The sequence below is a fragment of the Seriola lalandi genome, unplaced genomic scaffold (genome assembly GCF_002814215.2).
Source record: "Seriola lalandi dorsalis isolate HSWRI2012SDOR001 ecotype SW California unplaced genomic scaffold, Sedor1 jcf7180002054544, whole genome shotgun sequence".
Taxonomy (NCBI): Eukaryota; Metazoa; Chordata; class Actinopteri; order Carangiformes; family Carangidae; genus Seriola; species Seriola lalandi.
In genome coordinates this window covers 2058881-2181380 of record NW_019525097.1, presented here as the reverse complement: position 1 = coordinate 2181380, position 122500 = coordinate 2058881, and the positions used below count along the sequence as shown (strand labels likewise).

Here is a 122500-nt window from a genome sequence, read left to right as displayed (position 1 = left end):
TACAGTTTCTGGCAGAAACCTGTAGCACTTGTTTCAGCTTCAGACTCCACCGTCTTCTGCTGCTAACAAAACTCTTTCTCTCTTTAGCAGGTTAAAACGATCGCAGGAGAAAGAAAAGCAGTAAGTTATCTCATATAAATCCTTTTTTTTTTTTTTTGTGTGATGATGATAATAAAAACACAGTTTCTTATATAGTACAACAAAAAACTTAGTTCAGACTAATGTTTCAGCTCTGTGACACTGTGGCAGCACAATGACAGTTTGGCCCAAAAAAACTGCTTCTCCACTTTTTATTATTAATCATTTAATCGGTCAGTAAATGTGTAGAAATTTTAGAAAGACATTTGGGCTTCAGAACAAAAAGGCTGTATTTAACGAGTCAAAGCAACATCGTTTATGTGTTTGAACATGTGTGCACAGGCCTCCCAACAGCCCGCTCCTGGTCAGCTTCAAAAGCCGGAGACTATATGTTGCAACATCAACCAGAGATAATTGTGCCGGGAGTTAGATGAGTTTCCTGAAATGAGAAATTCTGAATTAGGATCGCAAAATTACTTGATTAAAAACAATGAAAAGCTTAATTTATTTATTTATTTTTTATTATAAAGGGGATATTTTGTGTCATAACCATCAAGATCAGACACAAACCTAATTTCGAAGTAGTAATTATCAATTTAAAACTGACTGGCGTTTACCTTTTGAAAACTGAGGTAGATGGATTTTTTCTCAAAGAGTAATTCTATATTTTTCTAAATACTTACTTTTTCATTGTGTTGCTGAACTTTCATGTCCGTATGATGAATATGAAGCTGCAGCCGGTTAATTTAGCCTAGCATAAAGACTGGAAACAGGGGGAAATGGCTAGCTTTGCTACGTCCAAGCGCCTCTAAAGGTCACCTATTAATCTGTACATAAAGACAAAGTATAAACCAAACAGTATTTGGTTTTACGAAGGTTATATGAGTATTTTTCTTGAGTTGTCACACAGCCAGATCTTTTTATGTTTGGAGAAAGCCAGACGAGCTGTTTCCCCTTGCTTCCAGTGTTTGTGGTGAACTAAGCCATCCAGCTGGTGGTTCCAGCTTCATATTTACCACACAGACATGATACCCGTATCACTCTTCTAGACAAGAAAGCGAACAAGCATATTCCTAATATGTTGAACTATTCCTTTAATCCCATATGACAGAATATAAAAATAAATTAACTTATGATTAATTGTCTGACTGATGTGTCACTCTCTCCTCAGGCAGAGTGATGTTTCATCACGGCCAAAGAAGACTGACAGGGATTAAAGTGTATCTTGTTATATTCATCGTTAGCCAATGGGGATTAGAGCTCCACTGCCAATCAACCAATCACGATGCTGGACACCAAATGACCCCCCCCCCCCCCCCCCCCAGGGTCCCTACTGATGTATAGCTGTGATTCTGTGTGTGTCTTGTCACTGTGGTTTTACTTGTGTTTTGATTTGATTGTGCATAGCTAGAGGAGGAATCTGACACCTACTGATTTGTACTGTAGCATGTGTGTGTGCTCTGCGTTTTCCAGTTGCGAGAGGATCGAGTAAGTGAGAGAGACACCGTGAAGAGACAGAAAGGTGTGTTTTAGGAAATTTTTGAAGGAGAAAAAAAAAAAAGCGGGAAAGTTTCAGGGTGGAGATATGTAACTGTATGTTGAGAGAAAAGGTAGAGGGAAAAAACAAAGGAAGGTCAAAAAGACGAGAAGTGAGATGTAATGTTTAAAGTTTCAGCACTGTGTGCTTAGTATTTATTGCTTTGATTTGATTTTTGCCATTTATTCATTTGGTTTGAGTGTTTCTGTGTATGTGAGTGTGGTCAGGCCCTGCTGAGACTATAAGCTTTAATGGGACGTTTCCTGCTGCATCAAGCCAGGCCCCCCTGTCTGGCTGAGGCGATGCAGGGTGGAGAGTTGAAGTCTTGGTCCCGGTCCAGGTGTCTTTAAACCTGGAAGAGATTAGTGCCACGGATGCTGGTATGATAGCAGCTCAGGTTGTCCATGCCTCTCTGTCGATTCCCGGTACTGCAGTGGGACTACAGTTAAAGAGGAGATATCTGATTACTCTGCGTGTGTGTGCGTGCGTGTGTGTGTGTGTGTGTGAGATGGAGAGAGAGTGAATATAAAACCATTTGCTTGAACAAGGTCGATGTAGAAAAGTGGGTGGAGAAGTGGGCTTCATTAACTTTTATTCCCATTTTAAAATGTTTCTTTTAAAGGCTCAGTTCACACAAAATTACACTTTTTTTTCCTTTCCTAACCTCTGGTGCAGTGTTTCACAAGATAGATCATGAGACTATTCAGGGAATAAGGAAGAAAAAGAAATTCATGTTGATCTTTTTCTGATTTCATTCTATTATTTTCTTGTAAAGTATTGGGCACAAGATTTTGAAATCCTTAAATTATGTAATAAATGGATGAATTGCTCACAATTCATTATAAGATAAGAAGAAGATATCTAGGAATAAGTCATCTCAGTTCTTGAGAGGTTGTAAAACTTCAGGCTTCAATGCCAATACAATTCCTTAAGGATGATGCCTTATTGAGTACAGTAAAGAGAGAAACACAACGGCAACAAAACAGAGTAAAACCTCTAAGAAAAAACATCTATACGAACAACCCAGATAGTGTGAGGTGTTGTGTTCAGGGGGTAGAGATGTATGTCTCCACTCTAATACAGTGGGGATGAATAACATTTGTTTGTGGCATGAAAACGTGACTGACCAGCAACATTTCTTCACAGAAACAATGTCCCTGTTACTCTGAACGCAGCACACAAACAACAGTTTTCACTAGAGCTGCTTTTTATCAAACAATAGTCCCTAAGAAAACGGTTCAGAAAACGTTTGTTGTGTAATTTGGTTGTGAACTGATCTTTTAATAAGTAACTCGGTGATATATTTGCTGAAGTTGAATCAATTTCATCCTGGTAGAATCAGAATTAAACAGATTCTTAAGATCTGTTATTGGAGGTTTCTTCAAGCAATGCCCCATGGGAATTGTAGTTCTTTTTTTCTCATGTTTTTATGTACAGAATCTTGTATCTTTGACTTTTCCTGGAAGTCTTAGGTTTTTCTTTTCGTTCCTGTGATTCAACAAAAACAAAATCAAACTGAATGGGACTTTTGATTTCTAAACACTTCCTGCCCAAAATGAACTTCTCACACTTTGCTACTCTTTGCTGCCCTTCAAGCTTCCTGTAAAATGCCTTTGATTGTGGAAGTTGAACTACACGCACCACCCCAAAAATCTTCAGACTGGTATCTTTATGCAAATCAAACACAACCCAAAGTGACTCACTGAGCTTTTCTTTTTTTTTTTTTTTTATCAACAATATCTTTTCAACACTTTTAAGCTTTTCAGGTTTTTGTTTTGTGCTCATAGGAAGCTGTACTTTGCTGTCATGTACGTTTCAGTTTTTAGCTGGAGATTTTGATGTTTCTTCTTTGTACATGAGCCCTCCACTTTGTTTGACTCACTGCTTGTGGCTGGGATTATCACAATTTCAGACCGCTGGATGATTGACTGGCTGTATGAGTGATTTAATAAATGAATGAGCTCACGTTTCGGTGTGTATGTGTGAAAGAGAGCGCGAGAGAAATCAAGACTGACAGGACAGATGTGTCCCGACATGAAACTGTAAACACATTCAGCTCTGAACGTGCTGGAGCTGACGGTGTGAGTGTAAAGTGTGGATCATCTGCAATAAATAATATTTAACGTCAAACTCTGGAGTGTCTGCTGTCTCTGTGACTGTTGGTCTTGATCCTCAGGACACTAAAAGTTATGACCTGATGATGAAGCAACATAAAAACAAGGGTATGTAATGTATAATTCAATAATTTCTCCATGCCTTTCCACCACTATGTCATAGCTCTTCCATGAGCTCAAGATTTTTATTCCCTCCCGGTTTGTTCAACAGTCTCTGCTGCGCTACAGTTTGGCAAAAACTAAAATATCTAATGTGATAAATCTGCGAAACAAGCTGGAAACCACACTGCTGTATTCCTGGAAAGTGACCCATTTGTAAAATTCCTTGACTTCCCTCATCTGGCGTACAGCTTCTCTAAATCCCATGATATCGCAACAACTCTAACACAACTGAGAACTGCAAAAATAAACAAGCGGTGCAAGGAATGACATGAAATACATGGCGATGAGGCCATGACATAAACTAGTGAAATGAAGCAAAGTACATTTATTTAAAATCCTTGAGATTTTCATAAAAATCAAACCCCATTTTTGACACTGTTGTCACATCAGTGGTTGTTTTTCTGCAGGAACCATTCAAGGTATTTATATTTCATTTCATTTCATTTCATTGTTAGTGGCAGAGTCCATCATTCCCGCCCTAGATTCAAATTGCCCCTACCTATGCAAACTTACAACTTGAGTTTGTTTGGCTGCACTGTAAACAGATTCATCAGTCAGATCACTCTTCTGTTGTGTTTAATAAATGATTTACAACATGCTATAATGAAGTCGTATGCAGACATGTTGGCACTTTAACGTGTTAAGTAATGTACAGGATTCGCGATTCCACTTAAGGGTGACCTCCGGAGAATAACTGTTGTTGAAAAATACATTAATAGGCACATATCTGCATATAACTACATTGTGTGTTAAAAATCATTTATTAAAAGTATATACACTGCTTATAAATGGTAAATAGGGGGGTTGAAATGTGTCCTGTTTTTCAGTATGCTCAGGGATCATAGTGCCTTTAGATTTTTCCTTTTTTTGAACTTGTACTTTCTATGTGAAGCAACTCTGCACATTGCAAATTTTGATTTTACTTCCAAAATTGTTGAACGATGCAATGATATGTTCATGAATTTAACTTTTCATTTCGAATAGGATTGTTTTATTTCTTCTTTTAAAAGATATAGTTCTGCTTTGAACTACCTAACAGCTTAGTAAGTAGTTAGAATTACCTCTACCTTTACCAACAACAACAACAACAACGTTAAATTACTCCCTGTCCTTTAATGCAGTGGTAACAAATCAATAGTAAGGAAACAAAATGATGGTATTTTGGCTTAAGTAAGATTTTGACGTGTCCGAAAAGGCACATGTCACTCTGCTGCTCGTTGACCTCCACCGGCTGCTCACGGTTGCCCAAATCAAACTCTCGAGTCACTATTCCTTGCCTTCAAAGTGACTTCTGGGTCTGCACCCATCTACTTGAACTCAGTCATACAGCCTTATCCTCCCTCTCAGCTGCTGTCTTCCTCCAAGGAATTGCCGTCCTTGCACACAAGGCAGTCCGCAGCCTGTTCTTGTTTGTGGTTTCTTTGATGGTAGAACAAGCTACCGACTGCTATCAGAGCAGGGGAGTCCCTCTGTGTCTTCAAGAATCTTTTGAAGAATATCTCCTTAGAGAGGACCTCCTCTCCTAACGCCTCGAACACCCTAACAAGCACTTACTATGCACTTTGTGTGCACTTCTTTACCTGATCTTCTGGCACTTCGCCTTATTGACCAGATTTAGTAGCTACTTAGCACTTACACCAAGGTCTCCTACTGCACTGAAGCTGTAGTGTCCCTCACTTGTAAGTCACTTTGGATAAAAGCACCTGCCAAATGAGTAATTATAAAGTAAAAAAAAGGACTTTTACCTCTAACAGAGTATTTTTACACTGTGGTTTTTCTACTTTTTCTTTCGTAAAACGTCTGAATTCTTCTTCCACCATCCATCTTCTTGGGGTAGTAATGAAAAACAGCTTCACATTTACAACGTGCCACCTATTTTTAGGCCACTAACCTACTAGCCTACAAAATTCAACCATTTTAGGAATGTTAGGGATACAAAGGTAGTACAATAATGGCAGCAAGCTAGTATCAAAAACCATCACACAAATCTGGGGAGAGACTTTTTCTTTGTTACATTTCCTGTGAGCCAGTCTTTTTGCTCCTAACCCAGTTTCTATAAATACCCCCCACCCTCCCACCCAGCATGGACATGGCCTACACTAAAATTACACCAATTTTTCCCCTTCATGTTAAGACTTTTTAACTTTCTGCCTGATTTAGTGTCCTCATTAGTATGGATGAGCAGTTCTCACTTTTCCCATGAGCTTCCTACAGAGGTCATGACTCTGTGTGTGTTGTCTGCAACGTGGGGGTGTAAACTATACACTGAATAAAGCTCTTTGAGGTTGTCTGTGTGTTGGTGACCTCACTGACTGCTATAAACACCCCCAACCACCACCTTCTCCTATACTCACACACACACACTCACTCTCACACACTCACACACACACACACACACACACACACCACCTCAGTGCAGTTAAGACCCTATGTAGTAAAGATCAGTTCACTCTTTTTCTTCTAGGAGGTCAAACTGAGTTTAACCTCGTCCTTTAGAGGCAAACTGGTAAAAATCCACCAGTCATGGTGCAATTAAAGTCCATTTGTTCTGACAGTTGAAGTTAGAATTTACTCAGATAATGATTTTAATGATCTTTTAAGTCATTGATTGATGAAAAAGGGATTTGCTGCTTTTCTTTGCTTTATATCTTTGTAAACTGGATATTTTTGGACAAAGAAACAATTTGAACTTTTTTCACTGCTTTATGACATTTTGTTTAATAAATGATTAGTAAATTGGTGATGATGATGAAAGTAATTATTAGTTTCAGCTGTAATAACAATGACTTCACAGCTTGGCTGTAGGTTTATTTTCAGAAGTGGCGGGTGGGAGCGTAATGTTGTAAAAGGCTCCTCAGCCAAATAAAAAAAAAAACATGCATAAATGGTATTTCTATTTCATTACATACTATATACTTCATACCATCCTGCAGATGACAAATAATAATATTTTCCATAATAATGATAATAATATCCTAGTATACAGTATAGGGCTACAACAATAATTATTTTCATTATCGATTAATCTGCTGATTATTCAAGTAATCAATCATTTACTCTTTTATTTGTCAAATAAAATGGAGAAAAAAAACCATCACAACTTTGCAGAGCCAAAAGTGACCTCCTTAATATTTCTGTCCAACAATTCAAAACCCAAAGATATTTAAATTATAATCATATATGACAAAGAAAATTTGCAAATCTGAAACGATAAATCAGTTATAGAAATTGTTTACTTTCAGTTGAAACTTCTGGAAATCCTGGATAGTGGTAAATTTATTCGTATGTGTGTATGTGTGTGTGTGTGTGTGTGTGTGTGTGTGTGTGGGGGGGGGGTGATTCTGAAAAATCCCCTCCCCCCCAGATGAAATTCTGCCTACTCATACTAATCTCATCCATTTTTCTTTCCCCATATGTTGGTAAACGGATAAAACCCACATACTGTAAACTATGCTGTAACGTGAGATAAAGGAAAATACCTCTCATTCATCTTCTTATACATTTGTGAATCCTCAAATGTTGTTTTGAAACTACTCTTTTTGTTACCACTTGCCCTCTGTCTGTCTGGTCTGCTCTCACTAAATTTACTGTTTTTCTTTCTCATGTTTCGTAGAATACCACGTCTGCAGCAGGTTCCAACTTGTTGCGAGAGGCATCAGCTTCACCTGTTGAAAAACCTGAGGAGAAAGGAGTCAGGCTAGAAGAAGCTAACCTGCCAAAAAAGAAAACTTATAAAACGTAATGAAGGTGGAGGCCTGGATCACCTAACCTAGATCAACCATGACTGGAAACATCTCCTGCATCAGCAGTAGCTGTTTGTAAAACATTTTAGTCCTGAATAACACTAATTTAACAGGGTGGTGTCCAACATGGGGATCTGTGACCCCGGGATAGTAAACATCAGACAGATTTAGACATTTGCAAGTTGGGACGTGCTTCAATTTAAAAGGTCAGAGGTAAAACAGTGCTCTACAGTAATACCACATGTGTGCAACTAGCAAAACTGAAGTGAGTTGAAAGTTGTTTTTATTAAAAAAAAAATAGTATTAATGCTGAAATGGATTATTTAATTAGTTGATTTAAAGGTGTATTTTAAGCTTAGACTTCACCCTGAGACACTTTTGAAAAACAGATGTGACGTTTTTGCCTTCAGGCAGTAAAATGCCCACATCAAACATACTGTATATTGTTACACGAATCTCATCTTACCCTTTCCAATTATTATGTATGTATAGCCAGACATTAACCAGGGTCAGAAATGAGCAGCTGGGACCCCAATAATCCTGTTCCCCTCTCGCTGTCTTCATTGTGTACAGGAGACCTACACTGCAATATTACACGGCCCCAGGTTCACTGTGTGGTACTTTGATTAAAGTCAAAATAATTTATCAAGTTTTGAGCCCTAAGAGTTTACAAATCTATCTAGATAGTAATTTCCGCACATGAAGGCATAACATAAAACAAACCTTCTTGATTGGTTTTTATTTAAAGAACTGTAACCCTGATGTGCACTGAGCAGGACATTTTGCAGTTGAAAACCAAACTTGGACTTCGTCGTCTACTTCTAAATGACCTCAAACAAAACTCATTTCTGATTTGTTTTACGTATCAGTTGACACGATCAGTTTAGATTTAATTTAAATTTTTGATTTTAATACAAACCCCTCATCAAAATAGGCCCTTGTAGATGTCGTATTTCATATTTCCATAATCCCAAATAAAATTACAACCCCAACCACAAACCAACTTCAACACTGAACCTTGGGCTTTTTCCAGAGTGGTCGCCTCCTTGATAATAAACCAGATGAACCCAAAAATGAGCATCTGTGAATTCTGTATTAGTAGTAATAAGATCATATATATTTCAGATTATGCACCATGTATGGACAAGACAAAGAGCACAAATATTGGCCTCAAAACTGATCATAAAAAATAAATAAATTATTACTTACTACATAAAACAGGTTCTCCTGCTGAACAAATAATAAACCAATGACCACAACTGATGGTCTTGTTTTTGTTCACATAGTCACTATAATGAAGGGTTTTTGACTCTTGTACTTAAAAACAGTGTGTGTTGATTATATTGGGGATTTGTTTCCTCTCTTGTGGACGTTTTTTAATGCAGCCATCACCTTAAGGCCCCCGTCATTCTAGTTTACATTGTACCTTTAGTGTTGGATACGGTTTTACGTTATGACAAACACCACGCAGTAAACTTGAAACCCTCAGCCGCTCCTGAGGGTCCGGGGCTACTTGCTCGGTCAGTAATTAAGGATCTTGAGTCTAAGTTTATATCTTTAACTCCTCTTAGTCATTTTGGGTCTCTTTATGGTAAATTTCCATCATATTGTGGTAATTTTTCATACCTTTGTTGTCATTTTTCATCTCTTTACAGTTGTTTAGCATCACTTTGTGGTAATTTCATGTCTCTTTGTGGGCGTTTTGTGTTTTTTTTTTAACAACTTTTAACATCTTTGTGACTTTCAGATAAGAAATTTGAAGTGACTTCATACAGAGGCTCTGGTCCAGCGGCCCTCTGACCTCTCGGGACCCTGGGCCTGTGCTCGGTAGGCCCTTAATTCGTCCATGTCTTCTAATGCTACACCTGTCTTTTGTGTTTGAGTGAGTGTTTGTGTCCGTGCGTATGTATGTGTGTGCGCGCGCAAGGTTGTGGCTGTAGACTTTAGGACCCCGCGGAAACTTTCTCTCCGGTGCGGCAGAGCCTCTGCGGCTCGTGAGAGAGCGAGCAGGTCGGTTGAAGAGAGAGAGAGAGAGAGAGAGAGAGAGCGAGAGCGAGCGAGAGAGAAGCAGGCGGGGGAGCGCGAGCCAGCAGCGGAGAGAGAAGACCCGGTAGAGCGCGAGGAGGGAGAGAGAGGGAGAGAGAGAGAGAGTGAGAGAGAGAGATCGAGAGTGAACGAGAGGAGAGAGAGCGACGACCGTCAGGGTCCGGGTGCCTGAGGGACGGACGACACGGTAAATATAAACATTACATTTTGGCTCGTGAACGCACACCGGTACCCGTTATAGCCGTTAAGTTAGCTACAGTCATCTCCTAAAGTCATCGCTCGCGCGCGCCGGAGCCAAACCGTTGGTTCTGTTTTAGCAGATGATGTGCGCGTGAAGACGGAGCGGTTCGTACACGGGGCGAGTGAACTTGGGGACTTCTTTTGAACGGTGGGAGGAAAACCACGGCAACCGGACAGCCGTCATTTGACGAATGTGTGTTAAACGTTGTCCGGTGGAGCGTGCACCCCCTCCCCAGGCTGCCCCAGGCACCAGCAGGTAACGTTAAACCGGAGCGCACCGTCCTCTTCAACCACCAGATGCAGACAGACACATCAGCGCGCGGAACCGTCGGCTCCGCTGAGAGCGAGCGAGCGGGCACGCGCTTGCCGGGGTTAACGGGTGCATTCGGTCTGAAACGCGCCCCCGTGTGTGTTTTTTACCTGACCCAGTAAAGCTTATCGTCGCTACACACTTGGACACGTGTCTCTCACCGGCTGCCCGCCCCAAACACACCCCCGTCGGGATTATACGCCGTTTATGTGAGGCCGTCCGGCAAAGGCCGCGTGAGGTCGCTCCCAATATTAATTGTCATAAAGCTAGGCTCCGTCAAGCTAGCGGGAGTAACTACGACACTTCCGGTCTACTCTTTAAAATAAAAGCCTCATCGACGAACGTTATAGGCTGAAGTAAACGCACATTTGTTTGCGCGCGCACTTCTCTTATCAAATGATCTCATGCAATTTATTGTTGAATGTATCAATAAATATATTCCAGGTTGTCTTCCAGAATCTCTTAATTTGAATTAATGAGCTGTTAATGCAAGATTTAACTTGTCTTTTAGCCTGAAAATGTTGTTGGGGTGCAAATTATTTCATTATTAATAAAAATGCAAATGATGCCATTGATTTAATCAAAAACAACAGCATTCAAAGTTCCCCAGAGCAAGGCTGGTTTACCAAGCTGACAAAGTGGGTAATTGTCCAGGGGCCCCAGAACCACAGGAGCCCCAAAAGTACTAGTCAACATTATTTGACTGTACATAATTTGATTTATTGCAAATTAGTTTGACCAGTTACACCACTGAAGTTCAAAATCAGTTATGACAGGTCAATCATCCTCCATCTTGCAGCCCTTGTTGTGAAGAAGAACTCTGAAAATCTAGTAATAATTTGGGAACGTAGTATTATTTCACCATAGGAAAACTGAGTGGCTGCAACCAACAATTATTTTCATTAAAATGAAAAATTGAATTACGTGAAAAATGCCTGTCATTATTCTACAAGACCAAGTTGAGACAATTATCCAAAAAAGGAGGGGTAAAAAAAACCCCTGACAAACAATAAAACCATCCAAAACTGGGGTGATAATGTCAAATGTTCACATTTGAGAAGTTGGTACCGGTGGGTTTTTGGCATTTTTGCTTAAAATGACTTAAATGATTAACTATTATAATTAATTACTTAATTATAAAAATGTTCCCAACTAATCACTTAATCAATTAATCATTTCAGCTTTAGAGTACTGGTTAAAACTAACAAATGGTTGCTATTTTTAGATTGATCTCATTACTTTTAGACTCAGAATATTCAGATTGAAATACTTTTAAGGCAACAATACATGAAGTATTCACTTTTAAGGCAACAATACATGAAGTATTCAGCATCTCCCAAAGAGAATTTTTTTGCCTGGCAGTGTGGAGAAGGTTTTGAAACAAGCCTGAGGACACACACATTTCAGAAACTGTAGTTGAGTCATTAAACCAAGACAAATCTGTTTACTGAAAGCATGTTAATTGTTGAGGGGTATTGAACTCATGACCTCAGGTGAACTTAGCATTTACTAAATACAGCTATAGCCTTATATTTCCATGAATATTGACCATATGGAAATTGTTAAAGTAAGCCTTTATGAATTTGTTACTTTGTACTCAACTACAAAACACCTGTTTATTTGTCAAGATGACATGATTAAAATATAGGCCTCATCGTTCACTCCAAATTAAGTCTCTCAAGCAAAAATATCCAGCTCTGAAAAAAGACTACTGATTCCAAGAGGAGGGCAATCACATGTAACAGTAGCAAAAAAAGACATGTTTACAGGAGAGGAAATAGATGAAGAGCTACTTAAATCAATTAAATAAGACAATAAAGAAAATTATATATTTTATGCTTTTATTGTGAAGAGGAATCACCCACTTCCTTGTGTTGTCACTGACTCTCACTACCTTGACACACCTCTGAAGCTTTTTCTCTGCGCAACCATTTCTCCTCCCACCAGTACAGGCTCCTGCTTGGGCCTTTGACTATGGTCTAATTTAAACCACTGCTGGCATGAAGACTGGAACAATTTAAATCAGTGTATATACATTTGCTGTAGGAGTGTGACGTGTGTGTGTGTGACCTAAATACGCAGAACTTGGAGGAGTCTGGAGCCTGGAGCCTGGAGCTCGTGCAGGGAGCCCCCGGGGGTGGTGGGGTGGATACTGTACACCCATTTCTGCAAAGTTTCCACCCCTCTCTTTTCCGTTGGTAACACTGGCCGGCTGCCTGTTGTCTTTACAGTAGGTGATGCAAGGCCACAGCGTGAGGAGTGACATACTGTACAATACATCTTGAGCAAAGCCAGACACATTGGCTGCAGTCAAACTGTTCTTAGATCCAGATCACTGCTGAGATCCAGTTTTCTTTTAGGTACTTGCAAATGTTACATTGGAGCTCTTTTTGTTCTCAGATTGTGATCAGTATCTGACACCAGTATGAACAAATCACTCCAAACTACCTCGCAAAAATACAGGAACAAAAACTTAATACAAGGAAGGCTCATGCAGAAGTAAATAAGTGAACTGGAGGCTATTTTGACAAACGCCATCATGTTTTGTACAATGTGTATGCTCGTGCAGCATAGTTCTATCCATAGAAAATAAGTCGGTTCTATTTATGTATCTAAAATCAGAACTCAAAAAAATCTCTTAAAAACATTTAATGGGGTAAAAATGGCTGAAATATCGGGAAAATCCATTAAAATGTTATTATAAGACATCACAAACAAAGATCAGATCAACAGTTTCACTGCAGATCTGAATCTGTGCATGAGGTGTATTAAACTAAGAACCACTATATGGCAATTAGTTTGTGGGTAATTTGATTGGTTGTAAATTAGTTTGGGGAAAGTGAAGGACAATACAAACTAAAGCCCTAAGGACCTAACGGCAGATTGCATGTTGTGGTGGTGCTGATAATATGCTAACATGGTGCATATCCCTAAATGAAAAACTGACACATAGCAAATGTGTGGCAGGACAGTGCTCCATAATAGGCATACTGGTTGGTTTCTTGTTCTCTCTGTAAAGTATAACGAAGCTGCCATGTGTAGTCTGCAATGTGTTCTGTGCTAATGGGTACTTAGCGGTAACAAGATACTTACACAATGCAAAGAGAGTGGGAGGACCTGGTGTCTAGAACCCCCCCCACTAACTTTTGCCCCAGGGCCTCCAAGTAGCTTAATCGGCCCTGCATAGTCACACTACTTCCGGTTAATACTGCATCACCAGATAATAACACTCGCTAAATAGACAGCAAACAATCTTTGAAGAATGAGTTAGTATTTGACCTTGGTTGACCCTCTGTGTTTCGTCAAAAGCCTTAGTAATAACTACACTTTGTAATATTGAAGAATTGTGGCACTAATCTTTTAGCCCATTATTTTTTAAGGCAACTATAACTGATCATTTACAATAACAATGCTTCAAATGTAAATTTGACAACAATGTGACTGTGAAAGGGGTCCCTCACAGTGATGACCTAGTGAGAAAGTCAGAATTTGGTGCTCCGCTTGTCATCACTGAGTTTCATAGTGACTTTCAGCTCAATTTTTAGCCACAACTTTACCCTCACCGCTCCCATTGTGTCATTTTTGGCAGCAGCAGGCAGCTGTTTTCAGAGAGAAGGCTCTAAAAACCTGCTGTACGCTACCTGCTCAGCACCAAACAGCAGACAGACACAATTAGAAACTAGCTGGGGAACATAGTGGAGCATTTAGCAACTAAAGAGCCAGAGATTTCCCTCAGGAGCTGGTGGACAGCACAGTGGAGACCAAAAACAGAGCAAAAACAGTGACTACTGGACTGAAATTCATCAGGTGGATAAAAAGTCCAAGTGAATGAACAACAAATTAATTCTGGATGTGTGAATAAGCAACTGTATTCATCATATCAACTTAAAAGGTGATGATTTGTCAATTTTGTGTTCACAGTTTATTCATGCTGCCCCCAAGTGGCCAAACAATCAGTTATTGCAGGTTTAATGTCAAATTTAGTGAGCACAAAATCAGTTTGAGTAGTAATCAATAACTACGTCAGAATCTGAAAACATATCAGGAAAAGAATATGCATAGAGCAGGTGTATTGTATACAGAATATACCTGATTCTGTGACCTGATTGAGAATCTCTGTCCACTGCAACTAATGATTAATGAATCGGTTGATTATTATTTTATGAGATGTCAAAAAGAAGTGAAATTTGATTTGTATGTTCATCAATCCAAAACTAAAAGATATTTCATCATATATGATGAAGAAAAGCAGCAAATCCTCACATTTGAAAAGCTTAAACAAGCAAATGTTTGACACTTTTGCTTTATTGATTATCAAAATAGTGAGATTGATTAAAGATTTTCTTTTGATCAGTTAACTGATTAATTTATTTTTCGTTGCAGATCTAACATTAGTCAGATCACTGAATACACTGTAGGAGGGGCAGGAACATGAGTAATCAATGTTTTACGTCGCTGAGAGGAGTTGCTTCCTTTGCTCGCTATCTTTTAATCTGCTTGCTTTTTTGTTTTTGTTTTTAGAAGAAAAGTTAGAGCAGAGCAAATTGTATTGGATTTGACCGAGAAGTGAAACAACATGCTGTTAGACTCCACCAACGTTAGGCTTCCCAGTGTGATCAGTCAGCTCCTTCATGTGCCTGAAAGACTTAAAGTATGAGTAGATATGGGCCTAATAGACAGATATGGGCACATTCTGTTGAAGTTTGTTTGCCAGTAACTGCTGGTAAATGGCCTCTAATATTCTCAAGTGCCCAAAATCTGCCAAAACAAATGGAGAGGACTGTGAATGAAAGCACATTTCAAACTAAATGTTTATGAAATCAGGGTTTTACAGTCAAAACTTGTTCTGAGCTTTTGAATCTGTCCCTGCGCCCTCTTGAAGACCGATTACGGTTTAAATTCCCTTTGTTCCTGCTCAGTACTTTTGTCATTAACTAACTTCCATAGACAAAATAATGTTAATGAGGATGATGAGGCAAAAGAGAGCCAAGATTAGTCCAAGTACTTACAAGGTCACACATGGCTGACTCTCCACTGAACAGCTCCTTCAAAGCAGCCGCCCATTTTTCCGAAGTAACACCACTAGTGAACAGTGTCACACTTATTGCTCAAAAAAAGCCAAAACATTTGCTTCCTACAGCTTCTCAAATGTGAAGATTTGTTGTTTTCCCCTGTTTTATATCATTGTAAATCAGATCCTAGTAGGTTTAGGAGCATTAGTCAAATAAAAAAAGCTATTTTAAGATGTCACCTTAGTCACTTAATTGAACAATTGCTTAAAAACAAGCAATATATCTATAGTCTTGATTCCTGTTAGCCTTAAAACAAACACAAGGCCTTTTTTGCATATCATTCACTATCTCTCTCTCTCTCTCTCTCTCTCTCTCTCTCTCTCTCTCTCTCTCTCTCTCTCTGTGTCCTTTTTACATTTACTGTCACAAAGGGATGCCAAAAACGATAATTGATTAATCAGTAATGTGAATAATTATCATCCTTGGGCCATTTTGAATGAGGGGTTTGCTTTGCCCATAAAGCACATACAGTGTCACTATGAGATCAATGAAAGTTGTTGAAATCTGGAATAAAATTTTCAGCTTCAGAGTGTTTTGGTCCCCTGTTTAAACCATGGTTATAAAACATGTGTGGGAAGAACAATCAGATTTTAACCACGATTTTTACCTGCAGCCATTTTGTGTAATGAAATGGGCACACACAGGCCACATCAATCATAGTGACAGCCATGTTGGAAACTACCCTGATTCAAGCAGATTCCTTTGAGGACACCTGCATGTTTGTGTTCATACGTGTGTTCATGTGTGTGCATAAATGTGTGTGTTAACCCGTTAACTGCTCGGAAATTGAATATTTTTCTGCTCTGCATGTGCAGGGATCCCATCTATTAACTGTAGTTCATAGAGACACTCAGTGACACACACACCTGTTGTACAGTCATGACCCGGGGTTTTGTGTGTGTGTGTGTGTGTCTGTGTGAAAGGCTGAGAAAAAGGTGGAGAGACTGAGGAGTGGAGAAAAGGGGATAGGAAGATGTCAGCCACATACTGTGAATGATTTCTTACTTAAACTTGGCAAATTTCCTCTTACAGTATATCCACTCATGTCATGCTGTGTGTGTGTGTGTGTGTGTTTTGTTTTTTCTCCCAGGAGAGGGGGAGGACAGAGTGAGCGAGTGATCGTTTGACCAACCGACCGACCGACAGACAGCTTGAATGAAGCCACACCTGGTGCTTCTGAGGGCCTTTCCCATGTTTTGATTTGTTCCATTTTTTACTTTGTACACTTGGTTTCACTGAGCCGCTCCTTGCCATGCCGTCCAACAGTCCCGCTGCCACCGAGCCGCCCCAGACACCAGAGAACGACGCCTCCAATGATGTGGTGAGAAAGGGATTATTGCTTATATATACTGTAATTATTCATTTATTTGCAAAAGCCTAAATGATTTCTGTTAGTTCCACTCCAGACTATCTCATACTACCATATCAGTAATGCTACTATAAACATCACTGCTATTATCATGACTATAATACATATTACCAGGAGTTGAAAAAGTTCTCTAAGTGAGTGAAAACAGCAGTAACACAATGTAAAAATATATCAAGTTAAACACAAAAGTCCTGCAATCAAGATTTTAAAGTAGTAGATGAGATTTCAGATACATGTATGGAGTCAGGAGTGTGCCAAAACAATGCTGTTTCTTAACATTAAAGTGTTTAGAAAATTGAATTGATAAATGTTTAAGTAGGAGATGAATTACTTGTTAGTAAATATCTGCGATCTATATCGGGGCATGAATGTATAAAATAATGATTAATTGATTTTTTTTACACAAAAATGTAATACAGTGTATTTCAAAGATGAAAATATATCATAAAAACAAATGCAAGAAACAAGAACATTAAAAACATAGAACAGATTTTTTAAATGGAGAAATCAAAGAGAGATTGAAAAACAAAAATTTTGTTTGAAAAGTAAATAAAAGAATAATCAATATTAATAAAGCAATGTTAAAATATAGTTGATAGGTGTCTTTATATATGTACTGAGTGTATCTAGACGTGAAAGTGTGCAGGCTGTGAAAAGTCAAACTATCTAAAACAGGATATTTCAGAATAGATTATCCCTTTGTTCTATATTGAAATAATAAATAACGAAATAAATTATACATTTAAGGGTTAGGGTTAAGAATGTATTTATGTATTAAACCATTACAATTACACACAGAAAAGGTGGTACAAAAAATTGGCACTCTCCAGACTCCATAAAAGTGTAACAGTATCAAGTATCAAAAGTAAAAGTACTTATTTTGATGACTGGTCCATTTCGGAGTGTTAAATTACTGATGCATTAATGTATAAGCAGTATTTAAGTGTTGTCTAGTAAGTGTAGGTAGTATAAACTAATTAATATACTGCTGAGTAATTTGAATCATGGTACTACATCAGTTTTATGGAGGTCATTACAGTGTAGAGCTAATTGTTTTGCATGCAGAATGTATAGTCATCAAATTCCGTGCATACAGATATTTTCTCACTGTAAATAACGAAGATTTAAACTTAAATACTCAAGTGTTCGTATTTCAGAATTTAAGTGCAGCACTTATACTCCCCCAAATCAATGCACCCAATTCTCCACCTACAACTCTTACCACCACCACTAAAACTACTTTTACTGTTGCTACTATCACTACTCTTAGTTATCTCTCAGTTATTATACATATTGAAATACTAATGCTGTTATTTTGGCAGCCACAGCTATTATGCAGGAAGTATATTCATCAGATAAATGTTTCCATTTAAAACATTCAATATTTCCCTCTGTAAATAGTTTCATAAGTAGAAATGAAAATACCTATAAAATGGAAATACTTAAATAAAGTGCTAGTACTACAAAACTGTATTTCAAATGCAGAATTTAGATATATACATACCTAGTTTTCCACCTACATCTCTTACCATCACCACTAATACTACTTCTACTGTCACTACTATTGTTACTATTACTGTTGTTACTGCTGCTTCTATTATTATACACATTGAAATACTACTACTGTTATTTTTGAAGCTGCAGATATTATTACAACCACCACCACTATTACTACAGCTATCATTATCACTACTACTTTGGCTTCTCAGCATGCAGTTGAGAGCTTTTTTTAGCCAACACACACAGAAGATCTGGCAAGTCAGACTGTGTGTGTCTGTAATAATTAAACTTACAGTTATTTATTTACATTGACTACAGGCTCCTCTGCATTCCACACAATCACCCGACCACATGCAGGTGAGACGAGCGCAAGGTTTCGAGTCTCAAACAGTCTTTTTTTTACTTTACACAAATGAGCACACACACTCACAAACACACACATTACCACACAGTCAGACATACACGAGGTGAAAAATGGCTCCTTTCATTTGTGCCCCCAGAGCCCAAGGCAGCCCTCGTAAATCTGTGAGAAGTTTGAAGTTCATTCTATAGTGCCGCTATATAAAGAGCTGTCTTACTCGCTTACTTCCACATTCACACAGTGGCAATGAGCCAACGTGCACAAAGTTTCCCTTAAAGAGTGTGTTGTGCTTTTTAACTTCCTGAGACTTAACTCTCTCTGTGTTTCTCAAAGAGTCAGAAAGGCCCGGAGAGAAATCAGAGTGAGTCACGGTGTTTGGGAAGACATGGCAAGTTACTGTTGGAGAATAGAAGTGTAGGAGGTTTGACTGATTTCAGTTATAATCCATCGCACATGACAGAAGCTACTGTTGAAATGTTGAAGATAAAGAGACATTTCTCAAATAACAGTAAAAAAAAAAAAAAGAAAAGTGGCACCCACTCATTAGAAATAATCTCTTTATCCCATAAAAAAACAAAATGCAATGAAAATGAAAGTGAAATCAATGTTTGTTCTTCTGTTTGGTTTTGGTTTTATTTCCGCAGCTGCATTTGTTGTGAGTGTGATCTTATGAGGAAATAATTTCAGAGCCTGTAGTTGCGTATCATCCTTTTTAAATTTGTGCAGATGGAGAGTTAAATTAAGTATGTTTAAATAAAATGATTTGCTTGCGGCTGTAAAATCAAGCCCAAAACTCATATTTGTGACCTAAATTTGTTTTTCTGCTACAATTGGTGATATACAGCCATAGGTTTTGAAATTATTCATGAACATTACTTCACAAGCTCAGGACTTAATTGACCTTTCATTTTAGTCCATGCATGTCTATCATTTTATAACAACTTCAACATTGACTCTATTGTAAGCACTGCTCCTTTCCCTTAATGCACCAAGCAAAGCTAAAAATCATCCCTGACAACAATCTTTCCTCTCTAATGTCTTAGCTGCCAAGTGCCAACATTAATGCTGCACACAGTATATGTTGCAAACTACTAAGACAGTTTGAAGACAACATCCTGATCATGTGGACAGGGCTGTTCAAAGCCTTAAGGCCGCACTATGCTTTAAAGGAAACCAGCTCATATGTTGTGTGAAGGTGAAGAAATACTATTGATTATTTCAGTGATATGATTGCTTAAAATTAGACATCTGCTGTCATACACATTTGTCTGAATGTATTAATTCTGAAAAGAGGCTGAATCCAGATAAAAGAGTCTTGTATTTGTTCTGTTGACAGCTTTATTAAGCAATGATTACACGAGTAGTGGATTCAAAGTGAAATACAGAAAGAAAGCAGAAGAAAGAAAAGGGGATAGAAACAGAGAGGAGGATGTGGGGATAGGGAAGAAAGAAAGGGGACAAGCTGTCTGCTGATGATGGGATCCTCCTCTGCCCGCCTGGTTTGCAGTCTGGTTGCTTAGCAACTGCAGCAGCCTAAAATAACCTGCCGGGAGACAGAAATAGACCAAAGATATATGGACAGATTGGCTACTGTGTGTGTTTGTGTGTGTTGACATATTCTTGAAAAGATTTGGTTGAGTGGTTTTCTCCCTCTGTTGTTGTTATATTTGACTTCAGTTGTACTATTTTTTTTGTGTGTGTGTGTGTGTGTGTGTGTGTGTGCGCTTTTGTTGCATTTTCAGCTCATGATTGAGTACAGTTGTTTTGTTAAAACATGTGTGCATGTAAGTGTGTAAGTGCGCGTCGTGACATAGGCATATGGACAGCACACCAGGCCGACAGGCGCGGGGCCATTACCCGTTCTAGCTGGTTGCTATGCTGATCGTCAGGGAAGTGACATCAGAATGTTTAGTCAGCACGGCAGCCCCGTCGGAGACAGTTGCTAAGCAGTTTCTGCACCTTAGTAACCACTCCACTGTCACCGCGACAGAGGGAGGAAGACATTAATGGAAACAAGGCTGACAGCAGACAGCACACAGAGTCAGGTAGCACTGACTAAAGCAGGAGAGAGAGTCGAGAAATAGAGCAGGTATTATTAGAGTTAGAGAGTACAGTGTGACTTGTTAAATAGTCTTTCCTGTGCAGCCCTACACAACAAAAGAGTGCGGGAGAGTAGGGCACACAGACACTCTAGTACGTATCTTACCAGAAGCAACACACATAGTGAATGTAGCTCTGATCAACAATAATAAGGATGGCAACAAGAAGAGTTGATGTAGAAAAAGTGCGATCAGTCGCTATAATGGTGACAGTCTGACATTAAGGGGTTACAGCATAGTTTCAGAGCCCACACACACAAAGCTGCCAAAACCACACTGCAGCTGATGTGCACATCCTCAAAAATGTACCCCTGTGTTCGGGCTACATAGAGACCACAATAACTATGATTGGCTGCTTTCATTTTAATCTTCAAGTTTCTGAAGCAAGTTATCTTCTCTTTTTTGGCAAACCATTTTCCAGCTCAAAACCTTCTGCCCACCGTGGTAGCTGCTCTCCAGGATAGGGAACGATAGAGCGTCTTTCTGATGCCTGTCATTGGTTGTATTCCTGTGTACATCACTTGCCACTGTTAAAGCTAGCAAGTTGGGCAATTAAAAACCATATTCCTTCTGACTGTTGATTTTAAAGCTGCTTGGTTCACTTCAGCAATACAAGAGTCTTAATGTTTCTTCCTTTTAACAGTGACATTTATTTCATTTCTGCCTTAGGCAGTGATGCACATAAAGAGGGTTAAAATATGAATAAAAAGGCCTGTAATAAAAATCACTGCAGCTGGCACATTCCTGCCTCCTGGCTAAAATACTAAAATACTCTTAAAGTAACAGGCCTAATCTCTTATATGATGAAACCACATTAAAGGTTTGACACTTTTCACTCATGAGCAGCAGGTGTTGCTTATTGTATTTGGCTCTTTCACATGTTGTCTTGGCTGTAATGAAAATTTTTCCACAGACCCGAGACTCTAAGCAACTTAAACTTTGCCCAGAGCCGATGTAAAAATAGAAAGTGCGGACCTGACCCGGGTTCAGTCAGACCCTCAAATTACTGGGGATTGTATCTATGCAGAGATTACTACTGTGGGGGAGAGACTCACATCTAATCTGATTGTGATTGAGTGGACATTTGGTGCCTTATATCGAACATGATTCACACCACTCAGGCTTCTCCTCCCTTCAAGCCACTGTCTCTACAGTGTAGTCGCTCTTTTTGCATGCATTAATTATTTATTATTATGTCATTGAAGCGAGAAAATACCCACCAGCATCAGGCGCACAGGCACCAGGAAGTCCTAAACCCTTTGTTTTGAGTCCTAAAAAAGTCACTATATGCTTCAGTCCCATTTTTTGTGATAAAGCCAGTGAAAATAGTTAAACAGTTAGTTTATAAAATTAATAATTAACATAAAATTAGTATTTATTACTTTCAAACAGTTTCTTCATATGGGTAATTATGAAATTCAGTTTTGTCACTGTCATTATTCATCATTATTTGACATGAATCATATCAGGACTAGTATGGGTGTAAGAGAAAAAGTCCAATCTGTGAGTCAGTACATTCAGAAAAACTTGATAACATTTAAAAGCAAACGGATAAGGTGTTTCTTTTCTCATTCTTATGACACAGTTGCAGTTATATGTAATTTCAGAGCTGAGAGTTTACATCCAAAATTGTGTAAACTGAGGTATCATCTCTTGTCTGTGTGGTGGTCCCAATGCCTAACTTTCCCTCCAGAACACGTAACATGAATGGCTGCTGTCAGATTGCCACTGAGGAAATGACTGAAATTTGCTGAACACTTTTTATTACATAATTGTAAATGTTTGGGCCTGGGGAGGATATCAAATCACCCAAGTCATGAGGCTTAAATTCAAGTTAGTCATGACCTGTTGGTGCTGAAGTCGAAATTGCAAGTCTCTTTTGATTGAGATCAACTCCACATGTCTGCGAAAAGGCCTGTAAACCAGCGAGCTGCCAACCACACTGACATAAGGACGCTGTAAAAAGGGCTTTTTAGTTTGACATGATATAGCAAATTAAAAGTGAAGACAGAAAAAAAATGTTGGCAAATGTTATATCAGTTCATATTGTAATCTCATCAGGCAGTACCTCCCTAACATTGATTTTGATCACACACTATCTAGTTAAAACACAGGTGCAGCAAGCTATTTTTATTCCATATATCACTGTAAAATTACACCCCTGCTAATCTACAACTCCTCTGTACTGCACCACTTTATCTCTGCTGTGAACTGAGCAGAGGAAGCTGTTTAAAACTGCTGAGATGAATTCATTTAGGTTCAAAGTTTCACATGAGGTAGCAAAATAAAGAAATGCAGAAAAGCATAATGTTATCAAGGTTTTGACAGGTTTCTGAAAGACCTCAAGACCTCCAATGAATGATCTAAGTTTAATGTCTTAAAAGTGATTTAGTTTCTTTTTGTTCTACATATCCAGACTCACTCACTCGCAGGTCTGGTAGTACAACATGTGTCCTGTACTAAAAGTACTAAGCACAGCTGGATTTCATGTCTGTAAACATATAATTTACTGGTTTTCTCTTTCATATTTTGCCCCATTTATAGTTAGAGAACTGTTTTGTTCAATCAGAACTTGGTTGGACTTTGAGACCTTTGTTTTTTAAGTAGTTTGTTTTTAAATTGGTCTTCAGTTTAGCTTCTTTTCTCTAGTGAAAATGTCATAAAAGCTGTGAAATTTGGCTCTTTAAAAACTGCAGATACCCTGGTAATTGGAGACTATCAACGCTATGCTGTTGCCCTTTATTCATTTTATTCTGTTTTCCGGTGCCTACCCCGGAGAGTTTCTTAACCACATTGCCTTGGATCATTGTTGCTTTAATGCGGCCTCACTGCTGACATCAATTATAACTTCATACAGTCATTTGATTGGCTCAGTGTTTTGATGTGGCCTCTCTATAACTGGTCAGAGTGAAGATGGAGCAGACCAGGACAGTCCAGAGGAGGGGACGCCAGCGAGCCCCCGCAACAAGCGCAGAGTGGGCCGCCCTGGCAGGAAACGCAAACAGCTGCTTCCTGTGAGTACTGTAATTATAGCCTGTCATTGGCCTTTGATGCTTTAAACCATAGCAGAGTGATTGATAGATGTGTTCACCTATACAAAATCCCACTGTCCAACCTGAAAAGACTTGTTAAACATGCATGCACTGTTTCCTGGAGCACTTTAATTCACATTTATGCGGACTGTCAACCACAGTCAGCTCAGTTCTTTGTTTTTTTTCACAGAAATCTGAGGACACACTTTTCCTCTGCTTTCATGTTACATTGAGACACTTTTCTTTCTTTTTTTTTTTACCATCACTGTATCTAAAAACTGGAATCCCCCTACAATATGCACTGGCTGATTGCAGGGCTCAACAGTCAATGCATACTCTCTCCATCAACATGTAACGTTAAGCTTCATTTCCTCATAATTTTCAACTTTGTCATCATTCTCACTTATCAACATGGCTGCATCCCCCGCATTTTCCACACACTTGCTGTTATCACTGTGCTTAAAGTCACAGAAGAATCTTTTGCATCAGCAATGTGATGAGTTTCCGATCTAAACAGAACCCATGGCCCTGATATAATGATGAGAGGAATTTCAATCAGATCATCCACCCTAACCCCTAACTCTACCGAATACAGAGCGATAAGGAGCTTTAGATGACTGTTGGTCTCCACCCACACCTCTCTCACATCTTGTTACTTCAGGAGGAGGGAGAAATGAATAAATTAGACAGCAACCACAGTCTTTGGAAATGTAAACAAGTTTTGTGATATCTGAACACACACTTCCTACTATGATATTTCTCTGCTAACTACTTGGTACAAGCGAAGTTTGATAGGAACAAGTAACACATCTTCCTCCGACTCACAAAACTGTCTTGACTGTGTCCTTAAAGCACAAATGAACTGTCTTTACTTTTTTTTTTTCTAACAAATTCTGTTTGTTTAATGGGATTTCAAAGACGGTGGAGCCATTTGTTTCTGACCATTCTGTATTCCCATTGAAAAATTTATTTTAATGAAATCATCAGTGTTACTTCTCGTGGAAACATGAGACTCTCCCTGGAAATGCAATGATCATATAATTTTATGATTTCATTTTGTCTCTGAGAAATCTTGTTGCTCATTTAGTACTGCGATACCTTGGCAGAATGCTTGTAAACTCTATAGACTGTAAATCTAGAGCACTTTATTAAAAACATTATACTGTTAGATCCTGACTGATCTTGTTGGCATGTCAGGAGATTTAAATAATCAGTCAAGTTAATGATGCTGTGCCACATGTGTAAAATGTGCACACCTCTCTAAATTTGGAGACCTACATATCAGTCCTCCTCTTGTGTGATGACTGCAGGTGTTTGATCCGCTGAAAGTAAAGAAGCCTAAATTATAGCATACATACAAGATTACATTCATTGACATAAACGGCAGTATTGATCAGACACAGCAATTAAACCCAGCCTACATAAAATTAGAACTAGAGATTTTATTGAAAAAAAATACTACAATACCCATGATCCTTGGCTGCTGTTGTCATGGAGATGAAGCAATCTGAGGCGCAATGAATTCTAAAAACTTTGTCATTGAAGTTGTGAACTAAACACAGCGTCATAGTTTCTGATTTTATCCAAAAAATAACCAAGAATTTAAAACTGAACTGATTTGAGCTGCAGATTGAAAAATCAGTTTTCTCGTAACAGAACGACACTAGGCAGAATGTAAATATGACGCACTCACATCATGAATATGCTAATTAGCGTATTACGTCATCTAGCGACATTATTCAAGCTTAAGCTACTTTCCATTGAAGGTAGTCATAGGTTCCCCAACAGAACCTCACACACTGACTATAGACAGTCCAGCCATATACTAGGTTTGGACCTTGTCTTGTTTTTAATTGTAAAAAGGTCTGTTGTCATGTTAGTTTGATACTTAGTTAACAAATAACCTCACTGAGATTGAGCTGATATGAGTATTTTGAAGTACATTATTTACAGACACCTTTACAGTGACATCAAAATGAACAAAATATAAAAACACAACTATCATTCAAAGAACAAAATGAAAGACATAACAGCCAAATGCAACCGATCTGGCTTAAGCTGCTCATTACCAACTACAGAACTTTTGATCACTACTGAACTGGTAATTACAAAATCTTTTAAAACAATGACCAGTACTGATCACAAGACAAAGTATATAAAGTTAACTTTAATGCCATGATAGGTATAAGAGGAAATTTATACTCACACATTTGCTCATGCTCGACCTTTTTACTTTGCATGTTTGCACGTTTTTAAGGAAACCTTAGTAAAATTTGCAAATTTTTCCAGTTCAGTTGTAGTTTTTTGGTTTTTTTTTACTTTTAGTTGGGGGCTGGCTGAGTACTTTTACTTTTACAAGGTGACTGTGTTGCTCACTGTACTTCGCGTTTGTAAGCCCCACTTGAGGTTTAAACTGGCAACCTTCCAGTCACCTTTAGACCAGCAATAATAGTAATCTTTGCTGCATTATTACTGTAATGACACTGTACAGTATATTTATTCACTCTGACTGACAGGTCAGGTCTTTGGCAGCTCCTCTCCTCCATATTTCTCTCTTCGTTCACCCTCTCATCGCTCACCGTATGTGTGTGTGTGTCCTTGTGTGCTGACTGAACTGTGTGGTGGAATCAGCAAGTCAATATAGCTGATCAAACAACCACCCCAGAGTGTGTGTGTTGTGTGTGTGTGTGTGTGCATTCATGTGAGGAGAGCAGGTCTGATCATGCTTTGATGTCTGAGCTCTGACAAGACAGGCAGGATTAATATAAATCCTGTTGCGAGCGCGCGCACACACACAGGGCTGCACTATGAAACATAAGTGTATTACAAAAGGTGTGTGTGTTTGTAAGTGATGTTTTTACTTCATTATTAGCAGTAGTTTTAGTAGCTTTATCAACCATAGTGCTACAGTAGCAGAAGTGAACAAACCACAGCGTCATATTTGCTGATTTTATCCAAAGTTGACCAAGAATTTAAAACTGAACTGATAGAAATATCAGTAGCACCAGTAGCAGTTGTTGTAGTAGTATCATACTGTGATACTTGTAGTACAATCAATACAATAAGCAGTATTATTTAATGTAGTTGTACATACATGTACTTGAAACAGAAGCTTCTTGGTCAGTGAACAGTGCACTGCTATTACTCTCTCTGTTTGTCTCTTTCTCTCTCTCCCTCACACACACGCACACACACACACACACACACACACACACACACACACACACACGCACACACACACAGTGGAGTGTGTCCAGGAATAGAGCTATTGTGCGAAGCTCAGCTCAGGGTGGAGCTGTCAGTGACACAAACTATAGAGAACGGAGAGGGAGGTTGCCTCACTTTTTCCTCCTCCTTCTCCTTCACTTCTCTCCTTCATTCGCTCATTCACCTCTAACACAAGAACACACAAATACACACACATTATTACAGTAATGATGATGGTTTCATGGATGATTAGATTAGCTACATGGTCCTTAACTATTTCAAGCTTTAATTTTTTTCTTTCCTTTTTTCTTTCACGCTTTCATTCTTAATTTTTTCTGTCTGCTCTTCAGTTTTTCTTTTTCACTAAACTTAAGATAGGTGTCAGTCTCTTCCTCTTTCCTCTGTCTTTTCTCCCTTGTTTCTCTTCTTTTTTCTTCGCCACTGGCACCATGTGCATAGCAGCTGGTGAGGTTTTTATACGTGTGTGTGTTGTGCTTGTGGCTTCTGCTTAAACACTTCAGAGTAGTTTGAAGTACAGTAGGAGCAAAGAGGTATATTGGCACATTTCCCAACATTTACACAGTACTTTAACATGAAAATCCCCCCACGGCCACAGTCTGCCGTGATGTCAACTGGTATAAATAATGGAACTGTTCATGCACACTAATAACTAGATTTTATCTAGTCAAACGCTAAACTATAATTATTTACTGTCAAGGTCTTAACTTAGACTTAGTGTGTCTCGATAACCGGAGATTTTGGTCTGCTTTCGTCACATATGCAGCTCGGTCTGGTTTCTTCTGGGGTTTCCATTTTGTGCCCAAAACCACAAAGATCACAGAGAGATTGTGGAAAAATTGTGGTTGTGTTCCTAGTGTTTGACAGAAAGTTTCATAATTTGCGGCTGGTGGATAAAAAATAACTTTGTGGGACTAAAACTTAAACAGATTTTATAATACAACTAACACTGCAAGGTCCTATATTACTTCATTTATATGTTCTCTATCACACTTTTCTAAACCATGTAGTAGTAGCTGTAGTACTAGAGGTAGTTAAAGTAATAGCAGTATTGGTAAAAGTAGTAATTGTAATAGTAGTTGCAGCAGTAGAAATATAATAGTAGCAGTAGAGAATGTATAGCATTATAGTAGTAGGAGGAGTAGTTAAAGTAGCACTAGCAATAGTGAAAGTAATAACAATAGTAGTAAAGATAGTAATATTTATAGTCCTAGTAGTAGTAGAGGTTTTAATAGTAGCAGTAGTGATAGTAGCAAAATAGCACTAGTAGTAGTTGTAGTGTTGGTGGTAGTATATAATAGTCATGGTGATATAAATGTAGCAGTAGTAGCACCTGTAGTAGTAATAGCAAACTCAAGTTGTTGACTGGAAGCAAAGTCAACTATAATTAACTCATTACAATAATCTGAGTGTTTACATTCATTTAATTTCACTGAAAAATCTACTATAAAAGTCAGTGAAAAAAATATGATCCTGTGTTTGTAAATATCCGACAGTCCTTTTTAGTTTCTTGCGTCTTCTGTGTCATAAATCGTTTTTTGTAAATGGAGTGTGTCAGCGTGAAGATCAAAATCTTTGCATGTAAAATCACTATTTATTAAAGCTTCCAGATCCAAATTGGACACTTAATTAGTGTTTTAATTTAAGGCAGCTGTGCTAGAAAGTAGTTGACGGTGCTGTTTGTAAGAGAAACCATGCAGTATGTTTTCTACTACCGTTGATTCATTACAGTCAGGATCATTTCTAATACACATACAGTAAGTCTAACATTTTTCATTTCCACCTATTCTTTATTTATATGTATGATTTTTAAATATTACATTATATATTTATATTTTCATGTTATTAATAAACACCCTCATGGAGATTTAACCAGCAATGCTAAAATGCAGTATACCCTAATGGATGTAAATAATAGATACTAGAGCTGCATTCATTAGTTTATTAATTGATTGTTTTAGTAATATTTTAAGTAAACAGTTTGATGCTTTTCCTTGTTGTACATGATTAAACTTAACAAACTAAATATCTTCACATTTTGCACCGTGGTTCAGACAAAACATGACATTTGAAGATGCTTTCTTGGGTTGTAAGAAATTATACAATGCAGTCTTTTTTATTTGACATTCTGACATTTTATGGACAATTAAGCAGCAGATTCATTGATAATGAAAATAATTATTAGTCACAGCTTTAAGAGAAACAACTGTCAGTTTAAGATTATACAGTGAAACAGCAAAACAAACTGCATCCTCCACAACAACTGAACATTATAACATATAAAGACAGGACTGTTGTATGAGACAGCGTTAGTTTTAGCTATGTGTTTCTAATAAACCTCCAGCTGAGTGTAAATGTGGTTGAGCTGAGTTGAGTTGAGTGTGTAAATTTGGTACATCTGTCCCATTTCCCTCTTTTGCTCTTTGAAGATAATCACACCTCTGTCGACTACACAAAGACATGGTAAAAAATGATAAATAGAGATCGTAATCTGTAGGTAAGTGCTTCAGGAATCGATGTTTGTTGATCTTTCACCATTGTTAGTTACGGTTTGTCTTTATTTGCTTTTGAGAAATGGCTTTTTCTAGCTAGCTTAAAGGCACAGTTGATGTAGCAGCTTGGGAAAGCTCCTTTAACCAACTGCCCCACAGGACAGCAGGTATCTCTGGAAGTGAAGCAAGAAAAGTAAAATTGACAAAAACAGATGCAAAGCCTTGAGCCTGAAGATGAAAAATGTTGTTACTTAACATTGTTGTTTGTCCAGAGGATGTTATTTTTCTGACTGACACTGATGCAAACAGGACATAGCAAAAGCTGAGACATGTTCACTTTGTCCAAAACACAATCTGGACAAGATTCACGGCTACTGTGACATGAGCTATTAATAATAACTGGTTTAAAAAAGTGCCTGCTGTGCACATATTTCTGCCCATATGTGCTACTTTCATCTGTCACACTGATATTGGAAAGAGTCACAAATAATTTTAGCCCGTCTGGACACACTTCTCAATTTGGTTGTGTTTGCTGCAGAGTAAATAACAAATCACTTGACTTATACATCTTTAAATCACCTACCATACATGTATTTTCTATGTTAGGTTTGCTTATTTTATTATTTTTGGTGCACTATTGTTTTATTGTTTGCCACATCCTGTTCTCAGCTCAGCCTCCCCCTGGGTATCATCAAAGTTCCATCCAACCTGAAAACCTGAAACCCGCCCTTCATTGGCCTGCTTTACTGTGCACACAGCTCAGGTTAGAGTCTGTCAGCTGTGGAGAAAAGTCAGGTACTTTCCACACTGTCTTGTCATTCAAGATCAAGGTTGAATGCTGAGTTTAGAGGAAGTGCGGGTCAGTGAGGAGTCATTTGAAACCATAAAAGACAACAAAAACCACCAGGGTACATGCAAGTTGCACTTTCTGTGTCTGAATGAGTTAATGCTAAATTTAGCTAAATTTAGCTACTCAGGTAGTCAGCGCCTAAAAATGTGTTTTACGGTTTTGATGCACAGTGGCAAGGGTTTGGTCAGAATTAACTTAAATTCTCTGAGTACAACTTTAAAGCTGCATTAAGCTATTTTCTTTTTTTTTGTCTCACTGAATCAAAAGTGTGAATCACCAGCCCAAATGAAACCCAACCAATGCACCTGCTCTCACACAAGGAAGTGTACAACCGGCTCACACAGGCCCGACTGTACACTTCCTGTTTAGCGCTAAAAGGCGGGGAGGCGAAGTGACTGAAGAGCGTCGAACAGATAGCAACCAAAAGACATCCAGATATTTTTCTCAAGAGTCTGTGGACCAAACCAGGGCTGATTTGAATTTACATTCGACATGTGACCAAAAAGATGACTGCAAGTCCAGATTCCTCTGTTTCTGCTGAATGTGTAAGTAGTCAGTTGTTTGCTTAAAAGTTAGCTGTAGGAGCTGATATCTTTTTAGCTCCTAATGGTTAAAAGAAAAAGCTTAATGCAGCTTTAATTTGATTTTGGGGTTAAAGCAATAAATGTTAAGGCCATGTGTTCTCATCAAGAGCACATAATGGTATTTCATGTGCACCTGATAGATGCCAGTGCACTCATTTTAATTTAAGTTTAAAGAAACATATTACTTTCATCTGGGTTAATTCATACCATGATTTTGATTGTTTTGTGCGCACAGTTTTAGAATTCATGTAAGCTAATTTATTGCAGTAATTAAGCGCCCTGAATTTATATTTTGCTAAGCACATGCTTGATTTTTACATAGCAAGTTCTACACTGATTTCAACCACTTGACTCAAGTGGTTGAATTTAGTTCATGCTTTTGTTTGTTTAGTTTGAATGTGTTGTGTCTTTCACATTTCCTGCATTGTATCGAGTCTATGAAATATCGATTTTGTTTTTCCGGTCAAGTCTATTCACTTTCATTTTAGCAGTTTCCTAATATTTGTTCCAACTTCAAGTGAACATGTCATATAAACAGCCTCTCTGCTAATGATTTAATTATAATATTTATAAATATTTACCAGGGTAAAACACTTAAAATACAGATTATTACTAATTATCTTAATTTTAGGTGTAACAAACCTTTTTTGAATTATCAAAGTCTTATCTGCTGCTAGCTCTGTACATCTATTGTCTGTTGTAATGATTATTTTCATTATATATAAATCTACCAATTATTTTTTTGGTTACTCGATTAAACCTTTTGCGCTTAATATGCCAATAAATAGTAAAAAATGTTTTCCACAAACAGAGGTTGTCGTTTTGTCCAACCAGCAGCCCAAAATCCAAAGATAATCAGTTTACTGTTATGTACAGTATGACAAAGAAAATCATACACTTTTCACATTTGAGAAGCTGAAACAGCAAATATTTGACATTTCTTCTTAAAAAAATGACAGCAACGATTATTCACTTATCAAAATAGTTGCCAGTTATTTTTCTGATGATCAACTAATTGATGTTGTAGCTCCAATAAAAATCCTGCTGCATTTCAGAGCTTGAGTCTGCATCAACTCTCAAATAAGTGGCTTTATACATGCAATTAGCTGTTTGCAATTATTTTACAAAAACAAAAACAGAACACATGAATGCATAATATTGCATTTTTGTCTGTAGGTGGGATGTTTTGGGTACTAAAAGCCTTTAAGCACCAAAAATCCACCTATATCAAACTCATGTCTTCTGATTGAGTATCCAGTATTAAAAGTGTGTGCTGGTGTACTTCAGTGTACCCCGTGTCCCGGGGCCCTTTTAGTCACCTTTTGCTTTCAGTGCCTTTTACAGGCCTTCTCACCTGCTCATTACAGCCTTTGTGGGCTTGTTAGCGCTAGCTGGTGTTAGCGTAGCCTTTGAGCTTGACATTTACCTCTGCTCTCCACTTTTTAACCACTCGTCTATAAAATCTGTTAGCCTGTTAGCGGCACACACTCATAAAAAACCCACTGGTCTTTTCAGAGCAGACACATGATCATAGTTTAGCACAGTGCTTCTCAAACTTTTTCTGGCATGCCTCCTTCAGAAGCCGGAAAAGGTTCACCATATTTTTCAATCACTAACAGTGATGGAGAAGCGACTAATAAAAAAGAATCAATGTTGAATTTTGGTGAAATAAAGATCAGCACGTTAGCATCAACAAACTCTTGTTTGTTTATTTTTCCTGCATAAATCATATTCATTCAACTTAGTTTCACTCCATATTCCTCCCCTGGTCGTCCACGCCCCCCCTGCGGTGGTTCAGTGTCCCCCCTCAGGGGGGTCACCACCCAGTTTGAGAACCACTGGTTTAGCATCATTCATGTTGCTGAGCTAATGGATTTTTTGATTTTCATATAGGTTATTTTACATTGTATGTAATTTTAGGCTGATGTTATGGATGTTAGCATCATTTAACAAACATGCTCATTAAACATTAGCACTGTTAATGACATCAACAGTACTCCCCTTCTCATCTCATAAGTGTGTGTGTGTGTGTGTGTGTGTGTTTGTGTGCGGTGTGTGTGTGTGTGTGTGTGTTAATGGGAGTTGAAGGTGTGTATTACTGAGCCTATGCAGACATGCTCTGCTGAACATACCTGCTCTTTGTTGTATTAACAAGGGCAGACTAATGTATTGCAGTAGCTCTTTGATTGTGTGTGTATGCATGAGCTTTATGTGTGTATAAGGCCTGTACATGTGTGTGTGCTTATAATGTTTGTCGAGTGCTTTGATGGGTCTACATGAGGGCGAGCAGCAGTTTTCTCAGACCTAGACTGTGCTCTGTCTGTTTCCCAGGAGATGGCGACCTCTGACCCCTGTGCAAATGCCCCCCCAACCCCGCCTGAGGAGCCGGAGGCCTCCCCCTCCCCTCGCAAGAAGCGCGGGCGTCGGAAACTAGAGCATACCGAGAGGAATAAGGGTATATCTTCAATGCCAAGTCATATCATTTCAAATAATATGACTCTGGTCATTTATACAGTAATTTAAATGGTTAATTTATCTACAGAAGCTGATTTAAGGATTTCCAAAACACAACAGCTAACTTGCTATCAATTAAGATGCTTTAAGGATATGAAATTTACAATCCTGACAGTCATGATCTGTGTAATTTAGAAAAAAAATAATTCACCCTCAAGTCTTCAAGAGCACTTGTTGTCAGTTTACCTGAAATTATAATAACTTCCAGATTGCAGTGTTTGAGTGCATTTCAAATATAAATATGTACGCTGGGGCCAAAAGATGAAAACCATGACTTAACCTCCTCATTACTTCTCTTGTTAAATCTGTACAAATGGGCCATTTCCTGTAACTTCTCTTTTCCTGCAGATGAGCCAGACGACAGAAACTGCGACTCCCCCAGAGAGGTGAGAAAAGCAGTCGTAACCCTGTCTGTGATGTGTTTCTTTTTTTTACTTTCAAAAATGAGCAGTACAAGCAGGTTTAAGAGCATGGTGAGTGTATAACAAGCTTTTCATGTGTGTGTGTGTGTGTGTGTGTGTGTGTTTGTGTGTGTGTGTGCAGGGTGAGACTGGGAGACTGCGGAGGAGGCCAGTCCCCAGAGTGACTTTCCAGGCTGGCGACCCGTACTACATCAGTAGGAGACAGAGGGAAGAATGGCTCAGCCGCTGGAAGATGGAGGTGGGAGAGAATCAGGTCTCTGTCTGTGTGAATTTATAGAACAGTAAAATGGAGGCTTGTATTTTCTTTTGAAGAGTCCAATCAAAATGAAAAGGCTTCAAGTAAACACGTCAGTCAGAGTAAACTAGGCCGGTTTGAAAAGGGTGACGCTTTCGACAGAGTGTCATTTTTCACATAAACACTCCTCTGGATTACTACTTTTTAATTACGGAATATTTTTATTCCCATATACTGTATAGCTGCATTGGATCTGTAGTTGGGTGCTCTGTATTGGAAAGCATTCAGAATACAGCTGTAGACGAAATCCCTTTGAGAAATTAAATCAACCTTCACAACAGAATTATACTGCGCTTTGCGCTGGGTGATAATTGCTTAAAATGTTAACGCTATTGAATGTGTTAGGGATATTAACTCGGTATATGCCATTTCTGTTAAATGTTCATTTTACTTAATAAAATCAGAGAGCAGTCATAAAAAATAACTTATGAACATCATTTGTGCTGCGTAAAAATGTCCACTGCTACACTCTCACTGCGACATACAGTTGTATGAAAAACAATTTGGGCGAATTACACATTTTGTTGATTTGTTAATAACACCTGCAGCAAACAGACATTAAAAATGACCCTTTCTTTGAGTTTTAGTGCACTCAAAAATATTTACATCTGCTTATTGTAAAACTTCATTATAGTGTGTTAGAAAAAACGTTTCCTAAATGTTTTGACTGGATTTTGAGTTTAGTCATTCTCAGTGTTAGAGTTGCAGTTTCAGTCAGCACCATACGACCTGTAAAAACACTGTTGCTGCTTCTAGCTGCAGTAGTGAGGAAGCCCATCATCTCATAATGGGCAAGTGTCAGTTTTAACTCAAACTTAAATCATTTTTAAATGGTTAATCCATCCATCAATTTCATGCTACTTATCCAGGTCCAGGTCGTGTTCATTTAATTAATTATATCATTAGGAGTTATTGTGATATACTGCTGGGTGGGGCTGGAGGAAATGTGATACCAAATAATTCTAGGCCTGTCATCGCTAATGGTTTTCTATCATACTTTAAAGCTTTGGCAGGTAGGGTCTTGAAAGTGGTATTAAACTGCCTTCTATATGGTATTAAAAAAGTCTTAAAAAGTCCTTAACTTTAAACTTTAACTAGGTGAACCCTGCAGAAACTCTGCACAGTGAGTTAATGCATTTCATTATCTAACAATAATAAGGTCATCACATTTAGCTTTGTTTTACAGTTCTTTCATTGCTTTCTTTCCTTCTCAGAAAAGAGATTTCCAAGATCGATTAGAAGTTTCCTCTGGTTTTGGCCCATTTCGCTGATGTTAGTCATTGCCGACGTTTGTTGGAACACATCTTCAGTTTATTGCACAAAGGACTTACGTCTGTTTTGGGTCAAACCATAAATATTTAACATCACACCAACCACTGACATCCCAAAATATTTTTTTGCCAACATCATCTTCATCTTCAGTTAAACATGCACTCACTGTTGGCTTCATGCCATGCTGCTGTTTTGCAGTCTTCCTGCCCTCCTCTGCTGTAGAGTGTGTTTGTTTACACTGGAAGGGAGCGGACTTCCCTCTCATGTACACACACACACACACATACAAACACACATACACGCAACGGTCTGGTGGAAGATGAACTGTGTTCTTTCAATGTGATTGGCCTTTTTCAGTGACATTTACTCAACACTTGACACAGTGAAGTGCCATTGAAAGTGGAGACGGTGCTTTCCCTTTCTGTGGCTGCAAAGGCCTCTCATGCAAAATATTTGTCTCTCAAAGAGATTTGACTGTTGGTTGATTTTGACACACATTTCCCAACAGTACACCAGTGGTAGATTTGAGCACTTCGATATTGTTTCAAAACAGTGGTTCCCAACCTATTATTTGTCGGCGCTCGTCAAATGTGTCTGAGTACTTCTTCGTCGTATCCCTCTGGTGGGTTGTTTTCACTGCAGAGAAAACGCAGTGGTGATTAGGTTTGGTTTCTTAGTAGGTGTGGTCACCTTTGCGCTTGTGTACTGCTATGACATGGAGCAGCAGGAACTTCATGTTTCAGTCATTTAACTGTTTTGTGCTTGCCTGCTAACCAAAGCTGGAGCTACCATTGACGCCACAGAAGTCATGCACACAGGAATGTTTCTAGGAATGTGGCTGGTTTAATGACGTCAAGTAGAGTTCACATTCACATATCACACATGTCGCTGTTTTAAAGGATGAATTAGATATTCATGTGACTCTGAATAGACTTTTTAGAGTTTCTTAAAAAAAACAATTTCAGGGCAAAAAAATTGTTTTTCTTTTTTGTCATTAAATTTAGAGAAAACATTGTTTAGCTATATTTTCATTTAAATATAATTTTACAGAGTTTGGTTATTGCTAGTCACAAATGTCTTAAGTTGGTGGGGCTCTGCGGGAGGAATTTGAGCTCATTAACTCAGTATTTCTAGAATCCTGGCTACAGAAGTGTTGGTAACTAGTTTTCATGTGGCGTTAAGGTGTTTTGGCCATCCCACATTTTCTGGGAAACTGAGGTGTGTCCTGTGCAGTTAACTTCTCATGGCTTGAACATTAGTGGCTTTTGTGACAATAAATACAGAAGTGATCCTCACACCATTTTTAAGCTCTTTATTTTCTTCCTAAACACAAACTGCAGAAGTACCTCTTGGTATAGGAGTACCCTCGGTACACTGCTCTAAAGTGGGCCCTTGCTGGTGCAGAGGTCAGACAAAGCACTGTACTTTTTTAAACCATCATTTAAAGTCACTATAATGAGCATTTTTATATTAACAATAGATCACATGACTACTTCTATATGAGAGGTCACTTGCAGTGACAAACCCACAGATATTCGTTGTTCAGTCCACTCAGCTCTTGAGAGTTTTATAGTATCATTGTTTTAGTTTTATGACCAAAAGCTTTACAGTTTGCTTCAGTCTCACTGCTCTCGTTAACTTTGTTTTCCGGCTGCAGCAGGCAGCTGATTTCAGCTAAAAAACACAAGTGCTCTCTGCATATATTTTTTATTCCTCATTCTTTATTTGGATCTCCAGTCTTCCCAGAGTCTACACAAAGACAATAACAATAAAAACAAACAATTCAAAATGTCACAGTATCAATAGAACAAGATAAGGCACAATGTAAAGATCAGAGATTCAATGAAATGACTCTACATATGAAAATAAAGGCTTACAGTGAAAACATAAACAAAACTGTCACAATTAAATAGCACAAAAAAAGACCTAAACTACACACAGACACAGTTAGAAACTAGCTGGTGAACATAGTGGAGCATTAGGAGTTGGTGGAGACCAAAAACAGAGATAAAAGTTAGGGAAAATTCCCTCACTGGAGAAAAGACTGTGCTGCCTTGTCTTGCCAAGAGAGGTTTGTGTGTGTGTGTATGTGTATGTGCATGCTTGCATGCATGTGTGTGTGCATGTGTGCGTGTGAGGAAGACCTAAAACCGAAAGACAGAATGACTGAAAGAGACAGGATGTGTGTGGTCATGAAAGGAGGAGAAAAAGTCATTCAGGCTGATTGACAGACAGGCCGGCTGAGAAACACTGGGGATGTGAGAGTGTGTGAAAGTGTGGCTGCAATTTCCTCTCGCTCCTGTTTGAACTTGTTCTTTTGTTGTCAGTGTCTGATGGACACGAACCTTTAAAATATGTGAGAAAGAAAATATGTGACAACTTGACAATCACTTGAGAAGAGCAGAAAGAGCGTTTTTACTCTGCTATTAATCATAAATATATGTAGAAAGTAGAAACAAACATGTGAGATATAACCAACAACAGACTTGTGTGAGTTTTACACTTGATGATAATGAATAATTGAAGCATATGTAAACACACACAAACTCTACATAGTCAAGTTGATACCAGATCGTTTTCAGACTGTTGCATGTGCATGTGACAGATGGAGAGAAAGAGAGGTAGAGAGAGGTAGAGCATGTGTGACTTCCTGTTAACACTGTCATCTCACTCACTGATTCATCAGCTACTCTGGAGCCATAAGTGATATGTGTTTTGTTTGGTGACAGAAATTGAAACTTAGAGGTAGGTTGTTTTCTTAATATTAATAAGAAAGAAAGAAAGAAAGGAAAAAGTCAACAATATAGCGAATTAAAGTGAGCAGAAAGGAAAATAGGAGCAAAGAGTCGAAGCTATGAAATAAAGAAAGGAAGGAAATGCAGAGCAGTGGTGGAAGAAGTACTTAGTTCCTTAATTTAAACAAAAGTACCACTACATGAATGTAAAAATACTCCAGCATTCAGCATCAAACTTTAGTAGAAGTACACAAGTATAATTTGTTAAATGTAGTGTCAAAATGAAAACGACTCATTCTGCAGAAGCACTGATACATTATCAAATATTACATCGTCAGATTATCAATACTGATGCATCAATGTGTTAACAACATTTTGCAGTTGTAGCTGGTAGAGCTGGAGCCTATATAGTCAGATGGTTTGGTCCAAACTACGGGGCACATGATAGATTTTTAGAGCTTTCTTTGTCTTCTTTACTACCACATTAATCATACCATGAACCCTGATACACAGATGTGTCTTCATTATTTGGACTTTTCTATATTTAATGCTTTTTCTTTTGTGAAATAATGAATAATTTACGTCTTCAGGCCTTGAGAAGTTAATTGAATGAGATCATTTGAGATGTTTAGAGAGCAAATCCGTCTTGGTTGGAACTTCTTACAAATCATAATCATCTGAAACCACACACTGCTTTTTGTAAGGGGTCACAAGTCACATTAATCTTTGATATTGTATTGTATTGTATAATCTTATAATTCATTTTAATTTAACGTTTTACATAATGAATGAATCCAGTTGATTAATAAGTACAACATTTCCCTATATGAAATGTAATAGGAGTAAAAGTATAAAGCAGTATAAAATGGAAATACTCAACTAAAGTACCTCAAATGTGTTTGAGTGTTTGAACTTAGTGACTTTCCACCATTAGAAGATGGAAACTGAGAAATAGAAATGCTACAGAATGAAAAGAAGAAAGAAAGGAGGTGGAGGCAAATAAAGAAGCGGATGTAAGGAGTAAGAAAAGAATGGAAGCAGGCAAGAAAATAAAGGAACGGGAGGAAAGGGGAAGGGAATTGAGATGTAAAGCAAGAAAGAAAGAAAGAAAAGTGATGGAGTGAAAGGAGAGAAAGGAAAACAGAGAAAGTTTGAAACATACAGTGAAAGAAAGAGCGGGGAGAAATCAGTGACAGAGACAGAGGTTAACCAGTTCCAGGTTTCTGTGTGTGTGTGTGTGTGTGTGTGTGTGTGTGTGTGTGTGTGTGTGTGTGTGTGTGTGTTTGCTCTGTCAGTCAGTTGAACTGCAGCCAGCTGTTAACAGCCCCATCAATATCCCATCTCACTGCTGTCTGAAGGAAACCTGGTAACTCAACAAACTCTTTTCCATTTCAGGATAAAAACATCTGGCATCTTTCCCCCTCACGTTTAAAGTTACAGCAGAGAAAATAAATACTGAGTGAGGGTATAGTCCACCGTATATATTACAGGGGGTACTTTTTTTTCTCCATGTCTTAACATCATTTTTTGCTAATTGAATTTAGCAACTCACACACACACACACACACACACACTTAGCCTTGACCTTGTTTTTACTTGTAACCACTTAGTGGAACGTGCAGATAAGAAAACACTGCATTGTGTTATTCTAGAAGTCTTGTTGGTCATCCTGACGCTACCAGTGGGCCTGCTGGTAGAAAGAGATACTAATGAGGCGTTCATGACCGGTCGACACAACAGGTTACCTTTTAATAAAGGCCGCTGCATGATGTCATACGGGGGACAAAATTGGCAAGTGTTTTTTATTTTTCAGATAACCCTTGTTTTGAATTTTTGAATAACCCACGTACACTAAGAATGCTCAAAAGACCAAACTTGATTTGATGATCAGTTAATCTGCTGATTATTTTTCATGTAATCGATTATTTGTTTTGTCTATGAAATGTCAAAACCTAGTTTAAAAAACCCATGTCTGTTTATCAATCCAAAACTCAAAGATATTTCATAAATTATCATAAATGACAAAGAAAAAGCAGCAGAAGCTAAAACAAGCAAATGTTTGATGATTAGTCACTGCAGCTCTAGTGTCAAGCCATGTAACCGATATAGACTTTGAATCCAAACTTCACATTAAACCTGTTCATCTACACATTATTGCCTGAAGTTTTATACAGTTTTTATACACAAATTCACCCATTTAGCACGACATGTTTCGTGACCATCTGTAGTCGAGAACACAATAATCAAGGAGTGACCACATTCCTCCTTAAAACTTCTTTAATCAGTATTTTGTTTACATTTACTGTAAAAGAAATTTAACGACTGTTTGTAATCTGAAAGAGGTTGATTGAAGTTTTTCCGCAGAAAATTGTCACCAGCTCTAAAGAGCCTTTTAGCTTCTTTAAGCTCATTGTTTTGGTTTTACTTTACGGTTCAGTCTCAGTCCCATCCCCAATAGTAGTGATCAGGAATGGAATGATACAGAATTAGCGATTAGCTTGTGAAGCAAGCAGATCATTTAGCAGCTAAGGAGCAAGAAGTTTTAGTCAGGAGCTGGTGGAGACCAAACTAGAGAGAAAAGGAGACCAGAAATATGACTCTGAATGCTTGTGTGTCTGCTGTGTAGAGTCTTCTTCGCTGCTCTAAAATAGTAGCCAACACAGGAAGTTGTCCTGTGCAGCCACTGGCAACAAGTGAAGACTATTGTATTCATCTATTTATTTGTGTTTTATAAAGGGTTTAACCCAAGCTATACCATACTACAATGATGGCAATCGCATATTTTTTAATTTTTTTTATTAACACAGCGGTATCGGATTGCTACTCGGTATTGGCTGATACACAAGTTCAGGTATCAGGAGGGAAAAACATGGTATCAGAATATCTCCACTGCTGAGTGTGTAAATAGGTGTTAACATAGAAGCTAACATCTTAGCTCTGACCAATTTGATAATGGCAATGTTACATTAGAGTTGTGCTTCTGTCTGCTCGGTGTGAAGTTCCTCTGCCCCCTTGTGGCCAAAAGGATTAAATTAGTGCAGCATGAGAGTTTTCTACTGGGCTCAGCTCCTCAGAGCGCTACATGAAAACAGACATTGTTCCTCCAATTCCAAACACTCAGTTTACAGACATTATGTCAGCGTCATTTTGTTTTCCTTTCTGTAATTCTAAACTGGCTCGTGTGGCTCTCTGTGTGTAACTGCATTTCACAGTAATGTGTACGTTTGTGAGTACGTGCATGTGTTTGTGAATGTGAGGTCGTGACCCTAACACATCCTATTGCCTTGTCAATCCTGAGGCTTACCTAACCTTTGACCAAAGTGCATGTACACACCTCATATACACACTAGCATGGGTTTGTGTGTGTGTGTGTGTGTGTGTGTGTGTGTGTGTGTGTGTGTCATCACCCTTAAACCCTTGGGGTTACCAGACATAACTGTGTGTGTGTGTGTGTGTGTGTGTGTCTGTGTGTGTGTGTGTCTGTGTGTCTGTGTGTCTGTGTGTGTGTAGTGGAAGTTCACCTAAACATCTGTTAGGTGAAGGAGCCAGTAAATCACACACTTCACTGCTGGCCAATCAGCAAAGAGGGAGAGGGTAAAGAAGACTTGAGGGCTTGAGTGAAGCTGAGGAGACACACAGAGGAAAGTGTAGGAGGAAGAGGAGGAGGAGGTGAGAGAGAGACAGACGAAGAAAATGACAGAGAGAAAGAGAGCCAGGGAGGAAGGGTTGCAGTTGCAGAGCTGCCATGTCCGGTCTGTAAGTGATTTTTTTTTTTTTTTTTTCCATGTGTGCATGTGTTGCAGAGTATATGCAACTGTGTATGTGAAGCAATGTAAGCTTAAGGTTTTCTTTTAAAAAGAGGAAGGTTACAAACAATTTCTATTGACAGAAAGTTATTTCATGGCAAGTTTGTTTTTATGCTTGCTAAAAGGAGTTTTTTTTGTGAGCAGACATAAACTGGTGTTTAATTCCCTTTTTGCTGCTGGTGGTTTCATGCCAAGTAAAGTGAAAGATCTGAAGGAGAGTTGGATTAGACCTAACAGAGGTCAGTTTTGTTTATTTTCTGTTTACTTGTGTGTTGTTGGGGGAAGATAGGGGCTTCAGTTTAAAGTGTTTTCTACTGGCTGGAAAGACATTCAACTGCATCCCTTACATCCTTGAACACCAGCCCCCCTTTTTGGGGTTGATCTGCCTAAATAACTTGAGTATCTGTGAGAGCTGTGTTCATAGCTGTGGTATCATTACAAAAGGGAAGGCATGACCTTTTCCAGGTGTAGTGTGGTCAAACATGGTAAAACACTGTGTAATACAGTGTCTTTTTTTGCCCTGTGAAGGCAAGTTTATTTATACAACACCTTTCAACAAGGCAATTCAAAGTGCTTTACATTACACATAAAAGAAACACAGGACAATATAAGATCATATAAAAAGTCACATTTACAACAGATTAAAAAGAGTGAAATGGAATAGGTACTTTCGACCTTTCGTCATGGCTGACAAGTTCAGTCAAAAAAAAAAAAGAAGAGGAAGGAAAGATTAGAGGGAAGTCTAAAACAATAACCATAAGTTTTTCTGCTTTCCTCTCCTGCTGATCGTCTGGAGACCACTCAAATTTGTCTTGAAACCTCTTGGCAGGGTCCTGACCCCAAGGCTGGGAACCACTGGTTCACAAAAATACTGTATTATATCCAAGTGTTACTGAGCGCATTTTCTTTTTTTGTGTCAAGGTTTTGCATAAAATAGCTTTCTTATATTTGCTTGATCATCATGTAAACTGCTGTAATTTAAAAATGTAATATTTCCGCTCTAAGGTTTTTAAAGCCACAACTAACTAAAAGACTGTACAGTAAATATATTTATGTATATCTTATATAACGTGATCATTATGCAGCTTTTACCAGGAGTCTGTAAAAGTTCTGCACACTTTTGGAGAAAAAAAACACCAAGCCACCAAAGTATTACAGTGCAGGATTAACACCAGTCTTGTTACACTTTAGTATTTTCCTTTAACAGCCATTAGATAGACATTTTCAGTCCATTTTATTACAGGATGTCATTTTTGTGGGTTTGCTTATTTGTTTGTTTTTGGGGGATTTTTCTTTTAACTTTTATATCTGCCAAAAAGACGTGTAAATGGTTACCAAATTATTCTAATAACGGGAAAACAACACCAAGCCACTAAAGTATTATGTTCGAGGGTTAACATCAGGGTCGGTATGCTTTGAGATTATTAACAGCTATCAGATCCAGATTTTTTGGTCCATTTTACGACAAAGAGATCATTTTTGTTGGTTTTACTTCCAGTTACTTGTTTGTCATTTGTTTGTCTTGAGGGAAGAGGGAGATTTGAATTCAAGGTTTAAAGTATTATCCACTTTTTTTTTTTTCTATCTCATCAGGAAAGTGTGCACATATTTCTCAAAGATGTTAACAATTACAAAACAAAACCAAATCACCAATTATTTTACTGCAGGGTTAAAATCATGTTCGGGTGTGTCCCGATATAAACATCAGACAAAGTAATAGTTTAAAGCCTTTTCCACTTTTCCACCCATCAGAAAACCGTGAAAATGGTTGCTACTACTTCATAGAGGGAAAACAACACCAAGTCCCTGAGGTGTTACTCCGTACTCCAGGTCCATGAGGTTTGGTCTTACCTTCAATCACCTATCAAACAGACAGTGTTTGCTCCATTTGATCATTAAATGTCATGTTTTCTGTTCACTTGGGTTGGATTACCAGTTTAAAGCATTTCCCAAAACATCTGGAAAAGCATCTGAATGGTTTCTTAATATGTTAATAATTGGAAAACGACATCAAGCCACCAAATTACTATGCAACAGTCGGGTCAGACATTTTTGGTATTGTTCTTAAACAGCCATCAGGCAGATGTTGTTTGCCCCATTCCATTACAAGAGATCTCAGGAGAGCTTCATGGAAAACCACTGGCTGTGTTTCTTTAACATGTCCCACGGCTGCGATCAATGCTAATGAAAGAGCAGTCGCTTGGTGTGTTTCCTATTGACAGTGTGAGAGAGGCTATTAACTGTTGTCTTAATTGTAGTGTGTGTGTGTGTGTGTGTGTGTGTGTGTGTGTGTGTGTGTGTTTTGAGCAATGTTGGGTTCATCTCGAGGTCAGGGTCAGTCACGCTCATAAAGGAGGCGTGGTTTAAGAAATGGCTCATTGGTTTAGGTCAGTGGGTGAAGGGTCAGAGGTCAAGGGGGCGGCACTAAGAGTGAAAACGCTGACCAGGGCAACGGGGTTCGATAAAGTTCAAAGACGTAACTCACAACATTATACAGCCTCTCTATGTCCTTCTACCCCCTCCTGCCTTTATTTGTCCCATGAAAACACACACACTGCCTGTTCTTTTGCCGCCATCAGCCTCATAGCATCTGTTACAATACGAAGCAGTTCCATAGATCACTTTCATAACAGCAAGGCCGTGACATCCATTATCTTACTGAATACTTTGAGGACTGTTACCAGCACAAACTGTACTGTGCAGATATTTTAGGCACTAAAATAAAGTGGGGATGCCTTTAAAAATAATGTCATGAATAGTTTTTATTTCTCTATTAACCTCATATGAAGTGCAGTGAAACAGAAAAAAGTAAAACCAAATCATAGGTGTATAAAACTGTTGCACATTGCTGTACATATATATATCCATTGAATTTATTGGTGGTGTTTTTGCAAATGCGTAACAAAACAGAGTTTCATAACAATTCGAGGTCTTTAGAACAGTTTTAATGTGTTTTGATAGCCCCACATGCAGTTTTTATTCCCTGCCATTACAGTATATTGAAAGAATTTGAGGACTCATTCTTTGTCAAATACAGAGGGGAAAAACTGACACAAACAGCAGAGAGAGAAACAGCATAAATAATACTGGAAGTGCCCTGCTTGTTTATTCATTAAAGCTTTTGATGTGCAGAAATCAGCCAAATTGCATACTGTACTGTAAGAGGCTGTAACATAACATGTGCAGCATGTTCGGGTTTTGTTTGATTGATGCACATCATAAACCTTTAATATATACTTTCAATCATTGGAAGAAATCCTATTTATGTTTTGGTGCACCTACACCTGACCCCGACTGGTGGAGAGCACCAGCTTAGTGTAAAAGTAGATGGTCGTATGTTGAACTTTAGGTGCAAACATGCTGCTTAACCCAGAAAGTGTTCTGCATCACAGCACAAGCCCTGGAAGCCTTGAGCAAAGCCCTGCAGAGTGGAAGTCCTCCAGTTTATATTCTGTTAATTGGCCTCATTACTGAACTTTTTATAGGTTAGTAAGTAAATAAAAAGTCTCCCTCCACACTGTGATCAAACTCTTACTGGTTGCATTCTCTGTATCTTTGCAGATATTGAATGAGGCAGTGATGACTGTAGTGAATACATATAACATGATGCTCACAAACATTGAGGGTGCATTCACAGTTATAAAACAGTGTTGTGGGTCCTGTAAGAACTTCAACTTTCCTTTGAGCCTAATGAAGCAGTGAGAGTCAGCTGACAGCTGTGAGGGCTGGAAGACAAGGTCTCCAGAGCTAATTGACTGAGCTTTATGTCCACTTCTGATAATACACTTAGTTATTACATAACATTGACATCTATCCATGTATTACTATTATAGGTTTAGATTTAGGGTTAGTAGGAAGTATGTGAATTCCACATATAAGCTGTTAACGTGCAAATATATGGTACTAAAAAAGTCTTTAAAAGGTTTTACATTTAGCTTAGTGAACCATGCAGAGGCCCTGTACTAAGCTGCTGAGAGGAGTTTCTATATTTTAAAAATTATGTTTGAACTCTCACAATTCATCATAGAAACAATCTTTTTAAAGAATACAAAAGACACACCCTTAATTTGTGCAGGACAATGAAAATAATACTTATCTTGTGCATTCATTACAGTCAACCAATCCTCTACCACAGTATAAACAGACAATATTCTGTCGGGTTTCTTTTTTTTCGTCGAGGACTTTTCTTCGATTGCATGACGCTGACTATTGGTTCAGTTCAGACCCGAGTGTTGCTTTCACAGAAATGCGAGTAGATGAATACTCAGTGACTCATCCTCGATTCTGAAAGCAGTTAAGCTTCCTGATGGACTCTTCAATCAGCTAATGTTGCCAGGCAACAAACACAGTTTCATCCAGTAAGCAGGATTTTGGCTGATATCCCTCAGCAACACGAGTCGAATCCAAGCCCTTTAATGAGATGATCCGGTCCAGATGCCGACAAAAATGATCACGTTTCCTTCACAACAGCAGCAAAGTTTAGATGAGATGAGTAGAAAATCAAATTAATTCTGCAGGAACATTTGGTCTGTGATGTAGCAAGTAGCAATATTTCTACTACTACCTTTTCATCAATGAAAAGTTTGAATAAGAATATAACAAGGGATGTTCAATTCAGTTACAGCTGCAGCTGCAGCTCATCACCAAGGTCAACAAAAACACATTTTCAACAGTTTAACATGAATAAATGAAAAAAAAGACATAAATTACTACAAAATGGCAGTAATCATGATGTCTGTAAAATTTTTCAATTAGAATCTATTCTAAAATTAAAATTCATTAAATAAGAGTTCAAAGAATGTGAAATTCATGCAACATGAAAACTGTAAAAGAAAAAAGCAAATAATTTTCAAACAAAGCGTTTTCCTTCCATAATACATGCTGATTCTGTACAGTCTTTAAGTCTTTACTACACACAAACTGTCTTAGTCTTTAGATAGATAGATAGATAGATAGATAGATAGATAGATAGATAGATAGATAGATAGATACAGTAGATACTTCCCTAGGGGGAATTGATGAATTAATCAATTAAAGTGTAATTTTTGGATGAAATGAATGAATTAGGCTTTTCTTAATTAGAATTTAATACTTATTTTTTGTTTTCTAAGATATTTCCAGACCTGCTCAACACAATTCACCATTAATTAGATTTTTTTTTCCAGCTGTGAGCAGCCCCTCCATTTCCTTTGTGTCAGAATAGTGTCCATCAACAACCCATTAAAAAACCAACCTCAGAGTTCACTTCATTTAGTCACTGTTGCAGATAAATCCCACATAATAATCTGTATGTTGCATGGATTTGGGACACACCGACAATTTTCTAGACTCAGTCAAGCGTTCCAGATGTTTTAGAAACCAGTGACGACATGTGGAGATTCCCTTACAGTGTGTGAGTGTGTGTGTGCGTTTGTGTGTGTGTGTGTGCGTTTGTGTGTGTGTGTGTGCGTTTGTGTGTGTGTGCGTTTGTGTGTGTGGTCTGTCTACGATCCGTGTAACAGGCTGATTTGGATTTTATGAGGTCAGAGGTCAACAGGAGCGGGGAAGAGTGACCTTCTCACCTCGGGGTCAAACTGAGGAGAGAGCTGTCACAATCCGACACCCTCACTTTTACTGTCTCCTCAACTTGAATTTATGTCATGTCGTCATCCCTCCCCCTTCCTCGCCTCTTACGTTCTCCTTTGGGTTTTTTTTTTTGTTGTTGTTTCTAGAGGAATGCAGCAGTGGTTTTTGTTTTTTTCCTCAGCATGTTTCACACAGTCATTACATTACATTATGGTTTTCTGCTCAGTGAGGGTAGAAACCAAATTGTTCTCACCAATGAAAAAAACAGGGGAACAATATTTTTAGGTCATGGAAATGCTCTGGAGGAGTCGTGGGATTTTACATCTGGGCCACAGTGAGATTCTTGCAGCGTAGTAACGAGTGAGGTCATGATTATTTTTAATTTTGTCTCCGTCTTTGAAGCAGTGTTTCTGCTCTGGACTTCCCAGAAATTACTTGTCAGTCAGATCCACCCAACGCTGACATCTTGTAGTTTAGATTTTCTTCAGGTGACGCTCTTTAATTTTGTCTGTTTGAACTTGGTCCATATTACTATTGTATCATGAGAGGTGGAAGGTAATTAAAGGTGACTGAAGCACTTATACTTTACATGATTAGTTGCATTTTATACTTTATAGTTGAACTTTATTGTTCTACTTCACTACAGTTCAGAGAGAAATACTTGGCTTCGTCTCCACTACAATTATTTCACAGCTATGAGAACAAGTTATTTTGAATATGATGCATTGTTACAGATAAAATTATTCGTTGATTAGTAATAAAAAGTAGTAGTAGTAATAAAGAGTCCACTAAATATAAGGCTTTTTAGCCAGCAGCTAGCCAATTATCTTAGATTAGCCAAAAAGACTGGAAACAGGGAGTAACAGCTAGCCTGGCTCCAAAAAGTCCAAGAGCTGCTTACAGGCGTGGCCAAGAAATAGTCCTGCACACAACCCCTGTAAAACCACAACTTTTCTCTTTCACAGCTGAGATTAAACAAACTGAATAAAACAAATTAATTAGTGAGCTTAAGAGATGCTGGTGCGCTGAAATTGTTAACTTTTGGATAGAACCAGTCTAGCTGTTTCACCCTGTTTCCAGTCTATATGCTAAGCTAAGCTAATTGCCTGCTGGCTATAGCTTCTTATTTTACTCACTTCTTCTCATCTAATCTTCCTTTATGTTCACTTACTACTACTTACTTATGTACATTTACTTCTTTTACTTGTAATGGAGTATTTTTATAGTGTGGTATTGCTGAATAAAATCTCTCAGTACTACTTGCCACAAAGAGAAAAGCTTTCATAAGCTTGTTATACTTTTGATTAAATACATTTGTCAAAGAATTAGTAATAAAGTAGAAAAATTAACTATCGCTTGAAAATCGAACTTCCTGTATCCTCTCTTTTTCCTCCTGTCGCCCATCAAACATGCTCCACTTTCTCTCTGTCTGTATTGTATTCCTCAGTTTTATAATATAATCCTATTTACTCTCTCTCTCGCTCTCTCTTTCCTGAGCTGAACCCATTGAACTGCCTCCCCACCGCTCCACTCCCCACTTACTTCCTGTTTAGAGGAACAATTAAAGGATTGTTCCTACAGCCTGGGGCACTAAGGCCTTGATCTAGAGCAGCTACCGCATCAGCTGGAAAGACCCACGTAAAACATCAATTACAGGACCTCCTTGAAGGACAGTGTTTGCGTGTTTGCCTGTAAGACCAACAGGAGTAAAACAAAAAGGTTATGACATATGAGCAGCTATTGAGGAAACACTGGTCACCCAGAGATGATGAAGAACAAGAGCGTGCAGTCATAGTGAGAGGAAAGATTGACGATGATGTGATTGTTGACAAAATAGCCGTTTCAGTGTTGAACATTTATCTATGAATTATCTTTTCAAGTCACATTAGTCATTTACAGTCAAAGGTTGACAAAGTGCACAACTGCAACACAGATCATCCTGTCTATCACATTTTCAAAATAAAAGAAAATTCTATAGACCAGACTTCAAAGTAACAAGTACTTCATAGAAATGTAGTGGAGTCAAAAGGACAATATTTGTGTTGTGGAGTAAAAGTCATAAGTTTCCAAGAGAAATAACACTCAAGTAAAGCACAGATTCTCGGAAAAAATATACTTAAGTACGCTTCTCAAGTAAATGTACTTTGTTTGCAGCTTTGTGTTGTCCACTTTTAAATGACAGATATGATGCAGATTGTACTTGTACTACACTGGTGGGAATACCGCTACTTGAACTGATTATATTGTTGATTGGTTTCACATGCAGGATAAATAGTAGCTTTAATTAGTCATCACAAACACTTGACCCATCACACATTTCAAGACACTGCTTTATATTAAACATCAAAAGTATTTGAAAGAATGGAAATCTACCTTCCCCTTGTTATTTTTAAGAAGTTGCGTTGTGTTGTTTTTAAATGCCCGCTTGAATCCTGGTTTCTGATCATTCTCTGTTGCTGCAAAACATAGCAGCTGAGACGGTGAGGAACCCAGAGTCACCTGTACACAGATGACCAGACACCTGGACACTGGTAGAATCATGCACACATGGATATGGATGACTATATTTCTCATGTTCGATGTCAACGTCAACCTGAGATAGAATAAAACCAGGATAAGACTCAAAACCAGGATTTTACAGCGCACATAAAAAACACTCTGATCCTTTTTCCTGTGTTTATTGAGAGAAGTTTTGGACTCCCTGTATTGATGATGTCAGAAAGCAAAGCAACTCGTCTGTCTTTATGTATATTTCCATATACTTCAAATAATTTGTATTGATATGCAATAGTTGTGCACCAAATAACACAGGACAGTAAAGGAATGCTTCAAGCTTAAAGCCTGTTATTACTGTTATTATTACTCATAGTATTGCTAGCAGAAGAGGTAGTCAAGTCGTTGCTATGATCTTTCTTTGAATGTTGTTTTTCATAATTGGCTAATAATAACTGTCTGTTTGTTAAGTCTATAAATTATCATTATAAAAACCAGCTCATTCCGCATCTCTTTCATCTCATAACTTGACTGTCAACTCTGTAATAAAAGAGTAAATTTTTAAAAATAAATAAATAAATAAATAAAATAGTCATCAAAAGTCAAGTGGCAGATCTTCAGAAGCTACTGTACATGTTGTGTATTTTTTACAAGATAAAAGATTTGTATGAGTAATCCATTATCTAATCACATGAGCTCTTGTGGAGGAGGTTATGTATGTGGAGGCGTTTTCCCCAAAGGAAAGTTTAACAGAAAGTCAGCCATAAATGGTGAATCCTTTAGACTTGGCGCTGGCAGATCTGACATACTGTAGGAGTCGCGTAGTATAACTTGTAATTATGCACAGATAAGGTCAAAAATGCCAGAAAGACTGTTCCCACAGCAAGAAGCCATTTGAAGTCAATGTGTTACTACTTTTCTTTCTTTCTTTCTTTCTTTCTTTTTTTGTTATCAATTTGTGTAAGTTTTAATTTTGCTCACAGTGGATACTTGAGGAATTATTGCCTGTTAAACTTGTTCTTGTCCCATCGTATCAAAGCATTTGTTAACTCGGTTTTAGCTGAACATGGATTCAAATACATTCCTCAACAGGTCGGACCATTACGGAGGGATAAAGCTAAAGTAATGAGGGGAAAAAAAACACTTCTTTCTCCTCGTTGCTCGTCAGGTGACTGTGTTTTTTGTCTCTGTGTTTCCCTCACAGGCGGAGCGGCGGGCGTACAGAGAGGCAGAGATAAACATGATGGACGACCTATCAGAGGCTGACTTCCAAAAAGAGGAGGAGCCCGCCAGCCCGGCCCCTCCGCCTTCACAGCAGCACACAGACCCCGCCTCCCCGACAGTCGCCGTGACGCCAGAACCCGTTGCCAGGGGTGACCAGGCCACGCCGAGTGAGATAGAGTACCAGGTACATCATCCAGTGAGTCTTGCTATGTCCGACCTTATTCATTGTGTACTGCACTATGTGTCACATTTACTGTCCACAGTTTTGTTTGAGTGTGTGAAGAAGTTTTCCTCAGGTATCCACTAACGAGAAGACTTTAAATCGATGTGAGGAAAAAATGGAAACATGAACACCTGCAGTTACAACTTAAATGGATCCTAATCAATGCAGCTATCTCCGCAGGTCCCACAGCGGCTCATTTTTACTGTTGATATACACGTGTAAACATGAACCAGACCATGTTTTTAGTCTATTTTCCTGAGTTTTTCAGTGAGAAATGTGGGTTACCTACAACTCAATACTGTGTCTGGATGCCTCCTGTATAGACACACAGCGAGGACTGAAGCTGCTGCTGCTCTGCTAACGTTTGAGTCTGGCTGAGGGAGCTTAGCTGCATCTCTCTCGCCCTCATTTCCTGTCAACAGTCCATCTAATAAAGGCATAAATGGCCTGAGTCATCATTTCTGTTTAGAGCAGCTAACAAGACAATCCAGGACTTATGTATTAGGTGGATAATAATAGTACTAACTAGCTGGGGAAATAACATCTTGTACTAATTTCTCCTGCTTCCTGCAAATTTAAAGATTGGTAAACTTTGAGACACTGTGCTCAAAGCAGCATTAGGGGAGGTGCTGTCCAGTAAGACAAATAGCTGATGGAAAGGAAACACACCACACAACACTAGTGCTACCAAAAGTGGAAAACTTATTCAAAATATAAAATTAGTTTCTGCAAAACAAGACTTAGAGCTGGTTTCACAAAGATATTTCAGACTGCTCTGTAGTGTTAGTCTTAATTTTGCTCAGAGATAAGTCAGACCTTTTCACAAAAATAAAGACAAACTGAATTTATGCCAAAAACAAGACCAATAATTTACCCAGAATTCATTGTATCACAGTTAAGATAGACAAGAACTAAAATGTTTGTGCAACGGATGAATTTAGACGTCTGTCTGAAGTCTGGCTGTTTGTTCTGTCTGAGCCACAGTCAAAGTCTGTCTTTGTGAAACTGGCTCTTGGTCTTCATCGGTTTATCTAATGAAGGTTGTGAGACTGAAATGTTATTTTTGTACTAACATTATCCACTTTTGTCTTTGAAAACCTGTTGCCCTTTTCTTTGTTATATCTAACTTTCATTCACTATAATTCAGTGTAAAATGTTTTATTGTGTAGCTGTGGTTTTAGTTTCAAAATGGACAGTATTTTTCATTCTTTATTTGCTATAACATTAAAGATTTTCCTGGTTTAGAAACTTCCAGGAATCATCTTACAACCAGAGCATGAAACTGGAAACCTGACCGTACGGCCTTCACAGCCACCTTGTGTTCTGTGTGTGTGTTTGCCGACAGGATGGCCGGGGCTTTGGCATCGGCACGCTGGTGTTCGGGAAGCTGCGTGGTTTCTCTTGGTGGCCCGGCAAGATCGTTTCCTGGTGGATGAGCGGCCGGAGTCGAGCTGCTGACGGCACCCGCTGGGTCATGTGGTTCGGTGACGGCAAGTTCTCTGTGGTGAGCGCCATTCGTTTCGATCGATCAGATGACGGTTTAGTGGCTGTTAAGTGTTCAGCAAGTTCATATCAAAGACTCAAAGGGGACCTGATGCTTTTCACAGAAAGAGGGAAGGACTGAGCGAGTCATTTGACTTTAATGCAGCAGATCATGAACTTTTACACTCTAACTTGATCCTTTTATATGTTTCAGCGCTGTCCTAATTATGACAGTTAGTACAGTTGTACTCAGTTTCATTCAGCGGTTAACAATTATTCAAGTTTGTCAGTGTTAGTTCAGCAGTGCATTTGCTCTCAGCAGAAACTTCAGTAAGTGAATATCGTTTACTTTGATCTGCTGAAAGATGACTTAGATTTTTCTCCATTTTCTTTCTACTAAACAGAATACAGAATTTACATATGAGGCACTAGAAAAGCCACAGACACAAGAAGAAAGTGAAGGATTTTATGCCTTGAACTTAAATGTGCAACTGTTTTTTTCTACAGTTATTTATGGCTTTTCTTTTAATCTTCACCACATGAATGATCATGTCTTTGTCTTACAGGTTTGTGTGGAGAAGCTGATGCCTCTGAGCTCTTTCTCATCTGCCTTCCACCAGCCCACTTACAACAAACAGTCCATGTACAGGAAAGCCATCTTCGAGGCTCTGCAGGTAACAAAGCCACCATCAAAACTCTGCTCCTGAGTGTCAGGGAGTGTGTGGTTTTTATACGGCCAATAAAATAGTTTTATTCTGTTGCTGCGCTTATTATAAATCTCTCCGGGTGAAGTCAGCATCTAAAAGACCAAAATACAAATGTACAAGTCTAAAGGTCATATTTTACTCATTCTTCTCTTATGTAACATTGGTATTTTGCATTTGTGGAGGTGTTGTTCATCTAGCTCTGTCCACAATTTATAAGTGGTAACATGTGGGTACATTAGTTCAGCTCTTTTCCTTTTTTTTGGTTTATTTTTACTTTTAATCAGTTCAGAGCACTTGGTCATTAAGAGCTTCTGTGGCACCCATAAGGTGAACATCATAAACAAACAGTGAAGTATTTGTGCACTAGAACCTGCTTATTATATTTGGACCTGGCTACATCTTGTACAGCCATAATTAGCATTTTTCTTTTTAAATCAAACATATGCACATGTGTGTTTTTGCTTGTGAGTGAGAAAAAGGGGATCTCATTATGAAAGAAAATGGAGATCGTAAACATGATTAAATTGTGTGTTTATTTTGTGTGTAGGTGGCCAATGAGCGGGCGGGAAGGCCAGTCCCTTCCTGTGATGTGAGCGATGATGCAGAGGGTGTGGACATTCAAACCAGACAGATGATAGAGTGGGCCATGACCGGCTTCCTACCCAATGGTCCACAATCACTGGACCCTCCAGAAGGTACATATCTCCCAAACACACACCCAAATGAAACATCCACACACACACACACACACACATAACCTACATCATTTAGTCAGTCGCTTCCAGAAAAATTACACCTGCCTTTTGCATTTAATAGTGGAGAGATGACAGAAAACTAGATGCAACAAAGCTTCCCAGCTGGATTCAAAATGGGGACGTTGCAGTTCATAGTCAACGTTTTAACCCCGAGGACCCACATATGCAATAGACAGACTCTCGTCCATATTCAAATTGAAGTACAGTTACCAAAACAGAAATGGTGCTATGATGTCACCTCGTACACTATCACATATCTTAGTTTGAGCAGCGCTTGAGTTAAAAAGTGAAAAGGGCTTGTTCAGAGCTAACAAAGCTGCAAACAAATGTTTACTGTGAAAACTATGTTTAACCATCGAGACTGTGGGAAAAGCTTGACACCAGTTCACTTAATTTGCAATCAAACAGTGGCTGTTTTGAGGAGCAGTAACATACATAACACACCCATTTTCAAACATTTGGTCCCCAGAGCTCAGAGGTAAGAACCATAAAACCTCAGCAGCTGAATCAAGCTACTGGCAGAATAAGTATAAATTGTCAAACCTTTTACCACAGCAGACTCACTAATGAACACTTAGATATGTGACAGTGTCTGTTTTGAAGTCTTAGTTTCACAATGAAGGTCTCATTTTTCCAATAAATACAGAGATGGTGTTTTGTCTACACAGTCTTCATGCTTTTAGAACATGAATAGTCGTGTCTTAATCCATCTTTTCTGGGCCTGAGACACCGTGGAAATTTGGTAAATGGACCTGTAAGGCATGTGTTTTAGTGCTTCTGCTCTAGCCAGCAGGTGAAACCTGACAGTTTTAATCACATGGGCCAATTTGATAGCTGGAAAAAATGATCCTGGGAGATTACAGTTCTTGTTTGGATATTTGGTAAGGAAGTCAGGTGTATTAACAGTAAATACATGCGTGAGAAAGGAAGTCATCGTTCTAAATGTCAACTAAAACAAACTAAAAAACCTGTATCCTGTATTAATTGTATAATATGTCCCGACACCCGCAGAGGAGCAAAATCCATACAAAGGGGTGTACCCAGATATGTGGGCGGAGCCTGAGGCAGCATACACGCCTCCACCTGCAAAGAAACCGCGCAAGAACCATGCAGCGGAGAAAGCCAAGATCAGAGAGGTGATCGACGAGGGGACCAGAGGTAAACACACAAACACATTTCAAGTCTTCTGTCCTCTTGATTTGTAATTCACACACACTAATGGCTACTTTTCCTACAAGAAAAAACATATTTATTTATGTGCTGCATGTGTTTATACATATATGAAATAATAAGTTTTCCTAATGTGCTGTGTTTTCCAGAGAGACTTATATATGAGATCAAGAAGAAGACCAGGAATATAGAAGGTAAAAGCTTCTGTAATAATGTAATGGCTGATGAATAACATAATGTAATGAAAATAACCCCCAGACTGGGTTACACATCTTTAAATGTTTAATTTACACCATCATTTAAAAATGCATTACCCTCTTCTGAAACAGTCATCTCTAGTTGATAAGATATAATTGTGTTACATTATCTGCGGAGCTGTTACATCCAAAGGTTTTTCTTAACCATTCACATCCAAAACAGATCATTTTACATTATTATTATTATTATTATTATTATTATTAGGCGATTATTTCCTTCATCCTCTGCAGGGTCAGTAGTGACAGTAGGGGCCAATTACGAACGTTTTTATCCTAGCTTTAAAGTCAGGATTAACTTTGCTCCAGACTTAAATTAAGGCTCATGTTGAAGTGCTTGTTGCTGTGGCTTTCATCTAATGTGGAATCCAATTTTTGTTCTTGTTTACATTTTTGTCATTTCACTCATTCATTTATTCAGTGAGCGCTATAACGAGCACAACAGCAGAGTAATTTGCTGGTTGAGTGGAGTGAGGACCTCAGTGTCCAAAATAGATTCTGAGCTGGAAAGTAAATTTAAAAAAAAAAAAAAACTGGCCAAATAATATCTGAGTCTAGTGATTCAGACTTGTTATTGATCTTAAGCACATTAGATTGTCATTAAGTCTTATTTATCACACTTTTAAATTCCTTTCAAAGTGTTAAATACGATGTTGTCCGTCTGCGTTTGTTAAGATATCTGTATCTCCTGCGGAAGCCTCAACGTCTCTCTGGAGTTTCCTCTCTTCGTAGGAGCCATGTGCCAGGGTTGCAAAGTAAGAGGAAAAAAAATCTCACTTTGTTTTGTCTGATTCTTGTAAATAATTGAATATTATTGTTTATGGACTTTTAATAGAATCGTAATATCATAATATGATTGTGTCATTTTACAAAATTCTGTCGTCGAAATCAGTGATTTCAAGCCATTGGTACCATATTGTTACATTAATCTCACCCATATAATTCTAGTACATATATGCAAACGATTAGTCATTAAAGTGATAATTAATCAGTAATTTTGATAATGAATCAATCATTTTACCTCGCAAAAACGCAAAACATTCTCTCGTCCAGTTTTTCAAATGAGAGGATTTTCTGCTTTTCTTTATTTTATATCATTTCAAATTTCTCTTTTATACTAAACGCATTTACCAAACAAAGGAACATGACAATGATGCACTCTCTCTCTCTGTTGGCCAAACACTGAAGCCCACTCACCTGCCATCTTGTTTTGACCTGTGTGTGTGTGTGTGTGTGTGTGTGTGTGTGTGTGTGTGTGTGTGTGTGTCCCTCCCCCGTTCCTGAGTCACGCCATGGTTACACAGACGCATGAAAATGAGCGGATGTTCAGATGATGCATACGCTGACATTATGGTGACAGCAAAGACACTCTCCCACTGCTCCTCTCCTGATCCTGCTTCTTCTTCTTCTTCTTTTTTTTTTCCCATCCTGACAGAACTCCTTCCTGGAGTGCGCCTACCAGTACGATGACGACGGCTACCAGTCCTACTGCACCATCTGCTGTGGAGGCAGGGAAGTGCTCATGTGTGGCAATAACAACTGCTGTAGGTCAGTACAGTACTGTATACACTGCTCTGTTTGGGATTGGCAGACAGCAGTTGCCTCTTTTTGTGGCCAGGACAAGGTTTTGGATTTCAGCTCAACAGAAACAACTTACCCATAAATGTCAAAACGTGATGCATGCCTCCGTTAGTGGTGACTGAGTCAGCCAACTCACGAGGACCAGATTCATTTATATCAACACAGAGTAAACTGTTGATTTTGGCATCTGGTCTCTGACCTCCTGACTGCAAGAGAGATCAGGAGTCACAATAATAACGTTCACCCTAAAACTGCATCAGATACACGGTGCTGCTTGGTGAACATGAGAAGGAGACACCTGATACACAGCAGCAGGCAAAGACAACCAAATGTGCAGCAGATAATTATTAATCAAACCATATTTAACTCACAAAAAGGCCCAGTTAGCTGTGAAAACACCCATAAGGTGCTGGTTTACTTCAAACTGGTCTGAAATAGAAGGTCTCGACCAGACTTACCAACCACAGGTCTGTGAGAGTAAATATGTTATTTTAACAGGAATTCACAAGATAACTACTATTAAATCCATCTCAGAAACTGTTAAGTAAGCGGTTTCCCGATCTGTATAAATGACCTGTAGCCTATAATTATGCGAAAATGCTTTGATAACCTTGCTAACACGTGCGATCAATCAGAAAATAGGAAGTAGGTTTGATGTGCTTGTGTCCGCACAGTTGCTATCATCCTGTAATATTACAGTAAGATCATCAATACCGTACCTTTATTTTATTTATAATATATGAGTCTCAGTTATAGTCTGGACGAATAATGCCCATAATCCAGTGAGATGTCAAGAGGGTGAGTTACCTGTCGGTGAGTATAACTTTATGTTTGTAGCTCTTGTGTTTGTTTGTAAGAAGCCGGTTTGAACATGAACTGGACGAGAATTAAAAGATTAAAAAAGAAATAAAAGAGAAGCACTGATCTCATGATAAACCCCCCTGTGTATGTGTGTGTGTGTGTGTGCAGGTGTTTCTGTGTGGAGTGTGTGGATCTGTTGGTAGGAGCCGGCTCGGCGGCAGCAGCCATCAAAGAAGACCCCTGGAACTGCTACATGTGTGGCCCCAGGAACACCTACGGTTTGCTGCGGCGACGGGACGACTGGCCCTGCAGACTACAACACTTCTTTGCCAACAACCACGAACAAGAATTCGTACGTCTCGATCCCACTGATTTCGTTTAATTGTGTTTATAGATCTAGTTTTTGATATGCGCTGTGAACCTGCAGATTTCAGTTTGCTTCAACAAAGATTAATGAGGAACTTTTTTTCATTGAATAATTATGAAGCTTTAATGGTTCAATAAGACATTGATTGAATTAGCCTTTTTAATGTATTATTATTTATCAGTATTAGAGAATAGAAAGAGGGGAAACACAGGTATAAATGTTCCCCAGCAGGGTTTCCCATTTAACCAGGAAGGTTAGAGTTAAGTAGGATGCATCTGAACCCCTCAACCACCAGGGTACCCCATTAAATTTGCATTAAAATAATGATTTAAAAAACTGTTTTTACGTAAAGAAATGTGAGAAATTTGTTTTTTCTTCTTGCTTCATCAGTATATTCATCAATATTCATCCTAAAAACAGCATAGACGTAGTCGTGACACACTTTGCCTTCAAACCTCGAGCTCTTGTATAAACTGCACTTTTCCTGTAGTTACTGCTGTCTGCCTGTGTAGGGCAGTATACTATAATTAACCCCCCATAGTCAACATACTATCATTGAGGTGTAGTAAATGTGATATATTTGTTGTCCTACATCTGATCTGCTATCACAACCTTGCTATAAATATGAGGTGAAATAAAACACAGTTAAACAGGAGACATTTTATAAGTGGGAATCCGTGTGGAATAGCTCCAGAGATTGTTATATAATTTATTTATGAAGGCTAATAAACATCAAAACAGACCATATTTACAGTATATTCAATTATTGATGTTTGCTGAAAAGATCAGATCATCATCATGAGTAAAGCTAACTATGTATTGTGCTGCTCTGTTCTCTCTATATATCTGTAAAGGTTAATATCCATCTGATCTGATTCTCATCGATGTGTCTTCTTCCTCTAAACTCTGTTTCAGGAGCCAGCCAAGTTGTATCCTCCAGTTGCGGCAGAGAAGAGACAACCAATCAGAGTCCTCTCTCTGTTTGACGGCATTGCCACAGGTATATATAGATACATATATATATAAATATATGTGTGTGTGTGTGTGTGTGTAGGGATGCTGGGTGGACTGTTGTGAAATGTAGTTGAATCCTCCTGGTTTTGTTGGTTCCACTGACTTTTCCTCCGGCACCAACATGAGGTTCAGGTTTGTGGTTTCAATGAATAAATGTGTGAACTATTGGATGGATTGGCATGGTATTCAGAGCACACACTAATGGCCTCCTTAGGATAGATTTTAATGACTTTGGTTTATCACATGGTAAAAATTACACCTGCTAAACATCAGTATTTTAACATTGCCATTCTGAGCATGTTAGTGTGCTGATGTTGGCATTTTTCTTCAAGAGCCATTATGTTTGGCCTCAGAGAGCTGCTAGCCTGGCTGCAGACTCTCAGTCTTATTTTTTCAAGTTGTCACTTAATTGTTCCTTCGATAAAATGTCAGAAAATACTGAAAAATGTCCTGCACAAGTTTCCAGACCTCAACGTGACGTCTTCAAATGGTTTTGTCGCCAAAACAATTCGATTAACAACGATAAAAAAATGAAAAACACAAAGCGGCGGAAACCAGTGTATGTTTAACATTTTTGTTTGGTAAATCACTTTAATGATCGACCCATTACCAAAATTGCAAAATCAACTCACCAATTTATGGACTAATCATTTCAGCTTGTGTGCATGTTTGCACACACACAACAGTCATTTTGCACAGTGTACATATTTGTATTGTATATATGTATATATATATATATATTATATATTATTATTTTTATTGTAAATATTTTATCTTATTGTTGAATATTTCTATTTAAATACAAGCTTTCCGACTTGTTTATATTTCACCAAAACACCAAAGCAAATTCCTTGTATGTTGAAAACCTCCTTGGCAATAAACCAGATACTGATTCTGATGTGTGCGAAACTAACGAAATGCGTAAAGTTATCTCACTCCATCTGCAAACTTGATCAAATCAAAGGAAAATTTGAGAGTTGTTGGATGAATGAGTTTGCAGATGATGATAAATGGTGTGTGTGTGTGTGTGTGTGTGTGTGTGTGTGTGTGTGTGTGTGTGTGTGTGTGTGTGTGTGTGCACTCAGGTCTTCTGGTGCTGAAGGATTTGGGTCTCCAGGTCGACAAGTACGTGGCTTCTGAGGTGTGCGAAGACTCCATCACTGTTGGCATGGTTCGACACCATGGACGCATCATGTACGTGGGAGATGTTCGCAACGTAACCCGCAAACATGTAAGTGAAATTCTCATCTTCACGCTGAGATTTGAAGACAGAATAAATACTCATCTCTAAGATCTGTTGACATTCACACTTGAGTATAGAGTCGTCTGCTTGAGCTCAGATCACACAAGTTGCGTTTAAGTGTAAATGTGGAATAATAGGGAAGTTATTGTTTCTCTTTTACTTGCTAGTTGATGGTTTTTTGATTGTTCCACCAAAAGTTAACTCATGTTGTCCTTTGCCTGTCAGATTGAAGAGTGGGGACCATTTGACCTGGTGATAGGAGGAAGCCCCTGCAACGACCTGTCCATAGTCAACCCTGCACGGAAAGGCCTTTACGGTCAGAAGTCGTCTTGAGATTTTTCTGTTTTGAATAAGTTTTAAAAGATAAAAAAAAAACTTGCACAGAATACATCAAATTTAAGAAATATCCTTGAGTGTCTAATTGAGAAGTGAGTTCTTTTTCATTCTTCATGTGAAATGAAAAGTATGGAGGTTAAACTTTCATCCGTTCGCCTGCAGAGGGAACCGGCCGGTTGTTTTTCGAGTTCTACCGTCTGCTGCACGAGGCTCGACCAAAACCAGGCGACGAGCGGCCGTTTTTCTGGCTGTTTGAGAACGTGGTCGCGATGGGAGTCAGCGACAAACGGGACATCTCTCGCTTTTTAGAGGTACGGTGAACACACCCACTAAGTACAGTTATAAAATATATGAATACAGAATCAGACACATTGAAACTTTAGGTTGTGATTGAAGCAGGAGAGAGGAAATGTAAATTCATGGGAAGATGTACTGCTGTCTTGTTGTTGCACAATCTTTCATGTTTCAAATCTAAACCACCCACTTTGTATATATATATATATATATATATATATATATAAAACATAAAACATTACAATTTAAAAAAGTAATTCACCATTTGTAATCAATGAATTATTGGCTCAAGAAGATGCTGAAAAACTTCTTAACAAATCTTAACAAACTCAACTTTACATAAGGCGTCACAGGTTGATAATAATATACACAGACCTGGAGTGTGACATTTGGAGGAGTCTCATTCTCAGAGAAGATGTTTAATGTTCAGAGAAACAGTGAAGTGACCCTGCTGTGTATCTGCAGAGTAATCCAGTGATGATCGATGCCAAGGAAGTCTCTGCTGCCCACCGCGCTCGCTATTTCTGGGGAAACCTGCCAGGCATGTCCAGGTGATTCATGCACAGACAAACACAAGTTCACTTTCTGATGATTCATTCAGAAACACAACTTTTTCATTCATGGTCTACATGTTTTTATTTCTCTCTCCGCCTCTCGGTTGCTGCAGACCTCTCTCACCGATGGCCAATGACAAGCTTGACCTGCAAGAATGCCTCGAGCACGGGCGCACAGCCAAGGTATCCACTTGTGTGTCTGTGAGTGTGTGTGTGTTTGTACGTGTGTGTGTGTGTGTGTGTGTGAGTGATTATTACCATTATGCCATTTATCTTTTTAACTAGTAGTAAGCAAAGATTGTGGATTCTAAGAGAAGTTACAAGGCCCCAAACACAAACAGGATATTTGATCGATAGAAAAATAAAAACTGACACATTTTTAGAAAAAGTTTTGAAATTGACCAACAATCTATGTCACTGATGTCAAATAACGAACAGTTTATTGTACAGCATCTAAAAGGCAATGTCTCGATAATTGTTTTTCTACTTTGATCATAGATACATAGATACCAGTCCTCTGTGAACTGATATCTCAGAGATCATTTATATCAATTTTTATTGCAATTTCTTGCTTCTACTGTTTCACTTTTTTTCCTTCCAGTCAGTTTTTCAAGCGAATAATTATTTGATAACTATCACTTTTTACATTATTCAATTTTTTTCAAATCTTCATGTATCACAGAAATCTGGTGTACAAAAGGGGGGACAGCTGTAGGATTAAAAAAAGGATGTGTGTGTGTGTGTTTGCCTGTCTGTGTCTGTGTGTGTTTGGGTCTGGATGTTAATTCCAGTTTGAGAAGTTGCGTACGATAACGACACGCTCCAACTCTGTGAAGCAGGGGAAAGACGAGCATTTCCCCGTCTACATGGACAACAAGGAGGACATCCTCTGGTGTACCGAGATGGAAAGGTACAGTGGTTTGTTTGTGTGTGTGTGTGTGTGTGTGTGTGTGTTACTAAAAAATGATTCACAAACATAACCAGTGAGCTTTAGCTTCTCAAACACCTACAGTGCATTCAAGAGAAATTGGAGGCACTGAGCTAAACTTCAAGTGTCATAGCAAAGTGTCTGAATACTTTTGTCAAAGGTGATATTTACTTTTTTATTTTTAACAAATTTGCAAAAAATTTCTAAAATTCTGTTTTGGCTTTGTCATTATGGAGTATTGAGTGGAGATTTAGGAGGGGAAAAATCAATCTTTTTGATTTTAGAATAAAGTTAAAACAAAACAAAAGAAAACAAAATGTGAAAAAGGTGAAGGGGTCTGGATACTTTCTGAATGCACTGTATCTACATTACATCTGTTGCTCCTCCCTGTGTAAGAGTGAGTCTCTGTGTGTGTCCCTGTGAAACTAAACAAATAAATAAAAATGAAATACTGACCCCAGTATTTTTGCAAATTAATAAAATAATTAGATGAGTGTGAGCATGAAGGAAGTCCTGGCTGTTAGATGTCATCAATCATTTGTTTATAACCACAAAATCATGCATGTGTGATTTTTGTAAAGCCTTTTCATACACTTTAACTTGTCTTTTTAAATCAGCCAGATATTTACATTTTTTTAATTTGATTTTATATAAAAGAAAGAAATTGAAAATGAATATGTCAGATTAGTTCAGGACTGCCACAAATGATGTTATTTAAATACAATTATTATTATTATTATTATTATTATTTCTTTGTTTAAATTAATAAAAACTCATTATTTTCTAATTGCATTCTCTTGAACAGTTTTATGTTTTTATTCTGTGTTTTAATTTTGTGCAATTTTGTGCAATCATGTTGTAACTGAATTTGTGACTGTTTTATTTTTATTTGATTATGTCATTCCATAACTCGATTTTCAAAAGTTGATTTTCAAATGTTTCAAAAGTTTGGTATTTCTTGATAAAAGTGACTCTGGCTCTTTCATCTAATGATCCAAAGTAAAAGAACGAAATCTCCTGTGTGTCTCCAGGGTGTTCGGTTTCCCCGTCCACTACACTGACGTGTCCAACATGAGTCGTCTGGCCAGGCAAAGGCTTCTGGGACGTTCCTGGAGCGTCCCCGTCATCAGGCACCTCTTCGCCCCGCTCAAGGAGTACTTCGCCTGCAACTAGTCACACACCAACTCTCTCTCTCTCTGTCACACACACACACACACACACACACACACACACACACACACACTGGTGAAGGGTTTCTGTACTGTGACTCTTCACACACAAACTTTCTGTCCGACCTTGAAACTGATGTCTTCTGGCTTTACTGTGTCGTGGTGGCAGGAGTTCAAACCTCCGGGGGGCTCTAAAATGACAAAGATGCCCTGACTTTTTGTTTTTAATATCTCTCTGAAAACATCAACACACCAATGAATCCCTTTGAACCATAACACTTAACTGTATCCATGCATAGTGACAGTGCTCCCGGTGTATTATAGTGCAATGAACACACACACGCACGCACACACACGCACGCACACACACACACACACATACACACACATACACATACACACGAACAGACACACACGCATACACACGCACACACACACACACGTACACCAGTTAATGCTCATGGTGCTGGTCAGGCAGTGACAAGAGTCCAAATGGTGCCACTTTAATACAACACTTTTACAGTTTTTGGTGCTCTTGGAGACTAAATGGTCTCTGGTTGTTTCAGTCGCTGCAGTTTCGTGTCCCTAACTGAGTCACACCAAATGATTACAAGCAGGTGGAGGCAACGCCAGCTAAGAGAGGTGACTGTGAGTTTATAAGATGTATTTATTTGGGGCAGCGTGCTCAAGAAAAACCAAGGCAGATAGGATTGTTATGAAGTCTTTTTCAACATGACTACAACTAAAGCGGATTGTAATTTTTTCAGTTTCTTGGAGGAAATGCTGCTCTGGAAGTAAAAATCTCAGTGACTGAGTTAAACCTCAGTGGACTGAACCAAGTACCACCAAAAAAAGGTTTTCACCTTCACCCGAGGAAGATCATTTTTAGCTGAAATACGGTCAGTGATGCCTACAACATGAAATAATGAAATAAAAGTGAATTTTTGGGCATGCCACTGCACTTTGAGGTCATTTCCTCCTTCGTTCATGTGTGTAACGCAACACCTGCAACATACATATTGCTTATTTTTAACAGGATCCCCATAAGCTTATGCTGTTGCTGTTGTAAATATCAAATATTCTAGATATTATCAAGAAGAAAAATAACACAACCAACATAAATAATATTTTCAAAAAAAAAAAAAGAATTGATACACAATCTATAAAAAGATAAGAGACAAGCCATATGGGCGTCCTTGTGTCCTTACGTAATATCATAGCCGTGATCATGGTGGAAAGACTTGGATCTGACAACAGTAACAATTGAAAGCAGTATAGACAGAGTGCATGACAAGGCCACACACTCATGTTGGGCTAAAACTATCCTTTGTGTTTGTTTCACACAGTTAGTGTTAGAGGTCACTGAATGGCTGCATGTGTCAGGAGCTGCACCCACTGTTAAGTTTCCATACGCTAACTTCTTTGCTTTCTTAAAACTGTGTACTGTTTTGATTATTTCTTGGCGGTTTTTCTGCAATATTTTAGGCAGTGATTGTATATTAAGGTTAGCTAATGCTTTGATGGTTATGCTGTGAAATACTATACACTAGTAATATTATAACAATCGGTATATTATGTGTGCTGGTAGTTACTCAGTAACATTTGTAAAAGTGCTGTTGTGTTGCATTGATTACTTTGCTCAAACGACTGTGATGTTCATCTTAATGGTGCAAACTTGGAATAATACTGTATGTCAGTTGACAAGTTACTTTGGTCTCACAGCTGAGGTTGGATGTTACAGTTAATGTGGTAGATGAGGTGACAAAGGACACTATCTTAAGCCTGAAAAACAGTAACTGTATACTGTGAATTGACAATATAAGGTAGCCTTTCTTTGTAGCTTTGTTTGTTTAAATCCATCATGAGCGTAGCTTTAATTTTGTGTGACAATTTATGCACTGTCTCTATATCTATCCAAGCTGACACTCCAAAATCATGAATGCCAATTTGAGTTTATGAGATTGTAACTGAAAGATTTATTTATTGTTAATACATACTATATATATCTTAACATCACTAGGCCGTGATTTTTTTTTATTTTTATTTCATTGGTTTTTGACTTTGTAAGCAATAGGCCCGTGGGCCAAACCTTGCCATTCAACAAAAACATGTGGCCTCCCAACAAAAGCTGAAGCTTTACTTTTACATAATCCCGCATAAATCTACTCTAGGTAACAATGTAGATATCTAAAATATGTAATACACACATCTTATGCAATCCTACAACAAACTTAAATTAAATCAAATATTAAAAATATACATCTCTCTACATTATTTTAATCTTTGGTTTCATCCAATGAGGTTTAACTCATCCTGTGAGATGGTCTCTTCCTCTAGAGCGACTTTCTATCTGAGCAATGTTTTCAATTCAATTCCTGCTTGGAAAGTTTAGGCCCACTTAATTCACTTTAGCAGGATGGAGAGTAAAGGAAGTGAGTGAGGGGTTCAACCTGAATCTTTCTAGTTATCATACAACATCTCTTGTGCCTCTGTCCAGGTGCTTTTTTGTGTCTGGTGCTGAGGTTAAAAACAGTGACTAGGGAACTAGTCACTGTCCACCAGCCCTCGCAGTTATGCTACTACTTTGCGTCATAGGGATCCTCCATTTATTCTATTGCAGCGACATCCACTGAAACCAGAGGCAGACCTTTGTTCTGCAGACACTATGCTGGTTTTCTACTTCCTTCGACTGCAACAGATAGCCCTGTATAAATGACACATATGTCCTGACATAACCAACATCTGTCCTGGGTGTTTATTCTGCCTTTTGATGCACAATGCATGCTGGGATAAACTCATCCCTTCTGTGACCTTGAATAGGAATAAGCATGTTAAGTAAATGGACTGTCATCCAGTGTGGCGGACGTGTAAACGCCTTTGTGTAGTGATGTATGTTTAGTTTAGACGGGGCTGTCTTTGAGAAAAAACATCTCTTGCAGTCTGGTGCTTATGGTCCTCAGACGACCATCTTTTTCCAGGAAGCCTTCTGATCCCCTGACCTTCCTCAGATACCAGCTAACAACTGGACACATGCATTCTACACACACACACACACACACACACACACACACATACACACACACACGGCAACAAAAACCAACAATAAACCAGCAGGTTCAAAGTGTTTTTCCATCATGTTTACTCTCCATTTATACAACCAACCTTCAGGTGCTTTTTAAACTCTGCTCTTTTTTACAGTGCTGTTGCAGGTCATTCAAACATATACACACACACACACACACACACACACACACACACACACACACACACACACACAAACTCGGTGCCGACTTTCATGCTTCTCTAAACTCCTTCCGCTACAAAGACTTCACTAACACACACACACACATACAAGCATACACACTGTGTTTTAGCCGGCCGCCTGTTGCCATCAGGCTTCCCACGGTGCCGCTGGGTGTGACATCACCACCCAGCGTCACTTGGTGCTCCCAAACCCTCACCTGCCACCCCACCCCACCTAACCCCACCCCACCCCACCCAGGTGCTGCATGTCAGTCAGTCAGTGTAATCTCCAATTCCATGTTAGATTAGGGAGTAATGATAATAAAAATAATGGTAATAATATTACAATAATAATCTGTTATTGTGTGTGTGTACTGTTCCAGGTTGGTGCTCAGTTCAGTTCAGTCTCAGCCTAGAGGGGAGAGAGGGAGGCTAGAGAAAGCATATATTACAGTTAGTATAGTGACTTGTTCTTTTGTATCCGAGGATGCCAGAAGAAATTGTTTAAGTGATGAGCTACAGGACACTCTCAAACAAGAGACGAGTTGAAATAACGCTGAATGAAGTGTTGTGAAACAGATGCCTGAGATATACCTATAAATTATAACAACTTCATCAATAAAGAACCAGAAATCAGGCCTGTAATCAGTCCTGTATTTTGCTTCCCTAAGTTGAAGCGCAATACAGACGTGTCCACTGGTTACCAAACATTTGATTGAAGATGTTCAATTTGCTATTATATTAGAAAATCTGAAAATCTGAAAATACTTGTTTTGTTAATTTGCACATGCTAAAACTAAACTAATGATGCACAAACAACGATGATAATTAATGTGCAGAGAGGAGAAAAAGCCTCTGTAAAATATATACAAGCTACAACAGTTGTTCACAACCTTGTCAGTGGATACTAAGATCAATCTGAGGGGGTCACAAGATGATTAAAGGGTTAAAGACTTTACTTTTTGTTACTCTTAGTCATATTTCTTGCTTCTCAGTGAAACATTAGATAGCTTCTAAAAAGAAAATGAGACAAATGCAATAAACAAAAGTCACCTACTGAGGGTTCACATTGCTGTATTTTCACAAGCCAAAAAGGTTGGGGATTACAATGTTATAACATTTAAAAAAATATATATAGAAGATTATAGAATAGAGTTTTATATATTTTTTTCTCCATACATTTGGACCTCTGCAATGTATCTGCTTGAAAACTGACCTTTGCTGAGTAAATAAATTTGAAAATAAGACATGAAATTATCTTGTAGACTTCACTCTTTGAGTTTTATCTTGTATATAAAAGTATGAATTTGGAAAACAACAATGATAATAATAATAATAATAATTTGGTAATATCATAGATTGCAAGAGGCCAAGTTTTCTGAAATTGGGAAGACAAACCAAAAAACTTGTGAGCCCCTGGCTTCTTTTCAGCTCATTTTTGTATTCACCAACAACAGAGCTGGTGTTATTTCAACATGTATCTGTTTGAGAGTGCAGTCGGAAAGAAGCGCGAGGGATGGAGTCGATATTTTTAAATGACGGGTGACACGGTGATGATGTTTCTGTTCGCCTATCGACAGCTTTAAGGCTGAGTGATGCGTTGTTTTAAACACTGATACACTTACAAACAAATACACACAAAACACTGTTAATGACACACAGAGCGAACAGCGCTCAGACGCAGAGATACATGCACAACACCTACAAATACAATGCTGTGGCGCATGCAGACACTCATCTCATGGACTAAATGAAAGATGAGATTTTAGGAAAAAGGAGGACCTGGTGGTGTTTCAAAAGGTGCTAAAATTTTATCTGAAAATAAGAAAAATATATTGTTAGGAATATAAATCAAGTTTGTCTTTACAATGACTGTATTTAAGTTTGTCGTAGTAATGAAAAGGCACTATTATTATTTTACTCTTGTATGAATATGAACTAATTAAAAAGGCATTTTAACTTTGTACTTGAACAATGTAAGAAATGAACCGTGAATAAAAAAGGACTGTTTCTTGTGATTCAGCCTAAAGTTTCAGTGTTATCTAACTGTACGTCAGTAAGGGGTATAACCACTCAAATCCAAGTCAGTTTTTTTTTTTTAACAGCTTATTTAAGTGTCTTTGATGTCAGTTCCCTCGTTGTTTTCCATTGTGGCTCAGCAGAGTTTGCTGACATCAAATCAACACAATAACACTCAGCATTTTCCTCGTCTGTTGTCTGTGCTTGTTACAGATCAAACTCTTGCCAGCGACAGTTTGTTGGCTTGTGAGAGTTTGTTGAGACAGGAGTTGACCTACAACGCCCAACCCTTCCTATTTTAGTAACTGAAATCACATACTAATAATTTGATTTGAAATTGGTACACCCTTACTGTCAGTGTATGACATATATGTGAAGTTTTGTTGATTCACACTGCCTCCAGGAAAGTTGCAAGGCTCCAATTCTCACAAACTGGACTCCAACCATTTAAGTGCACGCAAGTAGACATTTTACTCAGCTACTAGGATTAGTCTCAATGACCTACCTAATGTCAGTGCTTCTGCCTCATAATGGATTATGTCAAGGTATAAATGGCCACTAATTAAGTATGGTAAGATTCAAATTAGTGTTGTAGTTTTTGTCATAATAAAAAGCGTAGACTAAGAAAAAGACTGAATTAAATATTGGGAGTCCATATAGCTAAGATAGTCACCATGTGCACTGCTCATTACTGCCCAGTATGTTCCTTCCAATCTAACTTGTGTGCAATAGTAGTCATATCTCTCAAATAATATTCAGTCATTCACCAGCCATTGCTTTTATATATGTATACACATATACCACAGCTGCAGCCAGCCATGCTGCCAAGGAGAACAGTCCTGTCTCCATACTGTGGATCTTCAGCTCCATATTGTTGCCTTCAAGTGCTCCTTGTAAACACTTGTTGCATTTCAATTCAAGCGTTGCAGGTCCGAAATAATACCAAACACAGTGCTGCAGCTAAAGAGGATTTCTGTTGATTGATGGTAAATCTAAGAGATCAATCAATGCATAACTAATTTGTTGATGCAGCAGCTGAACAAAATAGAGGAAATGTAGATGTTGGTAACTGATGTTTTCATTCCTTTACATCTTTACGTCTGAATATTACAAAGATTAACCTTTCTCACTATGTTGACTGTTAAATTTATTAATGGGGAATTTGTTGTTGTCTTTTGAGAGCAATGATTATGTGAGCCTATAATGCTCAATGAGATATTTTACAGTAGGCTATGGGCTTTACAAAAAACACATTAACAATAAGAAAAGACTTTATTTATCCCATGGAGGAAATGTAAATGTCACAGTAGCTGAACAGACAGGCTAAGAGGTCAGAAAAGATGATTTATTTAAGTGAAATAAATAAAGTATAAATTTTGAAATATTGCAAAATTACAGCTAAAATGCCTAAAAACTTAAAACAAAGTATAAAACAATAAAAAGAAATAACAGAATAATGTGGACAAATATATGATATTTTATTTTGTTGTTATTGTATTTGTGTAAATTAGTGTTTTTTATATATACAGCAATCATTTATAATGCTGTACACCATCCTCTATGATATTGGGGCAGTCGTTGCCATATTTCCAACAGCATATGAAGGCAGCACCCAAAGCAGCAGACACGCCCCTGCCTGCTTAGAACGGAGACCCCTTCTATAGACACATCTCATATCCTATTGGTCAGATTTTCTGTTGCTCTGATCCGAAGGCTTTCTGATTGGCTGCTGCGGGACGGTTGGTGAAGAAGCATCTTGCGGCTCGCGCTGTGCCAGCTGTCCTCGCGCACTCGGCTGGTGCTGGGCAACGGAGAGTGAGTAAGAAGCTCCGGCTGTGGAAGGTCTGGAAACCTGGAAAAAGGGTAAGAAACACCCCAAAATGTTATGAATATTAAAATATCAGGGCTTATTTTCTCTATTCTAGGAGTAATTCACAAATACAGATGAATTTTAAGCACAAATATTCTCATTTAGAACCATAAAATTATGCGTTATATCTCGTTTAACGTTAAAGATTCTACTGTCAGTTAATTTCCCACTTGTTAACGTTAAATTAGCTTAATATCAGATATTTCTGTCGCTTATTTTACATTTTCAACCACCCAAATGACGTGCTTTTCCGTTTACATTTGAATGGGAATTTACAAATGAATGCTAGATTCTCTTTTCCAATAACGAAAAAATGAATGACAGAGTGTGAATTTCACATAGATCCAGTGGAAAATGAACGATTGGTTGATTGCAAGTAAGCATCGTGTGGCGATGAAATATGGGTGAGATGTGAGTGTGTGTGTGTGTGTGTGTGTGTTTGTGTGTTTGTCTGTGTGTGTGTTTGGCGTGCCATCAGTGCAATTTAAGGCTGTGTGCGTGTGTGTGTTGCCCGTTATGTAAGTCTGCTATTCGTTTATAGGTTATTCTCTGTTCTACCAAATGTATTGAGTAATGGTAGTGATGAAGAGGGGGGTATGCAGGTGTCGTCATGCATACAAACGAGCCTGCTGGTGTGTGTGTGTGTGTGTGTGTAGTTGAGTACAGCATTTTGCACTGAACAGGTGATATGATTCTCTGTTTTACCTCCCTTTCCTTTGTTGGTTTTGCACACAGACCAGTGGATAAGGGAGTGTTGAGGCCTTCACGTCATTCGGTTAAATAATCCTTTTTAAGGGGGCTTCAGGGGTCCTCAGTGCAGCACAGTGAATTGAATGCATTAGAAAGATGAAGCAACTGTTGACTTACACATGGTATACTACAATAGTTTGCATCTATTCCATTATTATCACGGATTGTTTTTTAGTCCACAAAATGAGTCAAGAAACCAAAATTCTCAAGTTTGCATGACAGCACTCAGTAAATATTTTATGCAGTTACCAGGGATGGGTGGAAGAGTGGTGCAATGGTTTGCAATGTTGCCCCACAGCAATACTTTGGTCAAACCTTTCTCGCCTATTGTTCACCCTGTTTATGAAGCAGATCATATTTATTGTCGAGTGATCAATTGATTTGGAAAATGTCTGAAAACATCCAACATCCAAAAGTCTTCTTTGAATTCAGTAACCAGTAGATATTCAGTTAACTAGCAGTAAATTCTCATATCTGAGAAGCAGGAACCAAGAAATTGCTCAGTATTTTTCCTTTAAAAAATGTGATTATCAAAATAGTTTGATAATAAATGTTTTTGTCGACACCTGTCCAGCTGCTGCGTGAAGTGGGCGTGATTGGAGGATTTATTTTTTTTTGGTTTCAAGTTACAAATCTTTTAGGAAACAGCTATTCTTATGACACGGGAAAGGTGTGGGGTGTGGTGTGATTTGACCATTCAACATCCACTTCGGAGTATACAGACCATATGTTCCAACTACACATACTGCATGTAAATCTGAATACGTCCACCTATGCAGACACCCAATGTAGTATAAATAAGAAAAACGTAAGCATCTGTGTCAGTTTTGGCGAACATCTGGACTTTCCCCAGCTGCAGAGCTAATCATGTAAAGTTTGTTCTAATGGCTGCAGTAAAAGAGAAACATATTCAGGTCATTTAAAATCAAAAGGATTCATCCTCTGAGAAGTATAACTAATACTCAATAAATGTCATATAAATCTTCCCATCAAAACGGATATTTCTGCCTGTAGGTGGCACCAGAGAAACGTTACCGGGCAGGTCAGACTAAATGTCAAAGGTAAAATGCTCTGAGTATCTTTTTAAAAACGTTCTTAGCTAGTTTCTTGAGTAGTCGACAAAGGCAAACAGAAAGTGTAGGAAAATAAGGAGATACATCTGTCCATCCTTCACAAAAATACACAGGTACAATATGACACAAGTACAATCTCACGTAGAGAGAGAGAGAGAGAGATGCTCCTAATCCTAAGAGTGATGCCCTAGTTAGTTGTGTGGCTGCTGTTGTTATTGTCTGTTTATCTGTGCATGATTCACTATTCACTATTGGCTTATTCATTCATGACCCTCCAGCAGAACCCACAACCTACTGTCAGTGTGTGTGAGAGTGTATCTTTGAGTGTGTGTGTGTGTGTGTGTGTGTGTGTGTGTGTGTGTGTTAGCGTGTGTGTGTGAGTGAGTGTTTAATGTCTATTCTTATTTCCAATTGGTTGTAAATTTGTCTGATGCACGTTTGTTCTCGATTTTTAAATAGCTCTGTTGTTCACACACACACACACACACACACACACACACACACACACACAAATTGACACGTGTGCACAAACACACTGTACGCCATCCTTCCCTGTGGCGATTAGTTTCCAGATCAAGCAGGAGTCAGCAGCTGTCTACTCCTTTCTTCTCACTTACACCATGCATCAACACACATACACACACACACACACACACACACACACACACACACATACACACATATTTCCATGCCACACATGTAGTCTGCACTTGCTCAGAAACAGACATCTGAGGATGTCAGCAGCTACTATGTCAAATTTAAACTGTTTCTAAACATGCAAGCTTTTTTCTAAAAATAGATTTGACTTTCTTGATCACTGTCTGAAGGTTTAATTCTTTAGCTGGCTTTTCTTTTTTTTCTGACTGCACCTCTGCCTTTTCTAAAAAGATTTAAACATACTTATAATGAATTTCTTGATTAATATAGTGTTTTTTTGTTCGTTATTATTTGTAGTTTTCAAGGTCTTAGATTTTACTATATTATGGAAAGGACAGAAATTATTTTGATTCCTCAATGAAAGAATCACAATCACTTTTGTTGTTCAGTAACATTGATGATGCAGAAACAGTTTATACACAGACTGTGAAGTGGCTGTGTGTCCGGTATGACTGCAGTATGTTGTCATGATGCTGTGTGTCTGTGACATTGTGATGATGTGACATTGGGAGTCTAGGTCTAGTCTGCTGCTGCTCCTCATTCATTATTAATTATCGCCCCCATTTAAAAAAGCTGTCTGCAGAGACAGAGGAGAAAAGTGAGGGTGTGTCTGTGTGCATGTGTGTTAAATTGTGTGCATAAGGTGTTTGTGTGTATGAGTGATTGCTGTGTGCATGTGCATCTATTTGTGAGTGTGCATTTCTCCATTTGTGTGTGTGTGTGTGTGTGCTGAAGCAGCAGGTTACAGGGTGAGTGAGAAAAGCTGCCTGGTGTGTCATTGTGTATGTATGTGTGTGTGTGTGTGTGTGCGAGTGCATGTGTGTGTGTCTGTATCTGTGTGTGTCTGTGTGTGACTGTCTCATACCCACTATGACACAGCAGAAAGCAAACACACGCTCACACCATAGACCTACACTGAAAAATTCTAAAATAGATCTGTGATTTTCAGCTTAGTGGATTTTTGGACACGGTTAGTGAGAACATGTAACTGCTGCAGACAACAGGGTCGACCTTTTTAGATGTAATCTTTGATCTCAACCTCCCGTCCACATGAAGCCATCTCATGTTTTAGTGTGACAAAGGAAATGTACCTTTTCAAACTGCCTTTGCAGACACAGACAGTTGCTCCGTGATGCTAATCCTGAGGCCACGACATACCAAGATGACCTTAAGAACAGGCCAATGGCTGCACCTCATGATGTTGCTTCACGTCGCCTCACGTCACCTCACGTCACCTCATGTCACCTCATGTCACCTCACGTCACCTCATGTCGCCTCACGACGCCTCACGAGTCGCCTCACGACGCCTCACGACGCCTCACGTCACCTCACGTCGCCTCACGACGCCTCACGACGCCTCACATTGCATCATGTCACATCACAGCGCTTCACTATGCCTCACAACACCTCACTGTGCTTCATGTCTTATCACGTCTCCCAGTTCACCTCAAGTTACATCACATTTCTTCATGTTGCCTCAAATCACTTCAAGTTGACCCACTGAATCGGAAAAAAGTCTGTGTGTCTAATCCAAAAAAAATATCACTGATATGCGTTTGGATAAAAATAAGCAAAAACTCCACTTCACTGATTTAGTTGGCTGAACAATTAATAAAACAGTCCATTTTAATACATCATCCTGAACTGAGGGGAAATTATGAGATATTTTTCCTCTATTTTCTGACAGAAAATAATCAGCAGATTAATCCATGATGGAAATGATAGTTTGAAGCCCGATGGTAAAGCAGTATAATTGATTATGGAGAGCAAGAAGGCCAGATGATGACTATGATGCACAGTTTTGTTGTTTGCTGACTGAGAGTCACTGTTTTTCTGCATTAACACTCTTTGAAAAATGACGATACATATTGTAAAACAAATGCTTATTTAATATTTTGAATAATATTTGCAGTGTCTAGACATCATCCATCAAACTTCTTAAATGAGAATATAGATACAGAAACCACTGGATGTGGTTGTGTATTATTGTAGATTCTCTAAAAAAGAAAAAAGAAGATTAGGCTATGTAAACATTGCTATATTTTATGATTTTTGAAATACATTTTTAACCAAACATGATTCAGGATTACAGTACCACAGAAAGCAAGATGACCTGCAATGACTGTGATTTTTATTTTCCCTTCCTGTGAGCAGCTGGAGGGCTTACTGTGTGTTTGTGAGTATTAAAGGTGTCACTGTCCAGAATGTCAATTATATAAGTTGACTTTAATTTCCTTTAGCTTTACAGTCCTTACAGACACACAAAGCCTTCAGTGTCCGGTGCAGTGGTCTGTTTAGTCAGCGTTCCCATTCCCACACACATAGTCAGTCAGCTGTGTGGGTTTGGACAGAGCTGACTGGAAAATAGTGACAACAGCAGCTTCAGCCTTTAAATATCAGTTATAGAGGCCAGAATTTCATGTAGGCATTACTCTGTTTCTGTCCACCTCGCCCTCTTTCTGTCAAGTTTACTATTTGTTTTTCTCTTCTACTCACTGTTTTTCCTTTTTTTCTCACATCTGCAAGAAGCTCAAATGAAAAACAAACTACTGGACTGTATTGAAATGTTTAACATGCCGACATCAGGGACAGAACAAAAAGAACCAAACAAACACTAGATGCCATATGTCCAGTAATGTAAGTGATTGATCAGTTTCATCCGATGCTTTTGTTGTGAATTTGTGTTTGCCAGAAACAGGTTCGAGTCCATTATATTCTGTTTTATGTTTGGTAATAACATCAGGGTTTAATGCCAACAAAAGCACTGAACTGAATGAAATTGGCAGTATGTATTTAGCAGCAGAACTCAATCAGTCCTTTGATTTGGCACCAGGCCTGCTGGAGCCGGTATCTTCCGCTGTTTGCAGTGTGGTGTCAGTTTCTATTGGATTTGTTGTGAGTCTGTGGCTGGACAGTGGCAGATCACTTTCTGTACAATTGATAGAGACTCAGCAGCATCAGTATCATTTATTAATGCTAAAGACTTACATGTAGTTTGTTTCTGCTTGCAGAAAAATACCTTATTTTTTAATATTTTTCAGCTTTTGAAAACAAAATAAGGGGAACATCTACCATTTAATCCTTAATCAGACACAACAGGCCCTATATAAACAGCCATTTAAACATAGTTAACACTTGCAAATGAATTGCATTTGAGGAAAGTAACTCAAAGCAATTCCACAAAATTTCACAGATATACTGAATGTAGAACTGCAAGACAAAGAATGTGGTTTAGAGTTCAGTCACAAAAATGGAGATGCAGCCTCAGATCCCAGATATATTTGTAGATTTTAGTAACAGGAATAAAATTTTAAAGGGATAGTACCACTACCACTAATTATTCTAGTAATGCCAATTAATCTAATTCTGTAGTTGTTCTTATTATCAATATTTACAGATAATTTTCTCAACGATTCAATGGTTCATTTAGTACATAAAATTAATGAAAAATGCCCATTATAGTTTCCCGGAGACGAAAATCATGTTGTCAGATGTTTCATTTTGTCCAAACACCAGTACAAAATCCAAAAATATTCAGTTTACCATGATATAAAAACCTTCTTATTGGAGAAGCTGTAACCAAAACATTTTTGGGTATTTCTGCTCAAAATGTGACTTAAACATTTAGATTTATAGATAGATAGATTATTTTATGTTAATTAACTAATCAATTAATCAACTAATCATGTCTTCTCTAATTGCCAGTGTCAGAAACATTCATACACAAAAGATAGCACTCAAGTTTTAACCATCCGCAACAGAATACAACTTTCCTGTAAATCTGTTTTGATATTATATATTATAAGTAAATTTAAAGTAAACTTATAAATATAAGTAAACAGTTCCACTACATTGATCGGTCTGATGGGGGCACTACAATTAAAGGTCAGCAGGTCGGGTTTTTACAAACAGTATCGTCTGTGTTTGTGTTGATTTTATAACAAATTAATTTGAAATGGCAAATCAGTCTTGGTGTGTTAGTATGCCTCACCATACTACATGTGTGTGTGTGTGTTTGTTTGTGTGTGTGTGTGTGTGTGTGTGTGTGTGTGTGTGTGTGTGTGTGTGTGTGTAGCCTTTTTTCCACTGAAAGCGCTCCAGTTCTCATCTCCTGGGAAACCAATCTTTTATTCTGGCTGCCAGGCCTTTAGGGCGCTGCTTTCCATACTGCACACCCCCCAGCGCCACGGCCATGTTTACCACGATCACTTTACCTTTCATCTCTTCACAATCATCTCCCTCTTACTCTTATTCTGCATCTCTTCTTCCTCTATCATGGACTCTTTCTGTGGCCATGTTTATTCCTGTGCCTCTCTCTTTTTTAAGTTATCTATCTCTTTTTTTTATCCCTTCTTCTCGCCTCAATCTTCTCTGAGCTCAACTGGAGTCTGACCTGATCCCAAATGATTTATCTTCAATGCTGAAGGAATAAGCTTAGGGTATGGCTTAGAGCAAAGCCAGATAGTATGAATATTTTCTTGAAAATAACTGCTGTTTTCTTACTCTCTTCTTTTCTGCTCACACTGAATTTAAGCTTGACCCCACCTCTGTGTTTGGAGCAGTAACTACTGTTAGCACTGGTTTTTACTATTATTCAACCCAATGCACTAATTGACTATTTGTCTGTGAGGCATACATGAATGATTTTTGGTATCTACTATATGATTTTGTTACTTTAAAAGTAAATTCCACAACAGGAAAACCAAATCTAATGTATTCCTTTAAGTATTGCACCCATCTCATCTGGTTGTGATACAAATTTCAGGCTTTTTTTTTCTCTTCGTTATTCTTTTCACTGTTCTCTTTCTTCCACTGTCGTCCCCCTCCTCTCTTCTCTCCTTCCTCTCTCTATTCTCCTCCATCTCTTTGAGTTGATTCTGTGTGACTGGGAGGCTATTGTGTCCTGCCATCAAACACATTGCATATAGCCATCCATGCAGAATACACACATACACACACAGGAATGTTTGTAGAAGGTCCTCTCAGTTTGTTGATCTCATTAGCCTTAATCAAGCTGCTTTTTCAATAATAATCTGAAAGTATCACATGTAAGACCTCTACTTAGTAAAACACATTGAATAAACAATATAATTTCTAATATGTTTATACATAAAACACTGAATTCTGCAACATATTAAATTTCAAAGCACAAATTTGTCATTTATTATATTAAATCAAAATATATTTTATTTGATGGGAATCTGGGAGTAAATTGGTTGATTTTAAGCCACATATAGTATTATATTTATCCTTGCAAGTAAAATGTATAAAAAACAATCCCACTCTCATTATAGCAAGACACTTTGAACAAGCAGACAATTCTCAAAATTGTCTCTGAGTTCTAAAATACAAGACTCAGCTTTTTTTTTTTACTGTAATTATAAAATGTGTAAACCTATTGAAAACGAAAGATCAGATTCCTCGATTGAACACGAGTCTATGAAACACATAAAATGGGTTTTACATGTACTGTAACACAACCTGAAATTACCATTGCCAGAAGTTATCATTATCTCTTGTAACGGAGGGGGCAGGGAAACGTTCTCAGGCACTCATTTTGAAAAGTGCTTATTGTGCAACATACAGCAAAAATTGCCTGAAATTAGGTTAATTAGATCCATGTTGTTTGACCAAAAGCCCTGTAGGATCATTTTATTTCACCATGCTTTATACATTTCTAGAAAGTAGGGCTGCAACTAACAATTATTTTCATTATGAATCAATCTGCATTATTTTTTTAATGATTTTTGATGTATAAAATGATGTCTGCAAATTACTTCACTCCAAAACCTTATGCTTCACATAAGGCAAATAAAAGCAGCAAATCCTCACACCTGAACAGCTGCAACAAGGGAATGTGTGCAATATTTGCTCCAAAAATTACTATTATTAACTATTTATTACGATTCGATAGGGTTATTAGAATAGTTATGCAACAATTAGTAATAGTTATTAATTAGTAATTCTTCAGATTAATTGACTAATCGTTTTAGCTCCAGACAGTTTCATCCACTTTAACATGTCCACTACAAACAGAGGTCATATGTGATTCCTTGAAGGAAATTGTAAAACACTGCAGCTATTGTTATTAGTCATTTTAAACCAGCTTTCTTCCTCCAGCCTGTACTTTCCATCAATCCTTGCAGAACTCTGAGAATCTGTTATATTCCCACAGATGCTGTAATAGATTTGTAAATTATAGATCCTCTTTTCACCTCTTAATATTTCATAGACTGAGCTGACTCACTAAAAGCTTGGAGGAAGTTTTCTGTTTCCTGGGACAAAAAGACAGAATATCCATCCATCCATTTTCTACCGCTTATCCTCTAGTAGGGTCGCGGGGAGGCTGGAGCCTATCCCAGCATCTTTTCGGGCCCTGGACAGGTCGAAAGACAGAATATGTGTCAGAAATTGTAACAAGTAACTCAGAAGCAAAATACAATTAAAAAACAGAGTGGTACAATGCAGACTCTGATTGAGTTATATTCATCTAATTTCTGCAACATCTGAGACTTTGTATTTTTCTGCTAAGGCACCACAATGCCTTTGCAATCATTCTTGTTGGTGCAGGACTGTGAAAAGGACCTTTGGAAAGGCCAGGTTCCTGCAGAGATATGCAAGGGCAGGTTTCTGAAAACAAAAAGTACAATTTGATTGAAGTTGAATATCCTTTGGACTGTTTCAAATACTGAAAAGGAAGTATTATTCAGTAATATCTGCCAGGGGTTTGGTTAACCCCTGACACAAAATTTTGATTATTGCGGTCCACTTACTAGTTCACTTACTTTTTCTGGAGCTTCCAACCTTGAGTTAAGTTTCACACATATCATTTAGACAATCATAAAACACTATATTTTGCCCACTATCAGGACTATTTTTGCTTATCTGGCTTGATCTTCCTATCTACCTCTTTTTCTGCCTCCATTCAAGTAATACCTATTTTTAAGGCTCAATCTTTCTGTGTTTGTCTGCAGTATCTCTCACAAATGCTCCAGATAAAGCCAAGACTTGGAAGGAAAGAGCAAGCAGTGGTAATCATTAGGCAAACTATCATTTACTTTGTGGTGAAATGCATTTGTGTGCAGAAACATTGGTCTTGTGGAAGGAGTGTTCTGGGCTGAAAAAAAATGAGGGGTTTCCAGTTGGGCTGTCACTCAAACATGCCAAATGAGTCATGCAGCAGCATTTTCTTGGTCATTTCACATTTCTCGCAATAAGCTTCCCTAACAGAAGTTGAGATATATCGATGTTAAATGCCTTTTTGTTCCTCTGGTAGGACTATGGCTGCCAACATGGGGTCCATGCGTATCCTTATCAAGGGAGGGAAGGTGGTGAACGATGATTTCACCCACGAAGCAGATGTCTACATTGAGAATGGCATCATTCAGCAGGTAACCCACATTAACACTCTTTTTCCTGCATGCAAATGGACTTTTACTCAGTGTCATTGAATACACATTGAAATACATACTGCATCATTTATTTCTCATCCGGCACACGCACAAATACATCACCTCACATTCACTGTCAAATATATACCCAGCTGTTAGTGTGACTCATTTCACCATAATACAGTATGAAGAGAATGAACGACTCAGTGAACTCTGTGGCTCTGCGCAGTGATAGTGAACGCTATATTTAGTTCACAGAATGCTGTCATGGAAATAAGCATCGGTTTGTGTGAAGAGGATGCATTTGACTCAGAAACCTGGAAAGCTCATCTGTACTTCTGCTGAAACACTCCGCTGCCATGGCAGCACATGAGCGCTGTTGTTCCCTTTGTCAATTATTATTTCCATTGCAACAACAGTGTTGATGCCAGAAGGTGCTCATGTCCAACCTGTGAGGGTTTACTTTTCACCATTCTGTGGTTTTGAATGACACATAAAATGCTTAAATTAAGTTACATGCAAGTTGTTCACTCTGATAACTCCAGGCTATTATGTGGGTGAATACAAAAAAATAATGGATGAGGTAAAGGCTAAGAATGTTACAGTGGCTTTTCTCTTGCAGCTCCATGACTCCCATTCAAATGCATAATATTGTACGTGTTGGCACTGTCTTTGTCAACTTTGGAGTGATCATTTACTACTCATTTACTAGGCTATAATAGAAGCTATAGCTTAGTAACATATTTGAAACAAGACCAAGATCCTGCAGCCATGCTGTACCTGAGCACAGCTGTGCTTTCAGCTAAAAGCTAGGGTGAGCATGCCAACATGCTGATTTTTAGCAGATAATGTTCACCATTTACACCATATTGTGATATTTCAATTGATAAATGGCGGTTTTGACCTTCTGCCAAAATCAGTAGGATTTATCCTCCATGGGCCGTGAAATTTCAAGTTAATCCATCCAAGAGGTTTTGAAATATTTCTGTCTGGACCAAAGTGGTGGACTGGCCAACTGAGTAACAGACCAACATTGCTATCCCTCAAGCCAAACCACTGTCAAGGCTAAAAATCAGGATGAAGCACTCACTGCGGCCATTGTATAAAACCTCTCTGTTGGTGTTCTCTCTGGAAGGTCGGAAAAGAACTGATGATACCAGGCGGGGCCAAGGTGATCGATGCCTCCGGAAAGCTGGTGCTGCCGGGTGGAATAGACACCAGCGTGCATCTGCAGGAAAGTTTCATGAACGCCAGCATCCAGGATGACTTCTACAGTGGGACCAAGGTACACACACACACACACACACACACACACACACACACCCACAGCTATGACTAGGCTCGTCAGCATGCCTGTGATTAAACACATTTAGAATCGAGAGACAGCTGTCACACACAGACATACTTTCTCTCTCACTCATTCTCTGTCTTGTCTATATTCAAATATTCATCCCTTCTTACGTTCATCATTACGACTAATGACAACACATGTTCTCACACTGGTCCTATATGAAGCAAGCCGAAACAGCTGTCACAAGTTTCTGGTTGAAAGCAAAGACTTCTCTTTTTACACACTCACACTCACAGCTGTTCAGTCTTCATTCATACTGGGTTTATTAGTTCATTTCCGATGGACGATCTGCATATTTTCCATATTTCCCAGAGACTCAGAGCGGAGAGGATGATTAAATGAATAGGAGACTTAAAAATCCAAGTGTGTTGCCTATTGCATGTTTTGGAGGATGTTGTGGGACATTTTTTTGTTGTTGCCTAGCATAGTTTTTGACTAGACCACAACAGCAGGGCCAATCCTATCCGACTGACTGACTGACTGACTGACTGACTGACTGACTGACTGACTCACTGATGAAGTTATACCATTGGTCAGCCAACTGAGTATTTGAGTTGGTTCTTTGAAATGATTTGGCGCTAAGAAAACAGTGTTGACACCTTAACGTCTTTGTCACTAGATTAACCGACTATTTCAGAGCCCTTTAATTACTTTTTTTCAAAAAATCACCTGGTGACAGATCTATTGACTTTTTGGACAAACCTTAGGTATGTTCTGTAGAAGACACCGGTATTGCCAAGGTCAGGCTTTCCCTGCGCAGGCACACCTCTCTATGTTGACTGCACAGCAGCTGACATGAATGAGCTTCTAACTTTCTCTCTAAGTGATCAATTTACAAGTAAATATAGCTGAAATCACAGTGCAGTCATGGTCTTTAACTGTTGTTGATTTTCTCAGACAACCTCACTGTTATAAAATCAAGATTTTAGCAATGCAGAGCAGCAGCTTGGAAATGGCTTGAAAGTGTCTGCTGATTAACACATTTGGCTGTGTTTCAGTCACTGTGTCATACTGACAACAGAGGAAGAAAAACATACAAATGAGACATAGTTCATATAATAGTTAGTATAATAGTTGCTCATTCATTTTCTGTGAATACACTACCCAACTTAATCAACCAATTACTGACTTTGTACAGTAAGGTACGAATAGAAGCTCGTTCAAACCATGATTTTGAAATACTTAATAGGCCTTTTTCTACTATGACAAATAGAAATGTCTGCTGTGAAAAGGCCTTGTTTCATCCCTATGTGTTTAACACTCGTTGTTTCCATTTATCCACCGAACGTGGCAGGTTTACGTTCTTTCTGTTCAGCACAATTACTTGACTGGCCTCTAAGTACAGCAAGAGATTAACTGGATATCTGAGGCACTTCCAGTAGCTTTTATCTTCGTAACACTGCCAGTGCATTTTGAAGATTTTATGGCAAATTATATGAACTGCAGGGACTTTGCAGTGCTGCAGTGAAATGAGGCCTGGGTCTAATGGAATGCCAACTGAAGTGTGGTGAGAGGAATTTGGGGGGATTGAATCCTCCATATGCCAGCTTTACCACAGCAACCCCCACGTTACTAACCCCTACCCACTGACCTCGCTGCCATGGCAACTAACCCCCACTCTTAGTGTGGTAATCAGAGTGAGCAGTGTGTGTGTTTGTGTGTGTGTGTGTGTGTGTGTGTGAGAACATATGACCATGGTAGTATTGTGTAGTCCCTATGGTGACTGTGTTACCGTGGCAATGGCTCATGTGCAATTTGGATGAACCCCAAAACTATTTCCCCCCGCATCCTCTTCTCTCCCTCCGATCGTTTTGTAACAGTCTGCTCCCTCTCCTTCCTTCCTCCTCTCTTTCTCCTTCTCTGCTGTTTCCTCTGCTTCACCCCCTGCTGTCTCACCCCCTGTTCCCCCCCAGGAAAGCCTCATACTGATCTGCAGTAAGGGACAATTTATATAACAGGGTCGAATGGTGGAAAGTAGAAAGGTCCAGCGTAGATGCAGACCTGTTTATACGTGTTGCTCATCTTGTAATGAGGTTTTGTGTACAGTTATTGAGCTGTATTGTATGTTCACTTAACCTTAACAGAAGTCAGATATGCAATATTCAATAAAGAATTTCCTCAGGGCAAAAGTAAATGTTTTATTCAGTATAAGGATATACTAAGGTGCCCGCTGCGGATTACATTTTCTATTAATGTTAGAGGATATTTAAATTTTATGAGGATATGTTGTTAATTTACATATTTATCGAGTGGAGAATATATTGATACTGAACAGATCAGTAAAATGCTCACAAAGTATTTTTTTTCCACCGAAATATTTGCTCTTGCAGTACAATACACTTGCAGTGACCACAGTATTATAACCTTTTTTATGGTTATATTTAGGCACTTGCAGCACTTGGTGTTGTGTTTTACCTGCTGCGTTTTAACTTAAAATGTATGAACTTAACAAAGCTGAATGAAAAACTTATTTTTGCATTTGTTGTCTAGCAACACTACTAATACCCCATACATTAACTCCAGTAACAGGAAATGCAAACGTATTGTCACTGCTAACACCAGCTTCTCCTAGATATGTCAGGGTCCATGACATCACCAGAAAACCCTCTCCTGCATTTACATTTTGTTATAGAAGTCTTACAAGTTATCAGAAATCAGTTTTTAAAAGCCTTTTAAACACAATTTAGACCACTTAAACTACAAGCTACAAACCACAATAACACTCAATATCTACTATTACAACATTTGTACTATTAACTACTTACAGAATATGGTATAATGTACTTATACTGCACTTACTTTTGAGCTACTCTCACTATTATACACAATCAGTCTTTACAGTGCAGTACTGATGAATCATATCTGTCATATTAGAATTTCAGATTGACTGCTGATTGATAGCTAATATTGACCTGACATATAGCCTGAGCAGTATCTATCCCAGCAGACACTGCAGAGATCGTTTTAATGTCTCTGCGAGCATAAGAGGAGGAGGGAGATGAGGTCGAGGGGGGAGGGAGGGGTGTGTGTGTGTGTGTGTGAAGGAAGGTGAGGTGTTCAGCTGTAATGTGAGGTATGAGTGGTGCTGATAGAGGCTGATCAGAGAGCTGCAGTGGTAATCTGCCCGACACTGATAGCCTCTCCCAGAGTCCAACATACAGAGATCCTCTCATCACACACACTCAGAGTCTCCCCCTCTCTCCCGCTTTTTCATACATACAGTATCCAGCAGAGCAAGATTTTTTATAGGACATTTTTGGTCCGTTGATCTGATTTCTATGGACAACTTCTGTGGTGCAACTAGCTTGATTAATGGAGTATAAATTAGTACATTTTCATTTGCATAGTAGAAACCAGAGCTGTAAGTAATGATTAATTCCATTTCCAGCTAATGTTTTTATTTTGATTTAACAATCAGTCTATAAAATTTCAGGAAACAGTTAAGTCACGTCTTTATATCGCTCACTTTGTATGACACAGAGCTCAAAACCCACCAAAGTTTAATTTACTATGATATGAAAAACAGAGACAGGCAGTGAACACTCTCATTTGAGACGCTGGAACCAGTGAAAAATTGATATTTCAGCTTGGTAAATTACTTACATGACTTACATGATTACTTACATCAGTTGTCTAAATTTTCTGAACATACTGTACGATAAAGCTCTGGCATTGAATCACTACAGTGATGTGTGCGTTGGCGTGCTATTTTCTGATGCTTCACTTTCTACTGCCCACACCAACACACACCAGCAGATACACATTTTCACTCTCTCTCCTCCATCTCTGTGGCTCTCATCAGGCTGTTTTACTTTCTAGTCAGGGGATTATCTTCACAGTAGGGGTTGTTGGTCTTTAATACAGTGGGGGATTCATGTTAAAACACTGTTTTGGGTTTATGAGTGCCTATCCACTTTATTTCATCTGTCAATGATCAGTAATATGTTGAAGGAACCAAAGGGGTTTTGGGGGAGACAGGAGATGGTATGATGTAGTGTATTACTACAGGATAAACATGCTGTCTGTGGTCAGACTTGTCTACACAATATGCATAGATATATATCATATATACATATATATACATCATGTTCCATCTAAATTACACAATAAATCAGTATAAAAAAACGAAACTAAAAGAACTAAAGTTTTTATTCTATTAAAGTTTTTATAAATGAAATGTGAAGAACTGCATGATAGAGACTATTTTTCAAATGCTTCATACCAGAAAGGGTTAGTTTGGTTTCTACTCTGTGGAATGGTGGATTCATTCTGCCCAGCAACACCAGTTAAAAACAGCCTCATGAGAACAAAATTGACTGATTATGTATTACGAACTGCCTGTTAGTGATAATTTGGTATTTCTTCAACCTCCTGAGCAGTTTTATCTTTCAAACAGTCTAAAATTGGATGTTTATTTTGTGCCTGTAGTTACAGATGCAAAGTAAAAACACAAAAGAGAGCAGGATGAAAGAGATTTCAACCAGCAGACAGCTCCTTTATTCCATCGTGGCAGAGAAAAGTCAGATACTGCCCCCTGAAACCATCACACTGATGAAAATGCACACTCATAACACTCAATACACACATGCACATGGGCTGAAGATGTGGGAGAGGGCGCAATAAACACATCTTTCACAATCCCTCTTTTTTAAAAAAGAGCACTGGCAGTACATTTCAATTTAGGTCTTGCAGACAAGCAGTGTAAATCCTACAATCCCCAGCTGTGTGTCTGTGTCCCCTGATCTCTGACACACGCACACACACACACTCAAAGATACACTCTCACACACACTGACAGTGATCAATGACAGTACACTTGTTGTGCACACATGTGCAGAGACCTTCGATGCTGATTCTGCAGATGATTTGGATTGGTTACTGTGGTAATGTGAAAGCTAAGAGCTTGTTGGGTAATTGAGCTGTCACTGAAAAACCGATGACCCCGCCCACGTCTCCAACACATCTGGAGTCTGGAGTATCAAATCCACGCTGACAGAAATCAGGGCCATGTTCAAATTCAGTCAGAAATGATGGAGAATTAATGATACTTTAGTAGTGACCTTTTTATTTTGACTCAAGTGAGTTGAAAGTGAATTAAAGAGAGAATGAGGCTCTCTTGCAAGTCTCTAGTGTGTAGTGCAGTGACAGAGCATATAAGAAAAGCAATGTTTCCAAACTCTTTGTGTTCATTTCCTGTTTGATAAATGATTGCTGCCTGTTTTCCCTTCACTCTTCAGTGCAATATGCTGGATGATATTGAATGGGTGACTGTCAGTACAGTTTGGGATGGTGAGAGAAGGAAGAGGAAGAGGAGAAGGAGGAGGAGGGTGTGGACATGTGGCAGGCATGGCTGAGCAGTATCTGTTGTCATGGCTACACAAGAGTGCATTTATCATTCAGCCGACTGCGACGAGTCACTGCAGACCACTCCCTTCACTGCATCCATTTTCTCCAGCCTGTCATCTCCTCTCATTTTTCTCTCCGTGTCCTTCTCTAACTTTTCTCCACATTCAGCCTGTCTTCATCAGTCATAAAAGAAGTTTACTATAGGGGTATAAATGTATCAAACTAAGGAAAATTTGTTTGCTAATGACTAAATTAGCATTTTTTCTGAAGTTGTGTCTTTAGAAAAAGTTAAAATTTTACACTCAAGAGAACATTGCATTATCAGAGTGTTTACAGTTTTTATTTGTGTCATGTAACATTTGGTCAATTTCACATGGGATCACGAGACACTGCAACAGATTAAACATCAAAAATATAATAAGACATTTCTGGTAAAACGTACACAACACCAAAATAAGAAACATATTAATATTATACATACTTTGCTTTCCAATAACATGTTTATGTGCAGAACAGCATATGTGAATAGCCAACTTAGTACACGTGCGTCGTCCATCAGTTTATCCAAGTAGTAACTGGTAGACCGTATGATGATGAGAAAACAGTTCATCGTCCACACAAACAGAGTCTGTGTTCTTTACAGTGGAATCATTGTTTTCTTTTCTAATCAATCTGTTCTTTTTCTCCCTCTGTCTTCCCTTTTCTCTCTCCCTCTTTCCATCCTTCGTCCCTAACTCACCCCTTCTCATCCTCTCACCTCACCCAGGCGGCTCTGATGGGTGGTACCACCATGGTGATGGCTCTGGCCCTGCCTGAACAACACTGCTCCCTGCTGGACGCCTATGAGAACTGCCGAGCCCTGGCCGATGCCAAGGCGTGCTGTGACTACGCTCTGCATGTCGGCGTGACCTGGTGGGGACCAAAGGTAAAGACCCACTGAGGGGTCAAAGTTTCAAGATTTAGCAAGACCAATCACCAGCCTGGAAGCGCTTCCACTTCTATCTTTTATAAACAGATATAATTTTTTACCATCACACTCCTCAGTCTTTTATCTGTACAGAGTGAACAATAAAGCATCCAAACACTTTAATTTATGGGTGAAATGTGTAATGACCTAGATTAAACCTTACATGAACTAGGTTAAAACATATGCTCAGTGAACACATTAGACAGATTCTATGAGTCAACGAGCCTCATTCAGCCTTTGGCTTTAATGTTTGTACTATATCATCTGATGACCCTGAGCATGTGCCACGTCTTATTATATATAGTAAAATGTCCAATGCTGCTTTTCCACCGTGAAATCAAGGGCTATGTACAACAAATGAATTATTGAATGGCTGCTACATTTCAGCTAAAAGCAAGGTTTTTTATTTTATTTTACTCAGGACTCAATTTGCCTTTGATTTTTTATTCTTGTTTGTAATTGATTAATTGTTTGGTTATTAAATGGCAAAAAATATTTTAAAATGCCCATCACATTGCAGACAACAATCTAAAACCCAAAGATGTCCACAGTGATATATAATATCATTGAACATCATGTATGAAAAGACACTTGTATTCATCTCATATTCTGGCACTTAAAATACAATTAATTCACACTAATAAATAGATTGTCAACATGCTAGTCAACACTTTGCTGTTCATTTTAATATTATATTATTCCAGCTGTTGAAGTGTCTGGATCATGGTTTGTGATTTTCAGAACAATGGTTTCATATCCAACTGACATTGACAAACATTTCTGAGAAACACAGAGGAAACTACAATGACAAAAACTTGAAAATTTTAACCTGAAGTATATTTGGTTAGTAGCATTAATTTTGTGTGCGATCATCTCCATCCTTGCTTGTGATAGTTTGGTTCACATGTGCTGCTTTAAGATGGTTCTATGGTATAATGGCCTTTAAATGAAGAAAGACACTGAACACAGTATATGCTACTTCTTGCATCACCATTATCTTGCCAGTTGCATTTTCATCAGGATGTCTTAAGAGAAACGTCAACAGAGACAGTTCTCTGTCAAAATGTTGAAGAATTTGTTTGAGTCTTTTTACTTGTACAGTCACAAATATCATGGTAATTCTGTCAAGATGACAAAAATATAAAAATATCAACTATAAAAAATAAATTAGAGGGATACGGAGGAGCTATTCTTTATTTGGATTTTGGCTCCAGCTCCAATACTTTATCTTGACCATGCCGTGCATTATATCTGTTATTTCACTGCAGGACAGTTATAATATTTAACATGGTTCAGATCAAAAAGCTTCTTTTTCCATTTTGAGTGAATTTTATAGATTTTTCTACCCTGCAAATCCCTCTTTGATAGTCACCAATGTGAATGCAATGTGATCTCATTCTGGCTGCTCTCCAAGCTCAGTTTATGCCCCATATAACACACACACACACACACACACACACACACACACACACACGTGCAAGTCACTGTCTGCCTTTGAGAATTCAAACCAAAACTTGCAAGACCGCAGCTGTGATTGGCTGCTATCCTTGACCTCTGACCTCTGCCTTGTGATCAGGTGCGTAATGAGATGGAGACCCTGGTGAGGGAGCATGGGGTAAACTCCTTCCAGATGTTCATGGCCTACAAAGACATGATGATGCTGAGGGACTCGGAGCTCTACCAGACGCTGCAGACCTGTAAGGACATCGGGGCCATCGCACGTGTCCACGCCGAGAACGGCGAGCTGGTGGCAGAGGTGCGCAAGCACTCACATACCCACACAAACAAATCTACTTCCTCCATCCCGTCCATTCAAGTAGAATCCTTGATGAATATTTTATTGTGATAGGGTTACTGTCACTACCTGTTTTGGACACTTAGGTTGAAACATTTTAGATGCTGTGTGTGTGTTTTTTGAATATTTAGGAAAGAATAATGAAATTGAACATATGTGTGTTTTGTTAGGGTGCCAAAGAGGCTCTGGATTTGGGCATCAGTGGACCAGAGGGTATTGAGATCAGTCGACCAGAGGAGGTAAGATTTACATCAGAGGTAATTTCTAATCCCTCATATGTTTCAATTTAGATATTACCCTGATAAGGTTAAGTGGGCTGAAAGCATTTTGTAATATCTGCTCTCTTTCTGCTTTTCGTTTATCCTAAAGGGAGGCCCCTTATTTATACTTAAAATGTTGCTTTAAGGATATTCAAGGGTATTATATGGTGTTTTTTTCTTATCTTTATTTCAGATTTTGTAACGCTTTCCCTCAAAACCCTGCACTCTCTCAATTAGCCCCTGATGGAGCACAAATTTGCTCTGCACTCAGATGTACTGTTGCTGTACAAATGTCCTGCTTCAGTTTCAGTTCTTCTTGCACTCAAGCTGCGTCCTCTCTTCTCCTCTCAGATTCCTGCTCTCACTCTCAGATTTTTATGAAATGACCCAAAATAACCCTTTCAAAATTACCCAGCCAATAGAATGGCAGGTATGATGTTGGCCAGGGAAATGGTCACTGGGTATTAAAGTTATTGTTTTCATCACAATGAAAATTGCAAAGGGAAACCTCATTTTGACTGGACCTATACAGATGATGATTTCTGCTCCTCGGCATTTAGAAACAAAGTTTCCTCACTAGTTGGTCAACAGTGAAATGTATGTTTCCCATAAGGATAAATAAGCTGACCATTTGTTTGGATAAAAGTTTGTGATAAAGACTCAATATCTACATTTATATTGAGTCCTTTTTAAACTTCTCATTGTGTGATTGTGTTTGTTTGTTCTCCTACCTGCAGCTGGAGTCTGAGGCTACTCACAGAGCTGTCACCATTGCCAACAGGGTAAATAGGCAACACTAGGTTTTAATATTGTGTTTATATGCAGATGTCTGTAGGTTACTGATAGATCAATGGATTCACTTGTGACTGCAGGCCCGCTGCCCGATCTACCTGGTGAATGTATCCAGTATGTCTGCTGGAGACATGATTGCTGCTGCCAAGATGCAAGGTGAGTCACCTGTTAAGTCAAAAACATGGTGACAGTGATGAAGAGGATGATAATCTTCCCTCTCTCGCCATTTTGTCTTTCCAGGTAAGGTGGTCCATGCAGAGACCACAGTAGCTCACGCGGTGCTGAATGGGATGCAGTATTACCACCAGGACTGGACTCACGCTGCCGCCCACGTCATCATCCCTCCTCTCCGCCTGGACCCCAACACACCAAGCTACCTCATGGGCCTGCTGGGCAGGTATGTTCACAGTAAAAAAACATTTTCATTATGCAAGAGATAATTGATCACTGATAGTTTGAGCAGGTGATGCGAATAAATACATTCCCCTAAACTGTTTCCAGTGACACTCTGAGCGTTGTGGCGTCAGAGCACCGTCCATTTAGCACCAAGCAGAGAGCTTTGGGCAAAGAGGACTTCACCAAGATCCCTCATGGAGTGGCTGGAGTCCAGGACAGGATGAGTGTCATTTGGGAGAGGGGAGTGGTACGTATGCACAAATGCACACTAACAAACTGTGTGCAGCATTAAACACATTAGTAGTAAACAAAGAATCGCTGGATATAAATTAAAATCATAGATTATTGATATGTACATGCCATGGTTGTATTTTTAATGCATTTATAACTGCAGGTTACAGGAAAGATGGATGAGAATCGTTTTGTGGCAGTGACAAGCTCTAATGCTGCAAAGATCTACAACCTGTACCCACGCAAGGGCCGTATCATCCCCGGGGCCGATGCTGATGTGGTTGTCTGGGATCCAGATGCAACAAGGTATGCAGATATATTTCAAACACAAACACAGACCATGTTGTCATAATTTCTTGATTTAGAGGAAATCAAACACTTTTATTGATGACTCTTCTCTTTGTGCAGGACGATCTCCGTGAGCACGCAGGTGCAGGGTGGAGACTTCAACCTGTACGAGGGGATGCGCTGCCACGGCGTTCCTTTGGTCACCATCAGCCGAGGACGTCTTGTGTGTGAGAACGGTGTGTTCATGTGCGCTGAGGGATCCGGAAAGTTCTACCCACAGCGCACTTTCCCTGACTTCCTCTATAAGAAGATGGTGCAGAGAGAAAAGGTGTGTTCCCTTTCATTCATTCACATCTGTGCTTCCGTCCTCACGTTCCTCACTGTAAAGGTTGAATCAAAATACTTTGTTTTACTGTATTTGTTATAAAGTTCCAGCAGGGTACCGAGGCTCACACTGTGCTGTGCTGTGCTGTGTCAGCTGACAGCGAACCTGCAGCAAACACACCCATCACACTGTGTCTAACTCCACTGGTTTGACAGTCTTTATAAAGGATTTAATGCTCTCCCTCTTCGCTGACACTGTTTTTCTGCTGCTGCTGTCTGCAAAAACCTCCATCAAAGCCTCTGCATACTCTGGTTCTGCTCTGTTTTAGGTGCACTGGATAGTTTACTACTAAGTGGTGGGGAATTACTCAATGAGCTCTTTGCATGTCATTTATTATGTCCTTTTTCTGGGCTGTGCTTGCTGCCTTGCTTGAATATTAATCACAGTGATCATTATCTTGCAGCAGAAAAGGCAACAACTTTTAGGTGCATGTAGGAATCAGCCAAAATCAGTCTGGTCCTGTGATCTTAAGTTAGTCTACTGTTGAGGACACTGCCCAAGATTAGATTCATAACTGTCAAGTCAAATAAATATATTGTCATCTCCTTTTTCGACTTGATGAGTGTGTTATTGACAGGACTATTATTTCTGTATGTATTACTTAATATCCCCTCTAGCCAAGAACACCAGACAACAAAGGTTGTGCTCACATTTCTTCAGTGGACAGCTCTCAGAAGTTAATTAACAAATTAAATTTTTTAAATTAATTTACCTAATACTTTTCAGTGTGTGTTTTAATGTCCATGTATTAGATATCATCTGTTATGCATAGTACATCCCAAACAGGTAATACCAGACTGTCATACCATCAGGCACCAGTGGGCTCTTTTTCCATCATACAAATAAAAAAGTAAACCATTTTTAGTTTTGAGGACAACTGGATAACATTTGGGTTAAAATGACCCCTACCCTATGTTTATGTATTAATGATGTTAATTCTCTGTTTTAGACTCAGGCTTATAAAGGAGTTGTCAGGGATCCATACTCTGGTGATGTGGCCAAGGTGGCAAACACTTTGAAGAAGGAGCTCGGTTTGGGCCCAATAGATGGAGAGACACCCAACAAAGGCTGTGCTAGTCGGGTGCACCAGGGGGTCAGAGACCTCCATGAGTCGTCCTTTAGCCTCTCAGGTAGGCTGGAATAAAACTAATGACACTGCAGCTGTTTAGTATAAACATTGTTTTAATGTCTTGTATTTTGGGTGTTTTTCTCTCAGGGTCTCAGGTCGATGACCACATCCCGAAGAGGTCCTCGGCTCGGATCCTGGCCCCTCCCGGCGGCCGCTCCAGTGGTATCTGGTAATCACTGGTGATGAGCTTCAACCATCCGAGCCTCCGTGTTTTGTATATTTCTGAATAACCAGGAAAACTGCACTGATTTAAAATCACAGGATTAAAGTTAAGAGGGGGAAATAAATTGAAGCATGTGTCTGTGTCCAGTGACGACCTGATGATCAGTGATTTGCCAAAGTGACTTTTACAAATCTAATTTGTGTCTTAATTGGAGTGACTGACCTGATTAATTACATGAGAGTGAAGGGCTATCTATGAATTTAAATATTTTTCCAAATTCAAGCTGATCATACTAACATTGATAAAGTCTGCTCATGAGCACCTTGCTCATATCCCGTGAAGAAACAAATTAAACAAACTGTGAAAGATCAAAACCAGTACAGTTTTTGATGGTTTCAACTGAAGTGATGTCGACCGAATTATTTAAAAATAGTAGAACTGGATTCAGTGAAATATCTATTATACCCCTGTCACACACACCAACATACAGTACACTGTAGACACCATAGTTTTAAACTCGTATGAAGATGTGTGTGGATTCTGTTTGTGATTAAACCACCCACTGTGCTCGGCTTCCTGCTGCACCATGAGTTCCTCTAACAGTGTTTTTGTTTCCAATGGATGAACTGTGCTGTGTGGTGATGAAATCCAACTGCTTCAAACACCATGTGATCTTACAGCTACACTCTCTTTAACAGAGTCATACTTGACCCCATCCATTCTTGTACTTTCACTGCCTCTGACTAACACATGTCCCACAAACATCCCAACCTCACCTGCAACGTAGTAGGGTCTATAGACTGAGTGATGTAAGTAACCTGTGGGTTTACCTTGGATTTTAACTCCAGTCCTAGTACTGATCCCACAACAGCTAAATGTAGGCGTTTCTGGAAACTTCATCATTTTTGTCATACCTATAGACTTTGCAAAGTGCTAGAACATAGAGGAGAAGTCAGTTCAGTTTCTTGAAGGAAGGATGAAGAGTATGTGATTTAAAGATCACAGTGGAGATAACAGAGGAAAAGTTGTCTGTTACTTTGCTACTGATAATACATAACAGAAGAATCATGGTTGCTGTAATTTACATCAGTAAAAGTTAGCGCAGTGCCTTCTCATTTATCTGAGAGATCACTTAGAGCCTTCTGAGTGAAAACAGGAGCTGTTTGACTGCTGTAAACACTTGAGGCCTCATTTATCAATATGTGAGTAAAACAGGCCCAAGAACGTTGGTATAAATTACATAAGCATCCACACTGGTATATAGTGAAGAGTTATAAATCCTACCTATTCTACATTAAAACTGATTCATTTACACAAAGAAATAAAAGGTCACCACCATCCTGTTAACAGACTGAGCAGTGTTAAAACATGTAGCAGGCCATATACTATGTTTTTGTTATTGTCAACAAATCCTATGTAAAGACCAAAACAAACAATGCATTAGCTTGTCTTTCAGTACTTTCTCACTTCCGCAGCCTGTCTGAGACACTCACCTCTTCTGGTTCCTATTGAAGGTGTAAATCTGTAAACATGGGTCACGAATAAGGTTTAAAACTGGCTAGGTAAATTGTTAAAATGTCTGACCTCTGTTAGCGGTGGATGAATACACATTTTGTGTACTAGTGAGTATTTGCAGCAGCAGGACGGTGTGTGTGGGATTGTCCCATAATGAGCTACAATGTGTGTGTTCGTTGTAATGAAGGAACATGGCACCCAGTGTTGTGTGATGTGGTTCATTGTTTTTTTGATTGTTTTTGGAAAAATAATGGAACTCTATGTCGCAGAGGAATAAGCAATATCATGCTTTGACTACACAGATAGTTTGTTAATTGGACTAATTGTTGGTTTTGGTCTATTTATGAGATTTATTGACGATAATAAAAACTTTATATAGAGTACTTGTGGTGGAAGAACGTAGTAACTGAGACAGAAAAAGAAGACAAACATTGCGGACAATGAAGTTGAGGTGCTGTTTAATAAGGTTCATAAATCAATAACATTTTATTATGCACTTTCACAAGTGGCTTGTCCATAAAAGACTTTCAGAGCAAAAAAGTTGCTAGATTCAAATGAAACTCACCTGAAAATATTGGGTTGTCCAATAGCTCTAGGAAATATATTTTTATTCTCACTTACTACCACTAAGAATTTGTTATGTGCACATGAATATTTGTTGTTCTAAACATTTGCACATTGTCAAGCACAAGAACAATTTGATCAAATTTTACAAACAAAGTTGTACACAGTGTTGATAAATGAGGCCCTAGTTCGTGCATAGCGGGTTTGAAAGTAAGAAACAGAAATGAATTTTTGTTGTTGAGTTTCAGTAGCATCTCATGGACTGCATTTTGAAAGTAAACTTCCTATTAGTAGGAAAATAAAATGGCATTGTTAGAGGAGTAGTGTGTCTCCACAGAGCAGGAAGATTGAGCTGCACAGGCTGAAGAAAACCACTGATCCTCTCACCTCCTGATGATGTCTCATTCCTGCCTAGCAGTATTATATTTATACATGATCACGTCTTCTTGCCTGTGTACTATATATTTAGGATGTGTGTTTGTTTGTTTTTAGTTGAAAGAATAAATGTGCCAATGTGAATCACCCGTGCCACACCAACACCCATGCATGAAGAGCACCACATGGAGACGGAGGAGTGAAATCTCTCCCACAGGTTCACAACAACTGGTGCTGTTTTATACGATTAACTACAACAACGTTATTTTATTGTTGGATGGTTTTGTTGTTTTGAAGGCACTGTGACTGGTCAGTGGCTGTGTGTGTTTGTAGACTCTTGTTGTGTTGGACAGTGAACCTGTTTAATCTGTAAGTGGCTGCTTGTTTCTTACCACAAGAATAACAGCAAAGAATAAAGTGGAAAAAAACCTATTGATGACTCCTTCATGATACTTTTTTTTTTAAATGCTGAGATTTGTGAACTACTCTATTTAAAATTTAGTAGAATTTAGCAAAAAGTAAATAACTATTTTATTAACAGAAACAATAGAAACGTGACAAGATAACATAAAATAGAAATATATATCCTACAAAACAAATTGCTGTGTTCAAGATGCTTGGTATACATAGTAAATTGAACATACTGTATATACTGTATAAATTTAAATATATTATGTTTACATACATATTTTCATTTAATGGGTACCTAAAAATAAAACAGTAGATAAAAAAAACAAAAATATGCAACTATGTTACTAAATGAAAACTACTGTCTGTGCATGACACTGCAGTTAGAGGATGAAATGAAAACAGAAGACATACAAAAACTGTTAAATTTGTGTTGTCCAAAGGTTTATCTTACAGAAAGGGATTCAAATAAAATCAGGATTCTTTTTAATCAAATACATGCTTATGATTTTTCTTTTATTTCCTTCTCCACTTAAGGGTCTCAGTTTGCTGATGTTAAATCAGCCTTTTGGAATTTATATGATCTAAATTTCTCCTCAGGTTTTGGTCTGGAAATACAATTAGTAGTAAAAAACAATCTAATACTACTATACAGTGATAGTAACATTGTAACCATATTAAAAATGTATTGTTATATTTCTGTGCTTCCAATTTATAAAAATTTAATTTTCAAAGTTTTTTTTTAATGCCACCAATCACTCATTACTTGTCAAAGTTGACTATGAAAAAAATAAAATAAGTAATGACGAAAGGATTAGGCTGTATTCCTCTGTGGTACTGTCCTGAATCATATGACCTAATAAGGTTATACAGGGACTCACTGAGTCTTGAATCTAGATAATTTGGCATAATTACATTTGAGCTTAAATTTTTTAAATTTTTGAGTGAAAAACTGAAACAGAGGAAAGAGAGAGGCACCACCGGTCAGGTTAATCCCCAAACATGGGCCGCAGTCACGCTGTAAGACTCTGTCTCCATTATGGCTGCTCTTCAAAACACCGGTTTCACTAAATACAACGGGGGAATCCTGCAACTGCGTCACGCATGCGCACTGCCAGGAGCTTAGGTGCGTTAGCAGTCTCGCGGCAACTCGCAGAGGCAACAGTCGGGGTAATAGCAACAGAAAGCAGCTCATCATCAGAGACAACGGGACGGCTGAGAGAGCCACTTCGGTGAGTAATGTCAACTCAACTTAACTTAAAACGAGCCTCTTTATGTTTCAAATCAGCTTATTAACGGCTCATTTGATTTTGCTTGCTATATAAATAGTTGAGCCATTCCATAGTTTCTCTGGTAATGTGCGTGTGTATTACCGAACAGGCCTCCAGAGGGGGGTAACGTTAGCCTAAAAAGTCTCGTTTTCACCCACACTTATTTTTATTTTCAGTTCGCTATTGACCCTGTGGTCAAATGAAATTCACTGGTATGCCTCTACGTCCCACATTCAACGAACCAAACGGCAGCTTAGCTCCACAGTCAACGTGCGTGGTTAGCACGGAGCTAGCAGGGTTACAGTACAGTGCGATACAGTCGCACGGCAGCGGCGGAGTCTGTCGCACCGTTAAACGGCTCCACCGTCAACTGTCACAACACTGGGCTGACTGGAGGAACCCCGGGCTGTAAAGTTTGGTCATACACTGTCACACACAGGAGAGTGTACAACCGCCAGACTTTATAGCAGTAATACGTTATATCTGCTGACCCTGATAGTTTGATATACAAATATGAGGTACTTGACCGACCGCATTTCGTAGAGATAAATATTTTCCTTTTTACTCTGACAGTTGTTACTTTACAAATGGGTGTTTTACATGGGAAAACATACGAATAACTTTTAAAACATGATGTGTTGTGAATGATAAATTACCCAACAGTATAAGAAAACTGAGCTCAAACAATTAATTGATTAATCTAAAAAGCGACTGTTCAAGTAACTGATTTATTTATTTATTTTTTATGCCAAAAAAGTGCAGGGTATCAATAAAATGTTACAATTTACAAAAAAATTATAAACTACTAAACGGTGCAACTATGTTACTAAATCTATGTAGAAATATAGGTTAAGAATGTAAAATTAAAAATTAAAACACCGTATCAGCTGTCTGTAAAGGGGCATGACACCACAAAATGACATGACAAAAACAGAAGGAGTAGCAAGGAAAAACAACAGAGCATACTCATGGAAGCTCATTCAAAAAGTCTTTTCCTGCAAAAATTCATGGTTTGAGCTTTTCAGATTTGAGGATTTGCAGCTTTTTCTTGCCTTGAATTACAGCAAACTGAATTATTTTGAAGTCTAGGCTGTAGCATACAAACTACACAAACTAACTGTCACAATCTGTAAAGGAGAAGTCAAGTAAAGATGCAAAAGCATCTTTTGAGTTCCCAAAACCATTATATATTATATACCATATATAAAATAAATAAATAAATAAATGTAGATGCCATCGTATTGATAATGCATGCAATTGTATGGATCCCTTAAGATCGACTTGAATAGACCAAAGTAATAAGCTCTGACGGTTTAAAGAAAGAGAATGTTTTTAGGAATTACATTTTATTATCAGAGACCTGTACTATAATAAAAGAGGTAATGAATGGGTAATATACTTAAACAACTGGTTTGATGTGTTGCAGATCTCTTTGGAACATTCTGGAAATAAGAATAAAAATAGATAGAGAGTCCGTCAGCTGGGAAAGTCCAGGTTTTCGGTTACACTCTTACATTCAGGTCTAATCATGCATCTTATTATAAATGTTGACACTATCGTCAAGGTCTGTAGATATAGGTAATGTGTCTCAACAATTATCATAGTCAAATATGAAGTCATTCTTTGCATGATTTCAACAAAGCCAAGCAGGTGTTGTTTGTCTGTACAGAATTGTTCTCAAATTCAGGGCTGCAACTGACAATTATTTCCATTATTGATTAATCTGTTGAATACTAATAGGAAATCTTCTGGAACCAGCACGAATTGTTGTTTATTCATTTTCTGTCAAAAACCTAATTATTTAATCTGCAAATGTTAATTGTTGTCTGATAAATAATGAATAAAAGTGTAACTTAATAGCCAGTAGTTATAGGTTATATCTAACCAGGTCGTAGTGACCTGAGTGTTGTTTGTACTAATGTGTGTACAGTCATTAAATCAACAGGCTATTTTGCCATTTACAATTCACAACTTTGTCAAAGTAGATTTCTGTAATATTTTATCGACTCATTAGACATGATATATACACACGGAAAGACTGCCACAACTGGCAGATTCACCAGTGATAACCAAATTAGCAGCATTTGCCTAGTGGACAGAGCTGCCTCTGTGAAGCCCTGCAGTCAGGAAGTGATTGTTCAGCAGAACATCCTGTATGGTGTTTACTTTGGAGGCAGTCAGTTGACAGGAAGTGCCTTGACATTGTTGGATTTTTCCTTATCTTGAGCTGTCAGTGTGATGAATCACTGATGTATTGGTTTTCATGTCTTTTGGCTATGTCGTCTTCTGGTGATCGGAACTGCCGGCGTGAACTATGATGGGTTACAGCATGTTGGACCTGGGCTAAAAGGATTAACTGAGACAGAGATTAGTGGCCTAGTGAGTGCACTAGTGACTGGTTGCTAGTTTATCTATGGAGTATCTAATATTGTAACCCTGTGGAGGTGCTATGGAGCAAGATGTTAAACCGTTCTGACCATATAATAGAAACGTACATATAGAGCAATTTATGTTTAAAGGGAATATACAGCTGTTATCTGTGAGGAAAAGTCAGATTTTCCAGTAAAGTAAATTTTATTTATAATTATCTTTACTATCAGGACTGATATCCCACATGATATTGGTTTCTGTCTCCAGGTCTTTCTGTAAGGTGGTCCAGAACAACCTGATTCAAACAGTTCACACCGAACACACACCCATCGCAGGTGAGTAAAAAGTGTGTGTGTTTTTTGGTTTTATTTGTTTATTTTTTTGGCCTAGTAAAACAGTAAATTGGGCAAATCTTACATATTAGCCATATTAGACAGGATGTATTATTTAATAGTATAAGTGAATGTATATGAGTCTTATACTACATACGATTCTGCCCTTACTGTAGCATTAATGTCAGAAAGTGTTAAACATGATTTTATAATTTAGATAATAAATATCTTTTAATAAAGTATGTAGAGTATTTCAGTCTTCAAAAGAAGGTTTATTGGAGTCTGAGGTTTATTTTCTAAAAATAACTTAACAAATTGAGCAAATTTGCTGAATTGGAAGCTTTTATCAGTGAATCATCATTTTAAAGATTTTAGACCTCAGGTGATTTCCAGGTGAGAGGCTGCATGGACAGGTGATCAAGGAGAAGAATTACACAGAATGATTAAATAACAAATTTTAAAGTAAACATTGTTTTTCAACCAGGTATGTTTTGACTATTGTGGCTGTATGTTGTATAAAAGAGCATGTCATTTATTCACATATTCTCATTTATGTCAGTTGTTTCTATGCTAATGTGCCTCTAAAGTTTATATATAGTGGCATAGATACACCATATATCAGCACAAAGAATTGGCTTGTCATAACTGAAGTATTTATCAGCCTTCAGAAATCAATCATACATAATATCTGTATGTGTGTGTGTGTGTGTGTGTGTGTGTGTGTGTGCCTGTGTGTGTTTTTTGTGAAGCAGGAGGATGGCGGTGAATGTCTACTCCACCTCTATGACCATAGAGAACTTGAGTCGTCATGACATGTTGGCATGGGTCAACGACTCTCTACAGCTCACCTACACAAAGATCGAGCAGCTCTGTTCAGGTAAACACTTTTTGTTTTTTTGTTTTTTGATGCAGAGCTTGTAATTAAATTCAAAATGTGCATTAAGCTCTAAAAGTAAATGTTTATGTGATTTTTCCATAGGTGCTGCATACTGCCAGTTCATGGACATGCTGTTTCCAGGCTGCATATTATTGAAGAAAGTTAAATTTAATGCTAAATTGGAACATGAATACATCCACAATTTCAAGGTCTTACAGGCTGGGTTCAAGAGAATGAATGTGGACAAGGTGAGAACACCCACACACACGCACACACACACACACACACACACACACACACACACAAACAATTAAGTAAGTTCTAGCACTTGTATGACCCGTGGCTCCTTCTCATCCCAATCATAGTCTCATTTGTTTGCAATAATTATCTGAAAGCATCTCTATGAAGTGTAAAAATGCTACATGTCTCACTTTTTATAGCACACTGAAGCACCCTTGTCAAAGTTTTCTCATAGATTCATATCCAGGAGTTGTTGCTTATTGTCTCTGCTATTTAAGTAACATTATATAGACAGACTTTCTCTCTCTCTCGTTAACTCTCTTCTATTTTCTCAGATCATCCCGGTCGAGAGATTGGTGAAGGGGAAGTTCCAGGACAATTTTGAGTTCCTTCAGTGGTTTAAGAAGTTTTTTGATGCCAACTATGACGGGAAAGAATACGACCCCCTACTGTCACGGCAGGGCCAGGAGGGAACGCCACCTCCACCCAACCCAGGTACGATACACGTACAGTACACATGTGGGTAAGACGCGGTCAGCTGTATGTGGACTCAAAGGCTTCATTTCATTGCTCTCACCTCTTCATGCAACCACATCCCCACCTCTAACCCAGGTGAACCCATTCATCACAAACCTAAAAGAACCTCTCGCCCAGGTAACATCCCCTCCATTGAGCATGTGTGTGTGTCTGTCTGTCCATCCATCCCTTCAGAGTGTTTTAGCAACATTCATACCGTGAGTTAGATGTGGATTGGTCTACTCTGACATTATGTGAGCTTTGATTGCATATCTGTAGTTGTGTGCACCTACAAAGTTTTGAACAGGCATATCATACATATATTAAAAAGTCTGTGGCCTCTATCACTGGACTTTCTGCTTGAAACTGATTGATGCTGTTTGTTTTATTGATTTGATTCAACCAAACATCATTTGGAGTTGCAAGTAGTAGGGCAAAAGAAGACAAAAACAAGATGAACATACATTACATACAATATAAATTATCAATTGTCATCATCAACTGCCATGTTCTCTCTGGGAAAGAATATGGTCAGGATTTTGGTTGCAAACTGAGATGTTCAACTATACATACAAACTATACACAAGTTAATGTGAAGTATTTGTGTTTTATAGTAAATGTGCTAACCAAAACAATGGTATCCCTCTTTAAGGTAATAGAATTAAAACATGCTGTAAAAACATCCTAAAAGGATGAATCTGTGTGTGTGCACAGGTGTGTGTTTGTTTTGATACCTCTATCTTGGTGAGATAGAAGTAATTTTTTTTGGCCTAAGATTGAGGAAACTCTTGAAGGGGCATGTTGATTGATAAGGCTAAGGTTAGAAGGTGGTTTAATTTTTGTTTATATTGGCCAAGTAGCGAAAGCAGCTGATCAGTGTAGAGAATAACACATCCAGTGTAGACAAAGGGAAGGCGTGTGTGAGGAGGCAAACAAGTGTAGATAAGTAAATGGGTGTGTATTTCTGTCTTCCAGGCCCCATGAGAACATCTCCCACAGCACCAAAGAGTGTCCCTACCCCGCAGAGGCAGATCAACATAGCAGCAGCCCGCAGGACCACTCCTGTGACCCGTAATGGAGGAGATGCTGAGCTCATAGAGCTCAACCAGCAGGTATCACCACACTAATCTGTCTACACATTTGGATGTTTCTCAAAAGTGCACTGTGACACTAGTTTCATAGTGGGAGTCCTTTTTGGCAAAAGCAGTGTCATGTTGAGAATTACTGCTTTGTCATGACAAAATAATCACTCAAGGTCAGTGCACCTGCTCTGTGCCATGATGAAAACAAGGTGCAGAGATGTGTGGACTGACTCAACATATTCTCACATTGTTATAATCTGTTTAACAGTTTAAAGTCTGTTAATAAAATAATAATTAAATAGCTTATTGACAAATAAGAAAGTTTGAATATGTATTTTTATATTTTTTTTATGCAAGGCTGCTGTCTGTTCTAGGTTTTAACTTGCCTTTTGTTTTGTTTTACCTGCTGTAGTTTTGGTTATTGCCATAACTAGTCACACTGTCTTGTCCTTAGGATCTTGTCCCATCTGCTGTTATATGTTATATGTGTGTTGTTATATTCTTATCTGAAACCTACCGCTGCCTGACCTGTCTTTTGATCTCGTTTCTCCCTGGCTGTCTCTGCACACAGCTGCTGGACCTGAAGCTGACTGTAGACGGACTGGAGAAGGAGAGGGACTTCTACTTTGGAAAGCTGAGAGACATCGAGCTCATCTGCCAGGAACATGAAAATGATAGCAGCCCAGTCCTCAGCAAAATCATAGACGTACTGTACGCGACAGAGGTAAACAAAGTCAGATTACACATAAATCAAGCACTTTTATCAAAACAATTTATCATTTATCAAAATAAGTTTACAGTTTTGTAGCCTAAAATTTAATGCAATAAGAAAAGCCTGGATCAGATTTGTATATGAGTGTGTGTACAGACACTTTATGGCCCAGTCATTGCTTTGATAAGTAATAGTTCTCCTCCTGGTATTTAGATGAACGACTCACAGTCTTCTACCATTACTACAATATAACAGCCCTGCACTCAGTACCAGTTTGGTGAAGCTCATGAATAGTAACTTTACAAGCACACAGGAAACTAGGTTACTGACAGAAATCAGGTGTCACAGGAAATCAGGGCACAAGTTAGCATGCACTCTAAATCTGAGTGTGTGCTTTGTGATTAATTTTTTTCTTTATGTTTGTGTCAGAGGGTAGACAGCTCAGTCAGAGGACAGGCTCTGTAGTAAGTACACAGCTTTTCCTCTCAGCTTGAATGTGTCTGAATTTTGCATATAGTCAAATCAAATGTTCAGCAATGGAAACTGACATTTAGACTTCCACAGGGAATTTTGCTTCAGGACAAGTTTAAGTCTGACTTTGAATTAAGATATTTGTTATACAAAGTTATGACACTACGTGTAATTATCAATCTTTACATCCCATGTAACTGCTTTTACAGAATATTTTTCTGTGACTGAAGTCATTCTCATGCACATAATTAAATGTGGACAATTATAATCACAGATAGCAATGTTTAAGAAATCAGGTTGTGAAAGCCAGCTGTAAGTCAATTAATTAAATACACAAATGGACTTACTGTTGAGTTTTAGTTCAGACTGAGAGGTTTCATTCAACTCTATGATCCATAGCCATAGCTGGTAATGTTGTTGAGCAAATACAATTATCAGTAATTCCTTGTCCATTCAAAATTAGCTTATTATGTCATTAATAGCTACAAATTTTATTTCAGGATGCTTTCACTTTAAATGATTGGCGTTAAGCAATTTCCAATTTGCAGAGTCTAAAGGTGCGTTTCCACCGCAGGAACTTTCCCCAGGAACCAGGAACCTTTTGAAGAACTAAACACATTTCTACCGCAGGAACCAGGATCCAAATTTAGTTCCAGTGTAATTGATCGACCACCCAAAAAGTCCCTGGTCGGGGGGGTAGTACTTTCCAAAGGTTCAGGAACTTTGGGGGGTGTGGTCTGTAGTGCTGAACATTTCTGATTGGTCGAGTACTCACTGCATTTTATTTCACTCGCAATGTTTAAAATCCTGCATCTGCAAGCCGACTGTTTAGTTTTGATTCGAGACTGTTATTTTGCATTGTGGTTCGAGATGGAGAGGAAAGCATTTACGCGAAAGAAGATATCCAGCGGGAATTGATTAATGATGCCGGCCTGTCCGACGATTTTATGGCATCATCGTTGTTGAATAGCCTTCTTCTTCTTCTTGTTGATTAAAAAAGAGACCAGGTAGACGCTACTTGAAATGCTGCTTATCAGTCCCAGACACCACAGAATGATGTAATGTAGCAAGGACATTTGCACACTCAAGAAAGCTGCACTGGCAAAGAGTTGTTGTTAATAAACTCTCACTAATACAAACTTTCTTTTACAGGAGGGATTCGCGCCACCAGAGGATGAGGAAATTGAAGAAGGAGCACGGGGAGACCAGGAGGAGTTCTGAACTCCTCCTCTTCTCTTCACCATCATTTTGTTCCCCTCCCATCTCTCACCCTTTAATCTACCTGATTATTCTTATCTATCCCCCTTTTTTTTCTCTTTTACTTTACTTTTTACAGCCTGCCCTTACTTTTCCCATTTTGTCTGGTTGTCCATATCCATGACAACTTTGTTGCACAGCCTAGCTTCCCAAACTCCCACTAACAAAGGCCCTTAACTAAGACGTGTCTGGATTAGGACCCATCAGCCTGGCTTGGCTTACTCGACTTATTCTAACCTGTTACCAGAGGGGAGACAGCTGCACTACAGGGCTAGTTTAGCCTTTCTTGTCTGTCAATGGTTTATGGTTAATAGCAGTGAGATTACAGGGATCCAGCACTGACAGCCTGGAGCCAACAGTGCTATCAGTCGGTCTATCTGAAGAGGCAGGTCACTTTCTCTCACCATGCACTGTGATTGGTGACCACACATTGACACACACACACACACACACACACACACACACACACATGCATCAGGGTTCTCTGTAGAGTTTATATATGAAACCACACAATGTGATAAGTTTAGAATATTTTGGGTGGAAATGGTAATAAATATAAATGGTGTGAAGCCTCTTAGGAGAGAGGCCTGCACATGAATATATTTGATAAATGTATATGATGACACATGTGAACGTACATTTAACCTGCAGACATATCACAGACTTTGAACTGCATCACATGTACATTTATAGAAAAAATTATCATTCCAAAGCATAAAAAAAAAAAATCACAGAGTATGTTCTTATTCATGAAGTTGTCCCACCAGAGAGGGTTTGCTCATGAAACTGTTCTGACAGGTTGTTTATAAAATAGCATGATGTATTTATGTTTTTATTTATTTATCTTTTTTTAATCTGCTCTATATAGTTTCTGAAAAAATGTGTGGTTTTGGATTTGGGGAAACTGAAGGTCTTGCACTAAATGTAGCAAAACAAACTGACTGAAATGATCCAAAATGCCAACATGCAGTGACTGGCTGCTGCCAGGAAGATACGGAAAGATGCAATTTTATATTTTGTAGATTTGTTTTAAAGAGGTTTGTTTTTTATTTGCATTGAATTCTTCAATGGCCAAGTCAGACGCGTCAATGTAAAAGTAATTTATCAGACAGATGTCAGGCTTTGAATTCTATGAATGAACAAATATATTAGAAAAAAGAGTAAAACTACAGACAGACACTACTAAATACTAATGTTTGACTGTGTAAAATGAGTTAAACATTTTAGCTGCTATTATTACTCTTCTGTTGCCGTATTTAATTTAGTTTTGTTGCTTAGCGGTAAAACACCACAGTGGCTGCCAAGGAGCTATAGGTGTGGTTTATTGGGACTGACAGCCAGGCTGAGTGTGATTGACATAAGTTGGACCATTCTGAGAAAACAAAATATCAAACCCTGTCTCACCGTTTGTTGCCATGGCAGCCATGTGATAAACTTGCATCATTTGGAGTTACTGCTGGAATGAAATAAAGTTCTGAGGTTCAAGAAAAGAAGCAAACCCTATCGTTGTGTTTTTATCTGCGGTGTTGCTGCTGTATTTCACATTCATCGGAAGCTGTGTTATCTAATTATTATTCTCTATGCAAATCAGTATTAGGCTCTGGCAAACTTCATATCACACACCCATACACAGACTTACAGTGTAGCCACATGGATGTTAAGTCTTGGTGTCATATTGGCAAGAAATCATTTGTATTTGTATTTTGTTGTCAAAATATTTTGCAAGTACAAAGGAAAAAAAAAACATTTTGCTAAGGAGACAAAAGCACAGTTGACTTGCAAAAAGATTAACATATTGACTCAGTAGGGTGGTCAGTGGTTAATCTTCCACTCATTGAATGAAGGAGGTCTTGAGAAAGATCCAGGAGGTTTGTGCCAAACACTAAGTGACTCATTTAAGCAATATTAAATGCCTCTTTTGAGAGAGACTGCAGCCAACACTCACTGTCTGTTCACAGACAACAGCCAGACAAAAAACTGCAGCAGGTCCAGGGTTTAATTGGATCTGGCATTTGTCAGTGATAGTCATAGAGCCAGCAACAGGGACCTTATAGTAATTAGATAATACATTTCCTCTGCAGGATTTTAAATGTTTTAGGCAAAAACTCCAAATGCAAGTAATATATGGTGATCAGTATAAGTTAAGCAAAGATTTTGTGTTTTCCCTTATTGACAAAATATAAAGATAGTTGAAAAAAAAAAAGTCAGGTTTCTGGGACTGGACTGATTGTATTATTCATTTATTATCAAATGTTAGCCATTTTTGAATTTCTGGGCATAATTTTAAAAAATCCACACCAAACTTCTTACTGTTTGTTGTCTTGGTTTGAGATGATCAAACTTGACTTAACAGGACACACACTCAAACAGATGCAACTTTATGATATAGCAAGTATTATGTGGCACATTTATGACTTCAACTAAATATTCATTAATCAGCAGATTATTTTTTTATCATTGTAAAATATTGTAAAAAATGCCCATCACAATTACCTGGAGCTCAGATTGACATATTCAGATGTCTTGTTTTGTCCAACCAGTTCTTCAAACCTCCAGAAATTCATGACACACACGCGCGCACGCACGCACACACACACACACACACACACACACACACACACAATCGAAGTAATAATTTTTAATTTAGATAATTTTTTTTAACAATTACTGTGCTAATTAAAATAAGTACAATTTTGACAAAAGCATAGAGAAAATAGATGTTAAAATACCTACCTTAACGACCATACCTGTTTATCCAGAGATATGAAAGTTAACGGTCCATACGCGTCACTCTGACGTCATACCGACAAAGAGACGTGGCACGCGGACGTTTAAATGATCAGAGCCGTTGTCAGAGCGTCCCGTCCCGTCGTCCTGTTTCACCCAGCAGCCTGAGCTAATAACACCCCACCTGGACCGGAGACATGGCTTCAAATAATGGCTCAGTCGGCAAATGGGAAGTCGTGAAGAAGGGAAAGAAAAATAACAGCTCAGCAGGAGCGAAGAACGCGACTGACAAGAAAACCGGCAGCGGGGGGAGGAAAGCCCTCGGTGAATCTAACCAGCCATCCAGACGTAAGTGAACACGGCCCGCTGTACGCCGCTGCTAGCTGCTCCGTGACGCGTCCCCCTCACTGCCAAAGTTCAAGTGAACGTAGAGGGAAGAAGCTGCATGTGTAGCTGTGTTCACGCTCTAAGTTGCCCCCTTTTTAACCTAAACTTAACTATTTCTTCATTGTGATAGTGTTGCGGAAGAAGATGGCTCATAACTGCCATATAATTTGACAAGCTAGCTAGCCTAGCTTCACGCAGTATTTCCCAGGATAATTAGATGACTTTGATTTGATTAGCTATACTTTACTTTCTCTGCTGACACATTAAATTAAAAAAAATAATTGCTAACTGGCCTCTGTGGGCTATGTGCTCCTACCACATACAACCGGAAAGCATTGCGAGTCAGATAGCATATGCAGTTAGCGCGCTAGCAGCCTTTCCAGCAGTGTGTCAACAGAGGCATCGTCATCACTGAGGAAATGCATCTCTGAAGCATGTGTCTCTGTCTTTCTGCTGCTGCTACACTTTTACAGTTCATCTCCACTATGTTGTCTAATTGTAGCTGAGCTCTATAAGGTTGTGTCATTATATTAAGCATCAGCTTATTACAGCTTAGCCTGTAGTGACAGCTGTCACTTCTGAGTGATCAGCTGTTGATGTGTAATTTTCCTCAAAGCACGATATAGTAAGGTTGAGTGGAAAATATAATTACCCATATTCTCAATTTATTTCTGCAATGTTTCAGTATTTAGATAGATGGAAGTCCTTCACCTGAAATAGCTTAGTTCAGTGTTTTTCACAGTAGTTGTGTAAAGTATTTGAACTAGAGAAATTAATCCATCACAGCTATGGTAATTCATTTGTTGTTTAAGTCATTTTATTAGTAGAAATGCCAAATACTCACTGATTTCAGATTTTACAGGATGCAACTTTTCCTTCTCTTATTTTGTAGTAGATCTGTGGGCTATGAAGTAGTCACTGGACAAATTAAAGTATTGGAAGACAGGAACATTTTTCTAGTGATGAGGAAGTGAAACTTACGAAGCAGAGAAGCTTTTAACATAATTTTTTTGAAAAAAGGTTAATTCCTCAAAGCTTTCCAAATCAGAGTTTGATGGGGACCTCTGCTGGTCCAAGTTAGGGAAAGCGTTGGGAAAAATTCAGTGTTTAGAACCATGGGTGTACTTGTTTGTGGCAGCACTTTAACAGAGACAGTAGGAAGGAAATATTTTATAATGGAAAATGGTACTGCTTGTAGACATGTCAGGTGAAAATGTATTCTCTCCTAACTCTAAGTCCCGTAACACAACACCTCAACTACCCACCGTGTTTAGCGCACTCTTAAACCTTTAAATCAGATTCCAAAGCAATCACATGGGTGTGTGTGAAACAAAACTAAATAAAGTGGGCAATTGCCCTGGGGTCCCAGAACTCCAGGAGTCCTGAAAGCTCTAGTTTTACACTGTGTCAACCAGATAATTTCATTTAGAACTAGTTTAGGAATCTGCACCAAAGCTCAATATTAGCTAACATGATAAGAAACTTGAAATGCCTCTTGCTTTACCACCTGATTTTGAGGCCCTACTGTGACGGCACTCTTTTGAAATCTAGTTTCACTACTTTTATTATTTGTGTTAAATGAAATGACCATACAGCAAACTTATAGCCATATAATATTCTAGTATAGAAAAGCTGTATACATTGCTCAGAGAGTGTGAGGGACTGGTGGTTAATAGGGGCAATTTTTAACCTGATTCCCCTATTGACCTAACCCAGATGAATTGTTTGTTTTCACATTCAGTAAACCTGGCAGCAGCCATCCTCAACTATCACATCCTCTCCACGGTCGTGGCTGCTTTAAATAATGGGTGACTGGAAAGATTAGATCTCACCCCGCCACTGTTATTTTTTTATGCAGCAGTTTTATCAGTGATCAGCCCGTCCAAAGTCTGTCTGATCACAGTTACTGTGGCTGTGTCAGTGGGGAGGTGGCATAAATGTTTTATCTAAAAGAAATATACTTCTCTTTTTGTTATATAAGCTCTCTAACCACCCTAGTATTATGTGAAATATTTAAGTAACAGAGAGTAATCTGGCTTGTACTTGCTGCGGAAAGTGTGTGAAAGCTTTTCCCAGATCTACAAATGATTAGATTTATATTGAATTCCGAGAGACGATCTATATCAGTACATAATCAATGAGCCTTATTGCACAATCTTTATTTGTCCCTTCCAGCATTTGAATCATGAGACTTCTGTGGTTTTGGCACATTTATTCCTCCAGCCTGAAATTCAGCTGGAGTCTTTTGTACCTTTCAGAGTAGGCTCACAAGTGGTTTTCCTCATATAAAGTTTGTTTTTGCTTGAACTACTTTTTAACATGCAGATCTTTTAATCAGGCACATAAGAGATATAAAAATAAGATTTCCAGGAAAGGTTTTATTCTTGTTCACTCTATACTTTGCTGTAGAGTATTTTACATATTGGACCTTGAGAAGGTCATATTTAAGTGAGCTGATATGATGCCCTTGTTTCACTTAACAACATGTCTGAACAAGTTATAGCGTCTTACAACAGCTCACTTCTTAACAGTGATAAGTGATTATGTCATACCAAAAAGTTTGGCTCTACCTTCAATGTCGTGGAAAGATGTAAGACATGGACTGTGTTCAAAAGCATTTGCTGTCTGACATTTTGTCTTAATTCTAGTGCCCTCTAAAAAAAATCCTAGAGTGGGAACCGTAAGTGATTTACCTGTCAGTGTCTGAAATCTGAGTTTACCGCTCACTGCAGAGGCAAGTCCTGCTCATCTGATCACATTTTTTTCCTAGTCACTACCAAAATTATATTTCTAATTTTTGTCTCACATTATTTAAACCATAAATGACTTGTGCCTTAAAATATTATGCTGGTATTTAACTGAAAAACAGATTAATGGAAATGACATATTAAAAATAGATCACAGATCATTAGTATTCAGAAGGTGAGAATTCAACTGGAATTCACTCCTTGTAGCTTTAGAGTCATGTTAGCTGGGTTTTTTTTGGAGCTTATACTGTATTTTCTAATGAATATTAAAATATTGCAAACAGAATTAATTCATACTATTTATATACAATTGATTTCAGATAGGAAATACTGAATATAACAGAGTCAAACCATGGAGGTCTTTGAAAGTAATAAAAATAATACCAAACTGAATAAATGATAACCCTGTGGTGTGTCTCATTTTCAAGTAAAAAATAAGCAATACAAACTTTTGTTTGTGCCCATCTCTGGGACTCATGAACTGATAGATAATTTCTTTATGACTGGTTTTAGTTGTTCCCTCGCATCTTTGTATACAGTTTTTCACCATTTCCTACTCACTAGTCTAGCATCTTCACTTGTTGCCCTGTAACTGTATGTCACTATAGCAGATGTCTTCCCATGTCAGACACTGTCACTGGACAGGAGGTGATGTCCTGACACTTATGGATGTTTGTTTTGTATTAATAGACATGAACACCTGGTCAGATTACCTAGTCTAGTTCTCAGCTTTCAATACTTCCCTCACTGTTCAGCTGTGACAGTGCTTACTAAGCTGATTTATTCACAGAGATGACAACTGGGCTTAAGTGAGAAAAATCGCTACTCCTGACTTCAGCCTGCTTGTTGTGGTGGACATATTTCTGTTCAGGGAAGTGATGAATAATCCTGACTGAGCAATTTTTGAATGCGGAAGTTATGGGGATTAACCAGTAGTGAATCCAGTTGGAGAAGTGGAGAAGAGATGTGATGGAACAAGTATTTTCTTTGCTTCACGAGTCTGTTTTGTGCCGACACACACACACACAGACCAGATATAGATCTAGGTTTCTCAGCAGCTTGTAAAGCTGAATGACCAGTGAACAAATGGTGACCTCTGTCAGCAACTACTCAAGTTTATGGGTGAGTCTCTCAGGAATTCTTGTGAGCAGTAGCGTGGACCCAAAGTTAAATACTGTAAATGTCTTTGCTGCTGAGTCCTCTGGAGTAGTTTACAATAATTTAGATTGTATACGTTTCAGTGGAGGTTTTAACTGTCTTGTGGTCGTTCTATTTAAAGTGTAAAAAATAGCCCAATATTTTGAGAAGACTGTTGGTTTACAACAGTGAATTTATTCTACTGGCAAGTATTGTCTGTGTAGTGTAATATAGTTCATTCTTCTATGCCGTAGATCCTTCTTTAAAACTTTTAAAAACCCACCAATGACCCATACAGTTCACTCAAAATGAACTTCTTCATTACGATAAACATGAACACTGTAGTTCATTTTGAGTCAATTTGTGTTAATCCGCTACTGAAAATAGTTCCCAACAAATGCACTATTTCCTCTTGCTTGAGTAACATTTATTGAAACTACAGTGCTCAGTTGTGTTTTGTTATATGTTTGTGACCTGTTCATAAAGAGTTATGTCTTCTCTAGGAAAGGGGGGAGCTAAGTGTTGAAGTATTGAAGAAACACTTTGTTGGTTTTAGTCTTTTCATGAGAATTTTGTTGACAATGAATGAAATACAGAATGACACTAGCCTCATCTTTCAGAGGTTTTCACATCCTAGGAATAAAGAAAAACTCTGGGGAATACCACATTCTCAGAAACTTTGAAACTGAAAGGTTAAAAAAAAGGTTTATAAATTTATTGCACAATACAATCCTAGTAGCGAGAACCTCAGAACAAAAATATTTGTATTGGCTCTCAAAACTTAAATTTGTTCAAGCTCACATATAAAGAGCAGTTTAACTCAGTTTAACTGGATGTAGTTATTTTACAAGAGGGTCTTAGCAAGTAGCACACAGGGGAAGACTTGAAGTGCTGCTGGTTCTTAACGCTATTCCTCTGTGAATTGTAATGAGTGCTGCCTGAATATTGTCTTGGATAATAACAGCCTATTACACAAGCCATGGAGGGAGGGCGGAAGGGATAAGTAAGGGACTGAATGTGAGGGGAGGGAGCAGCCGGGGAGGGAAATGCCACAGTTTCATGGATTAACTTGATTCTCAGGACACAGGGACGATTGAAGAAAGTGTTATAGAAGTCCAAAGTAAGTTTGAAAAGAGGCTGCTCTCATATCTGTATAGTGTCTGTGTCTTAACCACAGCTGCCTTCTTCCTTCAGCACCCCTGAAGATGTCAGAGACTGTGTATGACGGCTTCGAGAAGATGGGGAAGAAACAGAACAAGGAGCAGGTTCCACCACCAGCTGAGCCTCAAAGCAAGAAGCCCTCATCAAGTAAACCATCCAAGAAATCACACTCCAGCAGCCCAGTCACCCCCGCAACTCACAAGACCCTTGAGGAAGCCTTCAAAAATGTGAGTAATGCATTCTCAGGATCTGTCTCCTGTCCTCCTGTTTAATATCAGCATATTAGGATTTCTTTCTTTCTTATTAGGATCTAAAGGCATGTATGAGTGACTTAGACAGGACTGATTATTCTGGTATTTCAGTACATCAGTTTGGAGGATTTGAAGATTCTGTTTGTTCTCTTTGCCCAAAATCAACTTGTTTTTGCTAAAATTTTAGATTAAAACTGATAATTTATCATCCTCAGTATTGGTGTAACAATTTGGCTGATATTTCTCAGTGAAACGAAAGACAAAAATAAATGTATGTCTGTGTAAAGCCTCTCATACAAACACTGCAGCACTGTGCCATGTTCATAGCAGACTATCACATGCTGAAGCACAGTCCCATCTTTTGCATAATGAATGTGTTGTTTCTGAGTTTACAGACTTGATGTTTTCTCTGTCTTGTTTTTCTATTTTAAGTTGGATGTTGGGGACCTGAAGCAGCAGTTGGCTCGCAGTCAAACTCTGTTCCCAGAAAACCCATCAGTCTGGGTCAAAGACCTGGCAGGATACCTCAACCTCAATCTGACTGCACCAGAGACTGAGCCCACACTCAGCAGCTATGCTCACGGTCAGTCAAAATAAGTTTCATAGTATAGTCTATTAGTTGCATTGCCCATTTGTCAACAAACTCTTTGAAATTCAAAGGTTTCTGCAGTGACACAGCACTTAACTCATATCCACATTTTATGTCTTTTTTTTTTCCCCCCTCAGACTACCCATACTGCCTTACAGGAAAGGAGCTGAGGGGCGTGATCAAAGGCCTCATCGGACGCTGCAGCGACATTCTGCCAGATTTCTTCGACCACTGTGTTTACACTATGCTCAGGGAGCTGGACAGACAGTCAGGTAAATGCAAGAGCTTGTAGGAAGAGGAGGAAGTGGTTTGGAAGTTATCCATCTCGTCTTTTGCTCTCACCAGTGTCACTTTATGTGTCCTCACTATTTCCGGTGAAGAATTAGGTACTTTTAATGAATAGATGAGCAGATTTTGAGCTTTGGCTCCCTCCTGCAATCCTTCAAATTTATAATTATTAAGGGCAGTTGAGAACAAGACAGCAGGGAAACAAAAATGTAGTTTCTGCATTTTTGTGTAGAGCAATGAAATTGTCTGTTAACGTTAAATCTGTAGTCATGGTTGCCAACTTATCAGCTACAGGTAGGCAAGACTAATGCAGTTTAATTCACCAGTCCTGCAATAAATCCTACCATTACGTTTTTATTGAACCAGTTTCAGAGAGGGGTTGAATCCACTGTGTGATCATTTTGGAGGATGTAGATTGTGATGCTGATGAATTGAGCTGCATTACACAAAGAGGTGTTTCAAACATTTAGCCTACCCTCACAGGACTTATGGCAGAGCTGTTGTAGTAGAACTCATTACTTTTAGCTAGATGTACCTAAAAAAATGGCAACAGAATGAATTTGTTTTTAAGTTTTAGGGGGGGTTTTGCCTTTTATTAAGCAACAGACAGGTGTGAGGTGATAGGAATGAGAAGAAAGAGGGGGGAAAAAATGGGCACTGGGATGCAAGAAAGGTCCAGTTATACTCGAACCAGGGATTTCATGACACGGCCATTGTTTTAGACCCATATACAACCAGGACACTCCATCAAATCAGAAGAACAGAGAAACACAGATCTTGAAAAACACTCAACAGCTTGTTCCTATCAATTCCAGGAGAACCACTGCATGGCTACAGAGTTTGCATCCAGGCGGTCCTACAGGACAAACCCAGAATAGCCACGCAGAACCTGCCAGAGGTGAGTGTGTGTGTCTGACCTTGAGTCCTGCAGATAACTGGCAGATTGCTGTCTCACTGCTCTTGTGTACTCTCAATGTACTTGTTACAAAATTAAGTAACAAAATTGTACAATTGCCAGTCGCTTTTTAAAGCTCTAAACCGAGCAGCCAGCCAACTGGTGTGTGGACTGGCAGTCTCAGTTCTGTTGTCCAATGTAATGGGGGATTTGTCTTTTGCAATGACTTTGCAATAATATGTTGTAATACGCCCCCTCCCCCTCTCCCCCTTTCCTTCCTCTCTAGTATCTGGAGTTATTGCGGTCAGTTCAAAATCGTCCAGTGAAGTGTTTGACTATCATGTGGACTCTGGGCCAAGCAGGATTTTATGACCTCAGCCAGGGACTAAGAGGTAACAGACAGTCCAACACTCACCTAAAGAATCTACACACATTCTCCCACAACTACACGGCCATCCTTTAGATATGTAGAGACAGTATTTCATTGTCCTAGTTTGTCCTTTTTCCCACTTTCCCAACCATCTGTGTTGACAGAGATTCTGGGCTGAGGGTTAATGAAGCAACAGTGCACATTAGAGCAGTATCACATCCACTGACAGCCATCTGCGAGTTTAGACACATGATAACTGGTATCTGTTGAGGCTGTATTGTGGGAGAGTCAGCAGTGAGGTGAGTGTCAGTATGTGGGCATGAGAGGATGAATATTCTTAGAAGATTACATAACGACCTTCATCGGTAAAAATAAGGTTTATTGTGCAGCATTCGTCTTCCTTAAGGCAAGGAAAGACAACAGTTGACTCATTCTGAGGCTGTTTGCAGAGCTACAAGTTCTTCATCTTCTCTTATTTTAATCAGAATAAAACACCACAACTGTCTCTCTCTCTCTCTTTCTCTCTCTCTCTCTCAGTGGTTGTCAACAACAAAATTACACAAAGTATGTAACAGTGTAGGAGTATTTTAGTACACACAACAAATATCCATTGGGCTGCTGTTGTGCTCCTCCAGTTCTCATCACTGAAGATCGCTGTGTCACTTATAATAATCAAACCATGTTTCACTGGCTGCAGTTGCTGTGGGCCTTTATGTTTCTAAATGGAGAACTGAAAAGGCCCACTGTCGATTCACTTCAGACTGGAGGAACTTTAAGTTCTGGCATTAAATGAGTCAAGTGCTTTATTTGTGTTTCAGTGTGGCTGGGCATCATGCTTCCTGTGCTCGGAGTGAAGTCCTTGTCTGCATATGCCATTGCCTATCTGGAGCGACTTCTCCTGTGAGTCTGACTGAGAAATGTTTTATGTTTTACTTAGGTAATGTAAAAGACAACACAAATCTTATTTTCTTTTGACTACACCTATCTACTCTCTCAACCTGTGTGACAACCACATATTGATTCATCTGAAAAGATGAAGAGACAGAAACTTTTATTCCTGTGTACATGTACATTCCTGCTTTTATTTTGATTAACTTCCCCTTTTGTAAGGCTTTTTCTTTGTTTTACTTTTTTATGTTTGACTAAGTTGAACCTAGCCTACCTCTTCCTTGAATCTCAATTTTTGGTTGTTGGTTTTCCTCCAGACTTCATGCAAACCTGACAAAGGGATTTGGCATCATGGGTCCTAAAGAGTTCTTCCCCTTGCTGGATTTTGCCTTCATGCCCAAGAACGCCCTGTCATCAAGGTGAATGTGAACTAATGCAAACTCAGCTACACAGTCATGTCAGTTTTCCTTTATTCCCTGTCGAATACTCCCATGTGCACAGCATGATTACATAGTGTAGGAATAAGTGGATGTAGTAAATGGATGGTTGAGAATTTTGCCTGGATGCCCAAATTATACCTTAGCAAACAACTACAAGATGTGAGATTTGGAGGAGAAAAGTGACTGTAGTTGGTTTTACATTGGAGGTCACTGAGGAAGATTAATAGAAATGTTGTCTTTGTAGACCTGGAACATTCAACAAATATACCAGTATAGCTCCTAATCTTCTTTAAAACCATGGGAAACCGTTGACAGTCCATCATCATGTCTGAGAATGATGATAGACTGTCACACTGATCATTTCTTACAGCTGTATTTGAACACACTGACCACAACTTCGTGAGGGTCTCAGGGATGTTTACCTCAATTAAAAAAACGAATAAACCCATTTCTGTTTGTGTTCAGTCTGCAGGAGCAGCTGAGACGTCTGTATCCTCGACTTAAAGTACTCGCATTTGGAGCCAAGCCTGAGAGCACATTACACACATACCTGCCATCCTTTCTCTCCAGAGCCACACCACACTGTCCAGATGACATGAAGAGAGAGGTAAGACCTACACATGTACACGCAATTTAAACTGATCTCTTCTACATAAGTCTGCTGCTACAAATATCTGAGTGTAGTTTAGCTCAGTGCAACAATATAAATCATGTTGATAAGAGACCTATTATACAGTATGTTGTTAATAGTTGTTAATAGGTCCATTATGGTGACCAGCATAATTAACAGTCCAAAATATGGTGTTTTCATGTGGGTAAGTTTGAGGGGAAAGTGCACTCTGTTAACACTGTGTACAAACAGCCACTAGCTGTTACTTTATTTCCTTCTACTTTCTTCTTTGCATTTATTGAACGCGTTCAGTATTATGTTGGTCTCACAATAAAACTGCTCTTTCTACTGAAAGTGTTCCTGCAGTTTAGACTTCTTCAGACTTTTCCCCTTCTCCATTCAATTGAAAGTAGTTGAGGAGGTGCCAGAAATCTCTGGTTTGCTTCTTTGTATTTGTTCCAGTGGATAACTACAGAAAATATTGTAACTGGCAAATGTCGTTACTTCCAATTCAGCTGTAATCATCTAAAACATCAACAGCAGACCTGAGGTTTTAGTGTCAGTCCCTCAGAAACAAAAGGACAGCGTCTTTACGTTTGACCATCAGAGACTATTTTCTTCACCAACAGTAGTATCATACTACTACTACTACTACTACTACTACTACTACTACTACTACTATCACTATCATATCATGTAATATAGCTGAAGGATGTGGTCTTTTTTGTTCGAGTTTGGAGAAGGCATCGTGTGGAATGTGGCGTTTCAAAAACAGTGTTATCAGTTAAAATCATCCGTTTCTCTCTCTTATGTTTCTTTCAGCTGCTCAACTGTATGACAGAGTGTTTGTGTGTGGATGTACAAAGTCTCGGAGTGTGGAGGCAGCTCTACACTAAACACTTACCCCAGTCCAGGTGAGACAGACACACTTAACACACACACATCTTGGTCTTTATACATGTGATATGAAAACTCATATTAAGCTTTTTAGCAAGTGTAAGTTACATTTATGGACACATGAGTATGTAGTTTAGATTTTGAAGCTGACTGTTCATTTCTCTTTTCTTTTTCCAGTCTGCTGTTGAATCATTTATTGAAGTCCTGGAATATCCTGCCACCAAAGGTATGACCCCTGATGGTTTTTAAATCAAACCCAGCTCCCTTGAAACATTGACTAAAGAGATTATTTTATTGATAATTACTCTCAAATAAAAATACAGACATAAAGAGGATGTCAGTAAATTCCAAAGTGTGGAATATCTGGATAAAATCATAAAAACAGAACAGCATTACACTGAGAAGAAATAAATAAAAACAAACATATAAAACAGCACAACCAGTCATTTTGTCTTCATGATGACTATTAAAAACCTAAAAAAGTATATGGGTCTTTAATGGGTTTAAAAGATACCACTGGAGGGACAAGAATAAAATGTTTGTGGTGGAGAAGTGCAAACGTCCCTTTATTGTCTAAAAAGAGTTTATCTGGTATTTTAAAATCCTCTTGTACTTGACTGCTGTGTTTTATTTTCCATCTTTAGCTGCGGAAGAACCTTGAAGAAACAATCCAGTCTTTCAAAGTGACCAATGAGGAGATGAGAGACACCATTGAATCTCATGACCTTCAGGAGTGCAATAACCTGTGTCAGGTGAGAAAGACACAGTGGCTGCAAACCTTTGCATACAACAGTAACAAACACTTTTTCTCAGACACAAAGAAATACTGAAGTACTGTGCTCAGTGTTTGCATGTTTTGTCTGCAGAATCTGCAGGTAAAGATGCGTGGTCATGGGATCCCCTGGTCGAAACTGCTCATGGTTCTGCTCGTGTTTGCCGCCGGCTTCATAGCACACGACATCAGATCTCAAGGCTCCTTCACAGGTCTGTCTCAGTGCTGTTTACTCATCACAGTCACAAGTCTTTATATTTATGGCAGAAGTTGCACAACTGTTTCCATTGACTTTTTTTTTTTTTTTAATGTGCTTCAATGGTTGTTGTGTGTTTCAGATTCCACCACAGCCATGTATCTGCGCAATTCAGGGGTCACAGCTGTATCTCAGCAGGCCTGGGGCAAAATAACAGTCTACTCAAAACAGGGCTTCAGGTACGACCTCACCCTCAAACATTCATCCTCAACAAGTGAAACAAACCAATTTACTTCATGTTTGTAGCTCTCATCTCAGACAAACTTTTTTCATGTCTGAATTTTCACACACTTTGTGATATTAGTAAAATGAGTCAATGCATGAGTCAGTCAAGCCCATAGATAAAAGCAGCCTTCTGATTCACTTCCTGATAACACTGCTCTACACAAAGTAGTTTGTTCACTGGCTCAGTGTTAGCTGAAGCATTTCCCAACGTAATGTTTTGAATCCTTGTAGTTGTTGTTTCTAATATTCTGCTCCCCTCGTGTTGGTGAACTGGACATTATATTGAGACGTGTTTTCACCATCACCTTGAACTATGACCTCATTAATAAATATATAATTGAATTTACACATTTCTGACAATGTCAGCAAAAACTGAATGTTGAGATCTTTGTAAAGACAGATGTTTTGTGTCGATTGCATTAGATTTGTACAGGTGATCCTAAGAAAATGGCCACTGTGTCTATACAATGTAGTTAAAAATTTAAATACAATATAATTGTACATAGCTGATCAATAGTAATAGCAAAATATTCCACAACATTTTCTTCAGACAGGGTTTGCAAATCAAAAAATATAGTTAAAATTTACTGGATATAAATGAGTGTCAAGTTTAAAAACACTACAGGAAATGACTTTGCAATGGAAACAATGATTGAGAGCCCTGACAGCTTTTTAACTTCACAGACCTAATGATCAAAGGGTCCATGACAAATCTTTAAACTCTTTACTATGTATAAAAACTGTTAATGCAAATAAATCATTTCATCAAGTTGTGTTTTGTGCATTTTTTTTTTTTTGCAGCTGGTTGGAGACAAACACTCCTTATTATTACTCTGAGTGTGCGCGGGTCTTGGGGCCACTAATGGAACAAGGTTTGGAGAACGCCAAAACAGCAGCCATCTTCATCTCTGAAAACACCACGCAGTTTATCCTCTGGGTCAAAGAAAAGACGCCGCTGGTCATAGAATGGGTAAGACTGTGAATGTATGAACAGAAAACTGTCACTCGCCGATGTTTAATATTTAACAAATAATATTTTCCTCTGTTTTTTTCTTTGCTCAGGTAAACACCAACACCCCAGACAGTGTGTTCCAGGTGTTGGCATATCTGAAGGAGCTCCTCCTCCTCCTACATCAGAACTACATCCTGCCAGCGCTGGCCTACATGTCTGACCTGCTACAGCGAGCATGGACCAACCTACAGGACTCCTGCAAGTCAGTGCTCTGAGTGTTTAACATTTATTTAGCGTCCATGTTTTTATTATTATTATTATTAGTGCCACGGGTGCTCAGCTCCGAGGCACTCCTCTACAGCTAGAATGAAAGCGTCAGTTGGCTAGAGTGCGTGAAGCAGTAAAAAATAACCTTTATTTTTTATTTTTAACTCGAGCTCGCGGCCAAACCGTAAAAAGGAGACAAATAATTCTTTCTGAAAAAGTAGACATAGTTGTTGGGATTCATAAAATGTAACTTTGACAGACAGGGTCTGCACAAAATTTAAACGGGGGTGCCGAGTCCGGCAGCAATACCTGTCTCACGCTCATTGACACCTAATGTAATCGTCTTTTTTTTTCAAAAGAATCTCACTCTGTCTTCGCACTGAGCTTACTCACTCATTTTAAGGAATATCTGAATAAAATAGAGACTGTAGAAACTTCTGGCTTCAGTGTCTGGCACGGTCTTTTCGGTTTATGAAAAGAAGTAACGGTTTTCTCATAATTTGCAGTTGTTTGAAGCCATGTAGAAG

At 38.6% G+C, this 122500-nt stretch overlaps 5 protein-coding genes across 31 annotated transcripts in view; all 5 read left to right on the top strand.

The window, feature by feature from the left end:
* The window catches only part of dtnba (dystrobrevin, beta a), a 33150-nt gene extending 29405 nt beyond the window's left edge, over window positions 1–3745 (top strand). For 6 of the 8 annotated variants that reach the window (XM_087176255.1, XM_087176257.1, XM_023414863.2 and 3 more), the window contains 2 exons: window positions 88–120; window positions 1250–3745. Coding sequence is in view for 2 of the 8 variants with exons in the window: in XM_023414862.2 (XP_023270630.1) it covers window positions 88–95 (8 nt within the window). In the remaining 6 variants the exon portion in view is untranslated. The remainder of the gene's footprint in view (window positions 1–87; window positions 121–1249) is intronic. The other 2 variants (XM_087176256.1, XM_023414861.2) reach the window with 1 other exon arrangement.
* Window positions 3746–9656: 5911 nt separating this feature from the next.
* dnmt3aa (DNA (cytosine-5-)-methyltransferase 3 alpha a) lies at window positions 9657–69279 on the top strand. 14 transcript variants are annotated; one of them, XM_087176245.1, is made up of 24 exons: window positions 9657–9867; window positions 12313–12428; window positions 16393–16623; window positions 23538–23645; window positions 33146–33269; window positions 33677–33714; window positions 33872–34003; window positions 51121–51336; window positions 52709–52867; window positions 53412–53519; window positions 54100–54247; window positions 55319–55465; window positions 55627–55671; window positions 56407–56486; window positions 57167–57279; window positions 58282–58465; window positions 59396–59480; window positions 60580–60725; window positions 60963–61053; window positions 61236–61384; window positions 61833–61918; window positions 62035–62104; window positions 62713–62831; window positions 63881–69279. In XM_087176245.1, exons 3-24 carry the CDS (start codon window positions 16555–16557, stop codon window positions 64020–64022), a joined length of 2559 nt encoding a protein of 852 aa, XP_087032371.1. In that variant the 5' UTR covers window positions 9657–9867; window positions 12313–12428; window positions 16393–16554; the 3' UTR covers window positions 64023–69279. The 14 variants fall into 14 exon arrangements, with proteins under 14 accessions (XP_087032371.1, XP_087032370.1, XP_087032376.1 ...); XM_087176244.1 differs by having other exon boundaries at window positions 12313–12460; XM_087176250.1 differs by lacking the exon at window positions 12313–12428 and having other exon boundaries at window positions 51121–51324; window positions 62761–62831.
* A 1700-nt stretch (window positions 69280–70979) lies between these two features.
* Window positions 70980–97010, top strand: LOC111661482 (dihydropyrimidinase-related protein 5-like). Its single transcript, XM_023415065.2, has 14 exons — window positions 70980–71143; window positions 80907–81021; window positions 82157–82306; window positions 88485–88643; window positions 90262–90441; window positions 90651–90719; window positions 91478–91522; window positions 91613–91688; window positions 91773–91929; window positions 92034–92175; window positions 92323–92465; window positions 92568–92775; window positions 93782–93962; window positions 94049–97010. Exons 2-14 carry the CDS (start codon window positions 80911–80913, stop codon window positions 94132–94134), a joined length of 1707 nt encoding a protein of 568 aa, XP_023270833.1. The 5' UTR covers window positions 70980–71143; window positions 80907–80910; the 3' UTR covers window positions 94135–97010.
* A 1108-nt stretch (window positions 97011–98118) lies between these two features.
* On the top strand, window positions 98119–107612 carry LOC111661547 (microtubule-associated protein RP/EB family member 3-like). 6 transcript variants are annotated; one of them, XM_023415166.2, is made up of 10 exons: window positions 98119–98218; window positions 100895–100962; window positions 101709–101836; window positions 101939–102084; window positions 102412–102571; window positions 102689–102730; window positions 103568–103704; window positions 104246–104398; window positions 104816–104850; window positions 106010–107612. In XM_023415166.2, coding segments are annotated over exons 3-10 (795 nt in total). In that variant the 5' UTR covers window positions 98119–98218; window positions 100895–100962; window positions 101709–101715; the 3' UTR covers window positions 106011–107612. The 6 variants fall into 6 exon arrangements, with proteins under 6 accessions (XP_023270934.1, XP_023270933.1, XP_023270932.1 ...); XM_023415165.2 differs by lacking the exon at window positions 104816–104850 and having other exon boundaries at window positions 101712–101836; XM_023415164.2 differs by lacking the exon at window positions 104816–104850.
* Window positions 107613–108937: 1325 nt separating this feature from the next.
* The window catches only part of tmem214 (transmembrane protein 214), a 19742-nt gene continuing 6179 nt past the window's right edge, over window positions 108938–122500 (top strand). Inside the window, exons 1-16 of one of the 2 annotated variants that reach the window (XM_023415107.2) lie at window positions 108938–109189; window positions 114307–114500; window positions 114957–115107; window positions 115251–115385; window positions 116217–116299; window positions 116583–116688; window positions 117485–117566; window positions 117872–117973; window positions 118460–118601; window positions 119427–119518; window positions 119679–119727; window positions 120146–120253; window positions 120368–120485; window positions 120612–120708; window positions 121556–121724; window positions 121817–121968. In XM_023415107.2, the coding sequence (XP_023270875.1) occupies window positions 109039–109189; window positions 114307–114500; window positions 114957–115107; window positions 115251–115385; window positions 116217–116299; window positions 116583–116688; window positions 117485–117566; window positions 117872–117973; window positions 118460–118601; window positions 119427–119518; window positions 119679–119727; window positions 120146–120253; window positions 120368–120485; window positions 120612–120708; window positions 121556–121724; window positions 121817–121968 (1931 nt within the window). In that variant the 5' untranslated portion in view covers window positions 108938–109038. Of the gene's footprint in view, window positions 109190–114086; window positions 114233–114306; window positions 114501–114956; window positions 115108–115250; window positions 115386–116216; window positions 116300–116582; window positions 116689–117484; window positions 117567–117871; window positions 117974–118459; window positions 118602–119426; window positions 119519–119678; window positions 119728–120145; window positions 120254–120367; window positions 120486–120611; window positions 120709–121555; window positions 121725–121816; window positions 121969–122500 lie in introns of those variants that run through there. The other variant, XM_023415109.2, reaches the window with a different exon arrangement.

Bases quoted from the DNA above. Each gene is read 5' to 3' on its own strand.
- LOC111661547 (XM_023415165.2), top strand. From the start codon at position 101,716: ATGGCGGTGAATGTCTACTCCACCTCTATGACCATAGAGAACTTGAGT. The intron at 102,085-102,411 runs GTGAGAACACCC...CTATTTTCTCAG, and splicing joins AGAGAATGAATGTGGACAAG to ATCATCCCGGTCGAGAGATT. The intron at 103,705-104,245 runs GTATCACCACAC...CTCTGCACACAG, and splicing joins TCATAGAGCTCAACCAGCAG to CTGCTGGACCTGAAGCTGAC.
- dnmt3aa (XM_087176243.1), top strand. From the start codon at position 16,555: ATGCCGTCCAACAGTCCCGCTGCCACCGAGCCGCCCCAGACACCAGAG. The intron at 23,646-33,145 runs GTGAGTACTGTA...TCTGTTTCCCAG, and splicing joins AACGCAAACAGCTGCTTCCT to GAGATGGCGACCTCTGACCC. The intron at 52,868-53,411 runs GTGAGCGCCATT...TTTGTCTTACAG, and splicing joins GTGACGGCAAGTTCTCTGTG to GTTTGTGTGGAGAAGCTGAT.
- LOC111661482 (XM_023415065.2), top strand. From the start codon at position 80,911: ATGGCTGCCAACATGGGGTCCATGCGTATCCTTATCAAGGGAGGGAAG. The intron at 90,720-91,477 runs GTAAGATTTACA...TCCTACCTGCAG, and splicing joins AGATCAGTCGACCAGAGGAG to CTGGAGTCTGAGGCTACTCA. The intron at 91,689-91,772 runs GTGAGTCACCTG...TTGTCTTTCCAG, and splicing joins TGCTGCTGCCAAGATGCAAG to GTAAGGTGGTCCATGCAGAG.